General features: G+C 47.0%; 1 long non-coding RNA gene across 1 annotated transcript; it reads left to right on the top strand.

The window, feature by feature from the left end:
• Positions 1–49121: 49121 nt before the first annotated feature.
• Positions 49122–115630, top strand: LOC137517530 (uncharacterized). Its single transcript, XR_011020557.1, has 3 exons — positions 49122–49272; positions 50636–50661; positions 115128–115630. It is a non-coding gene; the product is annotated as an uncharacterized lncRNA (long non-coding RNA).
• The last annotated feature ends 28549 nt before the right edge of the window (positions 115631–144179 follow it).

The raw sequence follows: 144179 nt of genomic DNA, 5'->3' as shown, positions 1-144179 counted from the left end.
CTACATTCACATTCCCTTTACCTGTGGTGACCCCTTCCTTTCTCCATGGCTACACTAGCATTTCCACCATCACTTATTTCTCGGGGTGACTTTTCTTTCTGTCTTTCCTTAAGGAGATTACATTTGCTATCAGGTTATCATTTCACATCTGTTTTTAGTGAGCATAAACGTTTCTAAGGAAGTGAAAATGTGGGCAATTTGTACATGGAGACCACATGTTTTCATATTTTTACAAATTCTAATTTTAGTAAAGTAACAAACAGGATGAAATAAACAAAATCATTGCGGGAAAGGAAACCCCAGGAACAAAAAAATAAAAATAAAATAGGATTACTGATTTACATAAATTAAATGTAAACCACAGAATTTGTTTCTATCTATTTTGTTTCTAATATTTCACTTCCTTAATCCACACATTTAGTTTAATTCCAGTTCCCTGACTTTGGCTTCCTGTATTAAGAAAGAGCTAAGTGACTAGATTATGCAGTATTCCTTATTATGTGGATTAACAGTGTACAGTGAACATTGTTTTAATGAGGAATTGCCAAATGTTGCAGTTACAGGAAACTGAAGTGTGTACTCAGTAAGCACATATTTAGATGTATTGTCATATTTACATTAAAGTAATATTTATTGTGAAGTTTGCATGCTTTCTGAACGATGTTCCCTTTGGTGTATTGCATATAGAAATGGATAGGTTTCCCCTCTACTTACTGTAAAGACATAGGGAATTAATTACTTTCAATCCATCTCCAGACTAGTAGAAATAACCTGCAGAGGAAGAACAATGTAGCATAAGAAACAGTCCCACAAAGTAGGAAGAAAGGTTTAAAAATGCCAGGAGCAAATGCAGCTGATCTCATGTACATCTTTGATAAAATTCTGCTATTAAAGTTACGCACATTAATACAAGTGTCTACATCAAGATGACCACTTTTGTTTGCTTCAAGAAACACTGTAACATGTGCTACTTGAAAAGAAGCAAGATGATGTTTTAGAATTGCATTTACAGTCCCATTGCTTAAGCATTACTGGAAATTTGAGGGCAGATCTTAAACAACTATTAAGTAATGACTTACTAGGGTGTCCAGGCTTTTCAGCATAACACATACAAATATTGCACGTAATTGGTTTTTACGCATTTGGGTTTTTACGGAATACGTAATTTTTTTTGAATATCCGTAATTTTTATGGACATCCGCAAAATATTAATGATGCGGTTAAAAATGAATACTTTACAGTACAATATACTTATGAACAGTTAATCAGCTAAGTACTTCGGAACTCTGAAGCATTCCACCAATCAGAGAATGCAGAATTTTTAACACGGATATTGGATTGCTGTGGTAATTATAGGCCAATCAAATGACGCAGATACTTCCCAGTATTTTTGAGTCTTCTAATTGGCCTAAAATTTCCAAGGTTTTCTGATTTTTGTGGTAAATCACCACATTCTCTTATTGGTACAATACTACAGAGTATTTCCAATTTTCCTAATTTTTTTGTTGAATCATAATGTATGCTCCGGCAAAAATCTCCAACCATCCCTACCAAGGATGTCAGGAACAAGATTGTAGACCTGTACAAGTTTGGAATGAGCTAAGCATCTTGGTGAAAAGGTGACAACAGTTGGCGCATCATTCACAAATGAAAGAATCTCCCTCAGTCTGAAGCTCCGTGCAAGATCTCACCTTCTGGAGTTGCAATGATCATGATAATAGGGAGAAAGCAGCCCAGAACTACACTGGGGAAATGTGTAAATTATCTCAGGGCAACTGGGACCATAGTCACCAAGAAAACAATTGGTCACATTATGCCCTCAGCTATATTGTGACCAGGCCACAAAGGCCTGGGCCTAGGGCATCAGTAGAGAAGGGAGGCCAGCACTTAGACCTGGTTCAGACTCAAGCTTGAAATGCTAGCTGTCAGTACACAGACCCGATTCATAGCCACTCACCTCCTCAGGCTCCGATTCCTTCCAAAACGTTATCTTCCCTTTCAATTTGCATCCTTTACTCTCTAGACAGAGTTTCTTACCATGTTACTCAAAAGTAAGGTGCCAATGCACCTCATGATGAGAGACTCCAGCTAGAGAGTGAGACACACACGGTGGCTGTCTGAAAGGAAGATGAACAATTGTCCCTGGAATGGAGCCTGGAGAGGTGAGTAACTCCTGCTATGATCTTGGTATGGGGAAGGGGAGATTGCATCTGACTGCCATCATACAGAGGTGGGTAGAGGAGCATGTGGCTACCTATACAGAAGGGGGGGTCATCTGACAACTTCAAAGAGAAGGGGTGTCATCTGGCTACCTATACTGAAGGGGAATAATCTTGCTACCTATACTGAAGGGGGAGGTAATCTGGCTACCTATATTGAAGGTGGGAGGGGGGGCATCTGGCTTCCTATACCTAACAGGGTCTTCTGGTTACCTATACTAAGGTGGTGGGGGGTGGGCATCTGGCTACCTATACTGAAGAGGGGGGATGCTGTCTACCTATACTAAAGAGGGGGAGCATCTGTCTATCCATACTGGGGGTCATGAACATATCCAGACCCCATCACTTCTGCCCAAGACTAGTGGCGCTCGTATACCCCTATCCACGAATCCGAGTAAATCTGGAAATTCCGAATTCCCTCATCCACGGATTTGACAAACATGGCTAAGTGTAAAAATCTGGAACCGTCATGATTAAAATCCAGATTTGAAACTGAATTACAAATTCGAACCGGATTTTTGGCATGAATGAGTCAATCACGGCGATATACGGCCGTGGATCCAGATTTTCTTTTATCTTTCAAAAATTTTTATTATTTTCAATAAAAGACAGAAAGAAACAGGGTACAGGAGATATGCATCATATCCAAATACATGTCAAGACATATATTATATTATTAAAACATAGTATACCAAGTCTCCTGGGGTTACTATTGGTAACAACCTGGCGTTTATAATAGCCGCCGAAGCGACTAATTCACACATAAAGTTCAAGTGGGCGCTAGCAGCACAAGGCAACAGGTACCAGCACCCTTATTTGTCCAAACGTATTGCCAAGGACACATTCCTACAGAGAGCCACCTGCAGAGGTGGCGGGTCAGGAGCTATAGGCCTACAGGTTGTCTGAGTGAATTCAGGTTAAGGTAGAGGGGGAGGGGAAAATTTAAGACAGAGAAGGGAGCAAAGAAGGAGGAGAAGTAAAGTTGGAGTGAAAAGAGGGAAGAAAGAAGGAGAAGAGAAGAAGGAAATAAGGAAGGTAGAGAGGAGTATGCAAGACACGGCCAGCTTGCCTTCAATGCAGTAGGGAGAAGATCAACAGGGGCCTCTAAGTGCTGGGCGAGCAAAACGTTTCTTCCCAACCTAGACTTCTGTGATATATTGTGGAATCCAGTGAGAATAATTGAGAAATTCCATATTTCTCAAACTTAGGGTGAGCATCATCCAGAATGGCCTTCATCCTATCAAAGCACACCAGATTTTCTTTTAAAGTTAATAGCAAGGCCCCCATACATGCTACAATCCCCAAAATTACATGTATTATAAAGGTGATAAGGGGCTACAACTTAAAAAAAATTCAAAAAGAACTTTTAGTTTTTGCGAAAATGGATTATAAAGTGAAATCAACACTTGAAATGTGGCTATTAATTGGTAATAATTGTTTTTAAACAGGGAAATACACTTTAGGCAATCGTAGAGGTAATGGCAAGCCCCAATGGCACCTGGCGGTGGTGGTACCACTGGAGGGAGAAGAATGAGACAAATGAGCGACGCCACAAAAAAAAAACCAGAGGTTTTTGTCAAGGTTTTTTTTGTTGTTGTTGCAGGAATACCAATAACATGACAGCAGAGTTGTCTGTCTGAATTAATCGTCCCAAAAATTGTAGCATACCTGCACCCTGGTGGTGGGTACACAAACTGCTGTTGTCGTTTAATAGTACGACATGAGAGGCAGCAGCAGGAGGGCTAAGCAGCACTCTGCGGCAGCACAGAAAGAAGAGTAGTATGGCACCTCAGTGGCACCACAGCAAGATAAATCGTCCCAAAAATTGTAGCATCCCTAGACCCTGGTGGTGGTTACACAGGCTGCTGTTGTCATTTAATATAGAGATGGCCCGAATTGTTCGCCGACGAATGGTTCCCGGTGAACTTCCGGTGGTTCATTTTCTCGGAAGTTCGGTTCGCCCCATAATGCACCATTAGGGTCAACTTTGACCCTCTACATCACAGTCAGCAGGCACATTGTAGCCAATCAGGCTACACTCCCTGAGCTAATCTTGTTCTTGTGATCTATTTTTTTTTCTGTGTGTCCCACTTGTGTTGCATAGACAGCCTTGCTAATTCATACTGTGTGTGTGCCACTGCCAGCCACGCCCAGCACATTCAGTGACTACCTGTGTGTGTGTGACAGGTGCACATTGTAATACCCAGTACTGCATATACCTACCTGTTGTGTTCGGTGAATCCACCTCATCACTGCATATCCCTACCTGTTGTGTTCAGTGCACTCACCTCATCACTGCATATACCTACCTGTTGTGTTCAGTGAACCCACCTTATCACTGCATATACCTACTTGTTGTGTTCAGTGAACTCACCTCATCACTGCATATACCTACCTGTTCTGTTCAGTGAACCCACCTCATCACTGCATATACCTACCTGTTGTGTTCAGTGCACCCGCCTCATCACTGCATATACCTACCTGTTGTGTTCAGTGCACCCACCTCATCACTGCATATACCTGCCTGTTGTGTTCGGTGAACCCACCTCATCACTGCATATACCTACTTGCTGTGTTCAGTGCACCCACCTCATCACTGCATATACCTACCTGTTGTTTTCAGTGCACCCACCTCATCACTGCATATACCTACCTGTTGTGTTCAGTGCACCTACCTCATCACTGCATATACCTACCTGTTGTGTTCAGTGCACCCACCTCATCACTGCATATACCTACCTTTTGTATTGAGTGCATCCACCTCATCACTGCATATACCTACCTGTTGTATTCAATGCAACCACCTACCTACGTGAGTGCACGCAGTGTGATATACACCTACCTACGTGAGTGCACGCAGTGTGATATACCACTCCGTGCATACCTGTTAACTGCACCTGTGTGACTGCAAATTGTATTAGTCAAGTCAGTGCATACCTTTCACTTCCTCCCCCCCCTCCCCCCCCCGATATGGACAAAACAGACAAAACAGGTAGAGGAAGAGTTGGAGGCAGACCCAGAGGATGGCCACCCGGCAGGTCTGTGAGAGGTCGTGTTGATGTGATTTCGTGCAGCCCTGGCCCAAAGTACAGTGCTCAGAAGAAGGCACGTGCCATCAACTCCCAAGATTGTCAGGATGTGGTTGACTATTTAACATAGAACACCTCATCTTCCGCAGCCACCAGTGCTACTACAAGCACCACATCCGCTGCATTTGACACTTTGCAGGAGTTATTTGGTGGTGAAATCACTGATCCACAGGCACTACCGCAACAACAAGATGAAGGCGCTAAGCAAGTTACACCACCTCATATGTGTAAGTTAGGTGACACTATGGACGTAATGTGTGAGGATAAGGATGATGAAGTACCTTCTGATTATGATGATTATGATGATACAGATCCCACATGGGTTCCTGAGAGAAAAGATGACCAAGGGGACAGTTCAGAGGGGGAGTCAGCGAGGAGTAGGAGGAGATGAGATCCTGAAAGAAGCAGGGGGAGCTCGTCGTCAGAAACAGCTGGTGGCAGTATTCAGCGCCATGTATCGCCACCTATGTACAGCCCGCCAACATGTCCTTCAATGTCAGCTGCTGATGCCACCATAGTGTCATCACCCCAGGGGGCAAAGCGGTTTGGAAATGTTTTCATGTGTCTGCCTCAGATCGGAGCAATGCCATCTGTTGTCTCTGCCTCCAAAAATTTAGCCGTGGAAAGGCCAACACTCACGTAGGGACAAGCGCCTTATAAGGGCACATGGAGAAAAGGCACAAACTGCAATGGGAACAGCACCCGAGCAAAAGCAGCACACAAAAGAAAAGCCACCCTCCTTCTCCTATTCCTCCTTCAGGTGCAGCATCTTCAGCTGCTTTCTCCCTTGCTCCTTCACAGCCACCCTCCTCCACTCCGCCTCTGCCCTTGAGCGGTTCCTGCTCCTCTGCCCACAGCAGCCAGGTGTCCGTGAAGGTAATATTTGAGCGGAAGAAGCAAATTTTTGCCAGTCACCCCTTGCCCGGCGTCTGACAGTTGGCGTGGCGGAACTGTTAGCTCGCCAGCTGTTACCATACAAGCTGGTGGACTCTGAGGCCTTCCGTAAATTTGTGGGCATCGGGACACCGCAGTGGACGATGCCAGGCTGCAATTATTTTTCTAAAAAGGCAATACCCAAACTGTACCGTGAAGTTGAGAGGCAAGTGATGTCATCTCTGGGACACAGCGTTGGGTCAAAGGTCCACCTGACCACGGATGCCTGGTCTGCCAAGCACGGTCAGGGTAGGTACACAGCCCATTGGGCCAACCTGGTGACCGCTGACAAGCAGGGAGTACGTGGCTGCGCAGAGTACCAACTTGTCACACCTCCACGGCTTGTAAGCAGGCCTACTGCCACCTCCTCTCCGCCTGCTACATCCTCTTCGCTGTTGTCATTCTCCTCCTCCTCCTTGGCTGGTGCCATGATCTCCTCTACAGCTACACAGCCCCATCTCCCCAGAGCCTATGCTGCCTGCCAGGTACGATGGTGTCAAACCATCTTAGACATGTCTTGCCTCAAAGCAGAGAGTCACACTGGAACAGCTCTCCTGGCTGCTCTTAACAAACAGGTGGATCAGTGGCTGACCCCGCACCAGCTGGAGATCGGCAACGTGGTGTGTGACAACAGCAGCAATCTCCTTTCCGCTTTGAATTTGGAAAAGCTGACACATGTACCCTGAATGGCACATGTGCTCAATCTAGTCATTCAAAGATTTGTGTCAAAGTACCCAGGCTTAGAGAACGTCCTGAAGCAGGCCAGGAAGTTGTGTGGGCATTTCAGGTGGTCTTACACGGCCATGGCATGCTTGCGGACATTCAGCGGTGAAACAACTTGCCCGTGAGATGCTTGATATGTGATAGCCCGACTCGCTGGAATTCGAAAAGTGGTGGATCAAGCTGTGGAGGAGCGTGAAGAGGAACAGTTACGGCAGGAACAGTTGTGGGAGCAATTTTCATCAGAACCAGATGTTTCCTCAACACCTGCGGCAGCACAGAGAATGGAGGAGGAGGAAGAGTCATGTGGGGAAGAGGCGTCAGACTCGGATGATGAGGAAGGTGTTTCTTTGGAGGAGGAGGAGGCGACGGCAGAAGAAAAAATGCAGCAGGAGTTGCAGGGAGCTTGTGCTGCTCAATGTTCTCGTTGTATTGTTCGTGGCTGGGGGAAGGAGGAGGACTTACCTGACATCACTGAGCAAGAGGAGATGGATAGTATGTCTGGATCCAACTTTGTGCAGATGGGTTCTTTCATGCTGTCCAGCCTGTTGAGGGACCCCTTCATAAAAAAAACTCAAGGGGAATGAGTTTTACTGGGTGGCAACGCTACTAGACCCTCGGTATAGACACAAAGTGGCGGACATGTTACCAACTCACCTGAAGGCAGAAAGGATGCAGCACATGCAGAACAAGCTGGCAAGTATGCTTTACAATGCGTATATGGGTGATGTCACAGCACAACGCAATAAAGGTACCACTGCCAGAGTGCCAGTAATCCTTCTCCCATGTCCACGCAGGCAAGGACAAGATGCTCCATCGATCTCATGTAGATGTCGGACATGCGAACATTCTTTAGTCCAACGTCTCGCCTTAGCCCTTCCAGATCCACCCTCCACCAATGCCTGGACCGGCAGGTAGCCGACTACCTGGCCTTAAGTATGGATGTAGACACTGTGAGCAGCGATGAACCCTTGGACCACTGGGTGCGCTGGCTTGACCTGTGGCCAGAGCTGTCCCAATTTGCCATCCAACTTCTGTCTTGTCCTGCCTCAAGCGTCCTGTCAGAATGGACCTTCAGCACAGCTGGAGGCATTGTCACTGAGAAGAGAAGTCGCCTAAGTCACAAAAGTATTCAGTACCTCACCTTTATCAAAATGAATGAGGCATGGATACCGGAGGGCTACTGCCCGCCCGAAGACTAAGTCAGTCCCCACACACAGCATCTCTGCCTGCAGGCCGATTGCCTTCTCCGCCACCACCAACAGGGTCCAGGACTCCAGGTGGATTCTTGAATTTTTAAGGCCGCTGCGGCCGCTATACTAATTTTTCTGGTTCCCCTTCGTGATCATTACCTTGTCGCGGTGAAGGGGCTTGCATATCACAATGAATCAATGACAGCCGACTATATGAGTGTCACGGGTGGTGGCACACCAAAGATAATAAGGTCGTTGCTTCATTGTGGACAGACCAAATTTGATCAGCTGGACAGTCACTGTTGTTCTATCATTAAGCTACAACCACCCAGCTGGGCTTGAAAACCGCCACAGCCTGCACTCTCGCCATGGTGTGCTCCAGTCCAGAACGGCCGTCACAACACAAACAGCTGTTTGCGGTGCGTTACACAGTGAGTTTGGTGTGTCAGTGTGAAGCAGTACTCTAATTACACTCCCTGATTGATGTATACACATGCAAGATGTTTTAAAGCACTTAAAGAGACCCAGAGACGAAGATTATACTAAATTTATACATAGAAACTGGATAGACCAGCACCCAAATGGGGACAGACGTGTGCTAGAGTGGAGAGACCCAATAGCCCTCAGAGGGTCAGCAAAGTCCAACACGAAAGGTCCACAGCACCACGTCAGTAATGTATAGCTCTTTTATTTAAAAGAAAGACAAAGAGATAGCCATAACAGCGACAGACGCTGTTTCGGACAACGTCCTTCCTCAAGCTGTATCAGGCTCTGTCGCTGTTATGGCTATCTCTTTGTCTTTCTTTTAAATAAAAGAGCTATACATTACTGACGTGGTGCTGTGGACCTTTCGTGTTGGACCAAATTTATACATACCTGGGCCTTCCTTCAGCCCCATTAGCCTGCATCGCTCCCACAGTCCTCCGCTGCCTCTGTCCGCCGGTACCGGGTCCCGTAATTTCGGCCAGTCGAGCCAGTCCCTCCGTACTGCGCAGGCGCATGCGTACAACGCTGGAGGGAGCCCCTGTGCATGTGTACAACTGGTCGCATCCGGCGGAAGTTACGGGACCTGGTACTGCCGATAGAGGCAGCGGAGGATGGCGGCGTGGGAGCGATTCAGGCTTATGGGGCTGGAGGAAGCCCCAGGTATGTATAACATCTTTTTTAATTTTTCAACTACCCTTCGCCTCCGGTTCACTTTATGGCCTGCAATTTAGCGTTCAATGTGATATCTGCCCTTAAAACGCTGATTTGCTTCAAATCCAGATTTTTCCCCGGGGCTTTTGGCGTTTATCCCACTCCTCCATGCAAAAACTCAGATGTTAGACCCCTTGAAACATCTTTTCCATCACTTTTGTGGCCAGCATAAATGTTTCTAGTTTTCAAAGTTCGCCTCCCCAAAGTCTATTGCGGTTTGCGAAAGTTTGCGTGAACCGAACCTTTCGCGGAAGTTCGTGAACTCGGTTCGCGAACCGAAAATTGGAGGTTCGGGCCATCTCTATACCCAAGTTGAAAAAGGAAGGTTAGTTAACTGGGAAGCTTCACAGTGCGTAGGCTAGAGGAAACAGGCGAGATTGAAGTCCTCATTGAGACCCTTGAGAGCTATCATATCCAATCTATAGATCCATTCGGATTCTATTTATGTAAGTTTCCTATCAAGGTCTCCTCCTCTAATCCCATTCCTCCACTGTTGGATGCCCCAGAAAGCAATCTTAAACTGTCTGTTAGGATGCACATTGTTCATATGTTCGGTGACAGATGTTTCTCTCCTGTGTGTGATGTCCCCCACATGTTCTAACACTCTCTTTTTCAGTGGTCATATAAGAGGTTGCACTCACATCTGGCCACATATGCCACCCCTGAGGTATTGCAGTTAATGAAGGTCCAAATCTCAAATTGGCAACGACCTCTCATGAAGTTGTGTACTGTGGGCATATATGCACATGCCTTGCAATGCTCACATCTGAATGAACCTTTGGAAGGTAACCAGGTGGGTGCTGATGGAACTCTTTCAGTGGAAATACTGTGAACTAGTATGTCACAAAGGTTGCTGGTACGTCTGTATGTGACTGCAGGGCGGTCTGGCAGAACCTTAGCCAGATCCTTGTCACTGTCGCTAAGGTTCTGCCAGACCACCCTGCAGTCACGTACAGACGTACCAGCAACCTTCGTGACATACTAGTTCACTGCATTTACACCGAAAGGGTTCCACCAGCAGCCTGGACTTGGGTTGCTTGAATTACCATAATAAGTTGGGGTTTCTAAAGCCTTTGACCAGTAGTGTAAGTCTTCTAAATTGAACATGGTTATGGAAGAACAAACTAAAGCAAGAATGCTATTTTGGAACATTTTTGCTTGCTAGTAGTGTTGGGCGAACACCTGGATGATCGGGTTCGCGAACGTTCGCCGAACATGGCCGCGATGTTCGGGTGTTCGCGCCGAACTCCGAACATAATGGAAGTCAATGGGGACCCGAACTTTCGTGCTTTGTAAAGCTTCCTTACATGCTACATACCCCAAATTTGCAGGGTATGTGCACCTTGGGAGTGGGTACAAGAAGAAGAAAAAATATTTGAAAAAGAGCTTATAGTTTTTGAGAAAATTGATTGTAAAGTTTCAAAGGAAAAACTGTCTTTTAAATGTGGAAAATGTCATGTTTCTTTGCACAGGTAACATGCTTTTTGTCGCCATGCAGTCATAAATGTAATACAGAGAAGAGGTTCCAGGAAAAGGGACCGGTAACGCTAACCCAGCACCAGCAGCAGCACACGTGATGGAACAGGAGGAGGGCGGCGCAGGAGGAGAAGGCCACGCTTTGAGACACAACCCAGGCCTTGCATGAGGACAAGAAGCGTGCGGATAGCAATGCTTTTTGCCGCCATGCAGTCATAAATGTAATACAGATGAGAGGTTCAATAAACAGGGACTGGCAACGCTAACCCAGCAGCAGCAGCAGCAGCACACGTGATGGAACAGGAGGAGGCGCAGGAGAAGAAGGCCACGCTTTTTGAGACACAACAACCCAGGCATTGCTTAAGGACAAGAAGCGTGCGGATAGCATGCATTTTGCCGCCATGCAGTCATAAATGTAATAAAGATAAGAGGTTCCATAAACAGGGACCGGAAACGCTAACCCAGCAGCAGCAGCACACGTGATGGAACAGGAGGAGGCGCAGGAGGAGAAGGCCACGCTTTGAGACACAACAACCCAGGCCTTGCATGAGGACAAGAAGCGTGCGGATAGCATGCATTTTGCCGCCATGCAGTCATAAATGTAATAAAGATAAGAGGTTCCATAAACAGGGACCGGCAACGCTAACCCAGCAGCAGCAGCACACGTGATGGAACAGGAGGAGGTGCAGGAGGAGAAGGCCACGCTTTGAGACACAACAACCCAGGCCTTGCATGAGGACAAGAAGCGTGCGGATAGCATGCATTTTGCCGCCCTGCAGTCATAAATGTAATAAAGATAAGAGGTTCCATAAACAGGGACCGGAAACGCTAACCCAGCAGCAGCAGCACACGTTATGGAACAGGAGGAGGCCCAGGAGGAGAAAGCCACGCTTTGAGACACAACAACCCAGGCCTTTCAAAGGTGGAAGTTTGTTGGGCTGGGAATAGCTCCTGCGAATACCCCATTGTGTCCTGAGGTAATTCTTCGGACTGGTTATCTGGCAGTTGTGTGCGTGGTGTCGCTGCCGGTTGTGTCAGCTTTGTGCCCACTGGCTCCTTGTAACTGGCTGAGGACTCGGACCTCGTGCGTGATGTGCTGGTGCTGCTTAACCCACTGCTGGACGCTTGAGAGGTCATCCAAGTAATTATCTGGTCCTGTTCTTTTGGATTTGTGAGGGTTGTTGTCCTGGACAACATGGGCGGTATTGAGTGGGTTTTCTTGGGTGCTCCCCTGTGGCCTGTACGTGAACCGTCAGGGGAAACACCTCTTCCCTTGCCCCTCCCTCTTTCACCGGATTTCTTCCTCATTTCACTTATCCTTAAAGTACACGCTGACTGGCAGCAGTACAGTGGCAGTACAGAAATGCTATACAGTGGTGGGTGAGCGGTGTACCACTATTGCCATCAGCGACACAGAGCACAATGCTATACAGTGGCGGGTGAGCATTGTACCACTATTGCCAGCAGCGACACAGAGCACAATGCTATACAGTGGCGGGTGAGCGGTGTACTACTGTTCCCAGCAGACGCAGAGTGGCAGTAAACACAATGCTATATAGTGCTGGGTGAGTGGTGTACACAGAGTGGCAGTAAACACAATGCTATATAGTGTGGCTGAGCGAGCGGTGTACTACTGTTCCCAGCAGCGACACAGAGCACAATGCTATACAGTGCTGGGTGAGCGGTGTACCACTATTGCCAACAGCGACACAGAGCACAATGCTATGCAGTGGCGGGTGAGCGGTGTACTACTGTTCCCAGCAGACACAGAGTGGCAGTAAACACAATGCTATATAGTGCTGGGTGAGTGGTGTACACAGAGTGGCAGTAAACACAATGCTATATAGTGTGGCTGAGCGAGCGGTGTACTACTGTTCCCAGCAGCGAGTCAGAGCACAATGCTATATATAGTGCTGGGTGAGCGGTGTACGCAGAGTGGCAGTAAACACAATGCTATATAGTATGGCTGAGCGAGCGGTGTACTACTGTTCCCAGCAGACACAGAGTGGCAGTAAACACAATGCTATATATAGTGCTGGGTGAGCGGTGTACACAGAGTGGCAGTAAACACAATGCTATATAGTGTGGCTGAGCGAGCGGTGTACTACTGTTCCCAGCAGCGAGTCAGAGCACAATGCTATACAGTGCTGGGTGAGCGGTGTACCACTATTGCCAGCAGCGACACAGAGCACAATGCTATGCAGTGGCGGGTGAGCGGTGTACTACTGTTCCCAGCAGACACAGAGTGGCAGTAAACACAATGCTATATATAGTGCTGGGTGAGTGGTGTACACAGAGTGGCAGTAAACACAATGCTATATAGTGTGGCTGAGCGAGCGGTGTACTACTGTTCCCAGCAGACACAGAGTGGCAGTAAACACAATGCTATATAGTGTGGCTGAGCGAGCGGTGTACTACTGTTCCCAGCAGACACAGAGTGGCAGTAAACACAATGCTATATATAGAGCTGGGTAAGCGGTGTACACAGAGTGGCAGTAAACACAATGCTATATAGTGTGGCTGAGCGAGCGGTGTACTACTGTTCCCAGCAGACACAGAGTGGCAGTAAACACAATGCTATATAGTGTGGCTGAGCGAGCGGTGTACTACTGTTCCCAGCAGACACAGAGTGGCAGTAAACACAATGCTATATAGTGTGGCTGAGCGAGCGGTGTACTATTGTTCCCAGCAGACACAGAGTGGCAGTAAACACAATGCTATATATAGTGCTGGGTGAGTGGTGTACACAGAGTGGCAGTAAACACAATGCTATATAGTGTGGCTGAACGAGCGGTGTACTACTGTTCCCAGCAGACACAGAGTGGCAGTAAACACAATGCTATATAGTGTGGCTGAGCGAGCGGTGTACTACTGTTCCCAGCAGACAGAGAGTGGCAGTAAACACAATGCTATATATAGTGCTGGGTGAGCGGTGTACACAGAGTGGCAGTAAACACAATGCTATATAGTGTGGCTGAGCGAGCGGTGTACTACTGTTCCCAGCAGACACAGAGTGGCAGTAAACACAATGCTATATAGTGTGGCTGAGCGAGCGGTATACTACTGTTTGCAGCAGACACAGAGTGGCAGTAAACACAATGCTATATAGTGTGGCTGAGCGAGCGGTGTACTACTGTTCCCAGCAGACACAGAGTGGCAGTAAACACAATGCTATATAGTGTGGCTGAGCGAGCGGTGTACTACTGTTCCCAGCAGACACAGAGTGGCAGTAAACACAATGCTATATAGTGTGGCTGAGCGAGCGGTGTACTACTGTTCCCAGCAGACACAGAGTGGCAGTAAACACAATGCTATATAGTGTGGCTGAGCGAGCGGTGTACTACTGTTCCCAGCAGCGACACAGAGCACAATGCTATACAGTGGTTTTGAGCGGTGTACACAGAGTGGCAGTAAACACAATGCTATATAGTGTGGCTGAGCGGTGTACTACTGTTCCCAGCAACGACACAATGACTGGGGGGGACCCTGGCTAGTCCGGCTGGAGAGAGAACTACCCTGCCTGCCTACCCAAAGCTAAACCCACAGACAAATGGCGGAGAAATGACGTGGTTCGGGTATTTATTTACCCAAACCACGTGACACGTTCGGCCAATCAGAGCGCGTTCGGGTCCGAACCGCGTGACCCGTTCGGCCAATCAGAGCGCGTTCGGGTCCCAACCACGTGACCCGTTCGGCCAATCACAGCGCTAGCCGAACGTTCAGGGAACGTTCAGCCATGCGCTCTTAGTTCGGCCATATGGCCGAACAGTTTGGCCGAACACCATCAGGTGTTCGGCTGACCTCGAACATCACCCGAACAGGGTGATGTTCTGCAGAACCCGAACAGTGGCGAACACTGTTCGCCCAACACTACTTGCTAGGTCCTAGAAATAAGGCAAGAATGCAGCTATGTGCATATGCTTCAAAATTGCCACAACAACAATATCCCCAATGCAGAATAGTATGTTAGTATGTTATAGGGAATAGATATCTAGCATTCACTAAGAATGAATAGAAGACAGAATGTTTGGCTTTGATGTTACATGCTGCGTTTCTGTTTCACTGATGAGCATTAACATATAATTGGAAATTTAAGTGGCTAACTATAGGTTATTAATATGCATATTATTAATATGCATATGGCATGCCAAATAGGATTTGACACCCTTCATGCTTGTGAACTATATGCTTGACTGGTTCACAGCATATAACACATACAATTCGCAATACTTGTCACAGCAAAGGTAATGACACAAGTGTGGGAACTGGCTTTCAATGATAAGGTGTCTTTAACAGCAGACATAAATATTTAAGACACACTATATATTAATACATACATACATATCAAAACAAAATATAAACATTCTCACCTTAAAAAGGATATAGAAAACAATATACACATATCCTGACCTGCATTTTCATCTGGGAAAAAGATAAAAAAAAAGTAAGATATACCCTAAATAACTATACTTTTGGACTGCAGACCTTAGTTAAATCTATACCACCAAATTTTTGCGATATCCTGGAATTTCACTCATCTTGTTATATGAACCACATGCACAGTATGATTTAATGAAATCACAAGGTTAATGTAACGATCGGTGTAACACAGAGAGGATCTGATTACCGGTGATCTGCAGTATCACCGAAAATACAGATATATACCTGATTATTGATGATCTGCAGTATCACCGATAATCAGATATATCTCTAACCTCTGGACACCTGAGTAATATGAGTGTTTGGTGCAACAGTAATACTTTGAGGAGAGCACCCTATAGAGGGTGCTAAGGCAGTACGAGATACTGCTCAGAGACAGGTTCCTTCCAAAGGCCTGAAGCTCCCCTAGGGGCGGAGTCAGGCTGAGAGTGGGAAGGACCAGCGTGTGAGTGACACCAATGGAGGGATGTCACAAACAGACTGTGAACTATCTCTAGCTGGGGAGAGGCAGGCCAGGTCGACAACACACAGGCAGATAAAGTACAGAGACAAGAGACAGATGCAAAATCCTAAGACTAGCAGAGTTTGGCAACAGAGTATCAGATATAGCAAAGTACCTAATCAGAGATCAGAAGAGTGGTCAGGAAAGCAGAAGGTCATAACAGATAAACAATGCAATTAGTACTTTAAGCTATCAAGAATCTGACTCAGTGTGGATCCCCAGCTCCAGCCGGTTCTGGCACACTGTCGGATCTAGCTAAGGTCTGAGAGCTAGCAGATATAGTTTTCCCTAGACTGAGGTGTGAGGTCCTTGATCATCAACACCTAGGAACTGGTCTAGAATAATAACTCAGATAATAACACAGATAATAACACAGATAATAACAGGATTCCTAGACTAAGGTGTGAGCTCCTTGGTCATCAACACCTTGGAAACTGGTCTAGATAATAACACAGATACTGACAGAAGGTCTGAGTGCTACCACGTAGTGATCGCAACTAGTGGTGCTCAAATACCCCTTTTAAAAATTCGAATTTGGTCGAATTCGAATAGTAAATTATTCGAGGTCAGTCGAATATTCGAGTCGAATATTTTTTACTATTCGATTCGACCTCGGACTTCGAGCTCACTATTCGAGTCGGTATTCGAGCTCACTATTCGAGCTGACTATTCGAATTGGCCCAAAATAGCTTCCAACACTTGTTTTGAGGGTGAATGATGCAAGAAACATCTTTTTTTCCAAGTAACAACAGCAAGTGATTATGTGGGGATGTTCCTTTAAAAAAAAATGTGGAAAGAGAAGTTGTGTCCTTAATTTGGTTCAGTAGTGTAGTGTTACTGTATATACTTGTTCTTCTTCTTCTTTATCTTTCTTAATCTTCTTCTAGATCTTCTTCTTCTTCTTCTTCTTCTTCTTCATCATCTTCTTCTTCTTCTTCATCTTCATCTTCTTCATCTTCTTCTTCATCTTCTTCTTCTTCTTCTTCATCTTCTTCTTCTTCTTCATCTTCTTCATCTTCTTCATCTTCATCTTCTTCATCTTCATCTTCTTCATCTTCATCTTCTTCTTCATCTTCTTCATCTTCTTCATCTTCTTCATCTTCTTCTTCTTCTTCTTCATCTTCTTCTTCTTCTTCTTCATCTTCTTCATCTTCTTCTTCTTCTTCTTCATCTTCTTCATCATCTTCTTCTTCTTCTTCATCTTCATCTTCTTCATCTTCTTCTTCATCTTCTTCATCTTCTTCTTCATCTTCTTCTTCTTCATCTTCTTCTTCTTCATCTTCTTCTTCTTCTTCTTCATCTTCTTCATCATCTTCTTCTTCTTCTTCATCTTCATCTTCTTCATCTTCTTCTTCATCTTCTTCTTCTTCATCTTCTTCTTCTTCTTCATCTTCATCTTCTTCATCTTCATCTTCTTCTTCTTCATCTTCTTCTTCATCTTCTTCTTCATCTTCTCCTTCTCCTTCTTTTTCAATATCGTCTTCTTCTTCTTCTTCACGTATTTCTCTTTTCAAATTTTTTTTTAAAGAAATGCAGCTATTTTTGAGCGTAACAAATAGCTGGTGGGCGCACGCATGTTGGAAGCGCCATTGTATGTGCTCCCTGGCAGTGGAAACACAAAGACAGCAGGAGGTAAATTCAGCAGCAGGAGGAGGAGGATGAGTGTGTGGCAGCAGGCAGTCAATGAGGCAGGCAGCTCGCCGTGACATAATAGCCCTGGTACCTAGCGGTGATACCAGGGCTGTAAATAAACACAACAGGAGGTCCCAGACAGCGGTCGTGCAGCCCACATTGTGTCCAATACACAACTGGGACAACACAGTTTTCAACCCGGGCACCTCAGAAAAATTAAACCTTTTTTTTTTTTTATTGGTTTTTTTTGGTTTTGGTTTTACAACCAATATAGCTATTGTTTTGACGTAATAGCTGGTGGCAGAGTGGCAGCAGAAGGTAATTCTGTGTACCCTGGCAGTGGGAAACACAGACAGACAGCAGCAGCAGGAGGAATGGAGGAGCAGTGTGAGCAGCTATTGTTGTGACGTAATAGCTGGTGGCAGAGTGGCAGCAGACGGTAATTCTGTGTACCCTGGCAGTGGGAAACACAGACAGACAGCAGCAGCAGGAGGAATGGAGGAGCAGTGTGAGTGTGGCAGCAGGTAGGCAGCGTGACATAATAGCCCTGGTACCTAGCGGTGATACCAGGGCTGTAAATAAACACAACAGGAGGTCCCAGACAGCGGTCGTGCAGCCCACATTGTGTCCAATACACAACTGGGACAACACAGTTTTCAACCCGGGCACCTCAGAAAAATTAAACCTTTTTTTTTTTTTATTGGTTTTTTTTGGTTTTGGTTTTACAACCAATATAGCTATTGTTTTGACGTAATAGCTGGTGGCAGAGTGGCAGCAGAAGGTAATTCTGTGTACCCTGGCAGTGGGAAACACAGACAGACAGCAGAAGGGCAGTACACAGCAGCAGCCCACTGTAGGTGTGAAATGTGTGGCTGCAGGCGACGTAATAGTCAAAGTGAACCAGGCTGGCTTAGTGAGCAGGAGCCAGGAGGTGGTAAAGGGTGGTAAGGCACATTAACGATGGTACTAAGTTCCGGCAGCCAGTTCATGTCCCCCTCTCGCCGACAACAGGGGCCAGGAACTCGCCTTCCACCCACGCCTGGTTCATCTTGAGAAACGTCAGTCTGTCCACAGACTTGTGAGACAGACGTGAGCGTTTCTCGGTGACCACGCCACCAGCTGCACTGAAGCAGCGCTCGGACAGCACGCTGGAAGGGGGGCAGGACAGCACTTCCAGGGCGTACTGCGCCAGCTCGCTCCAGATCTCCATGCGCTTGACCCAATACTCCATGGGATCAACAGGGGCATCGCTGTCAAGCCCGCTGTAGGACCCCATGTAGTCAGCCACCATGCGGGTCAGGCGCTGGCTGTGACCGGAGGAGGATGCTGCTGCATGCATCTCCTCTCTAGTCACTGCTGCCGGAGCCTCTACAGTCCTGTAGAGCTCGTGGCTGAGAGACAGCAGGTCTGTGGGGCGCTTGCTGCTGCTGGATGCAGGCACCTGCTGCTGCCTCTGTGCTGGCTGCTGGACAGTGGGGGTGGAAGGCTGGGGGAAGGCTTCCTCCAAGCGCTCAACAAGGGCCTGCTGCAAGCTCCTTATTTGTTGCGCTGGGTCTCCTCCTGCAGGCGGCAGGAACTGGCTCAACTTCCCCTTGAGGCGTGGGTCCAACATCATGCTGATCCAGATGTCCTCCCTCTGCTTCATCTGGATCACCCTGGGGTCCCTGCGCAGGCACGTCAGCATGTGCGCTGCCATTGGGAAGAGGCGGGCCACGTCTGCTGGCACATCGACGTCAGTGCTGTCCTCCTCATCCTCCTCCTCTGCTGCCTCATCCTCTCTCCACCCCCGCACCAACTCAGCTGCACTGCGCTGATCCCCCTCATCAGCAGCCAGGTCAGGGACCTCCACCAAGTCCTCCTCCTCCTCCCCCTCAGAGGTGGACTGTGCAGCTGCTTGCCGCTCCTGCTGGTCCAAGGCTGCCGCTCCCTGTGCCAGCAAAGCATCGAGTGCCCTGTTCAGCAGAGAAACCAGGGGCACCCACTCGCAGACCATAGCATGGTCCCTGCTCACCATGTTTGTGGCCTGCAGGAAGGGAGCCAGCACTAAGCACACCTGCTGCATGTGCCTCCAGTCATCATCGGGGACGATGGACGGGATGTTGCTGGTCTTGTCCCTTCTCTGAGCTGCGGAAACAGTGGCCAGGGCAAGGTAGTGGTTGACAGCGTGCTTCTGTTCAACCAGACGCTCCAACATCGCCAGGGTGGAGTTCCAGCGAGTCGGAACGTCAATGATCAGCCGATGGCGTGGCAGATCCAGCTCCTTTTGCACGTCTTCCAGGCTCGCACAGGCTGCAGCCGAGCGCCGGAAGTGACGCACAACGTTCCTTGCCGTTTCCAGCAGCTCGTCCATCCCCTGGTAGGTGCGCAGGAACTTCTGCACCACCAGGTTCAGCACGTGGGCAAGACAGGGGATGTGGGTCAGGTTTCCCCTGTCTATGGCAGCAACCAGATTGGCCCCATTGTCGGACACCACCTCTCCGACTCTGAGGCCTCTGGGGGTCAGCCAAATCCGCTCCTGCTCCTGGAGTTTGGCCAACACGTGGGCTGCCGTCAGCTTGGTCTTGCCAAGGCTGACCAAGTGCAGCAGCGCTTGGCAGTGGCGGGCCTTCACACTGCTGCTGAGGCGGGGGGTTTGGCCAGGTGTGGCGGAGGATGGCAGAGGATCGGAGGAACCCGCTGCAGTTCCCCTGACCCTGCGGGGTGGCACCACCCACTGTGTTGCTGCTGCTGCTGTGCCCGCTGCTGCTCTCCCATCCTCACCCCCTTCCACCAAGCTGACCCAGTGGACAGTGAAGGACAGGTAGCGGCCTGTCCCGAAGCGGCTGCTCCAGGAGTCCATGGTGACGTGGACCCTTTCACCAACCGCGTGCTCCAGCCCTCGCTCCACATTGGCCATCACAAAGCGGTGCAGTGCAGGAATGGCCTTGCGGGCGAAGAAGTGTCTGCTGGGGAGCTGCCAGTCTGGGGCTGCACAAGCAAGCAGCGCCCGCATGTCGCTCCCCTCCTGCACGAGCGTGTACGGCAGGAGTTGGGAGCACATGGCCCGTGCCAGCAAGCCGTTCAGCTGCCGCACGCGACGGCTGCTGGGAGGCAGAGCCCTAACCACCCCCTGGAAGGACTCGCTCAAAAGGCTCTGGCGTGCCTTTTTGCTGGCACGGGAATCAGCAGACGGAGCAGAGGAGGCCACTGAGGACTGGCTGCCAGAACAGGCCTCAGTGTCGGCGGCAGGAGTTGCAGAGGGGGGAGGAGCAGGGCGTTTCCGCACTCCTGCTGGTGCTGCTGGAGGAGCAGGAGGGCGGGTGGCTGCTGTTGCTGCTGCTGCTGCTGAAGGCTGTGCAGTGATGGGATTGGTGCCACTGCCAGCACCAGATGCCTTCAGCCTCTGGAACTCCTCATGCTGGTGGAAGTGTTTCGCAGAAAGGTGGTTGATCAGCGAGCTGGTGCTGAACTTCAAGGGGTCTGCACCTCTGCTCAACTTCCGCTGACAGTGGTTGCAAGTGGCGTACTTGCTGTACACTGTGGGCATGGTGAAAAACCGCCAGATTGGTGACAAAAACATCCCCCTACGGCATGGAAGCGCTGCTGCCTGTTTCCCTGTGGTGGTTGGGGGGGGGGGGGGGGTCTTGGGTGCGGCTGGTGGTGGTACTGGCTGATGCTGCTGCTGCTGCTGCTGAGCCTGAGACACCAGCAGGCTGTGGGACGCTGCCAATGCTTGCAATGATGCGCCTCCTTGCAAGGCCCACAACCGCATCCTCCTCCTCCTCCTCAGAGCTGCTGAGGACGACATCCTCTGGATGTGTTGGCACCCAGTCTCTGTCTGTCACCGGGTCATCATCATCATGCCCCTCCTGAAACATGTCCTGCTCTGATGATGACCCCCCAAACTCCTCTGCTGATGCATGGATGGGACGCTTGACTGTCGCCACAGTCTTGCTGTCCAATCCCTCCTCCCCCAAAGTGCCCATCAGCATCTCCTCCTCCAAATCGCCAACAACAGCATTCAATTGACTCATCATGCCTGGGGTCAAAAGAGTGCTGAGTGACAGGTCGGCGACTGACGGTGAACTGGCCTCCTCCCCAGGCCCTGCTGGGCGGCTGCTGCGAACAGGGGTGGTGGTGGTGAGGGTGGAGGCCTCGGATGCAGAGCTGATGGCGGGCTGCTCATCCTCCGTCATGAGTTGCACCACAGTGTCTGCATCCTTTTCCTCAATGGGACGTTTCCGACCCGGCTGGAGGAAAATGGGAGCAGGTGCTACACGCTGCTGCTGCTGTGTCTCTGCAGCGTGAGTTGCAGATGCTCCTCCTGGGCGGCGCCCAAGGCGTCCACGGCCAGTGGCTATGGGAGGAATGTTAGCCACTGACGCTGCTGCTGCTGCTGCGGAACTGTGCATGGTGGCGCGCCCGCGGCCGCGGCTTGCCACAATGCTGCTCCCTCTCTTCCTGATTCCCTTGCTGCCCTTCCCCTTGCCCAAACCGCGCTGGCTGCCACTTCCAGACATCTTCAATGTTTTGGGCGTATAGACAAAAGTTTTGTAAAAGGGCGGGTGAAAAGTGGGGTACTTTAATGGAGTGGGTTGGTTGGTGAGGTGACTGAGTGAGTGTCCCCTAGTACAGTAAGTAAGTATTAACAGTCAGGAAGTACAACTAGCAGTTACAATAATCAGTAGTAGTAATCACAAGTAAATTTAGTGTGTGTACACTCAGACAGTGAGTGCACGCACGCAGGAGCTAGTAGCCTATGGACACAGTGACTGAGTGTCCTAGACTCCTAGTACGGTAAGAGTAAGTAAGTAGTAACAGTAAGTAGAACTAACTAATAACAATAATCAATCAGCGATCAGAAGGAAATGGAGTGTGGGTGGTGTGTGTGTACACTCAGACAGTGAGTGCACGCACGCAGGAGCTAGTAGCCTATGGACACAGTGACTGAGTGTCCTAGACTCCTAGTACAGTAAGAGTAAGTAAGTAGTAACAGTAAGTAGAACTAACTAATAACAATAATCAATCAGCGATCAGAAGGAAATGGAGTGTGGGTGGTGTGTGTACACTCAGACAGTGAGTGCACGCACGCAGGAGCTAGTAGCCTATGGACACAGTGACTGGGTGTCCTAGACTCCTAGTACAGTAAGAGTAAGTAAGTAGTAACAGTAAGTAGTAGAACTAACTAATAACAATAATCAATCAGCGATCAGAAGGAAATGGAGTGTGGGTGGTGTGTGTACACTCAGACAGTGAGTGCACGCACGCAGGAGCTAGTAGCCTATGGACACAGTGACTGAGTGTCCTAGACTCCTAGTACAGTAAGTAGTAACAGTAAGTAGTAGAACTAACTAATAACAATAATCAATCAGCGATCAGAAGGAAATGGAGTGTGGGTGGTGTGTGTACACTCAGACAGTGAGTGCACGCACGCAGGAGCTAGTAGCCTATGGACACAGTGACTGAGTGTCCTAGACTCCTAGTACAGTAAGTAGTAACAGTAAGTAGTAGAACTAACTAATAACAATAATCAATCAGCGATCAGAAGGAAATGGAGTGTGGGTGGTGTGTGTACACTCAGACAGTGAGTGCACGCACGCAGGAGCTAGTAGCCTATGGACACAGTGACTGAGTGTCCTAGACTCCTAGTACAGTAAGAGTAAGTAAGTAGTAACAGTAAGTAGAACTAACTAATAACAATAATCAATCAGCGATCAGAAGGAAATGGAGTGTGGGTGGTGTGTGTACACTCAGACAGTGAGTGCACGCACGCAGGAGCTAGTAGCCTATGGACACAGTGACTGGGTGTCCTAGACTCCTAGTACAGTAAGAGTAAGTAAGTAGTAACAGTAAGTAGTAGAACTAACTAATAACAATAATCAATCAGCGATCAGAAGGAAATGGAGTGTGGGTGGTGTGTGTACACTCAGACAGTGAGTGCACGCACGCAGGAGCTAGTAGCCTATGGACACAGTGACTGAGTGTCCTAGACTCCTAGTACAGTAAGTAGTAACAGTAAGTAGTAGAACTAACTAATAACAATAATCAATCAGCGATCAGAAGGAAATGGAGTGTGGGTGGTGTGTGTACACTCAGACAGTGAGTGCACGCACGCAGGAGCTAGTAGCCTATGGACACAGTGACTGAGTGTCCTAGACTCCTAGTACAGTAAGAGTAAGTAAGTAGTAACAGTAAGTAGAACTAACTAATAACAATAATCAATCAGCGATCAGAAGGAAATGGAGTGTGGGTGGTGTGTGTACACTCAGACAGTGAGTGCACGCACGCAGGAGCTAGTAGCCTATGGACACAGTGACTGGGTGTCCTAGACTCCTAGTACAGTAAGAGTAAGTAAGTAGTAACAGTAAGTAGTAGAACTAACTAATAACAATAATCAATCAGCGATCAGAAGGAAATGGAGTGTGGGTGGTGTGTGTACACTCAGACAGTGAGTGCACGCACGCAGGAGCTAGTAGCCTATGGACACAGTGACTGAGTGTCCTAGACTCCTAGTACAGTAAGTAGTAACAGTAAGTAGTAGAACTAACTAATAACAATAATCAATCAGCGATCAGAAGGAAATGGAGTGTGGGTGGTGTGTGTACACTCAGACAGTGAGTGCACGCACGCAGGAGCTAGTAGCCTATGGACACAGTGACTGAGTGTCCTAGACTCCTAGTACAGTAAGAGTAAGTAAGTAGTAACAGTAAGTAGAACTAACTAATAACAATAATCAATCAGCGATCAGAAGGAAATGGAGTGTGGGTGGTGTGTGTACACTCAGACAGTGAGTGCACGCACGCAGGAGCTAGTAGCCTATGGACACAGTGACTGGGTGTCCTAGACTCCTAGTACAGTAAGAGTAAGTAAGTAGTAACAGTAAGTAGTAGAACTAACTAATAACAATAATCAATCAGCGATCAGAAGGAAATGGAGTGTGGGTGGTGTGTGTACACTCAGACAGTGAGTGCACGCACGCAGGAGCTAGTAGCCTATGGACACAGTGACTGAGTGTCCTAGACTCCTAGTACAGTAAGTAGTAACAGTAAGTAGTAGAACTAACTAATAACAATAATCAATCAGCGATCAGAAGGAAATGGAGTGTGGGTGGTGTGTGTACACTCAGACAGTGAGTGCACGCACGCAGGAGCTAGTAGCCTATGGACACAGTGACTGAGTGTCCTAGACTCCTAGTACAGTAAGAGTAAGTAAGTAGTAACAGTAAGTAGAACTAACTAATAACAATAATCAATCAGCGATCAGAAGGAAATGGAGTGTGGGTGGTGTGTGTACACTCAGACAGTGAGTGCACGCACGCAGGAGCTAGTAGCCTATGGACACAGTGACTGGGTGTCCTAGACTCCTAGTACAGTAAGAGTAAGTAAGTAGTAACAGTAAGTAGTAGAACTAACTAATAACAATAATCAATCAGCGATCAGAAGGAAATGGAGTGTGGGTGGTGTGTGTACACTCAGACAGTGAGTGCACGCACGCAGGAGCTAGTAGCCTATGGACACAGTGACTGAGTGTCCTAGACTCCTAGTACAGTAAGTAGTAACAGTAAGTAGTAGAACTAACTAATAACAATAATCAATCAGCGATCAGAAGGAAATGGAGTGTGGGTGGTGTGTGTACACTCAGACAGTGAGTGCACGCACGCAGGAGCTAGTAGCCTATGGACACAGTGACTGAGTGTCCTAGACTCCTAGTACAGTAAGAGTAAGTAAGTAGTAACAGTAAGTAGAACTAACTAATAACAATAATCAATCAGCGATCAGAAGGAAATGGAGTGTGGGTGGTGTGTGTACACTCAGACAGTGAGTGCACGCACGCAGGAGCTAGTAGCCTATGAACACAGTGACTGAGTGTCCTAGACTCCTAGTACAGTAAGAGTAAGTAGTAACAGTAAGTAGAACTAACTAATTACAATAATCAATCAGCGATCAGAAGGAAATAGAGTGTGTGTTGTGTGTGTACACTCAGACAGTGAGTGCGCACACGCAGGAGCTAGTAGCCTATATGAACAGTGACAGTGAGTGTCCCTACGGGTACAGTAAGAGTAAGTAGTAAGTAAGTACAACTAACAATAATCAATCAGTAATCAGAAGGAAATAGAGTGTGTGTACACACAGACAGTGAGTGAGTGCACACACGCAGGAGCTAGCTAGTAGCCTATAAACAGTGACAGTCAGTGAGTGTCCTACTCCTAGTACAGTATAACTACAATACTATTAGTAAAGGACAGCAGAAATACTGGTATAGATGATGAGAGAAATAAACAGAGGACAGCTGCCCACAGAGGCAAGGCCCCCCTGAGGCCTAAACCTGTAAGCTTGCAGCAGCTGCCTGTCTCTAATGTAACACACAAGCTACTAACTAAAATACAATGTCTATCTAAATAACAACAATACAGGTGTATATGGCAGGTGTAGGTGAGCAAAAACGCTAGGTAAATGAACACAATAGAGCACTTGCTAAGCCAAAGCACAAAGGAGCAGATCTCTCTCTGTACAAGTCTCAGGCAAGCATGGAAAACCCGAACATGGCGGCCGCTATTTATAGGGTAGGGGCTGGCCAGGGTCCCCCTCTGTGATTGGCTGCCGTCAGAGGGCCTGGGAGCCCTCTGATTGGCTCTAAGCACATCAATCTGGGCTATGACGCTATTCGAGCTCGGTACCGAGCTCGAATAGCGCCGGTTTGCTCGAATAGCTCGAATAGTGAATGGGCTATTCGAGTGTTCTCGAATAGCCCATTCGAATAGCTACAGCTATTCGGAGCTCGAATACCGAGCTCGAATAGCTGAAAAAGAGCTCGAATATTCGAGCTACTCGAATATTCGAGCTCTGCTGAGCACCACTAATCGCAACGCCAGTTACCAGAGAAATGACCAGCACCCAGTATATATAGCCCAGCGCTCTCCAGCGCCACCCCTAAGTGCTGGACCAAAGAAAACTGCTGGAATTGTCAGCTGACTGGCTTGGTCAGCTGACACCCTTCTGACTGTCATAAAGGCTCTGCCTCTCCGCGCGCGCGTCCTCCTGAACCTGTGTGGACTATAAGTCCCAGCCACACCAGACATGTGTTGTAATGTTTCTGCTGTGTTGGATGCGGAACTAGCCGCACCGCTGTCCAAGCATGCGGCGGTTCCTCCGCGTTCATCAGTACTGTCAGAAATATGCCTATGCGTGCAAACATCCGCGTCTGACGCGGAATCCGCCGCCTTGTTCCTAAGGCATGCGGCGGTTTCATCGCGCTCCGTCATGCCAGTGGATGCAGACCCATGCGCGCAACCTGCCGCGTTGGACGCGGAATTAGCCGCCTTGCTCTGAGTACCCGCGGCGGCTTTTCTGCGTTTTCTCACAGTACCCCCCCTGAGGAGTGGACTCCGGACAGCTCCCACCCGGCTTCCCAGGATGTAGGGCGTGGAACTCCTTCTTTAATTTATCCGCATGCATGCGACACTCAGGTACCCATGTTCTCTCCTCAATACCATACCCTTTCCAGTGAACTAGATACTGTACTGAGTTCTGTACAACACGTGAGTCTAAAATCTTTTCTACTTCGTACTCAGGTTGGTCATCTACCATCACAGGAGGAGGAGGAGTGGGAACTACATGAACTGCTGGCTTAAGCAGGGATACATGAAAGGATCTTACACCACGCATGCTGACCAGGAAGATCAATGGCATAAGTAACATTGTTGATCTTTCTGGTCACTGGAAAAGGGCCCACAAATCTGGGTCCTAACTTGGGCGAGGGCTGTTTCAGGGTCAAGTGACGCGTGGACACCCAAACCAAGTCTCCTGGCCGGAACTTCCACTCTTCGGAGCGTCTCTTGTCAGCTTGACCTTTCTGACTTTGAAAAGCCTTCTCCAAATTATTTTTCACGCTTCCCCAAATGTTCTTAAATGAATTTTGCCACGCCTCCAAAGCTGGAAACGGAGTGGAAGCTACTGGCAGTGGGGAGAACTTAGGCAACTTTCCAGTTACCACCTGAAATGGTGAAAATCCAGAGGACGAGCTTTTCAAATTATTGTGCGTAAATTCTGCGAACGGCAAGAACTTGACCCAATCCTTTTGCGCATCCACAACATAACACCTCAAAAACTGTTCCAAAGACTGATTCACTCTCTCCGTCTGACCATTGGTCTGTGGGTGGTAGCCCGATGAAAATGACAGTTCCATGCCCATTTGCTGACAAAATGCCCTCCAAAATCTAGAAACAAATTGGACTCCCCGATCTGACACTATGTTTTCCGGAATGCCATGTAATAGGAAAACATGAACGATAAAAAGATCGGCCAACTCCTGGGCCGAGGGGAGTCCTTTCAAGGGCACAAAATGGGCCATTTTTCTGAAACGGTCGACTACCACCCAAATGACCGACATGCCTTCAGACCTCAGAAGTTCACCCACAAAATCCATGGACAAATGGGTCCACGGCTCATTCGGGGTGGGCAAAGGCTGCAACGTTCCCACAGGTGCCAGACGGGAGGGTTTGCTTTTTGCACAAACTGCACACTCTCTAACATACTCCTTGCAATCCGTTGCCAGAGAAGGCCACCAAGCACATCTAGCAACCAAGTCCTGTGTTCTGGAGGCCCCCGGATGTCCCGCATTCTTGTGCGAGTGGAACATCTGTAAGATCTGGAGACCAAATGGCAGTGGTACAAACATAACCCCTTCAGGCTTTCCCTCAGGGACATCTTGCTGGAAGGGACTTAAAGTCTCTGTCCAGTCTTTCCAAGTCTCTGTGGCTGCCAACACAACTTTCTGTGGGATAATAGTCTCTGGGTCTGAGGGCTGTGCTGTCTCCGGTTCAAAACATCTGGACAGGGCATCGGCTTTAATGCTTTTACTACCCGGAGTGTACGTAATAATAAATCTAAATCTCGAGAAAAACAGTGACCACCGAGCCTGACGGGGGCTTAATCTTTTAGCCCCCTCAATGTATTCCAAATTTTTGTGATCAGTGTAAACTGTAATCGTATGTTCTGCTCCTTCTAACCAATGACGCCATTCTTCAAAGGCCAATTTAATGGCTAGGAGCTCCCTGTTGCCTATATCGTAGTTTTTCTCTGCTGGTGAAAATCTACGAGAGAAATAGGCACACGTGTGTAATCTTCCCTGCAAACCGGAGCGCTGAGACAGCACAGCCCCTACCCCGACCTCCGAGGCGTCCACCTCCACAATAAAGGGATAGGAGGTGTCAACATGTCTCAGGATGGGTGCAGAGGAAAACAACTCTTTCAAAGTGGAGAAAGCAGCCAGGGCTTCGGGGGACCAGTGGTTGGTATCTGCCCCTTTCTTTGTGAGACTGGTGAGGGGTGCTATGACTGTGGAGTACCCCTTTATGAACCTTCTATAGTAATTGGCGAATCCTAAAAATCTCTGGAGAGATTTTATTCCCACTGGCTGAGGCCATTCCAGAACAGCAGAGACCTTGGCAGGATCCATAGAAAGGCCCAAGGTGGAAATTATGTACCCCAGAAAAGTGCCGGATGTTGCCTCAAAAATGCATTTCTCCAGTTTGGCGTAAAGCATGTTCTGTCTTAGCTTGCTCAGAACAAATTTGACATGAGCCCTGTGTTGGGTGAGGTTGTCTGAGAAAATAAGTATATCATCTAGGTATACCAGGACAAATTTACCCAACACTTCTCTGAATACTTCATTAATCAGTTCTTGAAAAGCGTCCGGGGCGTTACACAACCCAAAGGGCATCACCAGGTACTCGTAATGCCCGTCGGGTGTGTTAAAGGCTGTTTTCCACTCATCGCCCTTTCTGATCCGCACCAGGTTGTATGCCCCTCGCAAGTCCAATTTCGAAAAAAGCTTAGCGTAAGTGACCTGAGTGAATAAATCGTCTATCAAAGGCAATGGATAGCGATTTTTTACTGTGATCTTATTCAGACCTCGGTAATCAATGCATGGCCGAAGGCCTCCATCTTATCCTCTAGGGGTAAGAGTCGTCTTATCCTCTAGGGGTAAGAGGGCAACCGTTTATCCTCTAGGGGTAAGAGTCGTACGCCTAGGGTATTACCCCCAACTACTCCTAGGTAGTGTTGGGCGAACAGTGTTCGCCACTGTTCGGGTTCTGCAGAACATCACCCTGTTCAGGTGATGTTCGAGTTCGGCCGAACACCTGTTGGTGTTCGACCAAACCGTTCGGCCATATGGCCGAACTAAGAGCGCATGGCTGAACGTTCCCCGAACGTTCGGCTAGCGCTGTGATTGGCCGAACGGGTCACGTGGTTCAGACAATCACAGCGCTCTGATTGGTCGAACGGGTCACGTGGTTCGGGTAAATAAATACCCGATCCACGTCATTTCTCCGCCATTTGTCTGTGGGTTTAGCTTTGGGTAGGCAGGCAGGGTAGTTCTCTCTCCAGCCAGGCTAGCCAGGGTCCCCTCAGTCATTGTGTCGCTGCTGGGAACAGTAGTACACCGCTCACCCACACTATATAGCATTGTGTTTACTGCCACTCTGTGTCTCTGCTGGGAACAGTAGTACACCGCTCACCCTGTATAGCATTGTGCTCTGTGTCGCTGCTGGGAATAGTAGTACACCGCTCACCAACCACTGTATAGCATTGTGTTTACTGCCACTCTGTGTCTCTGCTGGGAACAGTAGTACACCGCTCACCCACCACTGTATAGCATTGTGCTCTGTGTCGCTGCTGGGAACAGTAGTACACCGCTCAGCCTCCACTGTATAGCATTGTGTTTACTGCCACTCTGTGTCTCTGCTGGGAACAGTAGTACACCGCTCACCCACCACTGTATAGCATTGTGCTCTGTGACGCTGCTGGGAACAGTAGTACATCGCTCACCCACACTATATAGCATTGTGTTTACTGCCACTCTGTGTCTCTGCTGGGAACAGTAGTACACCGCTCATCCACCACTGTATAGCATTGTGCTCTGTGTCGCTGCTGGGAACAGTAGTACACCGCTCACCCACCACTGTATAGCAGAGTGCTCTGTGTCTCTGCTGGGAATAGTAGTACACCGCTCACCCACCACTGTATAGCATTGTGCTCTGTGTCGCTGCTGGGAACAGTAGTACACCGCTCACCCACACTATATAGCATTGTGTTTACTGCCACTCTGTGTCTCTGCTGGGAACAGTAGTACACCGCTCACCCACCACTGTATAGCATTGTGCTCTGTGTCGCTGCTGGGAACAGTAGTACACCGCTCAGCCACACTATATAGCATTGTGTTTACTGCCACTCTGTGTCTCTTCTGGGAACAGTAGTACACCGCTCACCCACCACTGTATAGCATTGTGCTCTGTGTCGCTGCTGGGAATAGTAGTACACCGCTCACCCACCACTGTATAGCATTGTGCTTTGTGTCGCTGCTGGGAACAGTAGTACACCGCTCACCCACCACTGTATAGCATTGTGCTCTGTGTCGCTGCTGGGAATAGTAGTACACCGCTCACCTGCCACTGTATAGCATTTCTGTACTGCCACTGTACTGCTGCCAGTCAGCGTGTACTTTAAGGATAAGTGAAATGAAGAAGAAATCCTGTGAAAGAGGGAGGGGCAAGGGAAGAGGTGTTTCCCCTGACGGTTCACGTACAGGCCACAGTGGAGCACCGAAGAAAACCCACTCAATACCGCCCATGTTGTCCAGGAAATCAACCATCACAAATCCAAAAGAACAGGACCAGATAAATAATTGGATGACCTCTCAAGCATCCAGCAGTGGGTTAAGCAGCACCAGCACATCACGCACGAGGTCCGAGTCCTCAGCCAGTTACAAGGAGCCAGTGGGCACAAAGCTGACACAACCGGCAGCGACACCACGCACACAACTGCCAAATAACCAGTCCGAAGAATTTCCTCAGGACACAATGGGGTATTCGCAGGAGCTATTCCCAGCCCAACAAACTTCCACCTTCCACATTTATGACTGCATGCCGACAAAAAGCAAATTGCTATCCGCACGCTTCTTGTCCTCATGCAAGGCCTGGGTTGTTGTGTCTCAAAGCGTGGCCTTCTCCTCCTGCGCCGCCCTCCTCCTGTTCCATCACGTGTGCTGCTGCTGGGTTAGCGTTACCGGTCCCTTTTTACGGAACCTCTCATCTGTATTACATTTATGACTGCATGCCGACAAAAAGCAAATTGCTATCCGCACGCTTCTTGTCCGCATGCAAGGCCTGGGTTGTTGTGTCTCAAAGCGTGGCCTTCTCCTCCTGCGCCGCCCTCCTCCTGTTCCATCACGTGTGCTGCTGCTGGGTTAGCGTTACCGGTCCCTTTTTACGGAACCTCTCATCTGTATTACATTTATGACTGCATGCCGACAAAAAGCAAATTGCTATCCGCACGCTTCTTGTCCGTATGCAAGGCCTGGGTTGTTGTGTCTCAAAGCGTGGCCTTCTCCTCCTGCGCCGCCCTCCTCCTGTTCCATCACGTGTGCTGCTGCTGGGTTAGCGTTACCGGTCCCTTTTCCTGGAACCTCTCATCTGTATTACATTTATGACTGCATGCCGACAAAAAGCAAATTGCTATCCGCACGCTTCTTGTCCTCATGCAAGGCCTGGGTTGTTGTGTCTCAAAGCGTGGCCTTCGCCTCCTGCGCCGCCCTCCTCCTGTTCCATCACGTGTGCTGCTGCTGGGTTAGCGTTACCGGTCCCTTTTCCTGGAACCTCTCATCTGTATTACATTTATGACTGCATGCCGACAAAAAGCATGTTACCTGTGCAAAGAAAACAGACATTTCCCGCATTTAAAAGACAGTTTTCCCTTTGAAACTTTAAAATCGATTTTCTCAAAAACTATAAGCTCTTTTTGCTAATTTTTTTTCCTCTTGTACCCACTCCCAAGGTGCACATACCCTGTAAATTTGGGGTATGTAGCATGTAAGGAGGCTTTAAAAAACACGAAAGTTCGGGTCCCCATTGACTTCCATCGCGGCCATGTTTGGTCTGTTCGGCCCGAACCCGAACATCTAGATGTTCGCCCAACACTACTTCTAGGCAGTAGCGTTTCCCGACTTTTTAGGGCAATTCCGCACTTTATGACCCCCTTCTGCACAATAAAGACACCACTGCTCAGAAATCCTGCGTCTCCGCTCCACAGGAGACTATCTGAACCAACCAATCTGCATTGGCTCGGGTGGAGGTGAAACGGAAGGAGGTGAGGTAACAGGAGGCGCAGCATAGGACACCATCTTAACATTGTTTCTACCCCGGGTCTGCCTTTGATAACGTAACCTGCGATCAATCCTAATGGCCGATGAAATGGCCTCATCAACGGTTCTAGGTTCAGGCTGACTTAACATTAGATCAGAAACCTCATCTGATAACCCTGATAAAAAAACAGTCTAAAAGGGCATAGGTGTCCCACCTGGCTGAAACTGACCACCTCCTAAATTCTGCAGCATACTCCTCGACCAGACTCTTGCCTTGACGCAACAATGTTAGCTTCCGCTCAGAAGTCGAGGCAATGTCTGGATCGTCGTAAATTATTGTCATGGCTTTAAAAAATTCATCTACCGAGGTTAAGGCTAAATCTCCAGCGGGTAGACTGAACGCCCAGGTCTGAGAATCGCCTGATAATAAAGTTTTAATAAATGTAACCCTTTGGGCTATAGTTCCTTAAGAATTAGGTCTCAACTCAAAGTATGATAACACCCTACTCCTAAAATTTCGGAAGTCAAATCTGTGACCGGAAAACTTTTCAGGTACGTATGTCTGTGCTAGGAGGAGATCGCACTTCATCCACAGCCGTCTGGAGGGTTTGTATAGACCTGGACAAAGCGTTAATTAATGCCCGGTGACTACCCAGCACTTGGTTGATGTTATCCACCGAAGTGGTAAGTGCGCCCAGACGGTCGGTGGGTGCGTCCGTTTGCATTATTGGTCTGGCGTTCTGTAACGATCGGTGTAACACAGAGAGGATCTGATTACCGGTGATCTGCAGTATCACCGAAAATACAGATATATACCCGATTATTGATGATCTGCAGTATCACCGATAATTAGATATATGTCTAACCTCTGGACACCTGAGTAATATGAGTGTTTGGTGCAACAGTAATACTTTGAGGAGAGCACCCTATAGAGGGTGCTAAGGCAGTACGAGATATTGCTCAGAGACAGGTTCCTTCCAAAGGCCTGAAGCTCCCCAAGGGACGGAGTCAGGCTGAGAGTGGGAAGGACCAGCGTGTGAGTGACACCAATGGAGGGATGTCACAAACAGACTGTGAACTATCTCTAGCTGGGGAGATAGTTCTCGAGGTCGGGCAGGCCAGGTCGACAACACACAGGCAGATAAAGTACAGAGACAAGAGACAGATGCGGAATCCTAAGACTAGCAGAGTTTGGCAACAGAGTATCAGATATAGCGAAGTACCTAATCAGAGATCATAAGAGTGGTCAGGAAAGCAGAAGGTCATAACAGATAAACAATGCAATTAGTACTTTAAGCTATCAAGAATCTGACTCAGTGTGGATTCCCAGCTCCAGCCGGTTCTGGCACACTGTCGGATCTAGCTAAGGTCTGAGAGCTAGCAGATATAGTTTTCCCTAGACTGAGGTGTGAGGTCCTTGATCATCAACACCTAGGAACTGGTCTAGAATAATAACTCAGATAATAACACAGATAATAACACAGATAATAACAAGATTCCTAGAATAAGGTGTGAGCTCCTTGGTCATCAACACCTTGGAAACTGGTCTAGATAATAATCACAAACACTGGTCCACATGACAGCCCAGGGGCCCCAGGTCTCTCTCACTCACTGGGGCCCCCAAACCACCATGCGACACCTAGAGGGAAGTGCGGGCAAGCCCTGGACCTCTCACCTCCAGGGAACTCACCCCACCACCTCTAAACTGAATGCCAACTGCAACAAACACAATTGCTAACTTCCAGCCAGAGCAATATCCTGCCTCTATCTGGCCAGCAGACGCCAGTCAGCCAATCAGGTGCACTGTCATACACCCTTTGCCTGCTGTACCATACCTAGCAGGAATTACATAGATTAGCATTCAGGTGGGAGGCTTCGGTTGGACGCAATCGTGAATTGCGTCGTTTACAGGGACGCCCCGTGTAGGCACATCTCCCACATGGTCCCCTCCCTAACCACTCACCTGTCAACCGCATCCTAGAAGCTGCAAAAAATAAATTTAAAATCACAAACACTGGTCCACATGACAGCCCAGGGGCCCCAGGTCTCTCTCACTCACTGGGGCCCCTAAACTACCATGCGACACCTAGAGGGAAGTGCAGGCAAGCCCTGGACCTCTCACCTCCAGGGAACTCACCCCACCACCTCTAAACTGAATGCCAATTGCAACAAACACAATTGCTAACTTCCAGCCAGAGCAATATCCTGCCTCTATCTGGCCAGCAGACGCCAGTCAGCCAATCAGGTGCACTGTCATACACCCTTTGCCTGCTGTACCATACCTAGCAGGAATTACATAGATTAGCATTCAGGTGGGAGGCTTCGGTTGGACGCAATCGTGAATTGCGTCGTTTACAGGGACGCCCCGTGTAGGCACATCTCCCACATGGTCCCCTCCCTAACCACTCACCTGTCAACCGCATCCTAGAAGCTGCAAAAAATAAATTTAAAATCACAAACACTGGTCCACATGACAGCCCAGGGGCCCCAGGTCTCTCTCACTCACTGGGGCCCCCAAACCACCATGCGACACCTAGAGGGAAGTGCGGGCAAGCCCTGGACCTCTCACCTCCAGGGAACTCACCCCACCACCTCTAAACTGAATGCCAACTGCAACAAACACAATTGCTAACTTCCAGCCAGAGCAATATCCTGCCTCTATCTGGCCAGCAGACGCCAGTCAGCCAATCAGGTGCACTGTCATACACCCTTTGCCTGCTGTACCATACCTAGCAGGAATTACATAGATTAGCATTCAGGTGGGAGGCTTCGGTTGGACGCAATCGTGAATTGCGTCGTTTACAGGGACGCCCCGTGTAGGCACATCTCCCACATGGTCCCCTCCCTAACCACTCACCTGTCAACCGCATCCTAGAAGCTGCAAAAAATAAATTTAAAATCACAAACACTGGTCCACATGACAGCCCAGGGGCCCCAGGTCTCTCTCACTCACTGGGGCCCCTAAACTACCATGCGACACCTAGAGGGAAGTGCGGGCAAGCCCTGGACCTCTCACCTCCAGGGAACTCACCCCACCACCTCTAAACTGAATGCCAATTGCAACAAACACAATTGCTAACTTCCAGCCAGAGCAATATCCTGCCTCTATCTGGCCAGCAGACGCCAGTCAGCCAATCAGGTGCACTGTCATACACCCTTTGCCTGCTGTACCATACCTAGCAGGAATTACATAGATTAGCATTCAGGTGGGAGGCTTCGGTTGGACGCAATCGTGAATTGCGTCGTTTACAGGGACGCCCCGTGTAGGCACATCTCCCACATGGTCCCCTCCCTAACCACTCACCTGTCAACCGCATCCTAGAAGCTGCAAAAAATAAATTTAAAATCACAAACACTGGTCCACATGACAGCCCAGGGGCCCCAGGTCTCTCTCACTCACTGGGGCCCCCAAACCACCATGCGACACCTAGAGGGAAGTGCGGGCAAGCCCTGGACCTCTCAACTCCAGGGAACTCACCCCACCACCTCTAAACTGAATGCCAACTGCAACAAACACAATTGCTAACTTCCAGCCAGAGCAATATCCTGCCTCTATCTGGCCAGCAGACGCCAGTCAGCCAATCAGGTGCACTGTCATACACCCTTTGCCTGCTGTACCATACCTAGCAGGAATTACATAGATTAGCATTCAGGTGGGAGGCTTCGGTTGGACGCAATCGTGAATTGCGTCGTTTACAGGGATGCCCCGTGTTGGCACATCTCCCACATGGTCCCCTCCCTAACCACTCACCTGTCAACCGCATCCTAGAAGCTGCAAAAAATAAATTTAAAATCACAAACACTGGTCCACATGACAGCCCAGGGGCCCCAGGTCTCTCTCACTCACTGGGGCCCCCAAACCACCATGCGACACCTAGAGGGAAGTGCGGGCAAGCCCTGGACCTCTCACCTCCAGGGAACTCACCCAACCACCTCTAAACTGAATGCCAACTGCAACAAACACAATTGCTAACTTCCAGCCAGAGCAATATCCTGCCTCTATCTGGCCAGCAGACGCCAGTCAGCCAATCAGGTGCACTGTCATACAATACACCCTTTGCCTGCTGTACCATACCTAGCAGGAATTACATAGATTAGCATTCAGGTGGGAGGCTTCGGTTGGACGCAATCGTGAATTGCGTCGTTTGCAGGGACGCCCCGTGTAGGCACATCTCCCACATGGTCCCCTCCCTAACCACTCACCTGTCAACCGCATCCTAGAAGCTGCAAAAAATAAATTTAAAATCACAAACACTGGTCCACATGACAGCCCAGGGGCCCCAGGTCTCTCTCACTCACTGGGGCCCCCAAACCACCATGCGACACCTAGAGGGAAGTGCGGGCAAGCCCTGGACCTCTCACCTCCAGGGAACTCACCCCATCACCTCTAAACTGAATGCCAACTGCAACAAACACAATTGCTAACTTCCAGCCAGAGCAATATCCTGCCTCTATCTGGCCAGCAGACGCCAGTCAGCCAATCAGGTGCACTGTCATACACCCTTTGCCTGCTGTACCATACCTAGCAGGAATTACATAGATTAGCATTCAGGTGGGAGGCTTCAGTTGGACGCAATCGTGAATTGCGTCGTTTACAGGGACGCCCCGTGTAGGCACATCTCCCACATGGTCCCCTCCCTAACCACTCACCTGTCAACCGCATCCTAGAAGCTGCAAAAAATAAATTTAAAATCACAAACACTGGTCCACATGACAGCCCAGGGGCCCCAGGTCTCTCTCACTCACTGGGGCCCCCAAACCACCATGCGACACCTAGAGGGAAGTGCGGGCAAGCCCTGGACCTCTCACCTCCAGGGAACTCACCCCACCACCTCTAAACTGAATGCCAACTGCAACAAACACAATTGCTAACTTCCAGCCAGAGCAATATCCTGCCTCTATCTGGCCAGCAGACGCCAGTCAGCCAATCAGGTGCACTGTCATACACCCTTTGCCTGCTGTACCATACCTAGCAGGAATTACATAGATTAGCATTCCGGTGGGTCTAGATAATAACACAGATACTGACAGAAGGTCTGAGTGCTACCACGTAGTGATCGCAACGCCAGACACCAGAGAAATGACCAGCACCCAGTATATATAGCCCAGCGCTCTCCAGCACCACCCCTAAGTGCTGGACCAATGAAAACTGCTGGAATTGTCAGCTGACCGGCTTGGTCAGCTGACACCCTTCTGACTGTCATAAAGGCTCTGCCTCTCCGCGTGCGCGAGTCCTCCTGAACCTGTGTGGACTATCAGTCCCAGCCACACCAGACATGTGTTGTAATGTTTCTGCTGTGTCGGATGCGGAACCAGCCGCACTGCTGTCCAAGCATGCGGCAGTTCCTCCGCGTTCAGCAGTACTGTCAGAAATATGCCTATGCGTGCAAACATCCACGTCTGACGCAGAATCCGGCGCCTTGTTCCTAAGGCATGCGGCGGTTTCATCGCGCTCCGTCATGCCAGTGGATGCAGACCCATGCGCACAACCTGCCGCGTTGGATGCGGAATTAGCCGCCTTGCTCTGAGTACCCGCGGCGGCTTTTCAGCGTTTTCTCACAGTTAACCAGTCTGTGTGACTTGCGCTGTATACAGTTCTGTCTCAAACTAATTGCACTGTATACTGTCTTAAACTCTTTTCCTCATAAACAAACAAAATGGGTGTTGTCCGTAATGTAAAATCATGAACATTATTTTAAAAATCTAGATTGTTGTACTTAGAAATTGTAGACAGCTATGCACATTTAAATTACGCAGTCTCGTAGAACTCTCCTCTATCGGTTGATAGTTGGCACACAGTAGATTTGTATGCTGACTACAAGCTACATGTTAGTCATCATCACCTCACAGGGGCTTTGGAGTGCACGTGATGGGAAGTACTTCTATGTAACTTGTCTCAATCACACCTTGGGGTTTAAGATTGGCATACAATTCACTCTCACTTATAGTCACACAGTGACCTGATTGTCATTAAGGAAAATTACACTGAAGGTACAGTATAAGGCCTCTTGCACATTACATGTGATTACAATTTTTTTTCTGATCCGATTTTGGATTGCAATTAAAACATGTACTGCATGCTGCTAAGATTTTTAATCAGAATTCAAAATCGGACATATACAAAATCGGAATCGCATAGTGTGCAAGAGGCCTAAGGAAGATAACTCCCTTCTGAAGTCAAAGAGCGTGTCTATCTGATCTGAGTCATGAGAATTCTAAACAGCCAACAACCTTAAAATTGAGAATGAACTGGGAATTTACAGGTAATATTACAGTCTGTTCTTTATTTATAATCTGAGTTATATATTTTATTGTCTAGTACAGTACAGATATTTTTTTGTCCTTAATTTGACTAACATAGTTCTAACCCTTTCTTACTCTCTCAAAAACTTAAACAACATTTTGGCTGAAATTTATTTTTATTTTCTATGTGGTCATTCATCAGAAGGCCCTGTTTATTAAACATAGCAATATAACTGCCATTTCAAGCATCTAGCTCTACCACGTCTTCCTCTGTAACTATTAATGGAACTTTCACAATTCAGTTTTGAGAAATGCAAAAAATGCCAAAGTCAATGTGTTTTATATTTTCTGTAAAACTTCAAGGTTCTAAAATAGAAAAAATATGAGTCCATTTTTTTTTTTTATTTTTTTTTTTTAGTAAAATGAAAAATTAAGCTGGTCATACACAATACAAGCTGAACCTTTCACAGAGTTGTAACAAAGAGGGTAAAGAGGTGCCCAAAATGATAAAGATTTTTTAAGTATTAAAACCAAGCACAATGTCAGTATTAGGAATTTCCCAATAAATGACCAACTGTAAGGTTCAAAGGATATTACACTATTGATGATGGATTTATGGGACAAAGCCCACTTCTTCAGGGCAATAAAAATACCTGTAAATATTTTATAATTTTTAGTTGTCTGTTTACCCTCTGGCTCAAACTTTTCTGTGGAGGAAGCCAGCGGCTATCTGCTGGGATCCTTCTTTCAAGGGTGCAACCAACCACACAGAAAGATCTGTCCAACTCAGTGGGGTTGGTTTGATCTCCTCACATGCACAATTGGGGGTTGCTGATCTAGCAACTTGTCTTTGTGAGTATGTATCTCCATTTCCATTCTATTCCAATATCCTCAAATTATTACACCATATTGGGCTCCTGGTATCTCTGTGCTTTTTCTGAAGGTTTCTGTTTACTCCTCACTCAAGTTTTTTCAATTGAATACAAAGGCTGCCCCATCAAATATAAGGTTTTTTTTTTTCTTTTCGCTTTATTTTAAGTGAATAAGTGATTGTTCATTCCATTACTTTCTCAAAAAATCATTTGGAACAGTTTAAAATCATTATTAGTAGTATGATGAATTATTTGTGGGCACAATTGCACTAATGCACGATTTACCTTTTAATTATTGTGAGTGAAGCATTAACCAATTTGAAACCCTTGCTACGCTTATCTACTCCCCACAGAACTTTACCTGGGGCTCAGGGGAGTAGATAGGCGTACTTGTGGTAAACAGTGTGCTGTATGCCCAATAAGCTATCTGATTATGTATATAGGGTATCATTTTAACCGTGACAAGTGAGAGAATAGATTTTGTGGTGTTTGACAACTGAGGGATAAGTCATGTGATTTTTTTTACCGGAAAACTGAATGAAAAGCAATAAAACTGTTATTTTCATGTACTCTATACCCCCAAATAAATACTTGTAAAAACAACAAAAGTGACAGCATTGAAAAGAGAATACATAGTTACCCTAGGAACTTAGCTTTTAAAATATGTATGCCATGAGAGTGTATTACTGTTAATCATGAAGAAAAGGGCTTTTAATTACTGATAAGAGTACAATGAGAAAACAAAAAACACAAACCAGAAACTAATATATTTTCGCCATACATTGTACTAGGAACATTATTTAAATATTGAGATAACCAGGACAAATTAGCAAATACAATGTGTGTGTTTTACCTATGGTAACATTGTTTATTTGAAAACTATAGTGGATGGAAATGGAGAAATAGTGTATTTTTTCTTTTTTTTTCTCATTTTTCCCTTTAAAATGCACAGATAATAACATAATTACTAAAAGCAAATATCACCCTCACAAAGCATAATTTGTGGCAAAAAAAACAAGATATAGATCATTTACATCTGATGAGTAGCAATAAAGTTATTGGTGAATGAATGGGAGGAGCGCTGAAATGTGAAAATTGCTCTGGTTTTTAAGCAAAAAACCCTGTGGTGCTGAAGTGGTTAAAATGAGTGTGTAGAATCACAAAAAAAATCTGCCAACTAAAATGCTTTAACTGTGTATGAAAATGATATTGTAGAGGATCAATTAGTTTCATCTGCTGACCCTTACCAAACATATGTTCAACTTTTTTGTTTATGATGTTGACACCATAGAAATCTTAAGCTCACTTTACAAGCATGAGGAAATTAAGAGATGTAGGTCACCAAGGTTATCCAAAACAAGATTCTATATTAAAGGGAACCCAAGTGGGGATGTAAATTAAAAAAAGAACAATGCTAATTGATGCGGGGGATTGGGCATATCAGGTATCCGCAATCCACAACGCTCTCCGCCACTCCTGTCCCCTGCTCTGTCTTACTTTCAATTTTGTGACCCCTGGGGTCACAACGCTGGAGGAAGCTAATCTGTGTCTCACACACAGAGCAGTGTGCAGGGAGGCGGTGCAGTGGCAAGGGGAGCAGCCGGGGAGAAAGCTTCCCAATTGGCAGCAGGGGAAGGCCTGCAAGAATGCCCAAAGTGGGCGTTTAAGCAGGGAAAACCTCTCTCCTCCCTTACCCATGAGATGAGCGGCAATCGCTTGTTGCCAATTTTGTGGGGGGATAGCGTGGTGGTGGCAGGGGCGGAGAGTGGCGTGGGGGGGGGGAGACTCAGAGGCATGTCCTCTGAATTATGCCTCTGTGTTCCAGAGAACATGCCTCTGTGTTCCATCTGCCCCCCCCACACACACACACACCGCCTCGGGTACACTTTAACATAGGCAGAAAGCAAATAACGTAGTGTTTCCCATTCATTTTCTCCACCAACTGCAACTGTTAAAATTGCATCATGTTAAGCAGTAAGTAGTTATATGTTGTTTGGTTTTCTATATATAGTATGTGGTTAGCCTTAAATCTCCACATTACAAATACTTTTATCCCATTCTAAACCAATGCTTGCTGATATGCTTAAATGCTGAGCAACTCTCTCGTGAAACTGTGCTCAATCATTCCTATCTGTAAATTTCTCCTTCTCTCATTTTATGTTCTTAGCATCTTTGTTCGCCTTTAAACTTCTCTTCTTATAGTTAGTTGTATTGGTGGTGTTTGCAGAAATGAGGCAGTAGCCTGGTGGGTAGTGGTGGGTGCAGAAAAGACAGAAAAAAAAGAAAGGAAGCAGAAACACAATTTAAAGGAAAAGAAGAAATTAAACAAGTGATATTGCCAGAAGAAAAAAATATACAGAAGGGGATTACATCATATGATCAAATATACAAAATATACAAACAAATATAATAAGAAGTGGACAGAAGACCATATAGAATGTTTTAATAAAGATTTTCATTGTCTTTAAAGAGTACTTACTGGGTCGCGGCTTGGCTTCATATTGGAGGAAGCTAACAGAGGCGGAGAACGGCGGGGGGAGCATATTATTGAGTCATGTCCACCTCAGCCATTCTGGCAATGTTAGCTGACATGTTGGACAAGGCTTAAAATAGCTCAATGAGGGGAGATTTTCCTTTTAAAAAAATTAAAAAAATGAACAGTAAAAGGACAAATAAATACAAATAATTGCACCATCGTGAGATGCACGCTATAGATTGTCATCTAGGTAAAGCAGGTGATAAGTTAGCACTGTAATGATCCGCTCAGCTGTCTGCACAGGCAGACAGCTGTTTGACCATTCCTTAGGTCTGAGTGCTGCAAGTCTCTGGAAAAGAGACCTGTCTTTGCTTTGCAAGTTTCAGAGTTGCTCTGCTGCTGAGGAATTTGCATACACTTGTCATGCAAATTGCCTAGCTGCCTCCTTTGATGGCTTGCAGTATAAATACCTTGTGCTCCCTGAATTCCTGGCTGGTCATGATGGTTTGTTCCTGCTAACACCTGGAGTGTCAGCCTTTGCTATTGTTTGCTAAGATTATCTTAGAGTAATTCCTTGGGACTGCACTAGGCATCCCTTCTAGTGCAGTCAGGTTGTAATTTCTGTGTTTGCCTTGTACTGTCTCTCTGTTGCGATTGTCTTGTCACCAGCGGTGGTCGACAGGGAATCGTTCTGTCTGTTTGGGAGTGTAGGCCAGAGCTGCAGTTGCTACTGGCTGCTCCATCTGTCTGTTTGTCTGGATCGCATCCGCTCTAGCGTTAGCAGCGGTGGTTCCTTCTGTGCTCTGTCTAGGAGTGTAGGCCAGAGCTGCGGTTGCTACTGGCTACTCCTTCTGTCTGTCTTGTCTGATACGAAGGCTTGCTGTAGGCTTGGTGAGGTAACCGTTTAGCAAGCGTTCGCGTTCTCTATTTTGTGTTTGTGTTCATTGGTTAGTTAGGGTGGCACGCTTATCACTGGGCACCTAATGTGCGGTGATCGTGTCTTAAACGCATTCGCTGTTACGAATGAGTGCAGTGTTCGCGTTTAGCTAGCGTTTGTGTTCATTGGTTAGTTAGGGTGGCACGCTTATCACTGGGCGCCTAACGCATGGTGATCGTGTCTTAAACGCGTTCGCTGTTGCGAATGAGTGTGGTGTTCGCGTTTAGCTAGCGTTTTTTTTATTTTCCTTGACGTTCTGATCATTGTTATTTGCTATGTCTTTCCTGCTACACTTGTGCTCTGTCTAATTCGGTCTTGTGTCACTATTGGCAATCGCCACTCTTGTGATTGCATTCCCACTTCATTTCCGCTGTTGTGTGTTTACCGTCGCTGGGTGGTGACTAGATTGGTGGACATACATACATTCCATCTCTGTGCTTATTCTGTCTTGTGTCGCTGTTAGCAATCGCCATCTCTTGTGTTTGCTTTCCCACTTGGTCTTCACCGTTGTGTGTTCACCGTTGCTGGGGGGCGACTAGATTGGTGGACACACATACATTCTGTCTCTGTGCTCTCTCTCTTTTAGGGCTATCTTGCCCTGCATTGCTTCCCCTCGTACAATTCCTACTGGCATCTGTGGCAGTACAGAGGGGTTGTTCCTCTGTTCTCCACAGCTCCATCTGCCGGCAGGAATTCCCCTCTACAGGTGCATTGCACCGCAGCTGGGTTCTGTCAGATTATACGCTTGTGGAGGATTTCCGCAGTGTCAGCTCGCATCCTGTGCGCTGACCACGAAGATAATTCCACAATCGTAACAAGCACTAACTGGCCCCAATTCAATTTGCTTTTCTCCTCACAAGACAAGACACAGAACATTTATATGGCGCTTTTCTCCTGGCAGATTCACCACTTAGAACATGCTCCAACCAGCATCATTATAAAGTCCTTACAGGTTTATGTACTGGCTTGAACCAGGATTTGAACCTTGGTCAAAGGCTCAAATTCTACATTAAGGACAACAGCCTTATCAATACGTTATCCAGCTGACCCCCCTGATATTTTTATGCATTATCAATAAAATTCCTTTTAAGCTCCAAGAAGAAAGGAAATACTCAAAATAAGTTTAATATATTTTATTGTTTTCTCTTTGCGTGTCATATTCATTGGAAAAGATACAAATACGTACAAAAACAGATTATCTGCATATACAAGTGGCATATGACCAGACATCAAAGATAATGTAACAGTGAAAGGTGGATTAAATTACATGCAGCAGGACGTGTACAAAGTAAAGTCTGTATAGGGAAGTATACCAACAAAAGACATGCTAGGGATTAAGATCACATAAATACAACAACATGACTTATATCAATTTAAAGAGGGTCCAACAGGACCCCAGGCCACCAACCACATACTCAAAAACATAGCTGAAACAAGAAGTGGAAATTTGAGGTAACCATTAAGACAACAATCGTATATATCCTAGTTTTTAGTACCTTTTCAGTTTTTTAGGTGCTAAAAAGTTATTTTGGAGAGAAAACTCAGGAAAAAGAGCATTGAATTGGAGTCATCTGTCCTCATTTTTAATATTAAAAATTACCTAATACATGTAAATTCACTAAGGGTAAGAACTTGGGATGAGAAAAAACATCCAAACGATTACTTTCTTGCACTGCCGGGTGAGCTAATATTCCCCTGGCATTGCAGTGTTAACAGAATTATGCAATTTACAGATTTTTTGCATGATTTTAACAATCTGAAGCGCATAAACTGGTTATTTTTGGAACGGAATTAGTTCTCTCACCTATTAATACAAAGCTATTTGTTACATCTATACTATAGACACAACAATAATTCTGAAGATACAGATCCTAGCTACTCAATTCATAATTTAATCAATGTCAAAAAGACCAACATACTGTGTATCCACATAGCACTGCAGTACTGTAAGCCAGTGGAATAACTGTCAAAAGCAGACTTTAATTTAAAATATGCTTTTACAAATAAGGAAAACAGCTGACTTAATACTGCTGTGAAACATGTACTTGTAGAAACAAACACCATAGAGACACTTATGGAATCTAAGTACATGGGAATGTTTTGTTAAACTCCTCTGGCAAATTATCACTAGTATTCATAATATAGACAGACACCACAAGATGATTCAAGCAAGCTTCCATCCATTGCAGACAAACACCTTTGTGAAGTCGATGCATATTTGTGTGGTGAGTCATGCAGGTATAAATGGAAAGCTACAGTGCTAAGCTTACTCATACTTTTTCTCCCATAAAGGAAACAACAGGACAGATTCATGGCAACATCAAGGAAGTTTATGCCATTGCATGTCTGTTTAAGGCTTTGATAAACACAAAGTGACACGGAGCTGACTGCCACCAAGAATGTATTTTTTTTTCTGTTTCATCATAATGTACACTCAAAGAACATCTGTTGCAGACTAATTCAGTACTAAACCACCTAAGTTGTATATTTATTCATCATTTATATAAAGTCCTGAGTACTTTAGATCTTACAGTAATTCTCTTGGCTTCTTGGTAATAAGCAAAGGATAGCATTAAAGAGGAAATTGCATTGCAGCCACTGTTTGAAGTCATGCATATAAAAAATTTTGTATATATGGAAAGTTATAAACTGTAAGTTTTTTTTAAGTAAAATAAATTCCTGTAGCCAGGGTGATGGTAAGATAAATACTGGATGTACTAGTTCATAAGACTAAAACAATGGGCAAACATGCTGGTAGTCAAAAAGAGAGAGGGACATAAAATGTAGGCCCTCCGCCATGCAGATTACTTACTATCACTTCTGAATCAGGGTGCTCTAAAATATTTGAAATCCCTTTCATTGTATTATGGATTGTTAGACATAGGCAATCAAAGTGAAAAATAAAAATAAAATAAAATGTAAAAACTGGGAATTTTAAGAATTACATACTACCACCAGTCATGCTGAGGGTGGATTTCTGCAGTAGGATTTTAAAGCAAACCTGAACTGAAAATAAAGTGATGGCATAACAATCATTATAAAGGAGTCATCAAGGGGTTTTAAGAACAATAAGTGCTACTTACCCGGGGCTTCGTCCAGCCCCAAGCTCCCAGCATGTCCCTCGCTACAGCTCCGCGGTAAGCCGTTCGCCTGTGAAGCTTCCCGGTCTACTGCGATGACGTCAGGAGGTTGGCCTGTACTGTGCCTGCCCGAGCGGCGCTGTCAATCACCACCACGTGGACTGGAGAGTACTGCGCAGGCGCAGTAGTTCTGCGTCTGCGCAGTACGCTCTGGTCCATGTGGCGGTGATTGACAGCGCCGCTCACACAGGTGCAGTACAGGCGGACCTCCAGGTCCGCCTGATGTCATCGCCGGGGACCGGGAAACTTCACAGGCGAACGGCTCACCGCGGAGCTGCAGCGAGGGACATGCTGGGAGCTTGGGGCTGGACAAAGCCCCGGGTAAGTAGCACTTATTGTTCTTAAAACCCCCTGATGACTCCTTTAAGTATTTATTTTCCTACTTCTAAAATGACATTTTAGGATCCCACAGTTTTGTTTTCTGTTTAGAAGCTGAAAAAGTAGGTCCAATGTTTTATTGTCGCAACTGAATGACACAGTCTTTCAGACAGTCTCACAGAGTTTAAACCAAAATCCCTGAGCTACTGGAACTTTGCATCCATCTCCTGCACTCAGAAACGGTTCTCTCTAGAGTTGTAAGGCGGTAATTCCTTATCAATGAGGGTTATACTATAGTCCAACTAGGTCCCAACTAGACAGAAACTGTCACTTGCATTCCTGAATGTTTAACTCTTTCAGGCAGAAAATGAAAAAAAAAAGTAATTCTGTCTAGTTATTTGAATACATGGCATTGTACTTCCATCTATCATCAACATGTCCCATGTCAGCTCAGGTACCCCTGAATAAAGAAGACATGAAGTATATGTTCCACAGGCGTTTTCTGATTCTTAAGGTTCAATATAGTCTCATATCGAAACACTAACAAGCATATAGTAAGCATCTAAACATTAAAAATTCAGGTATAAAATTAGACATACCGTATGTATATTTTGGATATCTTAGGGGATAAAGTTAGGCATAAAACAAAACTCTTGAATCATAAATATAAAACAGTAGTATTGGTTCAGTTTGAACACAATTATTGTAGGTATTAATAAGATGTAATTAGGTGTATTGCTCAATGTCCTAAAAAATCTGTTCAAAATCAGTATAAATATAGCTTTATCTAAATATGTATGTGTGTGTGTGAGTATACATAGATAGATAAATACATTGATTGATACAGTACATATAGCATTAATCTCCTTGGCGTTTACTGTTTGCAGGATTTCTGTGCAAAAAGCAGTTCAATTTATTTTCATGAAATGTTTGGCTGCAACTTACCAAAATGTGACAAGCAAGGGTCTAGTATACAGTTTGAGCATAAGTTGCAACCACAAAATCATGTAAAAGAAATTCAAATTTCTAAATTTAATTTAATAATCACAATAGACGCTTGCACATTTTTTTATGCAGATGCAGCATTTTGATCCACATTTTACCCATCTTCTGAGGCAACCCTGGAAGGAACAGGGTCAATCCAGTGTCATTTAGCACCATTAATCTGTGCTGCAAGGGTAAAAAGATGATGATGATGATCGCCAGGAAGCACCACTGAAAGCCGACAAATGCTTTTCTGCATGCTTGCAAAAAAGCATTCACACGAGACAATACAGAGCTGGTTCAGTCTGAACCAGCCCTAAAGGTCCACCACGTTGGTACCCATGCTGGTCTGAACTCAGACGTGGCGGATGGTAACAACCGCCATGGCCTGGAATCGGGTGTCAGACCAGCGTGTGTACAGCGGCTGCACATTGATCATTAAAGATTGGACATGACAGTTCTTTAGGGCCCTGGCTGTGATTCACTTCAAAAAGCGGACTTCTACCAGATTGGCAATTGCAAGAGCACTGAGATTTACATGTAAATCACAGCGCTCATTTCTCATTAGTGAGCGCCATTTTTTCCAAAATGCAGTCATCGGCTTGTGCGATTTTTGTTGTGATCACGCTCTGTTCCCGACAGCTATACGGCGCAATTGCAGTGAGTGGAAAAGACAGCGTGCACCACGCTGGTCTGAACTCAGCCATGATGGACTATAACGAACGCCATGCTTGGGAATTGGGCGTCAGACCAGTTTGTGTACAGCAGCCACATGTTGATCGCCATGGGCCCTTTTCCACTACAAGCAGGGCCGAGGCAGAGGCGAGAGAGGCTCCAGCTTCAGGGTGCAGTGTAGGAGGGGGTGCTCAACTCACTCAGCTATAATTCCCCTAGTGTGTTTGAAGTAGAGAGAAATAAAAAAGGGGATACATGGCACTGACCAATGCTGTAGCTATGGAGCTGTGCGCCCCAAAGTAAGTTTTACATTGGGCCCCCCCATGTACTCTATACATAACAATTGATGCGGCACACAAAAACCTGCCAATGGCAACTATAGTGTCAGAGGTGCAGGAAGTGATTATTATGAGCACAGGACTAATAGAGAGCTAATACTGTAGTTGAGGGAGGGTCCTTCGGGGCCCCGATGTGGTAGCTACCTCTGCAACCCCTATTGCTACGCCCCCTGGCACTGACTGCAAGCCAAAAAACTAGATTAAGGGGTTGGGGGGCTGGGGGCCCTGGAGTGCCTCCTAGTCTAATAGCAATCAGTGTGTGACAGCTGGGTTGGAGGGATGGAGGTGAGCACTTTGGTGTCTCAGCCTTGGGTGCTGGAGGACCTTGTCCCGACTCTGACTACAAGCACAATTGCAATCGTGCTTGTAGTGGAAAAGGGCCCTTAGTGATCATCGTTCAGCTGCTGTACACACGCTGGTCTGACGTCCAATTCTCGGGCATGGTGGTCATTATAGTCCGCCACGGCCAAGTTCAGACCAGCAGGGCAATAAACTGTCATTTTTACTTTTTTTTTTTTGTATTAGATTCAATACAAAGGATGATAATGAATCTAATACAAACAGTAATGAATTTTTTAATTTTTTTTTGTTTCATGATGTGCACTGGCCAGCAGGAGGTGCACATACCGCATCATGACTCTACCAGGGCGCCGCCATCTTGCCTGCCGGACCAAGGTTGAGCGAGGACAGAGGACCCCTTGTGCCTGGAGGGATCTCAGGAGCCCGTGGCAGCAGAGATGAGGATCAGAGGCGCCCACGTTCGCTACAGTAAGTGCAACTGGAGGACGAGTCTGGCTCGTCCTTACCCCTAATAGCAGTTTTTTAATGGACAAGCCAGACTCGTCCTTAATGCCAGGGAGGTTAAGATATGACTCTTAAAAGTCCTGTAAATACTGGGTAAATGGGTAATGAATTAGGAAAACAATACTTTTTAATCTCTCAATGTATTGGCATATTTTCTTGATTACCATATACCTGATTACTGTGCTCCAGAGGATGCAAAGGTGAGGTAATGCTGGGGAGTATGGATGAGAGGGGATGGGTTTGGGCTTTCTAGTCTAATTTAAATTTGGAATTTCTACACAGAATTTGAAAAACAGAAATGTGCAGTAACGATTGGAATTCTGACTCCCTATTTTTTATGCAACCAAATATCAGAGTTCCTTGCATTAAAACCAAACAAACTATCATGTATCATATGTGTGTATCAAATGCACATTTAAAATCAGACAACATGTGGTTTCCCCTCCTGTGCACTTTCAATCCCTTATCTCTAATATGGTCTGAAACCCCCTAACTGTAGACTGAAGCATTGGCATAGTAGTGGGTGACCTAAAAAGCCCCATCCAAAACACCACCCTCCACATGTTCCCGCAGGTGGCCTTGACTTTCATAACAAATTTGATAATGATAGCATTTTGAGGAGCTTGGCGGCAACTTGTATACATATGTATGTGGACGCTTGTTTTTATTCTTATTTAATATTACAAATTCAAAATTATGTTTGTATTACACATTTTTTCATTTCTCTCTTAAAACCTGGAACCTGTTTCCTCTTTTTATATATTTCAAATTTAATGTATTAATGATTGGGGTGGGGGAGGGGTGTTATACTGTTATCATTACACATTCTATAATACTATAATATCCTGAAGTTTTGCCTATTCTCACACCTGATGATGGGTTCTGATCATGTGCAAATAATCAGTTAAAACAGATTGTTTACAATATATAGAAAAGGGAACCATGTTGCTGGGGTGTGGGATCATGTGTGCCTTCTTCTTACAGTGCTAAGCTGATACTATTTGAATGGCAATGGGAGGGACCATATTGGGCTTTTGGGCATGTGTCAGTTACCACACTTTGAGAAACTTCTGTCTTCAACTGATCACAACATCGCTGCTATGTGGAGGTCAGTGAGGAGCCTTGGCCAGAACACTTAATAGCACAGCAGTTTTCCCACACACTGTAGTGATGGTGTTTGACTGCTGATCCATTGGTCAGTCAGCACTGTCTGTCATAAGATTAAGCTTTCAGGCAATGATGAAACTCACGAATATGTACATATGAGCATACAGATATAAAATCATATTTATGCATTGTGTTCTTTCCTTTATTTTATTATTACTAGGTATACTACTGGACGGCCTCTGAAAGGTAAACTATTAATCTTTCACTATGAATTCTTATACAGTACATTGTTTAAAATAGACATAGGGAGAACTTTCCTATGTCAGAACAAGTAATGTTATAGAGATTAGATTTTACTAGACTATTGATCAGCTTTAGGCTTTAAGATCTAGGCTTTGAACAATGTTCTTTTCACAAGTAAATGCCCTCAGCTTCTAAACATACCTCGTTAGCTTCAAAAGGTAATGCTATATGGCAGGAAAATATGCCAACATGAGTTGTAAACCTTATTGTGTATTTTAGTGCTAAAAATATACTTTACATCAATATCAAATTGCATCCTATTAGAGGTTGTCAAGAGGTTTTCAATATAGGCAGTTCGGACAGTATTAAAGGAAACTAAGGTCAGAAAAAGAAAACTTCCAAGCAATACTGAAAAGCATTAATAACAACTTTTAATGTCTTAACATATAATAGGACACAGTGTTGTAAAGATTGCTGTAGCTGTGCTGGCTGCTGGGAAAGTTGTCTACTCCAGGTACCGTCTAGCACATGTACGGGGCTTACAGGCAGTTCTGTATTATAAAACTATTCACATATTTCCATTGTAGCTGTGTGTGCAATGTACTGTTGCATGCATTTTATGGGCAAGGAGAAATTTGTGGACACAATACATCTTACATAACTTAACCACTTGAGGACTGCAGTGTTATTTTTTTGAAAATATTTATTACTTTATTTTAATAATACATTTTTATTTTTTTAACCCCGACCTCGCCCCCCCCCCCCCCGCCAGCCAATCACTGTGATCAGCTGTCATAGGCTTCAGCCTATGACAACTGATAACTCCTGACGCAATGGGGGGGGGGGACAGCCATGTCACATCGCTGTCCCCAGTACAGCGCAACTGCTGATCGCAGCACTGTACATGGTAATTAGATGGCGTCTAACAGTCTCCCGAGCGGCGATCACCGCTCGGAGACTGAAGACATGGCGGAGCTCCACCCCCAAGCAGGAGATGCGCGAAATCTCCTGCAGTAGCCGGCCCTAGGACTTGACAACAATTGGCGTGGGGCGGTCTTAGGGTAGTTAAGTACCTCCATACCTGTTTGACCCTTTATCCCTCAGACAGGCTGGCACTGTGCTGGACAACTGATCCCATGATTGCAGGACTCTACTGTCTAAACAACAGCAGCACACTTAGTCCTTGACATGGTGATGGGCATACTTTCAAAAGCACCTGCCAAAGACAGATGTGCCTTCTCCTCCTCCGATGGCGCTACAGCCAAGTTTGAGCCTTGTCCTCCTTCAGTTTTCTGCCCCATTCATCTCTGTCTAATGCTGCCTGTTCCCAATTGTGTATATTAACCTCCTTGCCGGTCTAAAAAATCCGGCAAGGAGGCAGCGCCGCACTTTTTTTTTATTTATTTTTTTTTTAAATCATGTAGCGAGCCCAGGGCTCTCTACATGATAGCCACTGAGCGGCGGTATCCCCCCACCCACTCCGATCGCCTTCGGCGATCAGAGTATGCAGGAAATCCCGTTGAGAACGGGATTTCCTGCAGGGCTTCCCCGGTCGCCATGGCGACGGGGCGGGATGACGTCACCGACGTCATGGACGTCGGGACGTCACAGGGAATCCCTAACCGCCCTTCAGCGCTGCCTGGCACTGATTGGCCAGGCTGCGCAGGGGTCTGGGGAGGGGGGGGGCGGCTCGGCGTGGCGGGTAGCGGCGAATCGGCGGCAAGAGGCGGCGATCACGTACTACACACAGCTAGCAAAGTGCTAGCTGCGTGTAGGAAAAAAAATTATGCAAATTGGCCCAGCGGGACCTGAGAAATCCTCCTGCGCAGGTTACCCCGAGCTGAGCTCGGGATAACCGGCAAGGAGGTTAAGCAGTTTTTGGCATCTTTGTCAACTTCATCTGTCCATCTCTTTCTAGGTCTTCCAGCTGGTCTTTGCCAGGGCAATTTCTAGGCATAGGTGCCTTCAGTATAGGTTGGCCAGGTATAGATCCCCCCAATATAGGTAGCTAGGCATAGGTGCTCCCAGTATAGGTAGTGTTGGGCGAACAGTGTTCGCCACTGTTCGGGTTCTGCAGAACATCACCCTGTTCGGGTGATGTTCGAGTTCGGCCGAACACCTGATGGTGTTCGGCCTTTTAAGTTCGAGTTCGTCCCGAACTACTGAATGGCCGCCGAACAGGGCCGAACAGGACCCCTGTTCGGCCGAACAGGGCCCTGTTCGCCCGAACATGCTGCAATACGGCCCCCCTATGGGGTCGCAGGCATAAGGGGGGAGCATGCCCCGATCGCGGGGGGGTCGTAAATTCCCCCCACCCCCTCCGCTAGCGCTCCCCCCTCTGCCCGCTTCCCCATACAAAAGTTTAAGGCAAGTTAAATAGTACTTGGTGGCTGGCACTGGCAGTGGAGTGAGGAGGAGGAGGAGTCCGAGTAGCAGAGTGACGCGTTGAGGCCGGGCAGCGGGCGGTTCAGCGGTAGTACCCTTGTGGTACTTCCGCCCTTTCTCTGACCTCACGTCCTCTGCATACGAGGGTACGCGTCACGCGTACCCTCGTATGCGTCATCACGTAGAGGACGTGAGGTCAGAGAAAGGGCGGAAGTACCACGAGGGTACTACCGCTGAACCGCCCGCTGCCCGGCCTCAACGCGTCACTCTGCTACTCGGACTCCTCCTCCTCCTCACTCCACTGCCAGTGCCAGGCCAGCCACCAAGTACTATTTAACTTGCCTTAAACTTTTTTTATGGGGAAGCGGGCAGAGGGGGGATCGCTAGCGGAGGGGGTGGGGGGAATTTCCGACCCCCCCGCGATCGGGGCATGCTCCCCCCTTATGCCTGCGACCCCATAGGGCCCCCAAAATGGGCATGTTCGGGGGTCCCATTGACTTCCATTGAGTTCGGCGTTCGGGCCGAACATGCCGAACATCTGGCCCATGTTCGGCCTGTTCGGCCCGAACCCGAACATCCAGGTGTTCGCCCAACACTAAGTATAGGTAGCTAGGCAGAGGGGCTCCCAGTATAGCCAGGAATAGGTGCTCCCAGTATAGCCAGGAATAGGAGCTCCCAGTCTAACCAGGCAAAAGTGCTCCCAGTCTAGCTAGGCATAGGTGTTCCCAGTATAACAAAACAAAGGTACTCCCAGTATAGCCAGGCATAGGTGCTCCCAGTATAACCAGGCATAGGAGCTCCCAGTATAACAAGGCATAGGAGCTCCCAGTATAGGTTGCTAGGCAGCGGCGGGGAGAGCGGGCGAGGTTAGCGCTACTACTCAACTTCTGCGATATACTCTTCTTCAATTTCCATCCTCCCAGACGTCAGTTGCGATGTTGGTAACAATGCCCCCTGTGATGACATGCGGTTACGTCATCACAAGGGGTGATGTTACCAAGGCAACAGACGCATGGGAGGAAGGAGATTGAAGAAGCGTGCATCGTGGAAGGTGAGTTGTACCGCTATGCCCAGGGGCGTATCTAGGGAAAACAGCGCCTATGGCAAGCACTGAAATTGTGCCCCCCCCCCCCCCCAACATAGGGTCTAATTCTACAATAACACCAGAAAATAAAGATTGATCTTTTACTCACCTGAGGCCTTCCAACCCTCATAGTCTTGTAGTTTGCTCGCTGACCTCCTGGTTCTCATACTTGTTCCAATGTATGGCCTGGTAAAGTGTGGGACGTACTGTAGCTTAGTCGTGTACTTGAGCATTAGTGTTGGGCGAACACCTAGATGTTCGGGTTCGCGAACGTTCGCAGAACATCGCCGCGATGTTCGGGTGTTCGCACCGAACTCCGAACATAATGGAAGTCAATGGGGACCCGAACTTTCGTGCTTTGTAAAGCTTCCTTACATGCTACATACCCCAAATTTGCAGGGTATGTGCACCTTGGGAGTGGGTACAAGAGGAAAAAAAATATTTGAAAAAGAGCTTATAGTTTTTGAGAAAATTGATTGTCTTTTAAATGCGGAAAATGTCATGTTTCTTTGCACAGGTAACATGCTTTTTGTCGCCATGCAGTCATAAATGTAATACAGAGAAGAGGTTCCAGGAAAAGGGACCGGTAACCGTAACGCTAACCCAGCAGCCGCACACGTGATGGAACAGGAGGAGGGCGGCGCAGGAGGAGAAGGTCACGCTTTGAGACACAACCCAGGCCTTGCATGAGGACAAGAAGCGTGCGGATAGCAATGCTTTTTGCCGCCATGCAGTCATAAATGTAATAAAGATGAGAGGTTCAATAAACAGGGACCGGAAACGCTAACCCATCACAGATGGTCATTGTTCATGTTACTTGGTTGGGGTCCAGTAGTGTTGCGTAGTCGTTTCCAATCCAGGATTGATTCATTTTAATTTGAGTCAGACGGTCTGCATTTTCTGTGGAGAGGCGGATACGCCGATCTGTGAAGATGCTTCCGGCAGCACTGAAACAGCGTTCCGACATAACGCTGGCTGCCGGGCAAGCCAGCACCTCTATTGTGTACATTGCCAGTTCGTGCCAGGTGTCTAGCTTCGATACCCAATAGTTGAAGGGTGCAGATGGATTGTTCAACACAGCTACGCCATCTGACATGTAGTCCTTGACCATCTTCTCCAGGCGATCGGTGTTGGAGGTGGATTTGCACGCTTGCTGTTCTGTGGGCTGCTGCTGCATGGGTGTCATAAAATTTTCCCACTCCAAGGATACTGCCGATACCATTCCCTTTTGGGCACTAGCTGCGGCTTGTGTTGTTTGCTGCCCTCCTGGTCGTCCTGGGTTTGCGGAAGTCAGTCTGTCAGCGTACAACTGGCTAGAGGAGGGGGAGGATGTCAATCTCCTCTCTAAAGTCTCCACAAGGGCCTGCTGGTATTCTTCCATTTTGACCTGTCTGACTCTTTCTTCAAGCAGTTTTGGAACATTGTGTTTGTACCGTGGATCCAGAAGGGTATAAACCCAGTAATTGGTGTTGTCCAGAATGCGCATTCGCGTTCAATGCAGTCTAGCATGAATTGAGCCATGTGTGCCAGAGTCCTGCCAGAATCCTCATCATCCTCTTGTGAGCGTTGTGATAGTTGTTGTGATGCATCATAGTCGTCACCTTCTTCCTGGTCTGCTTCTGCTGACCATTCGCGCTGAATTGTGGAAGTCCAACGTGCACCGCTCTGGCCCTCGTCAGTGGTGGCAGGAAATTCCTGCTCCAACTCCAGCTGTTCCTCCTCCTCTTCTTCGTCATAGCTGCTGGGGCCAGCGTTTCCTGATGCGGATGGCCTGATGTTGGTACCATCACGCTGATCGTTTTCTCCTTCAGATTCCCCCAGTTGCATCATGACAGCTGTTTCCTTGATTTTCAACATTGACCTCTTCAGTAAACACAGCAGTGGTATGGTAATGCTGACTGAAGAGTTGTCACTGCTCACAAGCAACGTGGATTGCTCAAAATTTTGGAGGACTTGGCAGAGGTCCAACATGTTGGCCCAATCGGATCCACAGAAGCTTGGCAGCTGTCCGGATGCGCCTCGGTACTGCGCCGTCATGTACTGGACCACTGCACTCTTCTGCTCGCAAAAGCGGGCTAGCATGTGCAGCGTAGAATTTCAGCGCGTAGGGACATCACACAGCAAGCGATGGTGGGGGAGATTGAAGCACTCCTGCATCTTGGCGAGTGCCCCCGAAGCAGTACTGGAATTTCTGCAATGTTTGGCCACTCGTCGCACCTTCAACAGAAGATCGGCCATGCCTGGGTATGTCCTCAGGAACCGCTGAACTACTAGGTTCATCACGTGCGCCAGGCAAGGGATGTGTGTCAGCTTAGCCAACCTTAAAGCGCGAATGAGATTACTCCCATTATCACACACAACCATGCCCGGTTTCAGGTCCAGCGGTGCCAGCCACAAATCCGTCTGTTCCTTTATTCCCCTCCAAATTTCCTCCCCTGTGTGCTGCTTATCCCCAAGGCAGATCAGCTTCAGCAACGCTTGCTGACGCATGCCAACAGCTGTGCTGCACTGCTTCCACGATCCTACTGCTGCTGGGTTAGCGTTTCCGGATGAGGTACAGCTTTGAGATGCGTTGGAGGAGAAGGAGTCAGAGAGGTAGGTGCTGCTGTTGTTATCCAGTGGGAGGGACGGCGGTGCAGCTGTTTGCGGCATGGGCAACACCCGCGCCGTAGCAGGTGAGGAATGGCTGCCAGGCTCCACAAGGTTCACCCAGTGCGCGGTAAGGGAGATGTATCGACCCTGGCCGAACGCACTCGTCCAGGTGTCAGTGGTGAGGTGAACCTTGCAGGCAACGGCATTCTTCAAGCTTCGAGTTATTTTGCTGACCACGTGCTCATGCAACTCAGGCACTGCAGAGCACGCAAAGTGGTAGCGGCTGGGAACCACGTAATGTGGGATGGCCACTGACATCATGCCCTTGAAGCTGTTTGTCTCCACCACTCGATATGGCAGCATTTCGCAGGCCAGAAGCTTGGCTATGCTGGCTGTTACTGCCACGGCCCGGGGGTCATTTGCTGGTAATTTCCTCTTGCGATCAAACATCTCCGAGACAGACAACTGAATCGTAGGGCTGCACACTGAAGGGCTGTTGGTTGTTGTGTTTGATGAACACTGGGAGACCTCAAGAGCACTACTCCGAAAGTGACAGTGTCAGCGTCGTCTGATGTTTGTGAATGTTGTGAACCACGCAATGGCTGGGCTACTGCTGCTGCTGAGGCGGGTCTGGTGGTGAGTCTGGTGACCCCAAGGGAGGCAGTGTTGCTGGTACCCTGTCCTGCCGCGTTTGCCCACAGAGTGGGATGTTTGGATAGCATGTGGTGGCTCATGCTGGTGGTGGAGAGGTTGTTAATACTTTTCCCCCTGCTCAGGCGGGTCTTGCACACCTTGCAAATCGCCATAGTACCATCCTCAGTGCAGTCTTCAAAGAAAGCCCAGACTTTGGAGCACCTGCCTTGCTGGCGATTTTTGTTTGCGCCTCTTCTGCCTCTCACTTGAACTTCCATGCTTGTGGTGCCTGAAATTGCGCGCCGCCTACCTTGTGGCACAAGGCGAACTCGTGCAGCAGTGGGTTCTTCAACAGACTCATCTGTGCTGCTGCTACGATGGGGATGTTCTCGTTCACAAACAAAATCTGGGTCTCTGTCCACATTGTCCATACCCTCCTCTTACATCTCCTGAAACTCGTCATATGTCATTGTGGGGGGCCGCCGCCGTGGAGTAGAGCTCCCCAGAACAACCTCTGCGCAGCTCACTCCGTCGTCTTCCAGATCTTGTCGGCCGACCTCCTGCAATTGCAACCCCTCCCGCCCAACTTGCTCTGGGATTTGGGTTTCCGAGTCCTCCTCGGACTCGCCTTGTATTTCAGTGCGCGGTGCATTTCCCACAGTTAATGGTTGTGAATCCGGGCACAACATTTCTGGCTGTTCCTCCATTGACCTTTGAAAGGTGGAAGTTTGTTGGGCTGGGAATAGCTCCTGCGAATACCCCATTGTGTCCTGAGGTAATTCATCGGACTGGTTATCTGGCAGTTGTGTGCGTGGTGTCGCTGCCGGTTGTGTCAGCTTTGTGCCCACTGGCTCCTTGTAACTGGCTGAGGACTCGGACCTCGTGCGTGATGTGCTGGTGCTGCTTAACCCACTGCTGGACGCTTGAGAGGTCATCCAAGTAATTATCTGGTCCTGTTCTTTTGGATTTGTGAGGGTTGTTGTCCTGGACAACATGGGCGGTATTGAGTGAGTTTTCTTGGGTGCTCCCCTGTGGCCTGTACGTGAACCATCAGGGGAAACACCTCTTCCCTTGCCCCTCCCTCTTTCACCGGATTTCTTCCTCATTTCACTTATCCTTAAAGTGCACGCTGACTGGCAGCAGTACAGTGGCAGTACAGAAATGCTATACAGTGGTGGGTGAGCGGTGTACCACTATTGCCAGCAGCGACACAGAGCACAATGCTATACAGTGGCGGGTGAGCGGTGTACCACTATTCCCAGCAGCGACACAGAGCACAATGCTATACAGTGGCGGGTGAGTGGTGTACTACTGTTCCCAGCAGACACAGAGTGGCAGTAAACACAGTGCTATATAGTGTGGCTGAGCAAGGTACACAGAGTGGCAGTAAACACAATGCTATATAGTGTGGCTGAGCGAGCGGTGTACTACTATTCCCAGCAGAAACAGAGAGGCAGTAAACACAATGCTATATAGTGTGGCTGAGCGAGGTACACAGAGTGGCAGTAAACAGAATGCTATATAGTGTGGCTAAGCGAGCGGTGTACTACTGTTCCCAGCAGACACAGAGTGGCAGTAAACAGAATGCTATATAGTGTGGCTGAGCGAGCGGTGTACTACTATTCCCAGCAGACACAGAGTGGCAGTAAACAGAATGCTATATAGTGTGGCTGAGCGAGGTACACAGAGTGGCAGTAAACAGAATGCTATATAGTGTGGCTGAGCGAGCAGTGTACTACTATTCCCAGCAGACAGAGTGGCAGTAAACAGAATTACATACTACAATATTGTAGTATGTATATCCCATATGGAAACAAAATGTCTAGGAATAAAAAAAGGCCTCTATGGATGAATAGAAAGGTTAAAGATAAAATGAAGAGGAAAAAGAATGCCTATAAGGTCCTAAAACAGGAGGGGACCGAGGCTGCACTAAGCAATTATAAGGAGTGCAATAAAAATTGTAAAAAAGAAATTAGGCTGGCAAAGATCGAAGCTGAAAATCAAATCGCTAGGGATATCAAATCTAACCCAAAAAAGTTTTACAAGTACATCAACTCTAAAAAAAGAAAGGTTGACTGTATAGGACTCCTAAAGGATGAGGGTGGGAACTCAATGGTGGATGACCAAGGTAAGGCAGAGTTATTAAATGCTTTCTTTGCTTCTGTCTTTACAAAGGAAACAGCACTGTTGCAAATTACAGAGGCGGAAGAGTCTCAATCTTCTAACTGTAATATTAAATACTTAACGCAGGAAGAAGTAAAGGCAAGACTAAATAAATTAAAAATAGACAAGGCACCTGGCCCGGATGGCATGCATCCTCGGGTCCTAAGGGAATTAAGTTCAGTTATAGATAAACCCCTTTATCTTATCTTTTGTGACTCTCTTGCAACTGGCAGAGTCCCAGTGGATTGGCGTACAGCCCACGTTTTCCCATTATTTAAGAAGGGCAAAAAATCAGATCCAGGAAATTATAGACCTGTAAGCTTAACATCAGTTGTATGCAAACTATTTGAGGGGTTACTAAGAGATACTATACATGACTTCATAGTAGAAAATAATCTTATTTCTCAGCATCAACATGGGTTTACTAAAGACAGGTCCTGTTTGACTAACATGCTCAGCTTTTATGAGGTAGTGAATGCTAATATGGATATTGGGAATGCTGTAGATGTGATATACTTAGACTTTGCTAAGGCATTCGACACTGTTCCCCACAAAAGTCTGGTGCAAAAGATGAGGATGCAAGGACTGGGGAAGAGTCTGTGTGCATGGATAGGGAACTGGCTAATGGACAGAAAACAAAGAGTTGTGGTCAATGGATCATACTCAAAATGGGAGACTGTTAGCAGTGGGGTCCCACAGGGGTCTGTACTGGGTCCAGTGCTCTTCAATTTATTTATTAATGACCTAGTGGATACAGTAGTGAGCAATGTTGCTATTTTTGCAGATGATACAAAATTGTGCAGAATCATCAACTCTAAGGAAGATAGTGTTATATTGCAACAGGATCTGGATAGGATGGCTATATGGGCACATACATGGCAGATGAAATTCAATGTTGAAAAATGTAAAGTCATGCATTTTGGTCGTACCAATGGTCTAACACCATACAAAATAAATGGGATACAGTTGGGGACATCAAACTTGGAGAAGGACTTAGGAGTACTCATCGACAACAAGTTAAATAATCGTACTCAATGCCAAGCCGCTGCAGCTAAAGCTAACAAAATTTTGGGATGCATTAAAAGGGAAATAAAAACTCGAGATGCTAGCATAATATTGCCCCTGTTTAACTCTCTAGTAAGGCCACATCTGGAATATGGAATTCAGTTCTGGGCACCACATTACAAAAAAGATATTGCAGTTTTAGAGCAGGTGCAGAGACGAGCAACAAAATTGATACGTGGGATGGAAGGTCTCACTTACCAAGAAAGGTTAGATAAACTGGGTTTATTTAGTCTAGAGAAAAGACGCCTTAGAGGAGATCTAATTAACATGTATAAATACATCAGAGGGCAATATAATAGCTTGGCGGATGAGCTTTTTGTCCCTAGGCCTTCTCAAAGGACTAGAGGACATGATCTGCGCATGGAGGAAAAACGTTTTAGCCATTTATTTAGGAAAGGGTTCTTTACAGTAAGAGTGATTAAGATGTGGAATGCATTGCCACAGGAAGTCGTTATGGCAAACTCTATACCTGCATTTAAAGGGGGCTTAGATGCTTTCCTTGCGTTGAATGACATCCATGGCTACAATTACTAGGTAATGCCAATGATGTTAATCCAGGGATTTTATCTGATTGCCAGCTGGAGTCGGGAAGGAATTTTTACCTTGTAAGGGTTTTTTCGCCTTCCTCTGGATCAACAGGGATATGTGAGGGAGCAGGCTGGAGTTGTACTTTGTACTGGTTGAACTCGATGGACGTATGTCTTTTTTCAACCAAAGTAACTATGTAACTATGTAACTATGTAACTATGTAAGAATGCTATATAGTGTGGCTGAGCGAGGTACACAGAGTGGCAGTAAACAGAATGCTATATAGTGTGGCTGAGCGAGCGGTGTACTACTATTCCCAGCAGACACAGAACAGTAAACAGAATGCTATATAGTGTGGCTGAGCGGTGTACCACTATTCCCAGCAGCGACACAGAGCACAATGCTATACAGTGGCGGGTGAGTGGTGTACCACTATTCCCAGCAGCGACACAGAGCACAATGCTATACAGTGGCGGGTGAGCGGTGTACTACTATTCCCAGCAGACACAGAGTGGCAGTAAACAGAATGCTATATAGTGTGGCTGAGAGAGGTACACAGAGTGGCAGGAAACAGAATGCTATATAGTGTGGCTGAGCGAGCGGTGTACTACTATTCCCAGCAGACACAGAACAGTAAACAGAATGCTATATAGTGTGGCTGAGCGGTGTACCACTATTCCCAGCAGCGACACAGAGCACAATGCTATACAGTGGCGGGTGAGCGGTGTACCACTATTCCCAGCAACGACACAGAGCACAATGCTATACAGTGGCGGGTGAGCGGTGTACTACTATTCCCAGCAGACACAGAGTGGCAGTAAACAGAATGCTATATAGTGTGGCTGAGCGAGGTACACAGAGTGGCAGTAAACAGAATGCTATATAGTGTGGCTGAGCGAGCGGTGTACTACTATTCCCAGCAGACACAGAGTGGCAGTAAACAGAATGCTATATAGTGTGGCTGAGCGAGGTACACAGAGTGGCAGTAAACAGAATGCTATATAGTATGGCTGAGCAAGCGGTGTACTACTATTCCCAGCAGCGACACAATGACTGGGGGGACCCTGGCTAGCGTGGCTGGAGCGCGAACTACCCTGCCTGCCTAAACAAAGCTAAACCCACAGACAAATGGCGGAGATATGACGTGGTTCGGGTATTTATTTACCCGAACCACGTGACAGTTCGGCCAATCAGAGCGCGTTCGGGTCCGAACCACGTGACCCGTTCGGCCAATCACAGCACTAGCTGAACGTTCGGGGAACGTTCGGCCATGCGCTCTTAGTTCGGCCATGTGGCCGAACGGTTTGGCCGAACACCATCAGGTGTTCGGCCGAACTCGAACATCACCCGAACAGGGTGATGTTCTGCAGAACCCGAACAGTGGCGAACACTGTTCGCCCAACACTATTGAGCATTCTGTGCCTGTACATAATGCTGAGCGGGAATGCGACCCCCACAAAGACCCCCAGTCAGCAGCTACTGCGCATGTGTGGCCCTGAGCCGCACCCTGGTTGCACTCCCACAGCCAGGAGCGTTTGCACAGTAGTCCCCTGAGCCAATCCGTACTTGTGCAATGAGAATGATCACTGTTTTTGTTTAAACTAGCTCCCGCCATTCCCGCCGCTGTTCATTAGATTAATGAATGGGAACTTTGTTCCCATTCATTCATCTACCCTCTAAGTCCCTGTGATTGCTGGCATCAATGAGATGCCTGTGTCACTTCCGAAGTAAGACAGCCACGCATTACTTCCTATTTAGCAGTACTGATGGTACGCAATAGGAAATAATGCGGGAGGACATCTTTGTGGGCAAATAGTAAAATTACACCTATATACATTAGGGACTTTCAGTTTTTTTACTATGTATGTCAAGAGGGTGTACTACTAGTTAAATTATGGGCTTGTAAATAGTGATGGATGCAAAACTGAACAAAATGCACCTTTATTTCCAAATAAAATATTGTTGCCATACATTGTACTAGGGATATAATTTAAATGTTGCAATAACCGGGACAAATGGGCAAATAAAACGTGTGGCTTTTATCCACAGTAGAATGTTTTATTTTAAAACTATAATTGGTTAAAACTAAGAAATGATGATTTTTTTCCATTTTTTTCCTTTTATCCCCATTAAAATATTTCTTAGCATAATGTACCACCCAAAGAGAGCCTAACTGGTGACGTAATAAACAAGGTATAGATCATTTTGCTGTGATAAGTAGTGATAAAGTTATTGAGGAATGAAAGGGAGGAGTGCTGAAATGTGAAAATTCTTCTCGTATAAGGTGAAAACAACTTGTGGGCTGAAATGGTTAAATAAATGAGCAAAATGTTTTATTGTAACAACTATGCAGTGCAATCAGGGGTGGTGCAATGATATGCAACAGGCCAGTGCCTTAAACAATTACATAACTGAGAAAACATTTTTAAACCCCTGCAAAGGTATAAAGGGCTTGATTTACAAAAGGGTGCTAACACAGTTAGCACGCCTAAAAGCTTTGGACGTGCAAACTAGGGCGTTTGCACGTCCAAAGCTGTTACTGATCGCGGGTTAAGTTGGTGCGCCCGAAACGTCGCACCGGTGCACGCGAAATGTTGCACTGTTAGCATGTAAAATAGCTTTTCAGGCTATATTGCATTTCGCATGCACCGTGCAGCGCTAACCTTTGCGCGCGCAAACGCTTGCTCGCTTATTAGTGCGTGAAGCGGCCGTTTTCGCATCCTAAGTGTCTTTTCACTGGCATGCTAACACTGAGCACCCTTTAGTGAATCAAGGCCACTGTATGGTTTGCAACTAGTTGGAACACTAAAAGCCACAATGGGCCTGATTTACAAAGCGGTGATAACTCAGTTTTCACGCCTAAAAGACTTTAGGCGTGATAACCTTTGCACCGCTGAGTTAGCACCGCTTTGTGCTCTTTATCGTGCGCAAAGTCCCGCACGCACAATCGCGCAATTCCGCATGCAGCGCCCATAGGGTTTAATGGGCGCATCGCGCGCACTGCACCGTGCGCCGTGCAATTGCGCATGCAAAACTTTGCGTGCGGGAATTTCGCGCGACTTTCATTTTATCACGCCTAAACTGAGTTTAGGCGTGATAAAGGGCTTTTCACAGGCGTGCAAACACTTTGCACCGCTTTGTGAATCAGGCCCAATATGTACCACAGAGGCAAATCCAGGATTTTCAAGTCGGGGATTCCTAAATACGCACCAGTATAGATTAGATAGGTATATGTCCCCCAGTATAGATTAGATAGGTATATGTCCCCCAGTATAGATTAGATAGGTATATGCCCCCAGTATAGATTAGATATGTATATGCCCCCAGTATAGATTAGATAGGCATATTCCCCCAGTATAGATTAGATAGGTATATGCCCAGTATAGATTTAGATAGGTATATGTCCCCCAGTATAGATTAGATAGGTATATGTCCCCCAGTATAGGTTAGATAGGTATATGCCCCCAGTATAGATTAGATAGGTATATGCCCCCAGTATAGATTAGATAGGTATAAACCCCCCAGTATAGATTAGATAGGTATAAACCCCCCAGTATAGATTAGATAGGTATATTCCCATTATAGGTTAGATAGGTATATGCCCAGTATAGGTTAGATAGGTATATGCCCAGTATAGATTTAGATAGGTATATGCCCAGTATAGATTAGATAGGTATATGTCCCCCAGTATAGGTTAGATAGGTATATGCCCCCCAGTATAGATTAGATATGTATATGCCCAGTATAGGTTAGATAGGTATATGCCCAGTATAGGTTAGATAGGTATATGTACATATGTACAGTATAGGTTAGATAGGTATATGCTCAGTATAGATTAGATAGGTATATGTTCCCCAGTATAGGTTAGATAGGTATATATCCCTGTCACAATTAAGGAGTTAGCAGCCGCGGTGGATAGCTCTACCACCGCGGCTGCCTCTCCTCCTCTGCCTCCCATGCCTCGGGCGTCTAGCACGCCGAGGACGGGTTTGTCCGCAGCCCACAAGGTCGCAATAGGGCGTGCGCGCGCACATCGCCGCAACCTTTATGCTGGGAGGAGAGACGTCAGCTGACCGAAGGGTCGGCTCACGTCACGGGAAGCGCCGGCCGCTCCTGGTTGGCTGGGCGGCGGGGGCGTGCCTCAGGGAATCCTCAGCTTCAAAAGAGCTGAGGAGTCACTCGCAACTTGTCTGCTGTTGCGATCACTTAGTGTTAGCGCTCAGACCTTAGTTATATCCGGTGTGCTTTGATCCGGGAGGAAACAGGGGATTTCACACAGCTTAGGATTGTGCATTATACTGTTTATTATCTGTGTTTGACTCTGGCTCGTTCTGACTACTCTCTGTCTCCTGAATCTGTACCTTTGCCCATCTGTTCTTGTTGCCAACCTTGCCTGTTTATCGTTCTGCCTCTGCCTCCTGCAATTGTACCTGATCTGCCTGTCTGTTGCCGAATCAATTAGTCTGACCTCTCAACTCTCACCAGGGAGCCCTCCGTACTGTTAGTACACACCAGCTCCTCTGGTGAGGTCTTGTTAAACCTATCAGTACTTACTGTTTGCACCAATCACTACATACACTGCAATAAAGGGTGACTAAGGTCACGGTCATTCCTGAGTGTTGCTATATTTGTATTATTGGTGATTCTGCAGATCACCATATAATCAGATATAGTATCTGCATTGTTTGGTGATACTGCAGATCACCAAATAATCTGAACTTTGTATTTGCTGACACCAATCGTTACAGTCCTCCAGTATAGATTAGATAAGTATATGCCCCACTATAGATTAGATAGGTTAGGCGGGGGGAGCGGGGAGAGAGGAGTTCCCACTTACCTACCTTTATCCTGCACGTAGCTTCTATCTTGAGCCTCTCACGGCGCGCGTCGCATCAGTAAGAGCTCCCCCTATGATGACATGCGGTTACGTCATCACAGGGGGCACTGTTACCATAGCGACAGACGCCGGCCGGGACAGGAAGTACATAGAAGCTGCGCAGGATCCAGGCACTATAAGTGAAAAGTCTTCTCTCTCCCCGAAGCTCTGGATGTCTACAGGGTAACTTGCTACCCACACAGTTCTAGCCTATGTGCACTGAATACATTCTGCCTGTAAATTACACTGACAGTTCTTCTCTCAGTACTAGGTGCAGCAGTACAGCTAGCAACAAACAAACTGAACTGGAGGACTACAAGTAAAGTAACTTGCTTTCCACACAGGTCTAACCTATACAAATGTACACTGAATAAATCTAAACTATAGACGACAGTTTTCTCAGTAGGCAATACAGTTTAGAATAGCTAACAAGCTTGTGTAAGTTGTGTAACTACACACACTTCTACCAAACTATGACAGCACACAATAAATCCTACAAGTAACATTTCTGCACACTATACACTCTAAAAATCACAGCTCTAAGTTACTAAAACAGACATAAATACAAGCTATCTTTCCCTAAAGCATACACTTCTCTCCCTGTTGCTTTACCAAAAATTTTGGATCCACGCGTCCCTCCAGTTTTCACCACGCTCATTCAGGTATAAAGCGACCACATGGTGAATCTTTGGGTCTTTCTTTGAAAACACTTTGTTAAGTAACAAAGACTCGATTCAGTGCGAGATTGAACATATGATTCTCACTCTTCCATCCTAAAGTGATAATTTCAATGCAGGCTGCTTATTGATCAGTAGAGATGGTCACTGCATTCCGTGATTCCAGACGGAATTTGGAGATTCCGGTTCCGAAGCGACGTAACGGAATTGCTACAGCCCTATTTTGGAATTTCCGCGGAACAAAACGAAATTCCGCGAAATTTCACGGAATTCAAATTCCCCCCCCCCCCTAACTGATTTCTGCCTAATAAGAAGTACTTCTACTCAATAGACTGCCTTCTTCCCTCACTCCCTCCTCCCGGAGGGACTCATCTTCCAGGGAATTGTAGGATTTCAAAAGCCAGCTTACATACCTTGGCCAGGAATTGAACCCAGGTCTAGTGCTTGGTAGGTAGCTCTCTTCACCACTATACCACCACCAACAGTACATGCTGAAGCCAGCCTAGCATGTACCATTATGATATATCCAAGAGAAAAATGAGCTTGCTTAGGGAATTGTAGGATTTCAAAAGCCAACTCACATACATTGGCCAGGCCCAGCAATTGAACCACTCTGTAGGCTGCTATCCTAACCATTATTTCACCAACACAACACACTACAATGCTACATGCTGAAGCCAGCCTAGCATGTACCATTGTGATATAGCCAAGAGAAAAAAAAGAGCTTGCTTAGGGAATTGTAGGACTTCAAAAGCCAGCTTACATACATTGACCGGGAACCAAACCCAGGTCTAGTGCTCGGTAGGCTGCTATCCTAACCATTATACCACCAACACAACACACTATCATGCTACATGCTGAAGCCAACCTAGCATGTACCATTGTGATATACCCAAGAGAAAAATGAGCTCTCTCTCTCTCTCTCTCTAGGACTTGATGCCATTGAACTGAATTTTCAGCTTAAAACCATCAACAGATACTGGCAGAATTTCACAGGCAATTTTGGAAAATACAATTCTGAGGAAAGCGGTGACCATCCCTACTATAGAGAGAGAGAGAGAGAGAGAGAGAGAGAGAGAGAGAGAGAGAGAGAGAGAGAGAGAGAGAGAGAGAGAGAGAGAGAGAGAGAGAGAGAAGAGAGAGAGAGAGAGATGAATCTACATGGCTATCTGGGGTTCTCTTCGGACGACTGTTGAACACAAAAGGCAAGGCCATGCCTGGGTGGGCTTGAACCACCACACTTGCAGTTAACAGCCAAACGCGCTAACCAATTGTGCCACAGACACTGTGCACCTCAAAGACTGTGCATGCAGTTGCTGTTGAATGATTTTATGGGGATATATGTGTGTGTCTTTTGGAGGAAGGAAGAAAGTCTGCTCCAAGAAGTTTCAGCATGTAGTGTTGCTGGTATAATGATTAGGATAGCAGCTTACAGAGTGGTATGCCTGGGTTCAATTCCTGGGCCTGGCCAATGTATGTGAGTTAGCTTTTGAAATCCTACTATTTCCTAAGCGAGCTCATTTTTCTCTTGGATATATCACAATGGTACATGCTAGGTTGGCTTCAACATGTAGCATTGTAGTGTGTTGTGTTGGTGGTATAATGGTTAGGATAGCAGCCTACAGAACGGTAGGCCTGGGTTCAATTCCTGGGCCTGGCCAATGTACGTGAGTTGGCTTTTGAAATCCTACAATTTCCTAAGCAAGCTCATTTTCTCTTGGATATATCATAATGATACATGCTAGGCTGGCTTCAGCATGTAGTGTTGGTGGTGGTATAGTGGTGAAGAGAGCTACCTACCGAGCACTAGACCTGGGTTCAATTCCTGGCCAAAACCTGGGTTCAATTCCCGGGCCAAGGTATGTAAGCTGGCTTTTGAAATCCTACAATTCCCTGGAAGACGAGACCCTCCTCCCTCAGGGAGGAGGGAGGAAGGGAAAAAAGACTAAGGGAACAGTCAATAAGGTGTATGGGCTACCTTATAGCATAAACAAGGTTATATTTGCAATAATTTTTTAATTTTTCCGCCGGAATCCGGAATTCCGTGGAATTTCGTAATAATCCGGCGGAATTTTCATAGCGACGCAATTTAGCTCTGGCGGAATCCGTGAATTCCGGCGGAACAGAATTTGCTCCTTCCGATCATCCCTATTGATCAGATCAATACTATAGATTGTAAGTCTTCGGCAGGGTCCTCCCCCTTTTGTCTCCAACCTGTTCACACACTTCCATTACCGTACTCCCATCCTATGGATCTGAGTGAACTCTTGAGTGAATTCGACTGGCCTAATCTCCATGCTCCCATCCAGTGAATGACGAAGCCTTACCTTGTACTCATACCGTGCTGCGTGATCTGATTTGCATGTAATGCTGTATTGTCTTATTGCTGTATGTCACCCCTAAATGTTGTCTGTTAACTTAACTAATGTCCAGTGCTGCGTAATATGTTGGCACACAATAAATAAATTAAATAAATAAATGAACAAAGAAAATATTAGAGTAGGAATTTCAAATATACTTTTGTCATGGCGCCCATTGAGTTTAAAAGTCTTTTTCATTATTTCTGCCTGGATAAGGCATGTTATACAAAAAAAAGCATGATCAGCAACAGTTGGGTACTAGCAATAGTAACAGTTGTTGAGACAGTCAAACAAGAAAAAACTAACAATCAAAAAAAACAGTAAGCATACTGTGAAGAAGCGCGGAAGAGCCGCCGCCATGAGTCAGCGGCAGGCGGCTCTTTCCGCACATAGTGTGGCTGCACACGGAGAGGCAGCCGCCTCCTCTCAGTGTGAGGTAGCTGTCTCCGTGCAGGGTTCAGCGGAGCGCGGAGAAACCGCCGCGTCGGACGCGGCGGTTAGCGCGCATGTCCCCGCTGCGGAGACTCCGCAGAGCGGGGCTGCTGTGGCTGGGACTCGTAGTCCCTCTAGTCTTAGAGTGACGCGCGCGCGCGCACTCAGGCAGGAAATATATGGCAGGCAGAAGTGAGTCAGCTGACCAGGCTGGTCAGCTGACTCTGGCTCCACTCCTCATTGGTCCAGCTCTTAGGGTGTTGCTGGAGAGGTGCCTGGGTATATATACTGCTGGCTGGTCATTTCTCTGGTGTCTGGCGTTGCGATCACATATGTGGAAGCACCCAGATCCGTAGTCAGATCCGCAAGTGTGCCGGGACCAGCTGGAGCTGTAATCCTACACTTAGCTAGATTCTGTTGATAGCTTAAAGTACTAGTTTGATTGTGTTTATCTGTTATGACTCTTTGCCTGCCTGACTATCCTCCAGAACTCTGATCTTGTACCTCGATATATATCTGATTCTCTGTTGCCGAACCCTGCCTGTACTTAGTCTCCGCCTTTGCCTCCTGATCTTGTACTTTATCTGTCCGTGTGTGTACGACCTGGCTTGTCCGACCTCGAGAACCGACCTTCCTGTTAGAGGCGGTTCCCCGTTCTGTTAGTGACTCTTCCTCCTAAGGGTTACTTTCAGACCTTCCTTCCTACTGTCAGCCTGACTCCTCCCATCTCTGAGAGTTCAGGTCTGCGGAAGGAATCCGTGCAGTACTCCTGACTGCACTGAGGCCTTGTCCTCAAATTGTTACTGTTGCACCAAAACACTACACTCTACTCAGGTGAACACAGGGTAGTTGGTATATCGGATTATCGGTGATACTGCAGATCACTTATAATCTGGTATACATCTGTATTTCCAGTGATACTGCAGATCACCGGTAATCAGATCCTCTCTGTGGTTCACCGATCGTTACACATACCTAGTTACTTAAAATCTGAGTGGGCTGTGTGACTAGAAATATACAAGCAATAATTGGAGTAAATAATTATCATTATTATTAATATTAAGAAGTCAGCACAGATTAAAGAGGAATAATTACAGTCAATAAAACTTCACCATGGTGATATTACAGCCTCACATGGTCTCGTGGCCAACTATCACCAGAAAAGAGTAAGAGGGGCTTACCAGCTGCCAACAACCCACATTATAAGGTTGTATGCCTCGCATTTAGTGGTGATCCTAACAAACTGCGAGCAGATATGGATCCAAACTTCCACCACTCCCTCACTTCGATATATGGTATGGTATCCAGGAAGGGCAATATATAAACACAACAAAAAATGACAATTCTAAGTGAAAACCGTCTATTGTCAAAACAATTGTTATAGACCGTAAAAAACAAGATAAAAGCAAAGACTTACATACGTGTGGCCCAGGAACTAGGAACCCCTAATAAAATGTGCGCGTGTAAGCGGGTCCACAGACAATAAGACATTAAGGTTCCGCTTGTCTTATTTCCGACCGGTTTCGCAATCTAGCATAATCAGGGAATGATAATGTGGGTTGTTGGCAGCTGGTAAGCCCTTCTTACTCTTTTGTGGTGAAGTTTTATTGATTGTATTTATTCCTCTTTGATCTGTGATGACTTCTTAATACTAATTTTGTGGACTTTGTTGATGGTTCATTCTCGGCAGCGATCATATGTTCTATTTCCTTGGCACTGATAAACTGTTTGCTTAAATAATTATCATTACTTTTTATATGATAACAGACAGTAACTTGAAACTGAAATACTAGGCAAAGCACAGGTCCCTCCAGCATTACTGCAAGGAATGTGACTGGCTAATGTGCACAGCTACACCACTGCATACATGGTGTATATTTTGTTATAAGCCATAGCACTAGGAATGCTATGAAGCTAAAAAAGAACAAAAGTTAGAACTATATAATGCATTCAGACAGTACAGTACTGGTCAGTGATTGCTTGTTGTATTTGTAGGCTTGTAGCATGTGTTGCCCTTGTTGCTTGTTGCCCTTGTAGTAATCATCTACTACAAGCAGTGCTGCTCGGATACCCCTTTTCAAAATCTGGGTCGGATATCCGATTTCAAAAATTTCCAATCTGAATTGGATATCCGACCTTAGTATCCGGGATATCTGGGCAAATTCGGATATCCAGATAGAAAAACCGGAAGTTGTCTTTAAATTGCTTTAAAAACGTTTTTTAGGGTATATGAGGCATGTAGCATCATTATTTTGTTAAGGGGAACACTAATTGATGATGTGGGGACTTAAACTCCCCCCCCTCCCCCCCAAAAAATGGCTGTCAATTAACATTAGGCCTAGGTTCCAGACAGCGGTTGTGCAGCCCACTTTGTGTCCAAAGTCCAACCGCACAACTGGGACATGACAGTTTTCAGCCAAGACACCTCCAAAAAATTATGCAGTAATTGTGTTTTGGGTTAAATATAGGTAGTATCAGTGGCCTGTGGCACCCTGGCCTGGCGGTGGGAGCTGCACAGGCAGCAGGAGCAGGGCAAAGCAGCAACAGGTGTAATGTGTGCCAGGAGTATGCTGGACGTGGCACGTGGCAATTGGCACTTAGCACGAGTCACGTGGCACGTGTCAGGTAGCACTTGGCACGTATCACGTCACGTGGCATTTGCCACTTGTCATGTAGCACGTGGCACTTGGCACGTGTCGCATGACACGAGCCAGGTGTCGAGTGACAGTCAGACAGAAGAGGAGGAGACACTAGTGCAAACTAACTGTCACACTGGCACTGCTCACAGCACAGCAGTTCTGCTGAAAGCTAACACAGTAGTACTACTACTCTAACAACTACTTGCACTGACTGCAGTACTACCATACTAACTACACAATAACACAGTAATCCTATCCCCTAATCCCTAACCTAACCTATACCTAAGGCTAATTGCTGGCCAGCAGGCAGCAGCTGGCCTGGTCTGTGCACAGCACACACAAAGACACATAGCAGCTGCCTGCAGCACACACGCTGACTGTCACACAAATAACATCAAGCTAATTAATGATTTAACAATAGTGTAGTGATAGTGAAGGGGTTAATCACTGAACAGCTTTCGGTTTATCACTGCGTACAGCCCTTGCTAGGTCAGCAGCACTGGAGCACACACTCTGACTGTCACACTATGACATCAATTAAGCTAATTAACGATTTAACAATAGTGTAGTGATAGTAGTGAAGGAGTTAATCACTGAACAGCTGTAGGTTTATAACTGTGTACAGCCCTTGATACTAGGCCAGCAGCACTGGAGCATGTCTCTCAGTGAGCATTCAGCAAGCAAGGGACGCTATTTCTCATCATGGCAGCGCTCCTTTTTATACAGGGGGGCTGGCCAGTGTTCCTTTCTGTGATTGGTTGCTAGGGCTTCTGCTGGGAGTCCTCTGATTGGCTCCAGGATGTCATCTCCTTAGTTACAGTATTTAGGATCCGGATATTAACAATATCCACGGATATCCGCGTTATGCGTCCAAATATCCGCAGATAGGTATCCGGATTTCTAGAGAAATCCGGAATACGATTGGGATAGCTGACAAATGGTTGAATATCCGGGTTACCCGCATACCCGGAATCCTGATGAGCAGCACTGACTACAAGTTCCATTAACAGCACAAATTGATGATGATTGCTTTATAACACATATCTACAATAAGATTTTAGCACACTTTTTGCTTTAATTACTTGTAATATGCTGCAAATGCTCTATTGCAAACTTTCTAATGCAATAAAACCCTGTTCTTTAACCCCAAAGCAATTAGCCAGATATGCTCAGTAGGGGAGAGTTGTAACTATCTAAACAATAGAACACTGATATGGCTGATATAGTTATATATATATTATTAATACACTGGGTGGGGTTGAATACCAGGTGATATAAACATCCAGTAGGGTGTCTACAAGATGGCTGCCAGACGTCTTTGATCATTACAGTCACTGATTGGGGAACCAAGGTTTAATGAGAGAGTCCTCTGAGCTTGCCAAACTTCAATCATAAGTGTAAACCATGGCTATGCCTGAGCTAAACAAAATGGTGAGTAATCCAGTTGAATAATACTTTACTGGATTGCTTTTTTGTTTTGTTTGGTCACTACTCCATAAAAAAGTGCATAGATTTGCTAAAACTTAACAGAACAATACTCTTTCACTCTGCCCTAAATATAATAAAAGCTCTCAACATTTTAATTTTAACGGCTTTAGCTATCACAAATATGAATTCTTTATGTATATTATTTTGCTTTATTTTAGTAAGTTTTTTGAGAAGTGTAATTCTAGTTTCTTTCGCTCATCATTATTAACATTTCTTTATGCTCAATCTCTATTCTCTGTTAATAACCTGTTGCTAAGCTTGTTGATATTCCTCAGAAAACATTAAGCTCTGTTTAAATGTTGTGCCTCCAACTTGCCTTGTTCCAATAAGATTTTTCATTTACAGCATCTGGGATATAAAGGAGTCTATTAAGCAGATTTAAACCTTTAAATACCTCTCTGAATGAATTTCCCTGGAATTCTATTACACTACTTCTCCTGGGATATGGAACAACAGTGTACTCTAATCCTCAGTGGCCTCAATATTGCAGTGGATGACTCTTAATTAGTTTGACATATACTTCATCTTGTCTCTATGAAATTTTGAACCTCTACTCACATCAATAATAGAGATATCACGAACCCGCAAATTTCGGTTCGCAAACCGCAAACTTGTGAAAAAGTTAGCAAACCGGCGAACATCGCAAACCACAATAGACTTCAATGGGCACTACAAACACTGTTTCTGGCCACAGAGTGATGGAAAAGATGTTTCAAGGGATCTAACACCTGGAGGGGGGCATGACGTAGTGGGATACATGCCAAACGTCCCGGGGATAATTCCAGATTTGATGTACAGCAGGGTTATAATCCCTAAAAGGCAGAAATCATATTGCATTCCTAAATTGGAGGCCTAAAGTGCTTGAAAACACCTTGGCCTTGATTCACTAAAGGGTGCTAAGTGATAGCACGCCAGTGAAAAGGCACTTAGGGCGCGAAAACAGCTGCTGCATGCAACAATATGCACGCAAAAAGTTTAGAGCACGAAATGTCGTGCTAAACATACTTACACACTAACGGTAGAGATGTCGCAAACCTCTGATTTTCGCGAACCGCAATAGACTTCAATGGGGAAGCGAACTTGGAAAACTAGAAACACTTATGCTGGCCAGAAAAGTGATGGAAAACATGTTTCAAGGAGTCTAACACCTGGACCCCCAAGTGGCGGAGTGGGATACACGTCAAAAGTCCCTGGGAAAAAATCTGGATTTGACGCAAAGCAGCGTTTTAAGGGCAGAAATCACATTGAATGCTAAATTGCAGGCCTAAAGTGCTTTCAAACATCTTGCATGTGTATACATCAATCAGGGAGTGTAATTAGTGTACTGCTTCACACTGACAGACCAAACTCACTGTGTAATGCATCGCAAACAGTTGTTTGTGTTGTGACGGCCGTGGTGGACTACTGCGCAGTGCGCACCATGGCGAGATTGCTCTTCCTCACTCAGTGATGTCTGGTTAGGTAATGTCTTTCTGCCTTATCAACTTTCGATGGTTCTTTCTCTACCATTGTTAAAGCTTACATCTATTTTTTTTACATTACATTTTTTACTTGCTGTTCAGTACCTGCAACGAGAATCTATTATATGGAGGGCAAGTATGCCATTGTGACCAAGGGTAATGGCGGGGGAACCCTTCCTGGTGTGATTCCGGTCCGGAGTTGTAGCCTAACAAACGGCACACACATCCAGGCAAGAAGGGCAGCAGGCATGCCCACCCCAAAGTACTGACCAAAAATAACAATACATGACTCAGGAGAACTTTTGAGGCCCTAATGTAATGAATCAACTTTAAATACTTTAACGAGAATGCAGTAAAAGGTATGCAGTGACTGCAAACAGCCGTTTATGTAGTGACGGCCGTGCTGGACTGGTGTGCACCATGACGAGAGTGCAGGTGATGGTGGCTTTACAGCCCATATGGTCGCACGGCTGATGTAGCTGAATGACAGAACAGTGACTGTCCAGCTGATCAAATTTGGTCTGACCACAATGAAGCAACGACCTTATTATCTTTGGTGTGCCACCCCCACCCGAGACACTCATATAGCCGGCGGTCATTGCTTCATTGTAATACGCAAGCCCCTGATCACGAAGGTGGATGGGCACATGTACATGCCTTTTGTTTTTTTGTTGCAGCCGCCCGCAGTGCAGACAGAAAAATTAGGCAGGCATGTACACGCACCAGAAAAATTAGTATAGCGGCCGCTGCTAGCAGCGGCCTTAAAAATTCAGGAATCCGCCTAGAGTCCTGGACCCTGTTGGTGGTGGCGGAGAAGGCAAGCGGCCTGCAGGCAGAGATGCTGTGTATGGGGACTGACTTAGTCTTTAGTCGGGCAGTAGCCCTCCGGGATCCATGCCTCATTCATTTTGATAAAGGTGAGGTACTGAACACTGTTGTGACTTAAGCGACTTCTCTTCTCAGTGACCATGCCTCCAGCTGCACTGAAGGTCCTTTCTGACAGGACGCTTGCGGCAGGGCAAGAGAGAATTTGGATGGCAAATTGGGACAGCTCTGGCCACAGGTCAAGCCTGGGCACCCAGTAGTTCAAGGGTTCATCGTCGCTGCTCACAGTGTCTACATCCACAGTTAAGGCCAGGTAGTCGGCTACCTGCCGGTCCAGGCGTTGGTGGATCCGGAAGGGTTATGGCGTGGCGTGGACTAAAGAATGTCTGCATACCAACATCACCCTGAGATCGCTGGAGCGTCCTGTCCTTGCCTGCGTGGACTTGGGAGGAGGAGGATTACTGCCAGTGGTACCTTTATTGCATTGTGCTGTCACATCACCCTTAAACGCATTGTAAAGCATCATTGCCAGCTTGTTCTGCAAGTGCTGCATCCTTTCCACCTTCTGTTGAGTTGGTAACAGGTCCGCCACTTTGTGCCTGTACCGAGGGTCTAGTAGCGTGGCCACCCAGTACAGGTCATTCCCCTTGCGTTTTTTGATATGGGGGTCGCGCAATAGGCTGGACAACATGAAAGAGGCCATCTGTACAAAGTTGGATCCAGACGTACTTTCCATCTCCCCTTGCTCTTCCTGAGTGACGTCACGCAAGTCCTCTTCCTCCCCCCAGCCACGAACAATACCACAGGAATGTGGAGCAGCACAAGCCCCCTGTGATGGCTGCTGCGGTTGTTCTTCTGCCGCCGCCTCTTCCTCCTTCACAGAAACACCTTCCTCATCCGAGTATGACTCCTCTCCTTCCCCACACGACTCCTCTTCTTCCTCCTCCTCCCCCCTCTGTACTGCCGCAGGTGTTGAGGAAACATCTGGTTCAGATGAAAATTGCTCCCACGACTCCTCCTGCCATGACTGTTCTTCTTCATGTTTCTCCACAGCTTCATCCACCACTCTACGCACAGCACACTCCAGGAAGTAAGCGTAGGGGATCAAGTCGCTGATGGTGCCTTCAGTGCGACTCACCAGGTTGGTCACCACTAGTGTTGGGCGAACACCTGGATGTTCGGGTTCGCGAACGTTCGCCGAACATGGCCGCGATGTTCGGGTGTTCGCGCCGAACTCCGAACATAATGGAAGTCAATGGGGACCCGAACTTTCGTGCTTTGTAAAGCCTCCTTACATGCTACATACCCCAAATTTACAGGGTATGTGCACCTTGGCAGTGGGTACAAGAGGAAAAAAAATTAGCAAAAAGAGCTTATAGTTTTTGAGAAAATCGATTTTAAAGTTTCAAAGGGAAAACTGTCTTTTAAATGCGGGAAATGTCTGTTTTCTTTGCACAGGTAGCATGCATTTTGCCGCCATGCAGTCATAAATGTAATAAAGATAAGAGGTTCCATAAACAGGGACCGGCAATGCTAACCCAGCAGCAGCACACGTGATGGAACAGGAGGAGGCGCAGGAGGAGAAGGCCACGCTTTGAGACACAACAACCCAGGCCTTGCATGAGGGCAAGAAGCGTGCGGATAGCATGCTTTTTGCCGCCATGCAGTCATAAATGTAATAAAGATAAGAGGTTCCATAAACAGGGACCGGCAACGCTAACCCAGCAGCAGCACACGTGATGGAACAGGAGGAGGCGCAGGAGGAGAAGGCCACGCTTTCAGACACAACAACCCAGGCCTTGCATGAGGACAAGAAGCGTGCGGATAGCATGCTTTTTGCCGCCATGCAGTCATAAATGTAATAAAGATAAGAGGTTCCATAAACAGGGACCGGCAACGCTAACCCAGCAGCAGCACACGTGATGGAACAGGAGGAGGCACAGGAGGAGAAGGCCACGCTTTGAGACACAACAACCCAGGCCTTGCATGAGGACAAAAAGCGTGCGGATAGCATGCTTTTTGCCGCCATGCAGTCATAAATGTAATAAAGATAAGAGGTTCCATAAACAGGGACCGGAAACGCTAACCCAGCAGCAGCACACGTGATGGAACAGGAGGAGGCGCAGGAGGAGAAGGCCACGCTTTCAGACACAACAACCCAGGCCTTGCATGAGGACAAGAAGCGTGCGGATAGCATGCATTTTGCCGCCATGCAGTCATAAATGTAATAAAGATAAGAGGTTCCATAAACAGGGACCGGCAACGCTAACCCAGCAGCAGCACACGTGATGGAACAGGAGGAGGCGCAGGAGGAGAAGGCCACGCTTTCAGACACAACAACCCAGGCCTTGCATGAGGACAAGAAGCGTGCGGATAGCATGCTTTTTGCCGCCATGCAGTCATAAATGTAATAAAGATAAGAGGTTCCATAAACAGGGACCGGCAACGCTAACCCATCACAGATGGTCATTGTTCATGTTACTTGGTTGGGGTCCAGGAGTGTTGCATAGTCGTTTCCAATCCAGGATTGATTCATTTTAATTTGAGTCAGACGGTCTGCATTTTCTGTTTAGAGGCGGATACGCCGATCTGTGACGATGCCTCCGGCAGCACTGAAACAGCGTTCCGACATAACGCTGGCTGCCGGGCAAGCCAGCACCTCTATTGCGTACATTGCCAGTTTGTGCCAGGTGTCTAGCTTCGATACCCAAAAGTTGAAGGGTGCAGATGGATTGTTCAACAAAGCTACGCTATCTGACATGTAGTCCTTGACCATCTTCTCCAGGCGATCGGTGTTGGAGGTGGATCTGCACGCTTGCTGTTCTGTGGGCTGCTGCATGGGTGTCAGAAAATTTTCCCACTCCAAGGACACTGCCGATACCATTCCCTTTTGGGCACTAGCTGTGGCTTGTGTTGTTTGCTGCCCTCCTGGTCGTCCTGGTTTTGTGGAAGTCAGTCTGTCGGCGTACAACTGGCTAGAGGAGGGGGAGGATGTCAATCTCCTCTCTAAAGTCTCCACAAGGGCCTGCTGGTATTCTTCCATTTTGACCTGTCTGACTCTTTCTTCAAGCAGTTTTGGAACATTGTGTTTGTACCGTGGATCCAGAAGGGTATAAACCCAGTAATTGGTGTTGTCCAGAATGCGCACAATGCGTGGGTCGCGTTCAATGCAGTCTAGCATGAATTGAGCCATGTGTGCCAGAGTCCTGCCAGAATCTTCATCATCCTCTTGTGAGCGTTGTGATAGTTGTTGTGATGCATCATAGTCGTCACCTTCTTCCTGGTCTGCTTCTGCTGACCATTCGCGCTGAATTGTGGAAGTCCAACGTGCACCGCTCTGGCCCTCGTCAGTGGTGGCAGGAAATTCCTGCTCCAACTCCAGCTGTTCCTCCTCCTCTTCTTCGTCATAGCTGCTGGGGCCAGCGTTTCCTGAGGCCGATGGCCTGATGTTGGTACCAGGGGCGTAGCAATAGGGGTTGCAGAGGTTGCGACTGCATCGGGGCCCTTGGGCCAGAGGGGCCCCGAAGGGCCCTCCCTCAAATACAGTATTAGCTCTCTATTGGTCCTGTACTCATAATAGTAACTTCTATAGATACTTTGAATAGTAGTAATCATTAACAAACTGCTCCCCATCCTCTTCTTGTACCTTTGACACTGTAGTTGCCATTGGCAGGTTTGGGTGCACCGTATCAATTTTTATGTATAGAATGCTTGGGGGGCCCCATTGTAAAACTTGCATCGGGGCTCACAGCTCCTTAGCTACGCCACTGGTTGGCACCATCACGCTGATCGTTTTCTCCTTCAGATTCCCCCAGTTGCATCATGACAGCTGTTTCCTTGATTTTCAACATTGACTTCTTCAGTAAACACAGCAGTGGTATGGTAATGCTGACTGAAGAGTTGTCACTGCTCACAAGCAACGTGGATTGCTCAAAATTTTGGAGGACATGGCAGAGGTCCAACATGTTGGCCCAATCGGACCCACAGAAGCTTGGCAGCTGTCCGGATGTGCCTTGGTACTGCGCCGTCATGTACTGGACCACTGCACTCTTCTGCTCGCATAAGCGGGCTAGCTTGTGCAGCGTAGAATTCCAGCGCGTAGGGACATCACACAGCAAGCGATGGTGGGGGAGATTGAAGCGCTCCTGCATCTTGGCGAGTGCCCCTGAAGCAGTACTGGAATTTCTACAATGTTTGGCTACTCGTCGCACCTTCAACAGAAGATCGGCCACGCCTGGGTATGTCCTCAGGAACCGCTGAACTACTAGGTTCATCACGTGCGCCAGGCAAGGGATGTGTGTCAGCTTAGCCAACCTTAAAGCGCGAATGAGATTACTCCCATTATCACACACAACCATGCCCGGTTTCAGGTCCAGCGGTGCCAGCCACAAATCCGTCTGTTCCTTTATTCCCCTCCAAATTTCCTCCCCTGTGTGCTGCTTATCCCCAAGGCAGATCAGCTTCAGCAACGCTTGCTGATGCATGCCAACAGCTATGCTGCACTGCTTCCACGATCCTACTGCTGCTGGGTTAGCATTTCCGGATGAGGTACAGCTTTGAGATGCGTTGGAGGAGAAGGAGTCAGAGAGGTAGGTGCTGCTGTTGTTATCCAGTGGGAGGGACAGCGGTGCAGCTGTTTGCGGCGTGGGCAACACCCGCGCCGTAGCAGGTGAGGAATCGCTGCCAGGCTCCACAAGGTTCACCCAGTGCGCGGTAAGGGAGATGTATCGACCCTGGCCAAACGCACTCGTCCAGGTGTCAGTGGTGAGGTGAACCTTGCAGGCAATGGCATTCTTCAAGCTTCGGGTTATTTTGCTGACCACGTGCTCATGCAACTCAGGCACTGCAGAGCGCGCAAAGTGGTAGAGGTTGGGAACCACGTAACGTGGGATGGCCACTGACATCATGCCCTTGAAGCTGTTTGTCTCCACCACTCGATATGGCAGCATTTCGCAGGCCAGAAGCTTGGCTATGCTGGCTGTTACTGCCACGGCCCGGGGGTCATTTGCTGGCAATTTCCTCTTGTGCTCAAGCATCTCCGAGACAGACAACTGGACCGTAGGGCTGCACACTGAACGGCTGTTGGTTGTTGTGTTTGATGACTGGGAGACCTCAAGAGCACTATTCCGGAAAGTGACAGTGTCAGCGTCGTCTGATGTTTGTGAATGTTGTTGTGAACCACGCAATGGCTGGGCTACTGCTGCTGCTGAGGAGGGTCTGGTGGTGAGTCTGGTGACCCCAAGGGAGGCAGTGTTGCTGCTGGTACCCTGTCCTGGCAGCCACAGAGTGGGATGTTTGGATACCATGTGGCGGGTCATGCTGGTGGTGGAGAGGTTGCTAATATGTTTCCCCCTGCTCAGGCGGGTCTTGCACACCCTGCAAATCACCATGGTACCATCCTCACTGCAGTCTTCAAAGAAAGGCCAGACTTTGGAGCACCTGCCTTGCTGGCGATTTCTGTTTGCGCCTCTTTTTTGTCTCACTTGAACTTCCACGCTTGTGGTGCCTGAAATTTCGCGCCGCCTACCTTGTGGCACAAGTCGAACTCGTGCAGCAGTGGGTTCTTCAACAGACTCATCTGTGCTGCTGCTACGACGGCGATGTTCTCCTTCACATACAAAATCTGGGTCTCTGTCAACATTGTCCATACCTTTCTCCTCCTCTTCCATCTCCTCAAACTCGTCATATGTGATTGTGGGCCGCCGCCGTGGAGTAGAGCTCCCCACAACAACCTCTGCGCAGCACACTCCATCGTCGTCTTCAAGATCTTCTCGGCCGACCTCCTGCAATTGAAACCCCTCCTGCCCAACTTGCTCTGGGATTTGGGTTTCCAAGTCCTCCTCGGACTCGCCTTGTATTTCAGTGCGCGGTGCATTTCCCACAGTCAATGGTTGTGAATCCGGGCACAAAATTTCTGGCAGTTCCATTGACCTCTGAAAGGTGGAAGTTTGTTGGGCTGGGAATAGCTCCTGCGAATACCCCATTGTGTCCTGAGGAAATTCTTCGGACTGGTTATTTGGCAGTTGTGTACGTGGTGTCGCTGCCGGTTGTGTCTGCTTTGTGCCTACTGGCTCCTTGTAACTGGCTGAGGACTCGGACCTCGTGCGTGATGTGCTGGTGCTGCTTAACCCACTGCTGGACGCTTGAGAGGTCATCCAATTAATTATCTGGTCCTGTTCTTTTGGATTTGTGAGGGTTGATTTCCTGGACAACATGGGCGGTATTGAGTGGGTTTTCTTCGGTGCTCCACTGTGGCCTGTACGTGAACCGTCAGGGGAAACACCTCTTCCCTTGCCCCTCCTTCTTTCACAGGATTTCTTCTTCATTTCACTTATCCTTAAAGTACACGCTGACTGGCAGCAGTACAGTGGCAGTACAGAAATGCTATACAGTGGCGGGTGAGCGGTGTACTACTATTCCCAGCAGCGACACAGAGCACAATGCTATACAGTGGTGGGTGAGCGGTGTACTACTGTTCCCAGCAGCGACACAAAGCACAATGCAATACAGTGGTGGGTGAGCGGTGTACTACTATTCCCAGCAGCGACACAGAGCACAATGCTATACAGTGGTGGGTGAGCGGTGTACTACTGTTCCCAGCAGAGACACAGAGTGGCAGTAAACACAATGCTATATAGTGTGGGTGAGCGGTGTACTACTGTTCTCAGCAGCGACACAGAGCACAATGCTATACAGTGGTGGGTGAGCGGTGTACTACTGTTCCCAGCAGCGACACAGAGCACAATGCTATACAGTGGTGGGTGAGCGGTGTACTACTATTCCCAGCAACGACACAGAGCACAATGCTATACAGTGGTAGGTGAGCGGTGTACTACTGTTCCCAGCAGAGACACAGAGTGGCAGTAAACACAATGCTATATAGTGTGGCTGAGCGGTGTACTACTGTTCCCAGCAGCGACACAGAGCACAATGCTATACAGTGGTGGGTGAGCTGTGTACTACTGTTCCCAGCAGAGACACAGAGTGGCAGTAAACACAATGCTATACAGTGGTGGGTGAGCAATGTACTACTGTTCCCAGCAGCGACACAGAGTGGCAGTAAACACAATGCTATATAGTGTGGCTGAGCGGTGTACTACTATTCCCAGCAGCGACACAGAGCACAATGCTATACAGGGTGAGCGGTGTACTTCTGTTCCCAGCAGAGACACAGAGTTGCAGTAAACACAATGCTATACAGTGGTGGGTGAGCGGTGTACTACTGTTCCCAGCAGCGACACAGAGTGGCAGTAAACACAATGCTATATAGTGTGGGTGAGCGGTGTACTACTATTCCCAGCAGCGACACAGAGCACAATGCTATACAGGGTGAGCGGTGTACTACTGTTCCCAGGAGACACACAGAGTGGCAGTAAACACAATGCTATATAGTGTGGGTGAGCGGTGTACTACTATTCCCAGCAGCGACACAGAGCACAATGCTATACAGGGTGAGCGGTGTACTACTGTTCCCAGCAGAGACACAGAGTGGCAGTAAACACAATGCTATATAGTGTGGGTGAGTGGTGTACTACTATTCCCAGCAGCGACACAGAGCACAATGCTATACAGGGTGAGCGGTGTACTACTGTTCCCAGGAGACACACAGAGTGGCAGTAAACACAATGCTATATAGTGTGGCTGAGCGGTGTACTACTATTCCCAGCAGCGACACAGAGCACAATGCTATACAGGGTGAGCGGTGTACTACTGTTCCCAGCAGAGACACAGAGTGGCAGTAAACACAATGCTATATAGTGTGGGTGAGTGGTGTACTACTATTCCCAGCAGCGACACAGAGCACAATGCTATACAGGGTGAGCGGTGTACTACTGTTCCCAGCAGAGACACAGAGTGGCAGTAAACACAATGCTATATAGTGTGGCTGAGCGGTGTACTACTATTCCCTGCAGCGACACAGAGCACAATGCTATACAGGGTGAGCGGTGTACTACTGTTCCCAGGAGACACACAGAGTGGCAGTAAACACAATGCTATATAGTGTGGCTGAGCGGTGTACTGCTATTCCCAGCAGCGACACAGAGCACAATGCTATACAGGGTGATCGGTGTACTACTGTTCCCAGCAGACACACAGAGTGGCATTAAACACAATGCTATATAGTGTGGCTGAGCGGTGTACTACTATTCCCAGCAGCGACACAGAGCACAATGCTATACAGGGTGAGCGGTGTACTACTGTTCCCAGCAGACACACAGAGTGGCAGTAAACACAATGCTATATAGTGTGGCTGAGCGGTGTACTACTATTCCCAGCAGCGACACAGAGCACAATGCTATACAGGGTGAGCGGTGTACTACTGTTCCCAGCAGACACACAGAGTGGCAGTAAACACAATGCTATATAGTGTGGCTGAGCGGTGTACTAGACAAGACAAGACAAATAACATTTATATTGCGCTTTTCTCCTTGCGGACTCAAAGCGCCAGAGCAGAGCAGCAGCCACTAGGGCGCGCTCTATTGGCAGTAGCAGTGTAAGGGAGACTTGCCAAAGGTCTCCTACTGAATTAGTGCTGGCTTACTGAACAGGCAGAGCCGAGATTCGAACCCTGGTCTCCTGTGTCAGAGGCAGAGCCCTTAACCATTACACCATCAGCCAACTGCTATTCCCAGCAGCGACACAGAGCACAATGCTATACAGGGTGAGCGGTGTACTACTGTTCCCAGCAGACACACAGAGTGGCAGTAAACACAATGCTATATAGTGTGGCTGAGCGGTGTACTACTATTCCCAGCAGCGACACAATGACCGGGGGACCCTGGCTAGCCTGGCTGGAGAGAGAACTACCCTGCCTGCCTACCCAAAGCTAAACCCACAGACAAATGGCGGAGAAATGACGTGGATCGGGTATTTATTTACCCGAACCACGTGACCCGTTCGGGCCAATCAGAGCGCGTTCGGGTCCGAACCACGTGACCCGTTCGGCCAATCACAGCGCTAGCATGCGCTCTTAGTTCGGCCATCAGGTGTTCGGCCGAACTCGAACATCACCCGAACAGGGTGATGTTCTGCAGAACCCAAACAGTGGCGAACACTGTTCGCCCAACACTAGTCACCACCTCAAACAGCTGCATGATCCTGCATGCATTTCGCCAGTTCGGTGGCCAGAACATCCTCATCTTCGCAGATTGTGTCCTTCTACTGTAATTGTATAGGTACTGGGTGACGGCTTTCTCCTGGTCTAGCAGGAAAAAGAACATGAGCAGGGTGGAATTTCAGCGAGCCAGGCTATCGCAAATCAGGCGTCTCACCGGCAAGTTGTTTCTCCGCTGAATGTCCGCAAAGCGTGCCATGGCCGTGTAAGACCGCCTGAACTGCCCACACAACTTCCTGGCCTGCTTCAGGACGTCCTGTAAGCCTGGGTACTTTGACACAAATCTTTGCACGACTAGATTCAGCACATGTGCCGTGCAGGGTACATGTGTCAGCTTTCCCAAATTCAAAGCGGAAAGGAGATTGCTGCCGTTGTCACACTCCACGTTGCCGATTTCCAGCTGGTGCGGGGTCAGCCATTGCTCCACCTCTTTGTTAAGAGTAGCCAGGAGAGCTGGTCCAGTGTGACTCTCCGCTTTGAGGCAAGACATGTCTAAAATGGTGTGACACCATCGTACCTGGCATGCAGCATAGGCTCTGGGGAGATGGGGCTGTGTAGCTGGAGAGGAGGAGATGGCAGCACCACTAGAATTGAACTGGCACTCAGCCAAGGAGGAGGAGGAGGATGACAGCGAAGAGGATGTAGCAGGAGGAGAAGGAGAGGAGGTGGCAGGAGGCCTGCCTGCAAGACGTGGAGGAGTCACAAGTTGGTCCGCTGCGCAGCCACATACTCCCTGCTTGTCATCGGTCACCAGGTTGACCCAATGGGCTGTGTACGTAATGTAGCGGCCCTGCCCGTGCTTGGCACACCAGGCATCCGTGGTCAGGTGGACCCTTGACCCAACGCTCTTTGCAAGAAATGACACCACTTGCCTCTCAACTGCACGGTACAGTTTGGGTATGGCCTTTTGTGAAAAATAGTTTGGGTATGGCCTTTTGTGAAAAATAATTCCAGCCTGGTATCTTCCACTGCGGTGTCCCAATGGCCACAAATTTATGAAAAGCCTCAGACTCCACCAGCTTATAGTTCCGCCATGCCAGCTGTCAGACGCCGGGCAAGAGGGTGACTGGCAGAAATTGGCTTCTTCCACTCAAAGACTTCCTTCACGGACACCTGGCTACTGCTGTGGGCAGAGGAGCAGGAACCGCTCAAGGGCAGAGGCGGTGTGGAGGAGGTTGGCTGTGAAGGTGCAAGGGAGAAAGCGGCTGAAGATGCTGCACCTGAAGGAGGAAGAGGAGAAGGAGGGTGGCTTGTCTTTTGGGTGCTGCTTTTCCTCAGGTGTTCTTCCCATTGCTGTTTGTGCCTTTTCTCCAGGTTAGGTGTGTTCACTCAACACAACAGCTAGGTAGATGCAATGAGGTGAGTTCACTCAACACAATAGGTAGTTAGATGCAGTGAGGTGGGTTCACTGAACACTAAAGGTAGTTAGATGCAGTAAGGTGGGTTCACTCAACACAACAGCTAGGTAGATGCAGTGAGGTGGGTTCACTGCACACTAAAGGTAGTTAGATGCAGTGAGGTGGGTTCACTGAACACTAAAGGTAGTTAGATGCAGTGTGGTGGGTTCACTCAACACAACTGCTAGGTAGATGCAGTGAGGTGGGTTCACTGAACACTAACGGTAGTTAGATGCATCGGGCTCGATTCACCAAGCGGTGTAAAGTGTTAGCACCGTGGTGAAAAGGCCCTTATCACGCCTAAAGTCACTTTAGGCATGATAAGAAGAAACTCGCGCGTAAGTGCGCGCGCAACACCCGACGCTTCGCGCGAAGCTCCCATTAAGCCCTATGGGACTTTGCGCGCGCTCTCACGCGCGTACGCGCGAACGCGCTTACGCGCGGTAACTTCGCGCGAAGAGCAGGAAAAATCGGTGATAACTCAGTGGTGAAAAGGTCATCACGCCTAAAGTCTTTTAGGCGTGATAACTGGGTTATCACCGCTTTGTGAATCGAGCCCATTGAGGTGGGTTCACTCAACACAATAGGCAGTTAGATGCAGTGAGGTGGGTTCACTCAACACAAAAGGTAGTTAGATGCAGTGAGGTTAGTTCTCTCAACACAACAGCTAGGTAGATGCAGTGAGGTGGGTTCACTCAACACAATAGGTAGTTAGATGCAGTGAGGTGGGTTCACTCAACACTAAAGGTACTTAGATGCAGTGAGGTGTGGTCACTCAACACAATAGGTAGTTAGATGCAGTGAGGTGGGTTCACTCAACACAACAGCTAGGTATATGCAGTGAGGCTGGTTCACTCAACACAATAGGTAGTTAGATGCAGTGAGGTGGGTTCACTCAACACAACAGCTAGGTATATGCAGTGAGGTGGGTTCACTGAACACTAAAGGTAGTTAGATGCAGTGAGGTGGGTTCACTGAACACTAAAGGTAGTTAGATGCAGTAAGGTGGGTTCACTCAACACAACAGCTAGGTAGATGCAGTGAGGTGGGTTCACTGCACACTAAAGGTAGTTAGATGCAGTGAGGTGGGTTCACTGAACACTAAAGGTAGTTAGATGCAGTGTGGTGGGTTCACTCAACACAACTGCTAGGTAGATGCAGTGAGGTGGGTTCACTGAACACTAAAGGTAGTTAGATGCATTGAGGTGGGTTCACTCAACACAATAGGCAGTTAGATGCAGTGAGGTGGGTTCACTCAACATAACAGCTAGGTAGATGCAGTGAGGTGGGTTCACTCAACACAATAGGTAGTTAGATGCAGTGAGGTGGGTTCACTCAACACTAAAGGTACTTAGATGCAGTGAGGTGTGGTCACTCAACACAATAGGTAGTTAGATGCAGTGAGGTGGGTTCACTCAACTCAACAGCTAGGTATATGCAGTGAGGTGGGTTCACTCAACACAATAGGTAGTTAGATGCAGTGAGGTGGGTTCACTCAACACAACAACTAGGTATATGCAGTGAGGTGGGTTCACTGAACACTAAAGGTAGTTAGATGCAGTGAGGTGGGTTCACTGAACACTAAAGGTAGTTAGATGCAGTGAGGTGGGTTCACTCAACACAACAGCTAGCTATATGCAGTGAGGTGGGTTCACTGAATACTAAAGGTAGTTAGATGCAGTGAGGTGGGTTCACTAAACACAATAGGTAGTTAGATGCAGTGAGGTGGGTTCACTCAACACAACAGCTAGGTAGATGCCGTGATGTGGGTTCACTCAACACAAAGGTAGGTATATGCAGTGATGAGGTTGGTTAACTAAACACAGCAGGTAGCAGTAGGTATATGCAGTACTGGGTAGTACAATGTGCAGCTCCCTGTCACACACACAGGTAGTCACTGAATGTGCTACTGGGCTGCTGGCAGTGGCACACACACAGTATGAATTAGCAATGCTGTCTAGGCAACACAAGTGTCAGTTTGACACACAGAAAAAAAAATGATCACAAGAACAGGATTAGCTCTGAAAAGAGCTGTTGAATGAGGGGTGCTATTAAAGCAATAAGATTCTACCAGGAGCAAGCTAACAAGCCAAGAGCCTAACTAATCTTTCCCTAGGAGAAAAATTCTGCAGCAGCTTGCCCTAGTCTGTCTATTTGCAGGCACACGAGTGAATGTAATGGCCTCCGGAGCCTGCCTTATATAAGGAGGGGTGGGGCTCCAGGGCTGAGTGTAGCCGGATTGGCTACAATGTGCCTGCTGACTGTGATGTAGAGGGTCAAAGTTGACCCTCATAGAGCATTATGGGGCGAATCGAACTTCCGGGAAAGTTCGCCTTCGCCGGCGAAGGCGAACCACCCGAAGTTCACCTGGAACCGTTCACCAGCGAACCGTTTGGGACATCTCTAATGAACGGTGCGATGTTTCTCGTGCACTGGTGTGACATTTCGTGCGCACAGTGCAGCGCTAAACTTTGCACGTGATCATTACCAGCTTTAGACGTGCAAACTACTTAGCACCCTAGTTTGCATGTCCAAAGCTGTTAGGCATGCTAACTATGTTAGCACGCCTTTGTGAATCAAGCCCCTTGTGTGTGAATACATGGATCAGGTAGTGTAAGAAGTGTACTGTTTCACACTGACAGACCAATCACACTGTGTAACGTACCGCAAACAGATGGCCGTGCTGGTGCGCACGTTGGCGAGAGTGCAGGCGATGGCGGCTTTCCAGCCCATATGGTCGGGCTGAGGAAGCTCAATGACAGAACAACTGTGACTCAGGGATGATCGGAACCAGCAAATTCCGTTCCGCCGGAATTCACGGATTCCGTCGGAAATTTAATCTTTTTATTTCCATGGAATTTTCCGAAAACACAAAAACAACTCTCTCTCTCTCTCTCTCTCTCTCTCTCTCTCTCTCTCTCTCTCTCTCTCTTCCTCCTCCTCCTCCTCGATGATGAGAGAGAGAGAGAGAGAGAGAGAGAGAGAGAGAGATTTTTTTTGTGTTTTCAGAGAATTCCATGGAAATAAAAAGATTGCGCGGAATTCCGTTTGAGAGGTTTAGCAATTCTGTTCCGACTGCCGGAATCGGAATTGACCTAATTCCGGCCGGAATCACGGAATTAATAATTCCGCGGAATCCAGCGAGCGTCTGTCTAGCTGATCAAATTTGGTCTGTCCACAATGAAGCAACGACCTTATTTTCTTGGGTGTGCCCCCGAGCACACTCATATAGGTCATTGCTTCATTGTGATATGCAAACCCCTTCACCGCAGCAAGGTAACGATCACAAAGGGGAATTGACACATGTACATCCCTTTTGTTTTGTTGTTGCAGCTGCAGTGCAGCCAGAAAAATTAGGCAGGCATGTACACGCTCCAGAAAAATTATTATAGCGGCTGCTGCTAGCAGAGGCCCTAAAAATTCAGGAATCCACCTGGAGTCCTGGACTCTGTTGGTGGCGGAGAAGGCAGTCAAGCAGCCTGCAGGCAGAGGTTCTGTGTGGGGACTGACTTAGTCTTGGGGCAGGCAGCAGTGGCCTGCAGGCAGGCAGGCAGAGATGCTGTGTGGGGACTGACTTAGTCTTGGGGCAGGCCTTAAGGATCTATTATGTAAAAGCCACTTCCTGACTGGATGGCGTCAGTCTGATTCTGCCAGAGGCCAGTCATCCTTGTGGTAGATGTAGCATTTGCCCCTTCATGAATCCAACAAGGACAGTAACCAGTCCAAAAACAGGTAGGAAATTTATTATTAGACAGTTTGTTAACTGTCAAACCACAGGAGTCATCTACATCCTGACATGTCCTTGCAGAAAGATTTACATCGGCCAGACCAAAAATATGCTTAAAACGCGGATTCAGAAACACTGGTCTACTATCCGATTGGCAGAAAGGGACTGGAAGGACGGTAAGCATTTAACGTCAGTAGCTGACCTTGCCCTGAGAGCCCATGGGGGTAGTATGAGGGGCTAGTCGGTTATTGTCTTACAACATGTTCCTGCTTCTCCTAGGGGTGGTGATGTGACTCAGAGCCTGTTGAGGCATGAGACAAGATGGGTTTACGATATGGGTTCTCTCCAACTGGTAGGTTTGAATGAGGATTTCTCTTTTATTGTTTTTTTACAGTGAATCATTAGTATTAGTGTTAACATTATTTGTTGTCAGCACTCTTCCTTTTGTCCTACTCCCTTTGTCCTGTTCTGCCACTTTATTGATAAACGGGTGCTCCTTGTGAGTAGGAGACACCAACGGCTCTAGTGAGTGGGACCTTATAAGTTTTTAATCTCTGTACACTTTTAGTGGTGGTTTTGGTGGACAGTGAATTGTGTACTTTTGGTTTGTTATTCCCTTGTGCCCTGTTGTTTTGTCTTCTCTTTGACGTAGAGGATGCTCTTTGTAAGTAGGAGACATCGACAGCCCTTGTGAATGGGGTTAATTTGTGCATGTGACCTGTTATATTATTAATGTTGGGTCTAGTGAGTAGAACCCTGCCTACACAATTATTTGGTTTTGATAAACATACCTGTGTGGGATGTTTAGGTGATGCACCCGCTCATGCATAATTGTGTTTCGGGAATTTTCCTGATATTGACTTTTATTTGATTGAATTTCAGGTTTGCAATATGTGAGAGCCTGTACCATACTGTACTCTGTGAAGATGACATTTGTCTGTGTTTTCTCCAGTGCATCGACTTTTGCCCGCATATTTTTGGACATTGATATGCTATTCTTACAGTATTTTTCTGTACTGATATATTTCTCTTCCCTTGTACCTTACCCCTCCCCTACCCTTTTTCCCCAGGTTTTTTCAATATGATTCATTATTGTCATTGGGGACCGCTTACTTTTAGTTGGGTCTATCCTGTACAATTTTATTATGGACTAAATATGTTAATTGACTCTGATTTATTATGTTCTCTTGATCAGTTTTGTGATTATTAGGGCCTGAGCCCACTAACGCAGTTGAACGCAGTTGTACGTAGTTGTGTCCGCTTTTCAGCATCTGTAACATTGATGTGTTTCTAAAAAGCAGACACAACTGAGCACAACTGCATTAGTGGGCTCAGGCCCTTAGTGATTCCACCATGTTATAAGTTTCAGTATTGTTTTTCCCCTATCCAGTTTCTTTGATTATGTACATTATATCTTTAATTTATTATGCTGAGATATTTTCTAACCTAAGCTGTGTTTCCATCTCTTTTTACCTTCTACTTTTCTTACTTAGTGGGGTTCTATGTCATCTACTATTCTTTTAAATTGAATAGGTTACACTGCCCTGTTTTCTATTATAAGTCCAGCATTCATTCCCTTTTCCAACACTAGATGGTGCTTGGGCGACTTATACAATGCCTTCTGCTTTATTTTGGCCTATCTAGGCCGCCGTAGTTAGGAAGCTCAAAGCTTGGTGATGTTGCATAGCAATATTACGTAGCTGGAGCCGCAGCGTGGCAACACTGCAGACACGCCCCTGTCCCTACCCCGCCTTGTTACTTGATTGCTGAACATTATGCTATTTAATGGAACCGGGCAGGTTGTCAATTTAGCTTTGAGGAAGTCGTTGAATGGCGAATCGCGGTAGTGGTAGGTAAGGGCTTTTCTGGGCTGACCTGGAGCTATCCTCTACACTCTTTCACATTTCCCCGCTGTGGGACTTTTGTTACTCTTTGGTGCTATTTCCTTATCTTTTCACCCATCTGCACATGATTTTTCTGAATTGCACTTCACTTTATCTTTGGATTAATTGTATATTGTGGAGATTGCCCCACTCTGATGTTGTTTAATTGTTCACTGTGTACTTTTGTATTATATTTATTTATTCATTGTTCCCAGTCTCATGGTATTAATTGTAATATGCACTTGCACAATTGACACTTTATTCCCTCTGTGGAGGGCCTGGATATAATATGGTTATTTGATATAATATAGATTATTGTGCCCTACCTTCATACATTTGCGATTTTAAGTGGTTTTATGTGACTTTTTGAAATAAAGATGTGATTTATACGGTGGCCTGTATCAGTTTGGTGTGGTTTTATTGGTGATCTTCTTCTCCTATTTTTGTAGTTTGCTTTCCACCATTCTGCACACTCTGAGTTACAAATAAGGCCTTATTATTTTTGTGACCTATGTGGTCTTACCATACAACTTTGTTGATTATTTTTGATGGTGCTTGCCCACTCTAGTATGTGTTGGGGCAGGCAGTCACACGGCGTGTAGGCAGAGATGCTGTGTGTGGGAACTGACTTAGTCTTTGGGCAGGCAGTAGCCCTCCGGGATCCATGCCTCATTAATTTTGATAAAGGTGAGGTACTGAACACTTTTTTGACCTAGACGACTTTTCTTCTCACTGACAATGCCTCCAGCTGCGCTGAAGGTCCTTTCTGAAGGGAAGCTTGAGGCAGGGCAAGCCAGAAGTTGGATGGCAAATTGTGACAGCTCTGGCCACAGGTCAAGCCTGCACACCCAGTAGTCCAGGAGTAAATGGTTGCTCAGAGTGTCTATATCCGCACTTAAGGCCAGGTTGTCGTCTATCTGCCGGTCGCGGCGTTGGTGGAGGGTGCATCCGGAAGGGCTAAGGCGAGGCGTTGGACTAAAGAATATCCGGTTGTCCGACATCACCATGAGATTGCTAGAGCGTCATGTCCTTGCCTGCGTGAACATGGGAGGAGGAGGAAGATTACTGGCAGTGGCACATTTATTCCGTTGTGCTGTGACATCACCCTTAAATGCACTGTAAAGCAAAGTTGCCAGCTTGTTGTGCAAGTGTTGCATCCTTTCTGCCTTTTGGTAATTTGGTAACATCTCTGCCACTTTGTGCTTATACCAAGGGTCTAGTAGCGTTGCCACCCTGTACAGGTCATTCACCTTGAGCTTTTTTATACGAGGGTCCCTCAACAGGCTGGACAGCATGAAAGACCCCATCTGCACAAAGTCGGATGCCGACCTACTAGCCATCTCGTCTTGCTCTTCCTCAGTGATTTCAGGTAAGTTCTCCTCCTCCTCCCAGCCATGAACAATACCACAGGAAAGATGAGGTGCACAAGCCCCCTGCAACGCTGCTGTGGTTGTTCTTCCACCTCCTCCTCCTCAAAGCCACCTTCCTCCTCTGACTCCTCTTCCCCAGATGATTCCTCCTCCTCCTCCCCCCTCCTCTGTGATGCTGCAGGTGTTGATGATGCCGCAGGTGATGTTTCCAACAACTCTTCCTCCTCTTCCTGTTCATGGTCCTCTACAGCTTGATCCACCACTCTACGCACGGCACGCTCCAGGAAGAAAGCATATGGGATCAAGTCGCTGATGGTGCCTTCACTGCGACTCACCAGGTTTGTCACCTCCTCAAACGGACGCCTGAGCCTGCAGGCATTACGCATGAGTGTCCAGTACTTTGGCCAGAAAATGCCCAGCTCCCCAGAGCAGGACCTTTCACTGTAGCTGTACAGATACTCGTTGACAGTTTTCTCCTGTTGTAGCAGGCGGTCAAACATGAGGAGCGTTGAATTCCAGTGAGTCCGGCTATCACAAATCAAGCGCCTCACCGGCAAGTTGTTTCTCCGCTGAATATTGGCCAAGCGCGCCATGGACGTTTAGGAACGCCTGAAATGCCCACACACCTTCCTGGACTTCTTCAGGACCTCCTGTAAGCTTGGGTACTTAGACACAAATCTTTGGATTGTAAGATGCAGCATGTGTCATGCAGGGTACATGTGTCAACTTTCCCAAACTCAATGCTGACAAGAGATTGCTGCCATTGTCACACACCACATTGTCGATCTCCAGTTGGTGCGAGGTCAGCCACTGATCCACCTGTTTGTTCAGAGCAGCCAGGAGAGCTGCTCCAGTGTGACTCTTGGCTTTGAGGCAAGACATGTCCAAGATGGCGTGACACCGTCGTACCTTTCCTGCAGCATAGGCCCTGGGGAGCTGGGGGTGTGTAGTTGGAGAGGAGATCGCAGCAACAGTAGAGTAGCACTGCCACTCAGCCAAGGAGGAGGAGGACAACAGTGAAGAGGATGTAGCAGGAGTAGGAGGAGAAGGAAATTAGGTGGCAGGAAGCCTGCCTGCAAGCCATGGAGGAGTCACAAGTAGGTCCGCTGCACAGCCATGTACTCCCTGCTTGCCAGCGGTCACCAGATTGACCCAATGTGCCATATAAGTAATGTACCTGCCCTGACTGTGCTTTGCAGACCAGGCATCCGTGGTCAGATGGACCCTTGACCCAACCCTGTGTGCCAGAGATGACACCACTTGCCTTTCAACCTCATGGTACAGTTTGGGTATCAACTTTTTTGAAAAATAATTGCAGCCTGGTATCTACCACTGGGGTGTCCCAATCGCTACAAATTTTTGGAAGGCTTCAGAGTCCACCAGCTGGTATGGTAACAGCTGGCGAGCTAACAGTTCCACCAAGCCTGCTGTCAGACGCCGGGCAAGGGGGTGACTGGCAGACATTGGCTTCTTTCGCTCAAAGATTTACTTAACGAACACCTGGCTGCTGCTGTGGGCAGAGGAGCAGGAACCACTCAAGGTGAGAGGCGGAGTGGAAGAGGGTGGCTGTGAAGGTGCAAGGGATAAAGCAGCTGAAGGTGCTGCACCAACTCGGAGGTTGGCTTTGTGTTTGTGTGCTGCTTTTCCTCTGGTGGTCACCCCATTGCATTTTGTGCTTTCTCACTGTGTGCCTTCGTAAGGCAATTGTCCCTACGTGGGTCTTGGTCTTTCTTAGACTCAATTTTTGGTGGCAGAGAGTACAGATGGCATTGCTCTCATCTGAGGCAGACACACAAAAAAATTCCACACCACTGAGCCCTGGGATGATGGCACTTTGGTGGTAGTGTCAGCAGCTGACTTTGAAGGGCATGTTGGCTGGCTGTCCATAGGTGGTGATACATGCCACCGGACACTGCCATGAGCTGTTTCTGATGATGAGCTCCCCCTGCTTCTTTTAGCAACTCATCTCCTCCTACTCTTCTCTGACTCGCCCTCTGAACTGTCCCCCTGTTCATCTTGTCTATTGGGATGATTGGGAACCCACGTGACATCCATGGCAGTATCATCATCATCATCATTATAATCATCCTCCACAGTTTCACTTGTATCAGACACCCCAAAACTGCACCAACAACAGGTACTTCATCATCCTCACACCTTTTGTCCATACTGACACCTAACTCAGACATATGAGGTGGTGGTGTAACATGCTTAGCGCCGTCATCTTGCAACAATAATGGCCGTGAATCAGTTAATTCCCCACCAAATAACGCCTGCGAACTGTCAAATGGAGCGGATGTGATGCTAGTAGTAGCAGTGGTGGCTGCCAGCTAAGAGTTAAGTGAGGTGCCAGAATCAGAGCAGGAGGAGGAATATATGTCACAGTTCCGTGCGGAAGCTGAGGAAGATGAGGTGTTCTGTTTTAAATAGTCAACTACGTCCTGACAATCTTGGGAGTTGATGGCACGTGCTTTCTGAACACTGTACTTTGGTCCAGGGCCGCATGAAATCACATCAGCATGACCTCAAACAGACCTGCCGGGTGTCCTGCCTTTGCCTCTGTCTCTGTCTGTTGTTTTGTCAATATTGGGGCAGGGGATGAAGTGAAAGGTATGCACTGACTTGACTAATACAATGTGCAGTCACAAAGATGCAGTAAAAGGTACTGACTGCTGGTATAATACAATGTGCAGTCACACAGATGCAGTGAAAGGTATGCACCGACTGGTATAATACAATGTGCAGTCATACAGGTGCAGTGAAAAGTATGCACTGAATGCTGGTATAATACAATGCGCAGTCACACAGGTGCAGTGAAAGGTATGCACTGACTGGTATAATACAATGTGCAGTCACACAGGTGCAGTGAAAAGGAATGCAGTGACTGTTGGCAGTATGATACAATGTGCAGTTACACAGGTGCAGTGAAAGGTATGCACTCACTGCTGCTTTAATTCAATATGCAGTCACACAGATGCAGTGAAAGGTATGCACTGACTGGTATAATAATACAATGTGAAGTTACACAGGTGCAGTGAAAGGTATGCACTGACTGCTGGGATAATACAATGTGCAGTCACACAGGTGCAGGGAAAGGTATGCAGTGACTGCTGGTGGCATGATACAATGTGCAGTCACAGAGGTGCAGTGAAAAGGTATGCACTGACTGCTGGTGGTATGATACAATGTGCAGTTACACAGGTGCAGTGAAAGGTATGCACTGACTTCTGCTATAAATCAATATGCAGTCACACAGATGCAGTGAAAGGTATGCACTGACTGGTATAATATTACAATGTGCAGTTACACAGATGCAGTGAAAAGGTATGCAGTGACTGCTGGTGGCATGATACAATGTGCAGTCACAGAGGTGCAGTGAAAAGGTATGCACTGACTGCTGGTGGTATGATACAATGTGCAGTTACACAGGTGCAGTGAAAAGTATGCACTGACTGCTGCTATAATTCAATATGCAGTCACACAGATGCAGTGAAAGGTATGCACTGACTGGTATAATATTACAATGTGCAGTTACACAGGTGCAGTGAAAGGTATGCACTGACTGCTGGTATAATACAATGTGCAGTCACACAGATGCAGTGAAAGGTATGCAGTGACTGCCGCTATAATACAATGTGCAGTCACAGAGGTGCAGTGAAAAGGTACGCAGTGACTGCTGATGGTATGATATAATGTGCAGTCCCACAGGTGCAGTGAAAAGGTATGCACTGACTGTTGGTGGTATGATACAATGTGCAGTTACACAGGTGCAGTGAAAGGTATGCACTGACTGCCGCTATAATTCAATATGCAGTCACACAGATGCAGTGAAAGGAATGCACTGACTGGTATAATATTGCAATGTGCAGTTACACAAGTGCAGTGAAAAGGTATGCAGTGACTGCTGGTGGCATGATACAATGTGCAGTCACAGAGGTGCAGTGAAAAGGTATGCACTGACTGCTGGTGGTATGATACAATGTGCAGTTACACCGGTGCAGTGAAAGGTAATCACTGACTGATATAATATTACAATGTGCAGTTACACAGGTGCAGTGAAAGGTATGCACTGTCTGCTGGTATAATACAATGTGCAGTCACACAGATGCAGTGAAAGGTATGCAGTGACTGCCGCTATAATACAATGTGCAGTCACAGAGGTGCAGTGAAAAGGTATGCAGTGACTGCTGATGGTATGAAATAATGTGCAGTCACAGAGGTGCAGTGAAAGGTATGCACTGACTGTTGCTATAATACAATGTGCAGTCACACAGATGCAGTGAAAGGTATGCTGTGACTGCTGGTATGCTGTGATGTGCAGTCACACAGATGCAGTGAAAGGTATGCACTGACTGGTATAATAATACAATGTGCAGTTACATAGGTGCAGTGAAAGGTGTGCACTGATTGCTGGTATAATACAATGTTCAGTCATACAGGTGCAGTGAAAAGTATGCACTGAATGCTGGTATAATACAATGTGCAGTCACACAGGTGCAGTGAAAGGTATGCACTGACTGGTATAATACAATGTGCAGTCACACAGGTGCAGTGAAAAGGAATGCAATGACTGCTGGCAGTATGATACAATGTGCAGTTACACAGGTGCAGTGAAAGGTATGCACTGACTGCTGCTTTAATTCAATATGCAGTCACACAGATGCAGTGAAAGGTATGCACTGACTGGTATAATAATACAATGTGAAGTTACACAGGTGCAGTGAAAGGTATGCACTGACTGCTGGTATAATACAATGTGCAGTCACACAGGTGCAGTGAAAGGTATGCAGTGACTGCTGGTAGCATGATACAATGTGCAGTCACAGAGGTGCAGTGAAAAGGTATGCACTGACTGCTGGTGGTATGATACAATGTGCAGTTACACAGGTGCAGTGAAAGGTATGCACTGACTTCTGCTATAATTCAATATGCAGTCACACAGATGCAGTGAAAGGTATGCAGTGACTGCCGCTATAATACAATGTGCAGTCACAGAGGTGCAGTGAAAAGGTATGCAGTGACTGCTGATGGTATGATATAATGTGCAGTCACAGAGGTGCAGTGAAAGGTATGCACTGACTGTTGCTATAATACAATGTGCAGTCACACAGATACAGTGAAAGGTATGCTGTGACTGCTGGTATGCTGTGATGTGCAGTCACACAGATGCAGTGAAAGGTATGCACTGACTGGTATAATATTACAATGTGCAGTTACACAGATGCAGTGAAAAGGTATGCAGTGACTGCTGGTGGCATGATACAATGTGCAGTCACAGAGGTGCAGTGAAAAGGTATGCACTGACTGCTGGTGGTATGATACAATGTGCAGTTACACAGGTGCAGTGAAAGGTATGCACTGACTGGTATAATATTACAATGTGCAGTTACACAGGTGCAGTGAAAGGTATGCACTGACTGCTGGTATAACACAATGTGCAGTTACACAGATGCAGTGAAAGGTATGCAGTGACTGCCGCTATAATACAATGTGCAGTCACAGAGGTGCAGTGAAAAGGTACGCAGTGACTGCTGATGGTATGATATAATGTGCAGTCACACAGGTGCAGTGAAAAGGTATGCACTGACTGTTGGTGGTATGATACAATGTGCAGTTACACAGGTGCAGTGAAAGGTATGCACTGACTGCCGCTATAATTCAATATGCAGTCACACAGATGCAGTGAAAGGAATGCATTGACTGGTATAATATTGCAATGTGCAGTTACACAGGTGCAGTGAAAAGGTATGCAGTGACTACTGGTGGCATGATACAATGTACAGTCACAGAGGTGCAGTGAAAAGGTATGCACTGACTGCTGGTGGTATGATACAATGTACAGTTACACCGGTGCAGTGAAAGGTATGCACTGACTGATATAATATTACAATGTGCAGTTACACAGGTGCAGTGAAAGGTATGCACTGTCTGCTGGTATAATACAATGTGCAGTCACACAGATGCAGTGAAAGGTATGCAGTGACTGCCGCTATAATACAATGTGCAGTCACAGAGGTGTAATGAAAAGGTATGCAGTGACTGCTGATGGTATGATATAATGTGCAGTCACAGAGGTGCAGTGAAAGGTATGCACTGACTGTTGCTATATTACAATGTGCAGTCACACAGATGCAGTGAAAGGTATGCTGTGACTGCTGGTATGCTGTGATGTGCAGGCACACAGGTGCAGTGAAAGGTATGCACTGACTGCTGGTATAATACAATGTGCAGTCACACAGGTGCAGTGAAAGGTATGCACTAACTGCTCCTATAATACAATGTGCAGTTACACAGGTGCAGTGAAATGTTTGTACTGACTGCTGGTATAATACAATGTGCAGTCACACAGGTGCAGTGAAAGGTATGTAGTGACTGCCGCTATAATACAATGTGCAGTCACAGAGGTGCAGTGAAAAGGTACGCAGTGACTGCTGTAGGTATGATATAATGTGCAGTCACACAGGTGCAGTGAAAAGGTATGCACTGACTGCTGGTAGTATGATACAATGTGCAGTTACACAGGTGCAGTGAAAGGTATGCACTGACTGCCGCTATAATTCAATATGCAGTCACACAGATGCAGTGAAAGGAATGCACTGACTGGTATAATATTGCAATGTGCAGTTACACAGGTGCAGTGAAAATGTATGCACTGACTGCTGGTGGTATGATACAATGTGCAGTTACACAGGTGCAGTGAAAGGTATGCACTGACTTCTGCTATAATTCAATATGCAGTCACACAGATGCAGTGAAAGGTATGCAGTGACTGCCGCTATAATACAATGTGCAGTCACAGAGGTGCAGTGAAAAGGTATGCAGTGACTGCTGATGGTATGATATAATGTGCAGTCACAGAGGTGCAGTGAAAGGTATGCACTGACTGTTGCTATAATACAATGTGCAGTCACACAGATACAGTGAAAGGTATGCTGTGACTGCTGGTATGCTGTGATGTGCAGTCACACAGATGCAGTGAAAGGTATGCACTGACTGGTATAATATTACAATGTGCAGTTACACAGATGCAGTGAAAAGGTATGCAGTGACTGCTGGTGGCATGATACAATGTGCAGTCACAGAGGTGCAGTGAAAAGGTATGCACTGACTGCTGGTGGTATGATACAATGTGCAGTTACACAGGTGCAGTGAAAGGTATGCACTGACTGGTATAATACTACAATGTGCAGTTACACAGGTGCAGTGAAAGGTATGCACTGACTGCTGGTATAACACAATGTGCAGTCACACAGATGCAGTGAAAGGTATGCAGTGACTGCCGCTATAATACAATGTGCAGTCACAGAGGTGCAGTGAAAAGGTACGCAGTGACTGCTGATGGTATGATATAATGTGCAGTCACACAGGTGCAGTGAAAAGGTATGCACTGACTGTTGGTGGTATGATACAATGTGCAGTTACACAGGTGCAGTGAAAGGTATGCACTGACTGCCGCTATAATTCAATATGCAGTCACACAGATGCAGTGAAAGGAATGCATTGACTGGTATAATATTGCAATGTGCAGTTACACAGGTGCAGTGAAAAGGTATGCAGTGACTACTGGTGGCATGATACAATGTACAGTCACAGAGGTGCAGTGAAAAGGTATGCACTGACTGCTGGTGGTATGATACAATGTGCAGTTACACCGGTGCAGTGAAAGGTATGCACTGACTGATATAATATTACAATGTGCAGTTACACAGGTGCAGTGAAAGGTATGCACTGTCTGCTGGTATAATACAATGTGCAGTCACACAGATGCAGTGAAAGGTATGCAGTGACTGCCGCTATAATACAATGTGCAGTCACAGAGGTGTAATGAAAAGGTATGCAGTGACTGCTGATGGTATGATATAATGTGCAGTCACAGAGGTGCAGTGAAAGGTATGCACTGACTGTTGCTATATTACAATGTGCAGTCACACAGATGCAGTGAAAGGTATGCTGTGACTGCTGGTATGCTGTGATGTGCAGTCACACAGGTGCAGTGAAAGGTATGCACTGACTGCTGGTATAATACAATGTGCAGTCACACAGGTGCAGTGAAAGGTATGCACTAACTGCTCCTATAATACAATGTGCAGTTACACAGGTGCAGTGAAATGTTTGTACTGACTGCTGGTATAATACAATGTGCAGTCACACAGGTGCAGTGAAAGGTATGTAGTGACTGCCGCTATAATACAATGTGCAGTCACAGAGGTGCAGTGAAAAGGTACGCAGTGACTGCTGTAGGTATGATATAATGTGCAGTCACACAGGTGCAGTGAAAAGGTATGCACTGACTGCTGGTAGTATGATACAATGTGCAGTTACACAGGTGCAGTGAAAGGTATGCACTGACTGCCGCTATAATTCAATATGCAGTCACACAGATGCAGTGAAAGGAATGCACTGACTGGTATAATATTGCAATGTGCAGTTACACAGGTGCAGTGAAAAGGTATGCAGTGACTACAGGTGGCATGATACAATGTGCAGTCACAGAGGTGCAGTGAAAGGTATGCACTGTCTGCTGGTATACTACAATGTGCAGTCACACAGATGCAGTGAAATGTATGCAGTGACTGCCGCTATAATACAATGTGCAGTCACAGAGGTGCAGTGAAAAGGTATGCAGTGACTGCTGATGGTATGATATAATGTGCAGTCACAGAGGTGCAGTGAAAGGTATGCACTGACTGTTACTATAATACAATGTGCAGTCACACAGATGCAGTGAAAGGTATGCTTTGACTGCTGGTATGCTGTCATGTGCAGTCACACAGGTGCAGTGAAAGGTATGCACTGACTGGTATAATACAATGTGCAGTCACACAGGTGCAGTGAAAAGGAATGCAGTGACTGCTGGCAGTATGATACAATGTGCAGTTACACAGGTGCAGTGAAAGGTATGCACTGACTGCTGCTTTAATTCAATATGCAGTCACACAGGTGCAGTGAAAGGTATGCACTGACTGGTATAATAATACAATGTGAAGTTACACAGGTGCAGTGAAAGGTATGCACTGACTGCTGGTATAATACAATGTGCAGTCACACAGGTGCAGTGAAAGGTATGCAGTGACTGCTGGTGGCATGATACAATGTGCAGTCACAGAGGTGCAGTGAAAAGGTATGCACTGACTGCTGGTGGTATGATACAATGTGCAGTTACACAGGTGCAGTGAAAGGTATGCACTGACTTCTGCTATAATTCAATATGCAGTCACACAGATGCAGTGAAAGGTATGCAGTGACTGCCGCTATAATACAATGTGCAGTCACAGAGGTGCAGTGAAAAGGTATGCAGTGACTGCTGATGGTATGATATAATGTGCAGTCACAGAGGTGCAGTGAAAGGAATGCACTGACTGTTGCTATAATACAATGTGCAGTCACACAGATGCAGTGAAAGGTATGCTGTGACTGCTGGTATGCTGTGATGTGCAGTCACACAGATGCAGTGAAAGGTATGCACTGACTGGTATAATAATACAATGTGCAGTTACATAGGTGCAGTGAAAGGTGTGCACTGATTGCTGGTATAATACAATGTTCAGTCATGCAGGTGCAGTGAAAAGTATGCACTGAATGCTGGTATAATACAATGTGCAGTCACACAGGTGCAGTGAAAGGTATGCACTGACTGGTATAATACAATGTGCAGTCACACAGGTGCAGTGAAAAGGAATGCAGTGACTGCTGGCAGTATGATACAATGTGCAGTTACACAGGTGCAGTGAAAGGTATGCACTGACTGCTGCTTTAATTCAATATGCAGTCACACAGATGCAGTGAAAGGTATGCACTGACTACTATAATAATACAATGTGAAGTTACACAGGTGCAGTGAAAGGTATGCACTGACTGCTGGTATAATACAATGTGCAGTCACACAGGTGCAGTGAAAGGTATGCAGTGACTGCTGGTGGCATGATACAATGTGCAGTCACAGAGGTGCAGTGAAAAGGTATGCACTGACTGCTGGTGGTATGATACAATGTGCAGTCACACAGGTGCAGTGAAAGGTATGCACTGACTGGTATAATATTACAATGTGCAGTTACACAGATGCAGTGAAAAGGTATGCAGTGACTGCTGGTGGCATGATACAATGTGCAGTCACAGAGGTGCAGTGAAAAGGTATGCACTGACTGCTGGTGGTATGATACAATGTGCAGTTACACAGGTGCAGTGAAAGGTATGCACTGACTGCTGCTATAATTCAATATGCAGTCACACAGATGCAGTGAAAGGTATGCACTGACTGGTATAATATTACAATGTGCAGTTACACAGGTGCAGTGAAAGGTATGCACTGACTGCTGGTATAATACAATGTGCAGTCACACAGATGCAGTGAAAGGTATGCACTGACTGGTATAATATTACAATGTGCAGTTACACAGGTGCAGTGAAAGGTATGCACTGACTGCTGGTATAATTCAATATGCAGTTACACAGATGCAGTGAAAGGTATGCACTGACTGGTATAATATTACAATGTGCAGTTACACAGATGCAGTGAAAAGGTATGCAGTGACTGCTGGTGGCATGATACAATGTGCAGTCACAGAGGTGCAGTGAAAAGGTATGCACTGACTGCTGGTGGTATGATACAATGTGCAGTTACACAGGTGCAGTGAAAGGTATGCACTGACTGCTGCTATAATTCAATATGCAGTCACACAGATGCAGTGAAAGGTATGCACTGACTGGTATAATATTACAATGTGCAGTTACACAGGTGCAGTGAAAGGTATGCACTGACTGCTGGTATAATACAATGTGCAGTCACACAGATGCAGTGAAAGGTATGCACTGTCTGCTGGTATAATACAATGTGCAGTCACACAGGTGCAGTGAAAGGTATGCACTGACTGGTATAATACAATGTGCAGTCACACAGGTGCAGTGAAAAGGAATGCAGTGACTGCTGGCAGTATGATACAATGTGCAGTTACACAGGTGCAGTGAAAGGTATGCACTGACTGCCGCTATAATTCAATATGCAGTCACACAGATGCAGTGAAAGGAATGCATTGACTGGTATAATATTGCAATGTGCAGTTACACAGGTGCAGTGAAAAGGTATGCAGTGACTACTGGTGGCATGATACAATGTGCAGTTACACCGGTGCAGTGAAAGGTATGCACTGACTGATATAATATTACAATGTGCAGTTACACAGGTGCAGTGAAAGGTATGCACTGTCTGCTGGTATAATACAATGTGCAGTCACACAGGTGCAGTGAAAGGTATGCGCTGACTGGTATAATACAATGTGCAGTCACACAGGTGCAGTGAAAAGGAATGCAGTGACTGCTGGCAGTATGATACAATGTGCAGTTACACAGGTGCAGTGAAAGGTATGCACTGACTGCTGCTTTAATTCAATATGCAGTCACACAGATGCAGTGAAAGGAATGCACTGACTGCTATAATAATACAATGTGAAGTTACACAGGTGCAGTGAAAGGTATGCACTGACTGCTGGTATAATACAATGTGCAGTCACACAGGTGCAGTGAAAGGTATGCAGTGACTGCTGGTGGCATGATACAATGTGCAGTCACAGAGGTGCAGTGAAAAGGTATGCACTGACTGCTGGTGGTATGATACAATGTGCAGTCACACAGGTGCAGTGAAAGGTATGCACTGACTTCTGCTATAATTCAATATGCAGTCACACAGATGCAGTGAAAGGTATGCACTGACTGGTATAATATTACAATGTGCAGTTACACAGATGCAGTGAAAAGGTATGCAGTGACTGCTGGTGGCATGATACAATGTGCAGTCACAGAGGTGCAGTGAAAAGGTATGCACTGACTGCTGGTGGTATGATACAATGTGCAGTTACACAGGTGCAGTGAAAGGTATGCACTGACTGCTGGTATAATACAATGTGCAGTCACACAGATGCAGTGAAAGGTATGCAGTTACTGCCGCTATAATACAATGTGCAGTCACAGAGGTGCAGTGAAAAGGTACGCAGTGACTGCTGATGGTATGATATAATGTGCAGTCACACAGGTGCAGTGAAAAGGTATGCACTGACTGTTGGTGGTATGATACAATGTGCAGTTACACAGGTGCAGTGAAAGGTATGCACTGACTTCCGCTATAATTCAATATGCAGTCACACAAATGCAGTGAAAGGAATGCATTGACTGGTATAATATTGCAATGTGCAGTTACACAGGTGCAGTGAAAAGGTATGCAGTGACTACTGGTGGCATGATACAATGTGCAGTCACAGAGGTGCAGTGAAAAGGTATGCACTGACTGCTGGTGGTATGATACAATGTGCAGTTACACCGGTGCAGTAAAAGGTATGCACTGACTGATATAATATTACAATGTGCAGTTACACAGGTGCAGTGAAAGGTATGCACTGTCTGCTGGTATAATACAATGTGCAGTCACACAGATGCAGTGAAAGGTATGCAGTGACTGCCGCTATAATACAATGTGCAGTCACAGAGGTGCAATGAAAAGGTATGCAGTGACTGCTGATGGTATGATATAATGTGCAGTCACAGAGGTGCAGTGAAAGGTATGCACTGACTGTTGCTATAATACAATGTGCAGTCACACAGATGCAGTGAAAGGTATGCTGTGACTGCTGGTATGCTGTGATGTGCAGTCACCCAGGTGCAGTGAAAGGTATGCACTGACTGCTGGTATAATACAATGTGCAGTCACACAGGTGCAGGGAAAGGTATGCACTAACTGCTCCTATAATACAATGTGCAGTTACACAGGTGCAGTGAAATGTTTGTACTGACTGCTGGTATAATACAATGTGCAGTCACACAGGTGCAGTGAAAGGTATGTAGTGACTGCCGCTATAATACAATGTGCAGTCACAGAGGTGCAGTGCAAAGGTACGCAGTGACTGCTGTAGGTATGATATAATGTGCAGTCACACAGGTGCAGTGAAAAGGTATGCACTGACTGCTGGTGGTATGATACAATGTGCAGTTACACAGGTGCAGTGAAAGGTATGCACTGACTGCCGCTATAATTCAATATGCAGTCACACAGATGCAGTGAAAGGAATGCACTGACTGGTATAATATTGCAATGTGCAGTTACACAGGTGCAGTGAAAAGGTATGCAGTGACTACTGGTGGCATGATACAATGCGCAGTCACAGAGGTGCAGTGAAAGGTATGCACTGTCTGCTGGTATAATACAATGTGCAGTCACACAGATGCAGTGAAAGGTATGCAGTGACTGCCGCTATAATACAATGTGCAGTCACAGAGGTGCAGTGAAAAGGTATGCAGTGACTGCTGATGGTATGATATAATGTGCAGTCACAGAGGTGCAGTGAAAGGTATGCACTGACTGTTACTATAATACAATGTGCAGTCACACAGATGCAGTGAAAGGTATGCTGTGACTGCTGGTATGCTGTGATGTGCAGTCACACAGGTGCAGTGAAAGGTATGCACTGACTGCTGGTATAATACAATGTGCAGTCACACAGGTGCAGTGAAAGGTATGCACTAACTGCTCCTATAATACAATGTGCAGTCACACAGGTGCAGTGAAAAGTTTGTACTGACTGCTGGTATAATACAATGTGCAGTCACACAGGTGCAGTGAAAGGTATGCACTGACTGCTGCTATAATACAATGTACAGTTACACAGGTGCAGTGAAACTGTATGCAGTGACTGCTGGTGGTATGATACAATGCGCAGTCACACAGGTGCAGTAAAATGGTATGCAGTGACTGCTGGTGGTATGATACAATGTGCAGTCACAGAGGTGCAGTGAAAAGGTATGCAGTGACTGCTGGTGGTATGATACATTGTGCAGTCACACAGGTGCAGTGAAAAGGTATGCAGTGACTGCTGGTATAATACAAAGTGCAGTACTGCAGTCACACAGGTGCAGTGAAAAGGTATGCAGTGACTGCTGATGGTATGATACAATGTGCAGTCACACAGGTGCAGTGAAAAGGTGTGATGAATGTGCTGGGCCTGGCACAGTATAGCAATTAAGCAAGGGCCAGCTGCGACAGACAGGGCTGTATATGCAGTGTCAGTGGGCCACAAAAAAAAAAAAAAACATGATAAGAACATTAGCTCTCAAAAGAGCTGTTTTGGTGGTGCTTTTCAGCAACAAATATCAGCAAGGAGCACACTAACAAGAGCCTAACTAAGCTTTCCCTATCTCTGCAGGAACCTCTCTCCCTTCTCTCACTAATAGCAGCAGCAGGCAGAGTGAAAAAATGGCCGACGCTGCTGCCTTTTATAAGAAGAGGGAGTGCAGCCTAATTGGCTGCCATGTGTCTGCTGATTGTGATGTAGAGGGTCAAAGTTTAGCTCAATGATGTAGTATAGGGGCGAGTCAAACTCGCTGAAGGTTCGCGGTTCGATTCAAACGCAAATCCGCGTTATTTGCGCAAATACATTTGTGTGCGAACCATTCGGGCCATCTTTAATCATTAACACAACCTTTCCCCTCTCTGACCACAACCTTTTTTTACATTTGACCATCTTACTTCCTTTCCTCTTTTAACCCTTCCCAGCCTAACCCATACCCTATTCTGAAACTCCCTGAACTTGCTCATTCTCCATTCTATCTAATCTTTCTTCTCTTTACTGGTGAACTGGATGCCAATAAAATGATGTTATGCTTAGCTTGGAATAATGTTTCTCCTGCCATTTTCTGCTGTCACCAGTCGACTAATCCACAGGCTCAGCCATGACAAAAAGATAACACAAGAGGTCTGTAAAAAGATTGCCCATTAAACTAAAGACAAGTGGAGAAAATCTTACCTCAATTGCCACATCCTCAACTACAAGCGTAAAAAAAGCATAAAAGTACTTTGCTGCACTCATATCTCCAAGGGTATCCAAACAACACCTCCTATATGCCACATTTAACTCCCTCCTCAATCCTACATCACCTTCTCTGCCCAAGATGTAGGCCACAATTCATTAAGATCACACTGCTGATAATAAGGAAGGTGAATATTTATCACCACATATCGATTGGTATTTTAAGTGTTAATTCAGTTCTTTCAGTAGACGTTTGCTTTATTAACATGTAGTGATACGTTTTCATAGTGAGAGTGTTGTCTTACTACTCCAGTGTACCAGTGTACTTCCAGTGTACCACTGTAGTTATTATTACATGTAATAGATAGGTAGGGGAGGAGTGCAGGCAGGCAGGATGTAGCTCCACCCCTCCTGCTGCCAGGATGATTACAGCTAGTCTGTGTAAGACAGGCAGAGAAGGAAAGAGAGAGAGAGAGAGACAGAGGCTGTAGCTGTGTGTGGGGCTGAGTCTGAGTGTTTTTCTCTCTGTGTGTGAGCATGTGTGTGTGTGTGTGTGTGTGTGTGTGTGTGTGTGTGTGTGTTTGTGTGTGTGTGTGTGTGTGTGTGTGTGTCTGTTTGCTTGATGTCTGTCTCTCCCTCACTCCCTGTGTTCCTGCTGTGTATATTTCTCTCCATACAGAGTCTCCTTCTTCACAAACCAGTAAAAAATAAAGCTAAGGTCGCAGTTAAGAATGCTTCACTTTACATTGCTCCACTTAAGGAAAGCTCAGGCCAGGTGATAACTCCTCACACACTTTACACTTGCATTCATCTCTGTGAATTTGTCTTCATATGTTTGTCTTCCCCTTACATAGTTATTTGGGTTGAAAAAAGACATACGTCCATTGAGTTCAACCAGAGAACAAAAGTACAACACGTGCCTGCTCCCTCACATATCTCTGTTGATCCAGAGGAAGGTGAAAAACCCATACAAGGCGTGGTCCAATTAGCCCCAAAAGGGAAAAAATTCCTTCCCGACTCCAGATGGCAATCAGATAAAGTCCCTGGATCAACATCACTGGGCATTACCTAGTAATTGTAGCCATGGATGTCTTTCAACGCAAGGAAAGCATCTAAGCCCCCTTTAAATGCAGATACAGAATTTGCCATAACTCCTTCCTGTGGCAATGCATTCCACATCTTAATCACTCTTACTGTAAAGAACCCTTTCCTAAATACATGGCTAAAATGTTTTTCCTCCATGCACAGATCATGTCCTCTAGTCCTTTAAGAAGGCCTAGAGACAAAAAGCTTATCCACCAAGCTTTTATATTGCCCGCTCTGATGTATTTATACATGTTAATTAGATCTCCTCTAAGGCTTCTTTTCTCTAGACTAAATAAACCCAGTTTATCTAACCTTTCTAGGTAAGTGAGACCTTCCGTCCCACGTATCAATGTTGTTGCTAATCTCTGCACCTGCTCTAAAACTGCAATATCTTTCCTGTAATGTGGTGCCCAGAACTGAATTCCATATTCCAGATGTGGCCTTACTAGAGAGTTAAACAGGGGCAATATTATGCTAGCATCTCAAGTTTTTATTTCCCTTTTAATGCATCCCAATATTTTATTAGCTTTAGCGGCTTGGCATTGAATACAATTATTTAACTTGTTGTCGATGAGTACTCCTAAGTCCTTCTCCAAGTTTGATGTCCCCAACTGTATCCCATTTATTTTGTATGGTGCTAGACCATTGGTACGACCAAAATGATGCGGATCTATGTGGATGGAGCTGGAGGAAGCCCCTGGTATGTATAAAACATTTATTTTAGTCATCTCTGAGTCTCTTTAACTTAAGGAAATAATCCTTATTTAAAGTGTATCAGAGATGAAAAGAAAAAAAAAATCATACATACCTGGGACTTCCTCCAGCCCCCTCCGGCCTGATCGCTTCCTCTGTGCCATCCTCTGCCTTCTGGATCTTCCTTAAAGAGACTCTGAAGTCTCTTAAAAATCATCTTTTTATTATAAAATCCTGTGTAATATGATAGCCCGCCGCATCCCCGCTGCTGTAATCTATCTAAATCCCCCCAAACTCCCCGGGGGGCAATTCGGACAGCGCTTCCATGAGAGGCAGAGCTATGAGCCGCAGCTCTGCCTCTCAGCGCGTCTGTCAGCCCGGATTGCCACCCCTCCCCCGCCCCTCTCAGTCTTCCTTCACGGAGAGGGGCGGAGGAGAGGCGGAGATCCGCCGCTGACAGACGCGTGTAGAGGCAGAGCTGCAGCTCATAGCTTTGCCTCACACGGAAGCGTACAGGGCAGCAAAATCCACGACCAAGAAAGTCATGGATTTTGCTGGGGAGAGGGAGGGGGGAGTTAGGGGGAATTTAGATTTCAGCGGCGGGGATGCGGCGTTTTAGGTAAGGCTATCATATTACACAGGATTTTATAATAAAAAGATGATTTTTAAGAGACTTCAGTGTCTCTTTAAGGGCTACCGGTTTCTTCTTCTTTCTATTTCAAGCCTTTATTTGTTATAATTTTGATGATCATGGCTTACAGCTTATGAAAACCCCAAAACCTAAATCTCAGACCATTAGAATATTGGGAAAATATTCAATATTCTAAGTGGCAGACTCAAAGTGGCAGACTCTAATCAGCTAATTAATTTAAAATACCTTCAAAGGGTTCCTATTTCATATATTAGTTTCACCTTCTAAATTGAATTACTGAAATAAATGGACTTTTGCACAATATTCTAATTTTTCGAGTTTCACCTGTATCTAACTATTTAAGTGCCTTGTTTTAAAAGAGTAACCTAATTTCTCAACTCCCACCCCTTACATGACATTCTTCATTCTGGCTTTAGACCAACTTATTCCTCTGAAATACCTCTCTCAAAGGTTTCAGAGTCTAGTCTCTCCTCTTCTTTCGTCTGCTTTTGATATTGTTGATTGAGTCCAGACCCATCAGGATTTGTGATGCTACCCTTTCATGGCTTGCTTTCTATTTATATGATGTCTCATTCTCAAATCACTTTCAATGGTAGCTCTTCTTCTTCCAGTCCCCTCCCTGTTGGTGTTTTCCAAGGCTCATTCCTTGGACCTACGCTCTTCTATCTCTACACCTCATATCTTGACAAACTGATATCCTATTAAACCATCTGAATGCAGATGACACCCAAACTTACCTATTCACCACTGGTATTTCTCTTCCTAACCTTTTCCCATGCATGACTCCAAGAATTCTCCAAAGCAGCAAGAAGAATTACTCCAAGAATTATATCCCTTGTCCTATACACTTAATATCGTAAAATGTAAAGTACATGTAAATATATAGAAATAAGAAGTACATTTCTCCCAGAGTAAAATGAGCTATAAATTACGTTTCTCATATGTTGCTGTGACTTACAGTAGGAAGTAGAAATCTGCCAGAACCAACAGGTTTTGGACTAGATCATCTCCTTACGGGGGATTCTCAGGGTTTTCTTTATTTCTAAAAGCACTTATTGCCCAAATTCAAAATCTTAACAGAAATCAATTAGCTTATGTGAAAATCAATGGCCATCTATCCTTGGTCTTCTAACAAACGTTTGCATTTGCTCCAATTTTAAAGTAAACGAAAATAAAACTACTATATTAAATCTGGGTTGTTCTAAAAGCGCAGTGGAAAAAAAATAAAAAAAATACCTCTAAGTAACTTCATATGGGCAAGTTCATCAGTGAAATATCTGGGTGTGCGGCTGGGAAGGAGAAATCTGGACCTATATGCCCTAAATTTTAAGAACTTGCTAAAAGAATGTAGGCATAAGCTAAGAGGTTGGGAGCGACCCTATTTTAATATTCTGGCAGGATTGATATTCTAAAAATGATGATACTACCAAAAGTGCTCTATCTTTTGCAAAACTTGCCTATCAACCTCCCCTGTCCTGGGATAAAACATCTATACGCAACGATGCTGTAACGATGCTGTAGCTAGACACAGGACACCCAATGTGGTATTGTGCTTGGTGCAACAGTAATTGGAGGAGTTATCTCCCGAGGAGCGGGAGATACAGACAATACTGCAGCCAAGGATCCCCTGAGGGGCAGGGGATTCGGACTGCACTGCAGCCAGTGGACACCTGAGAAGCAGGGACTACTGATGGTGTTTGAGAATATGATCACCTGAAGAGCAGGTGATCAAGACTAAGCAATAGCCTAGGATCCCCTGAGGAGAAGGGAACTCAGACTGTACTGCAGCCAAGAATTCCCTGAGGAGCAGGGAATTCAGATTGTACCACAGCCAGTGGACACCTGAGGAGCAGGGACCACTGACTGTGCTGCAGGGGTGGTCACTGGTGGAATGAGTGATTATGTCTGTACTACAGCCAAGCATTCCCTGAGGAGCAGGGAATCAGACTGTACTGCAGCCAGTTGACCCCTGAGGAGCAGGGACCACTGACTGTGCTGCAAGATGATCTCCTGAGGAGCAGGTGATCCAAAAGACTCTGCTTGCAGCTAACAGACACCTGAGGAGCAAGTGTCACAGACATTACAGCAAGGCTGATCACCTAAAGGTTAGGTGACAGCCCTAAAGGATTCCCTCACTAATGGCAGACCCACTAGTGAGGACAGAAAGGACAGACAAGCAAGGTCAGCAACGTATGGACAGATACAGTACAGAGTCGGAAGAATGATTCGGTATCAAGGTACAGGCAGTGTCGGCAACGGTTATCAGATAGGCAGAAGTACCGAATCAGTAAGCAAGAGAGTAGTCAGGAAGGCGAGAGATCATAACAGATAAACAGTGGTAGTAGCAATATCCTAGTCTAGGTAAGAAGTCCTTGGTTTCAACACCTGGGAACTAGACTAACAGATGAACAGTAGCAATATAGCAATATCCTAGTTTAGGTGTGAAGTCCTTGGTTTCAACCCCTGGGAACTAGACTAAAGAATGGTACACAAGTCTCACAATACAATAGTACTTAAAGCTATCAACGGAATCTGACTAAGTGTGAATTCCCAGCTCCGGCTGGTTCTAACACACTGTAAGATCTGACTAGGGTCTGAGCGCTCACACGTAAGCATTCACAACAGCAGACAACTTGCAACTGACAGGCAAGTCCTATAAATACCCAGAGCCCTCCACAGTGCTGCCCAAGTCACTCAGCCAATCCGGAGCATAGCTGGAGTCAGCTGACCGGCTTGATCAGCTGACTCCCCTTCTACTTGCATAAAGGTCCTGTCGACTGGCGCGCGCGGGCGTAGCTCTTAATCTGTGTGCACTAAAGGACCAGGCGAACCAGCAGCATGTAGCTGCGCAGCAGAAGCCGCCGGCTGGAACGCTGAGATGGCCACCAAGCCGCTTGCCCATGTGGCGGCATCTCCGCTATTCTTTACAGATGCACTTTGAGTCCTATAGGAGAAAAGCGCTTTACAAAGGTTATTGTATTGTATTATTGTAACCTTATTAAAACAACTAACCACCCATTGGTAAAACCTACCCTGACTACACTAAGTAAAGTAACTGATCATTGGTATAAATATAATGGGATCTCCCCATTGGTAGCTTTGAGACACCACCCTGATTTCCAGCCGGCCCAGTCAGATGCCTGGTTTAAAATTAATGGTATTGACGAAGACATCAGGATTTACCACGGTTTACCACGGTTTAAGTGATGTAAATAACAAAAAAACTAGACTTAGATCTAGACAGAGCTAATATCTGGGGGCTTATCAAGCTGAGAAGCTTCTATCGAAAATTAAAGGCAAAAGAAGGAAACATATTTACCCAATTAAATGATTTTGAACTACTATTTATTTAAAAACGGCCACCCAAGCTCATTTCTAGACTCTATACATTCCTAGGCACATATTTCTCTGTTACGCTACCCCCCTTCTGTCAGAAATGGGAAAGGGACTTTGGCTCATCTCTAGACAGTACAATCTGGCCATCAATCTTCCAACATCTATGGTCTATAAAGAATAGACAATTACAAATAGTACAATATAAGATTATAGTTAGGTTAACTACAGGGTTCACACATGAGTCATGACGTCAGGCACACATGCGCTGCTCGTCACACAGAAGGGGGCACTGTAACTAGAAAGAGGACGCCGTTACCATGGGGGTTGTCAGCGGGACAACAGCGCGTGATTACTGCAAGGCTGCTGTCTGCAGTGAAGACGATCTGGCGGCTGGGACACTGAAGACCCGGTATACTGGATGGGATGGCTGGGACCGTAGGATCATCACAGCTGGGACCCTCAGATGACCCTCAGATGGCAGCAGTCAGGCGGAGGAGGAGAGGATCACGGCAGAAGGATCCGGTAAGTATGTTTTGGGGCCCAAATACCGTACCTTTAGAATATAAGACGCACCCACTTTTTCCCCCTAGTTTTGGGGAAGAAAAAGTGTGTCTTATAGTCCGAAAAATACGGTAATCATTTTGTACATTTTCCTATTTTTTCCTATTTCACCTAGTTCTGGCCCCTGTTTCATTACTATTTTGCTTTGTAATTACTCACTAAACCTAAATTATTATTTATATACACTCTGAGCTACCATAGTATTTTATTTTTAATATGGCCTGTGCTCCGACACCTTGTTCTTTGTAGTCCTGTACCTGTCCTGTACCTGACCCTATTATGCCTGCATTTAACCTCTTATCGTCTTCCCAATAATACTGTGTCTGCTCCAAACTGAATGTAATTTTTATAATTTAGTAAATGTAATTGTGCAGCGATGGTTTATTACAATTATATCAATATCAGAATGTGAAATGCTTGATGATATACAGTATATACTGTATATTGCAGGCAGGGAATGCCAAGATATTTATTTGTCTGTGCACTTACATGCTGAATTCCTGTACAATTTTTCTCTCTCTCTTCTCTGTCTCTCTCCATGTATTTATTTATTTTGTATTCAGTTTGATGTTGACAGAAATTTTTATATAAATGAAAAATAACAAGAGTTAAAGTCTACCACCCACATTCTTTTTTGTTTCTTTCACTTACAGTGGCTTACTTGGAATTAGGATGCCTCAGATGAAAGAGCATGACCAAGTTTCCCAAGAGAATGATATCACAAAGCCATGAAACATCTGTAGGCTATGGATCACAGTATGACCTTTCACTATGTAACTTTATGTGGCACGGAGGTTATAGGTGTCTGCTTTGTAGTAATCCATCGTCTACTATTTTAGCATTCCAACCGGAAGAGTCTATTAACAGACCACACAGAGGGGGAGAGGAAAAACCTTCTTTAAGGATTTCTAAGCAAAGGAAAATGAGTAATTATGTAATCAGTTAATAGGTACGATTGATGTTACACACCAGTACAACCACAAACCCTTTTCTCACTTTTAGTCACTGGCAGTAACTGCTAGCTTTATTTTACACAGCACTTCTTCTTTTTTCTTTTTTTCTTTTTTTTACTTCATAGTAGATTCCTATGACGTTACACAGTGTCCTGATAGTTGCATGTACTACTGTACATTTCCTGTGGTTTAAATGTATCAATGTAGAGTGGGTGTAAAATGTCAAAAACATTAGGTTTTTCAGATTTCTTCTTTACTTTTTATATTCAGTTAACAGCCTATTTAGGAAGGCTGGGAATGTTTCAGGAGTTTAAATTTGATTTTGACGTTGTAAATTGGCAAAAAAAATTGTAAAATGACAAATGGGCTATAAGAAAAAAAAAAAGAATAAAAGTGACAGAAAGAGGACAAGCATTACCTCATTTTAGGGGATATGAGAGCGATATTTGTAAGTCTGATCTTGTGGTGATCTGGCCTTACGCCTTACTGAACTTTCCCGGCCAGTGGTATGCCATGCTGTTGCTTTCTCGATGAATAAGCGCAGGCAAAATCAGGGGAAGTATAGCTCTAAAATTTTGGTGCGAAAGAGAAATGAGTGCTTGCTAAGCAAATAATTTGCTTCCTTCCAGGATGCAAAGCAAGGCACAGTAGCCAACAAGAAGAGATCCCACCACAGCAAGATATAAAGAGGTTTTTAACTCCATCTTGCATTCTCTGTGTAATAGCAGCTGGAGAGACAGCCAGGGAGAAAAGTGTATACTTCAGGGAGAGAAAGCTTATAGTTAGGTTTGTTTTACCAACTTTGATTTGTAGAGTGTATAGAAAGTGAGCTCCAGAGCAGGGCGGAGCTAGGCGAGAGGAGCACATGACCTGGATGGTTGTAAGATGACCCCAGGTCAGCCAGGAGTGGACAATAGAGGGAAAAGGTGACAATCTGGGGCGGGCAGGTAGACTGCTAGTCCCAGGAAAAGCAGGTTGAGGGGGTTGGTAACTTCCTTTTCAGAAATCCAAGGACAACAGACAGCATCAGGCAGACCCCCACGCACGCAGGCAGACCCACACGCACCCAACTCCAGCAATTGTAAGTGGACAAAAAAGTTTCCCGGGTCAGTTTAGGGTTAGGTATGGAGGTAGAGGAAGCCTTGGGGCGGTTGTAGGAAAGGGTGAGAGGCCAGGCTGAGTCAGGAGGGCTCGAATGGGTGGAAGAACAACTGAGGGCCCTGGGCGGGCAGTCTGCCAACAGCCTGGGGAGAAGGCCTCCTTCCATACCCTGTACATCAGGCCTCCCTCCAGGTATAGCCCATCTGGGGAGCGGAATCCCCCTGGCCCACTCCAGCAGCTCAACCTCTCTGTGCCTACCTCAGCCATGGCCCCTTCAGGCACATTAACCCCCAAAAGCCCCCGTGCCCAGCAAACCGGCAGCCGCACCAGATCCTCCCGCTCCCAGCCCCCTGCAGCAAATAACCCCCCCGGGGTCGCTGCCTCACGCGATCCACGGCCAGCAATCGTCCCTCCTCACCTGGCAGTAGTGGGGGCCTCCTCCAAGCAGCAGCAGCAGAAATGTCCAGCAGGGCAGGCGGATTCTCGGCCCCGATCGCCCGTCCCGGGACAAATTCAGTCGGCAGCCTCCGGCGGTGGCGGGTCCAAAAGACGCCACCCGCAAAATCAGGCACATCACTCCTCCAGCTCCCTGCAGCCCAAGCAGATCAAGCCGCAATCCAGCTGCCCCGCCCCTCCCCATCACATCCTACAGCCAAGTCAGAGGGAGACGCGGGAGCCGGATCAGAAGTGGCGGCCCACGCATGCGCACCACAACCCAGGCCACAAAATGATGGCAGTGGCCTTAAAGGAGTTGCCACAATTTATCCCTGGAATGCCCCACTGCAAGCTGCCCACTCCAGGGGACCTCCAGTACTCACAGTGGGTGATCAGGGCAGAGGGGGGGGGGGGGTAAAAAACAAAAAGCTGGTGGCGGCCTTAAAGCCCCAAATTACCTCCGCCATGACCCACTGCATGCTGCCAACTCCTGGGGACCACCAGCACACCCAATGGGCTATCAGGGCAGCGGGGGGGGGGGATGCAAAACACCGCAGGCAGGGAACAAAAAGGTAGCAGGCAGAGGCCGAGCAACGAGGGAAGAGGGAGGCAATCAAGAAGAGCCAGGATGGGAAAGTGATAAAGGGGTTATGGGGGAGAGGCAGCCAGCACCCAATCAGGATGGAGGCCAGGGGGCAATGGCAGGACCATGGGGGTCCCGTGCTGACGATGATCCTGGACCCAGCAACAGAATGGCAGCCCGTTCACTCATGAGTGCTGAGGGTGGCATCACTCCTCCTTTCACAACTTCAACATTGGAGGACCGTCCAAGAAGGACCCCTGGAGCAAGAAGCTCGAGGATGGCATGCACCAGGAGCAGGACATGTGGCGCCTTGGGTGGGAGATTCAGGTGAGAAACAATCTCATTATCACCTAAATGAACTGAACGGTGCTTCACAGGCAGTCTTATTGGAGCCAAGAGACTTATTAGCAACAATGAAAGAGATGACCTTCCCTTGCATGTGACCAGGAGTAGGAGTAACTCAGAATCCAGCGTGGTCAGTTTAGGCAGCATCTCGCAGTCAGAGTCACGTTCTAGCTCGGCAAGGATATCAGACGCAGCCAAAAGAAGCCTGTACCTATATGTAAAGGGTCCAGTGGGTGTACACGTTAAACAAGAGGTGAGAGAGAAAGTTTGGAGATGGGAATATGTGGACATTTTTATGCTTTTGCCACTTCATCGATTCCAAATCGAAAAGTGGGAAAAGGGTAAGGAGCATCGCAAAGACGAGGACGAACAGAGAAGAGGGTTCAGGCTAATTCCATGCACTTTCCACAACTGGCTTCAGGCCTTCATAATAATGGGCAGTATAGTTGTGGAGAAGTACCTGGAAAAACAAGCCTTGTCCTTTTTCTGCTACCTCACTATGATTTGTGACAGGTATTGGACCTACTGGGGTAAAGCGTGGTTAAAATACGACCAACAGTATTGCGAACGGATGGCGGTGAGATCCTCAATTCGGTGGGACCATAAAGACCTTCCCCTCTGGATGCGGCTGATGGCCGCCCCGAGAACAGGGAGCTCTGGGGGGGGGGGGGGCGGGTGCTGTGGGTCAGTGGGGCAGGCCAAGTAATTATCCCTCCTTTCGGAGCGCAGCCACCGTGCCTGCAACAGGAACGGTGGCTTCCCAGAAGCAAGGAATTTGATAGCTTTTTAACAATGGGGCCTGCAAGTGGGGTACAACCTGCCATTTCAAACATGAATGTTCGGCATGTGGCGGATCTAATCACGCCTGGGAGAAATGCTATCGAAGGCTGCGGGCAGCAGCAGGGCAGTGCCAGCACGACCACGGTTCAAAAGGGGATAACGCCGGTGAGCATCGCAAGGATGCGAGCATGGCTAAATAAATACCCCAACAGGGAACAGGCTGACTTACTGATACACGGTTTCACGGATGGCTTTCGGATACCCTCTCGGATACCTGTCTACAATGACAGGTAGCATTACAGGAACCTCAAATCTGCCCATGATTTCCTTATGATTGTGCAGCAATAGCTGGAAAAGGAGGTGGAATTGGGCCACATGGCAGGCCTATTCTACAGCCCACCTCTCCCCGGCTTAATAATTTCACCACTAGGGGTAGTACCTGAAAAGGAACCAGGCAAGTTCCGCATGATTCACCACCTCTCCCACCCCAAGGGGGCATCAGTGAATGATGGAATAGACGAGGACCTGTCAGCAGTGTCTTACACCTCCTTTGATCAAGCGGCTACAATGGTAAGGTGTGGGGAAAGGGGCCCTTCTTGCAAAGGTGGACATTGAGTCCGCCTTTCAGTTACTCCATGTGCATTGCGACAGTCTACACCTACTGGGTTGCAAATGGGAGGGTGCATACTACATCGATCGTTGCCTTCCCATGGGGTGCGCAATAACCTGTGCCTATTTTGAGGCCTTTAGCACTTCCCTAGAGTGGGTGAATAAAATGAGGTGATGTTTAAAAGGGCTGGTACATTACCTGGATGACTTCCTCTGCATGGGCCCGGCTGGGTCCAATTACTGTATCTTCATACTTAGCACACTGACCGAGGTGTTTGAGGCGTTTGGAGTGCCACTGGCTCCTGACAAGATGGAGGGCCCGACCGAAATCATAAGATTACTGGGGATAGAAATTGACTCTATCGCCATGAAGTATAGGCTACCACTGGACAAATTGGAAGACCTGAGGAGTGCTATCAGGAAAGCCTTGTCTTCGGCAAAAATTACTTTGAGTTACAATCGTTACAGGAGAAAATGAATTTTGCATGCAACATCATGCCGGGTATCTGACCATTTTTCCGCTATCCGGTCGGATCCGGATTCCGGATACCTGGACCAAAATCCAGATAGCTCTATGCGGATATCTGGCCGCATAATCAGGATACCCGCGGATATCCGACGGATATCCAGATCCAGGTACTGTAACTAAGGAGATAATGTCATTGAGCCAATCAGAGGGCTCCCAGCAGAAGCCCTAGCAACCAATCACAGAGGGGAACTCTGGCCAGCCCCTCCCCTGACCTCATTGAGCCAATCAGAGGGCTCCCAGACTAAGCCCTAGCACCCAATCACAGAAGGGAACCCTGGCCAGCCCCCCTGTGTAATAAGGAGGGCTGGCATGATGAGACAGATCGTCCTTGCTTGTGTGGCTGGCTGGCTGCTCACTGACAGACTTGCTCCAGTGCTGTTGGCTTAGCAAGTGCTGTATACAGTGATAAACCTAAAGCTTTGTGTGCTAAACACCTTCACTACACTATTGTTCTATTGTTTTTTTAGCTAGCTAGCTTGTAATTGTTTGATTTCATTCACTCAGTTAGGTCCTGTCTGTGTCTGTGTGTGCTGTGCAGGCCAGCAGGACAGTATAGGTTAGTGAATAGGATTACTGTGTTATTGTATTGTATAGTAGTTAGTACTGCAGTTAGTTGTTAGAGAGTAGTACTGTGTTAGCTTACTACAGATTACTTCAGTGCTGCTGTGCTGAGCATTGTCAGTGTGACAGACAGATAGTGTGCACTGTCTGTCCTCTACTCTGCGGTCTGTCACTCCGTGCTGATTTGATGTAGAGTCCAACTACGATTTTATTAAAGTAAAAGTACCCCACATCATCTGGTGACATCATCACATATAAGTTGTACTATGTCTGCTGGCACCGGCAGCCAGGGGAGGGGGCAGCAAGGGCAAGAGGACAGGGAGCAACATTACGGCCACCCTCAGAAGGTCTGCCATGTCAGTGTCGACCCCAGCGGGCAGCCTACCCTCAGTCAGCGAGCTTTTCACTCCAGGCGCCACGATTGAACTCAGGGCTGTTAGCCGCAAGGAGTTTGAGGAGGATGTTCTGGGTTTTGAGGAGGGGGGGTATGATGTTGATGATGGGATGAAGGACCGTGACTACCATCCACAGGATGGGGATGTCAGCTCTGACTCTGAGGAGGAGGATGCGTCGGTGGGTTTGGCACGGAGGATCAGCATTGCAGGCAGTGGCCGTGGAATGCGGGACCCACATCCTTCTGCCGCTACCACCAGCCGCACCACTCAACCCCCAACCACCACAGGGAGAAAAGCAGCAGCATTCCATTCAGGCCGAAGGGGAATCTTCACCTCTCCAATCTGGCAGTTTTTCACTCTGTCCTCATAGGACAGCAAGTTTGCCATATGCAATGTGTGCAAACTACAGATGAGCAGAGGTTGTGACCCCTACAAGTATGGCACCTCCAGCTTCATCACCCATCTGGCCAAAAAATATGTTGTTGAGCAAGAGGAGTTCAAGAGGCTGAAGCAAGCTGGCGCTGGCTCCCACCGCCACTGTGCCACAGGCCACTGCTGCTGATACTACCACCTATATTCAACCCAAAACACAATTGCGGTGTCATTTTTTGGAGGTGTCTGGGCTGAAAACTGTCATGTCCCAGTTGTGCAATTGGACTTTGGACACAATGTGGGCTGCACGACCGTCGACCACTGTCTGGAACCTATTCTGATGTTAATAATTTACAGGCCTTTTTTTTTATTATTTTATGTCCACCGAAAAATAAATTAGTGTTTCCCTTTAAAAAAAACATGATGCTACATGCATCATTTACCCTAAAACCACTTTTTAAAGCTATTTAAAGGGCACTTCCGTTTTTTCCGAATAGGTCGGGTATCCGCGGGTAATTTGGTCGGATATCCGAGTTTACGCGGATATCCGCAAGGTCGGATCCGGATACCCGAATCGGATCCAGATATCTGGGTACCCGGATCCGAATCCATTCGGGTTTTAAAAAGCACTACCCGAGCATCCCTGAGGAAGACCTTAAGAATTGGGAAACTTTCTTGGAAGAATATAATGGGAGAACTCTGTGGATGGATCAGCCCAAACACAGTGCAGATCTGCAGCTTTTCACCGATGCTTCAGGAAGCATAGGGTTTGGGGTCTACTTCCACGGCCAATGGTGTCCTCATAAATGGCCCCGGGCATGGCTGAGATCACCTCCAGTGGTGCTCAGCAAGATTTCGGATATCCGAACTACCCAGATAATCCGAACTTTTTCCACTATCCGAACTTTGAATAGCAAGTCGAAAAATTTTTAAAATCCGAATAGACTATCCGAGCAAACTCGGATTTCCCATCTGAAATCCGAAATCCGGGCGGATAGTTTCTTCAGATATCTGAGCAGAAGCCCAAGTCACCTTGAATGGCAAAAATCCCTTTTGAAGGTAGTCAGGCGGAGAGAGAGAGAGAGAGAGAGAAAGAGAGAGAGAGAGAGAGAGAGAGAGAGAGAGAAAGAGAGAGAGAGACCTCTGAAAGGAGTTTTTGCCATTTGAAGAGACTTCCGGTTTTCTATCCGGATGTCCGAATCCAGACGGATATCCAGGATATTGGGTTCAGATATACCAAAGAGTTCTGATTCGGATATCTGATTCGGATCTGGATATCTGGGTATCCGGATCCGATTTCAATTGAGATTTTGAAAAGGGGTATCTGAGCAGCACTGATCACCTCTCATTAGGAACCTAGCCCTACTAGAGTTCTTCCCCTTAGTGGTGGCAACGGAGATTTGGGGTTCACAACTAGCTAATAAATCGGTCATCTTCAACACTGACAACATGGCAGTAGTAGCCATCATCAACAGACTGTCGTCCAGTTCGGCACTGGTGGGGAACCTAGTTAGACATTTTGTACTTCAATGCCTCAGACATAATATCAAGTTTAGGGCGGTGCATGTACCAGGGGTCTCTAATGGTATAGCAGATGCTTTCAGCTGGAGCACTTCAGGACCCTGGCACCGCATGCTCAAGCTGTACCAGCGCAAGCCCCAACAGCTGTGGGACATTGTGTCACTTTAGTGGCGGATTGGATCAAGCAGTCAGTGGCGGAGAGTACATGGAAGGCCTATGCAAGTGTATGGTTACGTTGGGGGTGCTTTACGTGTATGGCAACTCGAAACAATGGTCCGATAGCGAGCAGAGATCTGCCCTGGCTTTCCTTTTTAAGCTGAGAGGGGAAAGGGATGTTACAAAGGAATTTAAAATATAGCAAGCGGTGAAGGGCTTTAGAAGGGGACAAAGGGCAAGGAATGGCAGATGTTCAATTACCATGTCTCAGTAGAGGCAATTATTGGTGGGGATAGACGCGGTATGCTGGAGCGACCAGGAAAAAAGGCTATTTAAATTAACCTTTGCGCTAGCCTTTCATGAGGCCTTTCAGATAGGGACGTTACAAAGGAATTTATAATATGGCAAGCGGTGAAGGGCTTTAGAAGGGGACCAAGGGCAAGGAATGGCAGACGTCCAATTACCATGCCTCAGTAGAGGCAATTATTGGTGGGGATAGACGCGGTATGCTGGAGCGACCAGGAAAAAAGGCTATTTAAATTAGCATTTGCGCTAGCCTTTCATGAGGCCCTTCAGATAGGGGAACTAGTCAGTCAAAGCACGAGGGAAAAAGGGGGACTCAAAGCAAAAGACGTAGCATGGGGAAAACACAGCCTATTTGTAAGCATAGCCAGGTCAAAGACAGACCAAAGGGGAAAAGGTGTAACACTGCGTTTATAGGAAAAACCCTGATGCCCGTCCTGTCCTCTTGCCTTGTACAAACACTATATGGAGGGCAGGCCCAGGTTGGGAGGTTCGCTATTGATTCATGAGGACGGGTCATCCTTCTCCCGATTCCAGTTCACGTCCATTCTTAGTCAGTGCCTGATGCGGGGGGGGGGGGTGCACAGCGAGAGAATACGGTTTGCACTCCTTCTGCATTGGGGTGGCCACAGAGGCACCAAAAGAAGGTATGAGCAATGAAATGTTACAGCAAGTCGGGAGGTGGGATTCAAACAGATTTAAGCTGGAGCGGTAGAGGAGCAGACATGGGGTATTGGGGGAAAATCCTAAGGGCGTTTATGTACAAAAAAAATCCTAATATCATTTGTATGTTCTTATCCCACAGGAAACTAGCAGGTCAGGTGCAGAGTCTGGCTGCTAGGCCACTCCTACATGGTGTGGGCGGAAGTGAGGGTGGCGGACCGCTTTGGGGTGCAGAAACCTGGGGCAAGACACGGAGAAGGTGGAACAACATTGGTTTGGGTACCCTGGGCTAACCTTGGATAGGTGCATGGTGAAATTCTTTAGACTGGTCCGATTGTGGCCTCCGCCGCATATCTTAGTACTACACATAGGGGGGGAACGACCTGGGTTGGCACCACATGTACCGGTTAATCTAAAGATCTAAGGGTCTTTCTTGCTGCGAGTCTTGGCTCTATACCCTAGCATGGTGTTAATTTGGTCAGAATTGGTTCCAAAGCTACGTTGGCGCCCCCCATCCCACATAGGAAGTTAAACAGGGCTCGCTGGAAAGTAAACAAGGCGGTGGCAAAATGTGTGTGCCTCAAAGGAGGGGTGTCAGTACATCACAGGCTGCTGGAGGATGGACCAGCCTACTTCAAGCATGATGGGGTTCATCTGACTGATGTGGGCTGGTGTTTTCCTGTTTGGGCTGAGGGATGCGGTGGAAGCCACCTTCAGCATTTGGAGGGGCACTTGGGTTTGAGGGTCAACTCCTGAGATGCTGTGGCGGGTCCTTTGGCAAGGCCAACTTCGATGAGTAGGTACAGCAAGGGCGGAAGAAATTACGGTATCCACAGAGCTGGGAGAAGGTGTGGCTTGTGGCAATTTCTGGAAATGACGGCCTTGTCAGGGGACTCTTGGACAAGAGGACGTTATGTCACGTTCAAAAGAAAAATGTTGTGTTGTTGACCTGTGAAACTCTTATACTCTCATGTTAATTTTGTGGAAAATGTATACTCTGTTTGAAGTGTTGTTTAATAAGACAAGTGTGTAGTGTTTATAAAAGCTGTGGCCATTTTAAAATCCAAGTGGGTGTCACAGCAAAATCTTCATCTCCCAACTGGGCTGGTTTCTCTGTTTTTTTTAAGGCGGGGAGGGGTCACCATTGAAGCATATCCGGGTCAAGTGAGCTCCAGAGCAGGGCAGAGCTAGGCGAGAGGAGCACATGACCTGGATGGTTGTAAGGGGACCCCATGTCAGCCAGGATAGGACAATAGGGGGCAAAGGTGACAATCTGGGGTGGGCAGGTAGACTGCTAGTCCCAGGAAAAGCAGGATGAGGGAGTTGGGAATTTCCTTTTCAGAAATTTCAGACAACACCCACGCACCCTCCCTCTTTATTAAGCAAGTGTATGTCAAGGCAAGATTGTTCTTTGTCACAGCAACGGAGGGTCCTTTGGCAAGGCCAACTTTGATGAGTAGGTACAGCAAGGGCGGAAGAAATTACGTATCCACAGAGCTGGGAGAAGGTGTGGCTTGTGGCAATTTCCGGAAATGACGGCCTTGTCATGGGACTCTTGGGACGTTATGTCACGGACGAAAGAAAAAATGTATACAGTATGTTGTGTTGTTAACCTGTGAAACTCTAATACTCTCATATAGGGATGATCGGAACAGGCGATTTTTGATATCGCGATAATTCCGCATTCCGCGTAAGAAATTCCGTCACCGCTACATTCCGGCGATCCCCGCGGTAATCCGCGGAATTCTGCATTCCGATGGAACCATTTCCACAATGTTAAAGGGAAACTTATGGATGTTTCCTTTTAAACAAATACCAGTTCCCTGGCAGTCCTGTTGATAACTTTGACTTTAGTGGTGGCTGAATCACAATCCTGATTACAATTTTTTTTGGAGCAGCAGGAGTTGTCGTAGGCCATGGGACCTAGAGGTGGTATCACGGTGGTCATCACAATTTTTTTGGGAGCAGCAGGAGTTGTCGGAGGCCATGGGATCTAGAGGTGGTTTCACGGTGGTCATCACAATTTTTTTGGGAGCAGCAGGAGTTGTCGTAGGCCATGGGACCAAGAGGTGGTTCCACGGCAGTCATTACAATTTTTGTTTTGCGCAGCAGGAGTTGTCGTAGGCCATGGGACATAGAGGTGGTTCCACGGCAGTCATTATGATTTTTGTTTGGAGCAACAGGAGTTGTCGTAGGCCATGGGACCTAGAGGTGGTTCCACGGCAGTCATTACAAATTTTTTTGGAGCAGCAGGATTTGTCGTAGGCCATGGGACCTAGAGGTGGTTCTACGGCAGTCATCACAATTATTTTGGGAGCAGCAGGAGTTGTCATAGGCCATGGGACCTAGAGGTGGTTTCATGGCAGTCATTATAATTTTTTGTTTGGAGCAGCATGAGTTGTCATAGGCCATGGGACCTAGAGGTGCTTTCACAGCAGTCATTATAATTTTTTTGTTTGGAGCAGCAAGTGTTGTCGTAGGCCATGGGATCTAGAGGTGGCTCCACGGCAGTTATTACAGCAAAATTTTAATTTAGTCTGTCTAATCTTCATCATGAATCAGTAAGAGGGGCCTTGTAATTATCACTGATCCAGTGCATACTGAGAGAGTTCAGGCCAGGTATCCAGTTGTTTTGTCCAATACTCCATGGGATTATCATTATTCTCTATATTGTCTGGAGCACTGGCCGACCCCAAGTAATCATTCACCATACGGGCCAGCCGCTGGCGGTGACTACTTTGCCTGCTGGTGGTGCTGCTGCTAGAAGGAGTATCTGGCATTGGCTGATAAAATTCCTTCAACATACTCAGCAGGTTCACAGATTTGCTATTGGTGCTGCTGCTGGGAGTGGGACCACCAGACCTTTGCTGAGTATGATGAGGCTTGGTAGCTTGGGCCCGGGACACAGGTGCAAGAAACGCATCTTCTACCCAACGAAGAAGGGCATCCCGGATGTGGCTCATCCTGGGGTCTACTTGGGAGGGAGGTATGAATTGCTGCATTTTTCCCTTGCATCGGGGATCTAAGATGGTGGCCACCCACATGTCGAGCCTTGATTTGAAAGTTTTTATCCGGGGGTCCTTACGGAGGCACTGGAGCATATGCACAGCCATAGGGAAGAGATATCTGCCATTAATCACCTCTTCCTGGCTTTCAGAACTGTCGTCATTCTCCAGCTCCACATCAAAATCTTCTTCCCACCCCCGGACAATGGGCTCTTCTGCTTCCACAAGCTCTGCCTCCTCATCCAGGACTTGAGCATGCTCACTCACTCACCCACTTGACTGACCACTTTTCAGTAGGGCTTCTTCCCCCTGTCCGAGCACTTTGTCAAGAGCCTTGTCCAGCATGAAGACAATAGGGAGCACTTCTGATATGCTGCAGTGCTCCTCACTGACCAAATTTGTTGCCTGCTCAAACGGCTCCAAGACTTTACAGACCTGTCCAATCAGCTGCCACTGGTCCCCAGTAATGTAGTCCAGTGGCCCTGTTCTGGAGGAAGATGTCTGAGACAGGTATGACCTGACCGCCATTCGCTGCTCCCACAACTAGGGATCGTCGCTGCATTCCGCGGAATTAAGAACTCTGTGATTCCGGCCAGAATTTGGTGATTCCGTTCCGTTCTGACGGAACGGAATTGCTATATCACTATGGCGAAATTTCCGCGGAATTTTACGGAATGCAATTTTTTTTTTACCACCGAACTGATTTCTGCCTAATAAGAAGAATTTCTGCTCGGCAGACTTCCTTGTTTCCTCCCTCCCTGGAAGACAAGGGTCTTGCCTTCCAGGGAATTGTAGAATTCTAGAATTTAATTTCAAAAGCCAGCTTACATACATTGGCCGGGAATCGAACCCAGGTCAAGTGCTTGGTAGGCAGCTCTCCTCACCACTATACCACCACCAACCCTACATGCTGAAGCCAGCCTAGCATGTACCATTATGATATATCCAAGAGAAAAATGAGCTTGCTTAGGGATTTGTAGGATGTCAAAAGCCAACTCACATACCTTGGCCAGGAATCGAACCCAGGCCTACCACTCTGTAGGCTGCTATCCTAACCATTATACCACCAACACAACACACTACAATGCTACATGCTGAAGCCAGCCTAGCATGTACCATTGTGATATATCCAAGTGAAAAATTAGCTTGCTTAGGGATTTGTAGGATGTCAAAACCCAACTCACATACATTGGCCGGGAATCTAACCCAGGCCTACCGCTCTGTAGGTTGCTATCCTAACCATTATACCACCAACACAACACGTTACAATGCTACATGCTGAAGCCAGCCTAGCATGTACCATTGTGATCTATCCAAGAGAAAAATTAGCTTGCTTAGGGATTTGTAGCATGTCAAAAGCCAACTCACATACATTCCCCAGGAATCGAACCCAGGCCAACCGCTTGGTAGGCTGCTATCCTATCCATTATACCACCAACACAGCACACTACAATGTTCCATGCTGAAGCCAGCCTAGCATGTACCATTGTGATATACCCAAAAGAAAAATGAGCTCTCTCTCTCTCTCTCTCTCTAGGACTTGATGCCATAGAACTGAATTTTCAGCTTAAAACCATCAACGGATACCGGCAGAATTTCACAGGCAATTTCGAAATTCCGCCGGATTGAAAAAGCAATTCCGTTCCGATCAAACGGGATGGAATGACCAATTTCCGCCCCAAATTGTGGAAAATACAATTCCGCGGAAAGCGGTGACCATCCCTAATAGAGAGAGAGAGAGAGAGAGAGAGAGAGAGAGATTACTTTACATGGCTATCTGGGGTTCTCTTCGGACAACTGTTGAATACAAAAGGCAAGGCCATGCCTGGGTGGGCTTGTACCACCAACCTTGCAGTTAACAGCCAAACGCGTTAACCAATTGTGCCACAGAGACTGTGTACCACAAAGACTGTGCTTGCAGTTGCTGTTGAATGATTTTATGGGGATGTATGTGTGTCTTTTGGAGGAAGGAAGTAAGTCTGCTCCAAGAAGTTTCAGCATGTAGTGTTGGTGGTATAATGGTTAGGATAGCAGCTTACCAAGCGGTAGGCCTGGGTTTGGTTCCTGGCCAATTAATGTGAGTTGGCTTCTGACATTCTACAAATCCCTAAGCAAGCTAATTTTTCTCTTGGATATATCACAATGGTACATGCTAGGCTGGCTTCAGCATGTAGCATTGTAACGTGTTGTGTTGGTGATATAATGGTTAGGATAACAGCCTACAGAGCGGTAGGCCTGGGTTCGATTCATGGCCAATGTATGTGAGTTGGCTTTTGACATCCTACAAATCCCTAAGCAAGCTCATTTTTCTCTTGAATATATCATAATGGTACATGCTAGGCTAGCTTCAGCATGTAGTATTGGTGGTGGTATAGTGGTGAGGAGAGCTGCCTACCAAGCACTAGACATGGGTTAGATTCCCGGCTAATGTATGTAAGCTGCCTTTTGAAATTCTGCAATTCCCTGGAAGACAAGATCCTCCTCCTCCCTCCGGGAGAAGGGGGGAGGGAGAAAAAGGACTAAGGAAACAGTCAATAGGTTCTATGGGCTACTATTTAGCATAAACAAGGGTCCATTTACGATTACTTTAATTTTTCGCCGGAATCCAGAATTCCGCAAAAATCCTGCGGAATTTTCATAGCGACGGAATTAAGCGCTGGCGGAATCCACGAATTTTGGCGGAATGGAATTTGCTCTTTCCGATCATCCCTACCCACAACCTCTCCAGCATGTGGAGGGTGGAGTTCCACCACCTTGCACAATCAGAAATAAGCCTGTGCTGCGGCAGGTTATGGCGCCGCTGCAGCAGTTTCAAGGCCGCGGTGGCGGTTGCGGAGCGACGGATGTTGGCTGACACTTTTCGTGCTGAGGCCACAGTGTCCTTCAACCCATCAAAGTTCGTAGAAATGTCGGGACCACAAGGTTGAAGACGTGGGCCAAGGAAGGTAAGTGAGTGTAGCAACCTTTCAAAATGGCGGCCAGCATGTTGGCACCATTATCAGACACCACTACACCTGTCTCCAGTTTTCGGGGGAAAAGCCACTGCCAAATCTGATCCTGTAAGGCTTCAAGGATTACAGATCCGGTTTGCCTGTTCTCATCCATGGATTCGAGTTTCAGCACTACTTGGCATCGATGGTGCTGCAGACCAGTGTAGGAGCAGGACTACTTGCTTGGAGGCTCAGCAATGGTGGACTGGCCTTGGACAGAACAGGTAGCAGAGGGAAGTAGAACAGGCCTCCCCTTCAACCCATGTGATGGAACCACCAGCTGAGATGCCCCAGATCTTGCACCCTATTCAGCAGCACCATGGAGGGTGACCCAATGGGTGGTAAAAGGTAGATACTTTCCCTGCCCTTGCCTGCTGCTCCAGCCATCCATAGTGAAGTGCACCTTGCCACCGACAGCGCGATCCATAGACCGGCCGACACACTCCACAATGTGCTGGTGAAAGGCAGGGATAGCATTCCTGGCAAAATAATGGCGGCTGGGGATCCGCCATTGTGGAGCAACACTGTTCATAAGTCTGCAGAAGGTGGTACAGTCCACAAACTGGTAAGGCAGCAGCTGTTGGCCCAACAGCCTTACCAGGAGCGCATTATTTTTCACAACAAATGTATCACTTGCAGGGAGCATCCGCTTCCTCTGCAACATTTCTGGAACAGAGGCCTGATGCTGGAACACTGGTGATTCAGAGGAAACCAGCAAGGGTGATGATGAGGAGCTTGCCGAGGTCTGTAGTCCTCTTCCAGCCTGGCATTAGTGTTGGGCGAACATCTAGATGTTCGGGTTCGGGCCGAACAAGCCGAACATGGCCGCGATGTTCGGGTGTTCGACCCGAACTCCGAACATAATGGAAGTCAATGGGGACCCGAACTTTTGTGGTTTGTAAAGCCTCCTTACATGCTACATACCCCAAATTTACAGGGTATGTGCACCTTGGGAGTGGGTACAAGAGGAAAAAAAAATTAGCAAAAAGAGCTTATAGTTTTTGAGAAAATCGATTTTAAAGTTTCAAAGGGAAAACTGTCTTTTAAATGCGGGAAATGTCTGTTTTCTTTGCACAGGTAACATGTTTTTTGTCGGCATGCAGTCATAAATGTAATACATATAAGAGGTTCCAGGAAAAGGGACCGGTAACGCTAACCCAGCAGCAGCACACGTGATGGAACAGGAGGAGGGTGGCGCAGGAGGAGAAGAAGGCCACGCTTTGTGAGACACAACAACCCCGGCCTTGCATGAGGGCAAGAAGCGTGCGGATAGCATGCTTTGTACCGCCATGCAGTCATAAATGTAATAAAGATAAGTGGTTCAATAAACAGGGACCACGCTGCAACGCTAACCCAGCAGCAGCAGACGTGATGGAACAGGAGCAGGCGCAGGAGGAGAAGGCCACGCTTTGTGAGACACAACAACCCAGGCCTTGCATGAGGGCAAGAAGCGTACGGATAGCATGCTTTGTACCGCCATGCAGTCATAAATGTAATAAAGATAAGTGGTTCAATAAACAGGGACCACGCGGCAACGCTAACCCAGCAGCAGCAGACGTGATGGAACAGGAGCAGGCGCAGGAGGAGAAGGCCACGCTTTGTGAGACACAACAACCCAGGCCTTGCATGTGGACAAAAAGCGTGCGGATATAGCAGCAATGCTTTTTGCCGCCATGCAGTCATAAATGTAATACAGATGAGAGGTTCAATAAACAGGGCCCGGAAACGCAACACCATCCCAGATGTTCATTGGTCATGTTACTTGGTTGGGGTCCTGGAGTGTTGCGTAGTCATTTCCAATCCAGGATTGATTCATTTTAATTTGAGTCAGACGGTCTGCATTTTCTGTAGAGAGGCGGATACGCCGATCTGTGACGATGCCTCCGGCAGCACTGAAACAGCGTTCCGACATAACGCTGGCTGCCGGGCAAGCCAGCACCTCTATTGCGTACATTGCCAGTTCGTGCCAGGTGTCTAGCTTCGATACCCAATAGTTGAAGGGTGCAGATGGATGGTTCGACACAGCTACGCCATCTGACATGTAGTCCTTGACCATCTTCTCCAGGCGATCGGTGTTGGAGGTGGATCTGCACGCTTGCTGTTCAGTGGGCTGCGGCTGCATGGGTGTCAGAAAATTTTCCCACTCCAAGGACACTGCCGATACCATTCCCTTTTGGGTACTAGCTGCGGCTTGCGTTGTTTGCTGCCCTCCTGGTCGTCCTGGGTTTGCGGAAGTCAGTCTGTCTGCGTACAACTGGCTAGAGGAGGGGGAGGATGTCAATCTCCTCTCTAAAGTCTCCACAAGGGCCTGCTGGTATTCTTCCATTTTGACCTGTCTGACTCTTTCTTCAAGCAGTTTTGGAACATTGTGTTTGTACCGTGGATCCAGAAGGGTATAAACCCAGTAATTGGTGTTGTCCAGAATGCGCACAATGCGTGGGTCACGTTCAATGCAGTCTAGCATGAATTGAGCCATGTGTGCCAGAGTCCTACCAGAATCCTCATCATCCTCTTGTGAGCGTTGTGATAGTTGTTGTGATGCATCATAGTCGTCACCTTCCTCCTGGTCTGCTTCTGCTGACCATTCGCGTTGAATTGTGGAAGTCCAACGTGCACCGCTCTGGCCCTCGTCAGTGGTGGCATGAAATTCCTGCTCCAACTCCAGCTGTTCCTCCTCCTCTTCTTCGTCATAGCTGCTGGGGCCAGCGTTCCCTGAGGCGGATGGCCTGATGTTGGTACCATCACGCTGATCGTTTTCTCCTTCAGATTCCCCCAGTTGCATCATGACAGCTGTTTCCTTGATTTTTAACATCGACCTCTTCAGTAAACACAGCAGTGGTATGGTAATGCTGACTGAAGAGTTGTCACTGCTCACAAGCAACGTGGATTGCTCAAAATTTTGGAGGACTTGGCAGAGGTCCAACATGTTGGCCCAATCGGATCCACAGAAGCTTGGCAGCTGGCCGGATGCGCCTCGGTACTGCGCCGTCATGTACTGGACCACTGCACTCTTCTGCTCGCAAAAGCGGGCTAGCATGTGCAGCGTAGAATTCCAGCGCGTAGGGACATCACACAGCAAGCGATGGTGGGGGAGATTGAAGCGCTCCTGCATCTTGGCGAGTGCCCCCGAAGCAGTACTGGAATTTCTACAATGTTTGGACACTCGACGCACCTTCAACAGCAGATCGGGCACGCCTGGGTATGTCCTCAGGAACTGCTGAACTACTAGGTTCATCACGTGCGCCAGGCAAGGGATGTGTGTCAGCTTAGCCAACCTTAAAGCGCGAATGAGATTACTCCCATTATCACACACAACCATGCCCGGTTTCAGGTCCAGCGGTGCCAGCCACAAATCCGTCTGTTCCTTTATTCCCCTCCAAATTTCCTCCCCTGTGTGCTGCTTATCCCCAAGGCAGATTAGCTTCAGCAACGCTTGCTGACGCATGCCAACAGCTGTGCTGCACTGCTTCCACGATCCTACTGCTGCTGGGTTAGCGTTTCCGGATGAGGTACAGCTTTGAGATGCGTTGGAGGAGAAGGAGTCAGAGAGGTAGGTGCTGCTGTTATCCAGTGGGAGGGACGGCGGTGCAGCTGTTTGTGGCGTGGGCAACACCCGTGCCGTAGCAGGTGAGGAATCGCTGCCAGGCTCCACAAGGTTCACCCAGTGCGCGGTAAGGGAGATGTATCGACCCTGGCCGAACGCACTCGTCCAGGTGTCAGTGGTGAGGTGAACCTTGCAGGCAACGGCATTCTTCAAGCTTCGGGTTATTTTGCTGACCACGTGCTCATGCAACTCAGGCACTGCAGAGCGTGCAAAGTGGTAGCGGCTGGGAACCACGTAACGTGGGATGGCCACTGACATCATGCCCTTGAAGCTGTTTGTCTCCACCAATCGATATGGCAGCATTTCGCAGGCCAGAAGCTTGGCTATGCTGGCTGTTACTGCCACGGCCCGGGGGTCATTTGCTGGCAATTTCCTCTTGCGCTCAAACATCTCCGACACAGACAACTGAACCGTAGCGCTGCACACGGAAGGGCTGTTGGTTGTTGTGTTTGATGAACACTGGGAGACCTCAAGAGCACTACTCCGGAAAGTGACAGTGTCAGCGTCGTCTGATGTTTGTGAATGTTGTGAACCACGCAATGGCTGGGCTACTGCTGCTGCTGAGGCGGGTCTGGTGAACCCAAGGGAGGCAGTGTTGTTTCTGGTACCCTGTCCTGACGCGTTTGCCCAAAGAGTGGGATGTTTGGATAGCATGTGACGGCTCATGCTGGTGGTGGAGAGGTTGTTAATATTTTTCCCCCTGCTCAGGCGGGTCTTGCACACCTTGCAAATCGCCATGGTAACATCCTCAGTGCAGTCTTCAAAGAAAGCCCAGACTTTGGAGCACCTGCCTCCTTGCTGGCGATTTCTGTTTGCTCCTCTTTTGCCTCTCACTTGAACTTCCACGCTTGTGGTGCCTGAAATTGCGCGCCGCCTACCTTGTGGCACAAGGCGAACTCGTGCAGCAGTGTGTTCTTCAACAGACTCATCTGTGCTGCTGCTACGACGGCGATGTTCTCGTTCACAAACAAAATCTGGGTCTCTGTCCACATTGTCCATACCCTCCTCTTCCATTTCCTCAAACTCGTCATATGTCATTGTGGGCCACCGCCGTGGAGTAGAGCTCCCCACAACAACCTCTGCGCAGCACACTCCAACGTCGTCTTCCAGATCTTGTCGGCCGACCTCCTGCAATTGCAACCCCTCCTGCCCAAATTGCTCTGGGATTTGGGTTTCCGAGTCCTCTTCGGACTCGCCTTGTATTTCAGTGCGCGGTGCATTTCCCACAGTTAACGGTTGTGAATCCAGGCACAACATTTCTGGCTGTTCCTCCATTGACCTTTGAAAGGTGGAAGTTTGTTGGGCTGGGAATAGCTCCTGCGAATACCCCATTGTGTCCTGAGGTAATTCATCGGACTGGTTATCTGGCAGTTGTGTGCGTGGTGTCGCTGCCGGTTGTGTCAGCTTTGTGCCCACTGGCTCCTTGTAACTGGCTGAGGACTCGGACCTCGTGCGTGATGTGCTGGTGCTGCTTAACCCACTGCTGGACGCTTGAGAGGTCATCCAAGTAATTATCTGGTCCTGTTCTTTTGGATTTGTGAGGGTTGTTGTCCTGGACAACATGGGCGGTATTGAGTGGGTTTTCTTGGGTGCTCCCCTGTGGCCTGTACGTGAACCGTCAGGGGAAACACCTCTTCCCTTGCCCCTCCCTCTTTCACCGGATTTCTTCCTCATTTCACTTATCCTTACAGTACACGCTGACTGGCAGCAGTACAGTGGCAGTACAGAAATGCTATACAGTACCACTATTCCCAGCAGCGACACAGAGCACAATGCTATACAGTGACGGGTGAGCGGTGTACCACTATTCCCAGCAGCGACACAGAGCACAATGCTATACAGTGACGGGTGAGCGGTGTACCACTATTCCCAGCAGTGACACAGAGCACAATGCTATACAGTGACGGGTGAGCGGTGTACCACTATTCCCAGCAGCGACACAGAGCACAATGCTATACAGTGGCGAACGAGCGGTGTACCACTATTCCCAGCAGACACAGAACAGTACACAGAATGCTATATAGTGTGGCTGAACGAGCGGTGTACCACTATTCCCAGCAGACACAGAACAGTACACAGAATGCTATATAGTGTGGCTGAACGAGCGGTGTACTACTGTTCCCAGCAGACACAGAACAGTACACAGAATGCTATATAGTGTGGCTGAACGAGCGGTGTACTACTGTTCCCAGCAGACACAGAACAGTACACAGAATGCTATATAGTGTGGCTGAACGAGCGGTGTACCACTGTTCCCAGCAGACACAGAACAGTACACAGAATGCTATATAGTGTGGCTGAACGAGCGGTGTACCACTATTCCCAGCAGACACAGAACAGTACACAGAATGCTATATAGTGTGGCTGAACGAGCGGTGTACTACTGTTCCCAGCAGACACAGAACAGTACACAGAATGCTATATAGTGTGGCTGAACGAGCGGTGTACCACTGTTCCCAGCAGACACAGAACAGTACACAGAATGCTATATAGTGTGGCTGAACGAGCGGTGTACCACTATTCCCAGCAGACACAGAACAGTACACAGAATGCTATATAGTGTGGCTGAACGAGCGGTGTACCACTATTCCCAGCAGACACAGAACAGTACACAGAATGCTATATAGTGTGGCTGAACGAGCGGTGTACTACTGTTCCCAGCAGACACAGAACAGTACACAGAATGCTATATAGTGTGGCTGAACGAGCGGTGTACTACTGTTCCCAGCAGACACAGAACAGTACACAGAATGCTATATAGTGTGGCTGAACGAGCGGTGTACCACTATTCCCAGCAGACACAGAACAGTACACAGAATGCTATATAGTGTGGCTGAACGAGCGGTGTACCACTATTCCCAGCAGACACAGAACAGTACACAGAATGCTATATAGTGTGGCTGAACGAGCGGTGTACCACTGTTCCCAGCAGACACAGAACAGTACACAGAATGCTATATAGTGTGGCTGAACGAGCGGTGTACTACTGTTCCCAGCAGACACAGAACAGTACACAGAATGCTATATAGTGTGGCTGAACGAGCGGTGTACTACTGTTCCCAGCAGACACAGAACAGTACACAGAATGCTATATAGTGTGGCTGAACGAGCGGTGTACTACTGTTCCCAGCAGACACAGAACAGTACACAGAATGCTATATAGTGTGGCTGAACGAGCGGTGTACTACTGTTCCCAGCAGACACAGAACAGTACACAGAATGCTATATAGTGTGGCTGAACGAGCGGTGTACTACTGTTCCCAGCAGACACAGAACAGTACACAGAATGCTATATAGTGTGGCTGAACGAGCGGTGTACTACTGTTCCCAGCAGACACAGAACAGTACACAGAATGCTATATAGTGTGGCTGAACGAGCGGTGTACTACTGTTCCCAGCAGTGACACACAATGACTGGGGGGGACCCTGGCTAGCGTGGCTGGAGCGCGAACTACCCTGCCTGCCTACCCAAAGCTAAACCCACAGACAAATGGCGGAGATATGACGTGGTTCGGGTATTTATTTACCCGAACCACGTGACAGTTCGGCCAATCAGAGCGCGTTCGGGTCCGAACCACGTGACCCGTTCGGCCAATCACAGCGCTAGCCGAACGTTCGGGGAACGTTCGGCCATGCGCTCTTAGTTCGGCCATATGGCCGAACGGTTTGGCCGAGCACCGTCAGGTTTTCGGCCGAACTCGAACATCACCCGAACAGGGTGATGTTCTGCAGAACCCGAACAGTGGCGAACACTGTTCGCCCAACACTACCTGGCATGCAGAGGGACTTGAAGTAGAATGGGACGCAGGTTGGATAGGGACAGGACGACTGGAAAAAGAAGAGGAGGAGCCTGTTACTGCTGCTTTTCCTCCACCCATCTTATTGTAATTCTTTACATATTCAAACTCCCGTCTGTGGTGGTTGCGCAGATAGCTTATCAGCCTTGAAGTGTCAAACCCGCTGCCCGATTTGCCTCTGCTCACCGATTTACGGCACACAGAACAGACTGCCCTGGATTCATCCTCTTCCAGAACAGTAAAATAATTCCATGCAGGGGATGTGCGTGCACGTGGAGCAGTGGTGCGACCTGTTTTAGTACGTGGATATTCAGCATTGAACTGGTGGGTACTGACTGCGCTGTATAATATGTTGGCACTTTATAAATACAATAAATAAATAAAGCACTTGCAGGCTGCTGGCCAGTCGTCTGCTCTGTTTCTCCATGCTGTTCACGCCTGCTAGTGCCTAACCCACCAGTGGATCAGCAACCTCATCATCCAAAACATCATCCAGTTTAACCGATGCACTAGAACCCATACGTGACTCTTCTGGACCCTCCACCTGGCCATGAAACACCTCTGTAGTTGACTGGTGGTGATGTAGATTGGTGGTGACAAAAGCTCCCAGTTGTGATGGATTACTTGATGAAGAAAACACAGGGGCCATTTCTGTCACCACAGAATCCACCCCTTCTTGGGACCTTGGTCCCATGGTCTCCTCCAATGCCTCATCCCAATCCTTCTGCACATCTCTCTCATCGACATAGGTGTGCTTTAATCCTGGAGGAGAGTACTGGGAGGAAGCAACCTCATCAAGAGAAGCAGCTGAGGTCGGGTTCTGGTCATGAGGAACCTGGCCACTACTGGTGCTGCTGCCTGCCTGCCACTAGCTTTAAGTTCCTCACACTGGGTAGAGGGTTCCTGATCATAATAATCAACTACCCTGTTTGCCTGCTGCTCTGTCAAAATTTTCCTGCGTGCGAACACAGGGAAGACATCTCTGATCCGGGCAGAACACTTTCTGCTGCTGCCACCCTCAACCTGATCACGTACTTGACGTGATCCACCAACACCACCATCACTCCATTTTCTTTTAGGAGTGGCAGGAAATTGCTGCTGCTCTCACTCCATTCTTTTGGGGCCAAAGACTTTATTGGGTAAGGGGAATGAGCGTCAGAACCAAAGTAAAATAAATCCACCTAACTTGAAATAAAAAAAAAAACAGATAAGAAAATAAGGGGGTGATTCATTTGATTCAATACAAAAAGAACCGTCTCATTGATGAGCCGGTTACTATACCTTAGAATGCATCCTGTGCGAACGCGTAGCTGCCAGCTCCTGCGATCTCTCCCCACCTGCCTGCACCTGTCACCCTCACCTAGGCTGGCACCCAGCGCACCCATGGGTGCACTGGATGCCAGCCTAGGTGAGAATAACAGGTGAGGAGGCGGGGAGGACAGCGGGAGCCGGCGTTATGCGTCGGCAGGACGCATTCTAAGGTATAGTATAGGTAATTGCCGAGGGCGATCTTCAATCAACTTAATTGAAGATCGCAAGATAGAGGACACTGTATACGTTGGATCATTTACCAAGGATATTGCCGTGGGAACATTTTTTTAAAGGTACAGGTAAGTATTTCTGGTTAATTAAGATTATTAAAATACTTTTCGCGTGGTTGTGTTTTTATTTCATTGAACCCTTTGTGGAAATGGGTAAGGGGTACATTGTACCCCTATACTCATTTCTCCTGGGAGGGGGTTGGGCATCTGGGGTCCCCTTCTTAAAGGGGACTCCCAGATGCCACCATGAACTCCCCCCCAGGGAGTTGTCACCCCCACCTCCTTCTGGGGCACCGGAGGTGGGGAAGAGCCCCTTGTCCATGGATTGGACACGGGCTCCGGGGGGGAGGGGGAGGCTTAGCCGCCCCTCCCCCGTACCCGCCCCCCATACCATGGACCATGCGGGCTGGTATAGCTCAGGGTGCGAAGCCCCAGTCGGCCGGGGCTCCGCATTCTGGCTATCCCAGCCTGCATTGGGACAAGGGGTTACAGAGGCTCGGGAGGGGGGACCCCACGCCATTTTTTTTTTCAGATTTCCCAGTTCCCACACTCTGAACATTCCCCAAAAATAAAAATGTTTAATTCTTTTTTTAAATATGTTTTCCCACTATCTTTTTAACGTAACCTGCAAATTTGGTGTTGCTAGGATGTAAGGGGCCTTTGCTATTAACTGCTGGGAAATATTTCCCACGATCTGTCATTGACCGGCATTTAACTGTACCGGTTTTTTCTTTGAACTTTTACAATCGATTTTCTCAAAAAGTATAAGGGCTTCTTGAAAAAAAAAAAATTCCCCTTGCTCCCACTTTTCTTCTTAACATAACCTGCAAATTTGGTGATTTTGGCATTTAAGGGGGCTTTGCAAGTAACCCTTAAATTTGGTGGGTTTTGAATCATGAATTTGTGATCACGACCGAATTTTCCCCTGACCCGGATCCGAGTGAATGCACCTGAATCGAATTTGAGTTCATTCGACTCTAGCGAATCCAAATTTGACCCAGACCCGAATTCGAATGTACTTGAATAGAATTTGGGTACATTTAAACATCTGCTCTCCACACAGGAACTACTAGTACACTACACTACAATCTAACACTCAAACTAACAATCTACTGTCACTCTCTCACAAATACACCTAGCTACTACTAATAATAGCTCACACTCAATCTAATTCTCTCTCACAGTCTTTAAAAAGACTTTTGTTTTATGTTGAAACAACTAATATGGGTCTGCCTCTCCTCTTTCCAACACCAAACTGAAACCCACAAGCTTTGTGACTGTCACACCTCTCTTATATACAAAATGGGTGGGATAGCTGATGATAGGTAGCTAGGAGCTGGTTGCTAACGTAGGATTGGTTGGTTTTTGTTAAGACTCTAATTGGTGCAGAAATTCCATTCCATTCCACGCTTCTGTTTAAATTCCGACATAATTCCGCATAGAAATTCCACTATTTCCGATTACTGCTATAGCTTTTCTGTTCTGGCTCACCGGAACGGAGTTGCCAATTTCTGGCCGGAATCGTGGAAATCTCCATTCCGCGGAATCCGACGAGCATCCCTACTCTCATGTTAATTTTGTGGAAAATGTATACTCTGTTTGAAGTGTTGTTTAATAAGACAAGTATGTAGTGTTAATAAAAGTTGTGGCCATTTTAAAATCCAAGTGGGTGTTGTGACAATCCTGCCCCGCGATCCCGTCGAGATCTGCTCCCATTAGTGTACGCAGGAAGTACGGACGCAGACGGACAACGACACCGGTTGCTGGATTGTCAGAGGGAAGGAAGTAAAGGTGACAGAGCATGCCAATCCCGTCTAATCTGCTCCTGTTAGCATACGCAGGAAGTACGGTGAACAGACTGACAATAAGGATTGATCGCGCAGCTGCCGACAATATGTACTGGGACAGTCCTTCACCAATCTCAGATTACTAGGCCACTGTTGCAGGAACCCAGCAAAAGGTGCTACGCATCCTTAGAGGGAAATTCCTGTCGGCAGATGGCGTTGGGGAGTGCAGAGGAACCAATCCTCTGTACCTCCACAAATGCCAGACAGGAATTGTACGAAGCGCAGAACGCAATCGCAAGAGAAGCGATTGCGAATGAGAACGAGCAAAGGGACAGGTTGTATGTGTGTGCGTCAACCTAGTCGCCAACCCGCGATGGTGCACACACCACAGCAGATATGAAGCAGGAAAGCGATTGCGAGAGGTGCGATCGCCAGACGTGACACAAGGCTACAGCAAGGCAGAGCACGAGAGTAGCAAAGGCACAGCAAATCATAAAACGAGAAGGTAAAGAAAACAACAAACGCTAACTGAACGCGAACACCGCACTCATTCGCAACAGTGCACGCGTTCATGCGTGGTCTCCACGTGATAAGCACAATAGAGACAAGCACGCCTAACTAACCACTGACAGACAAACATGAAACAGAGGACGCGAGCGCTTGCTTAACGGTTACCTCAACGAGCCTCCAGCAAGTGTTCGTAGCAGACAAGACAGACACACAAAAACAGGAACAAGCGAGAGACAGGATCCACAGCACTAGCGAAAAGAGGCCAGTGCGATCCAGGGAGACAGAACAGAAGGATCCACAGCACTAGCGCAGGATGCTAGTGCGATCCAGGTACAGAGTAACAGAACAGAAGGATCCACAGCACTAGTGCAGGATGCTAGTGCGATCCAGGGAGGCAGAACAGAAGGATCCACAGCACTAGCGCAGGATGCTAGTGCGATCCATGTACAGAGTAGCAGAACAGAAAAGAGGCTAGCGCGATCCAAGGAGACAGAACAGAAGGATCCACAGCACTAGCGCAGGATACTAGTGCGATCCAGGGAGGCAGAACAGAAGAGATAGCTGGTAGAAACCGCTGCACCAGCTATACTCCAAGAACAGAGATCAGAACGATTTCCTGTCGACCACCGCTGGGACAGGACAATCGCAACAGAACAAACAAAACATATAAGCAATCCTAACTGCACTAGGGGAACCTGCCTAGCGCAGTTTCAGAAATTACTCTAAGCTGAGCTTCAAACAAAGGGTAAGGCTGACACTCCTCCAGGAGTGTTTCACAGGAAGGAATCCTTATGACCAGCCCAGCATTGTGGGAAACACATAGTACTTATAGTACACACCTCCAATGAATGTGGCCAGGCAATTTGCATGACAACGTAAACTGACAGAAGGTCTCCTTTCCAGAGTCCTGCAGCATGCAAACCTAAACAATGGTCAAAAGGCTGCCTGCCTGCGCAGGCAGCTAAGCGGACTCTCACAATGTCACTGTAGAAACAGAAAGTGACTGTAGGGAGCAGAAGTGCAGTAAACATATAAACTAAGCTTTGGTTACTGCAAGCAGTATGCCTCAGGTACCTATAGGTTGGTTTGGATCAGGTGCCAGGGGTATTTGGGGGTTGCCCTTAAACTAAGGGATATAAAAGCTTTTATCCTTTACAATCATAACTGCCTGACCTCATAGGGCCTACATGCTTTTGGTCTCTTTCTTTAGAATCTGCTGGTTCTTTCACTGTGTGTGAAGAGAAGGCTTCAACAGCTCTAGCAATAGGCAACATTTCAACAGGCCACCAACTACCAAGAAAACAGCAGCTGGGTAAGCACGCTATTCTGTCTTCATCTGGTAGTTGCTGTAATGTTAGGCTAAGAAATGTTCAATTAGCAAGTTGGCCCCATTATCATATTTGGTAGGAGAATAGAGGCACCAGCAGTATAAAAATTATATAAAATTCTTAAAAAAGGGAGAGGCAGCGGTGGACTTACCTACTCCCAAGGATACCAACTACATGTGGTGACGTGTTAATCAAGACAATTTATTTCAATACTTCACAAAACTTGCAATGCGGTTCACAGGCGTGACCCCGCTTCATCAGGCATTAAAAAGGGAGCAGACAACTGTTATCATCCAGGTCCGTGTATTGCACCTTTTTATCGTTCTATACCATTATCATATTTGACCTTTCCTGCGTGGGGGTCGTGCAAGGTCAGTAACATCTCAATCTGCTACGCTGTTAACAAAAGCCCTGTGTGGTTGCAGTCACCACCAGACAGGAAAATGTATGTACAACATGGCACAAATGTACTTGTACATTGCTCACTTTTGTAGGTTGAGATTGCAGTGATGACAATAAAAGGGGGAGGTCCTCAAAAAAAGAGTAGGCCAAGGAGGAAGTAAAGCAAACGTGGAGAAATAGGAGGAGGAGGAGGTACACATGTCAGTGTTGAACAAATCTCAAATCATGGTGTCAGCACAAATGCATAGGGTGCACCCCTTGTGACTTGCTGCTACCACTAACACCCAGTGTCTAGTAAATTGTATGCGAAGCCCCTGCCCTTGGCAACTAGATTATGTGGTCATCTGCTTTGCACATCGCCATTAACAGTAACAAGGCCACATTCTAGGGCACATGTCCATCCAGAGTGTGGTAGAAATTACAGCATTTTCAATTAATATTACCATGATCAAAATATTGGTCACATACACAGTACATTAGAAAGGTCAGTTCTTTCAGTATTGCATTTACATACACCACTAGCACAGGGAATTCAAAATGAGTTTTGCTCTGTTGAAGCTTCGGGCTTGACTGCATGTCTATAGATATCCGGAACCAACAAATTTAATTTTTTTTTAGGCAACTGGCCTAATGCACTAAACTGTGGTAAAATTGTTGAGTGCAGGTATCACAGGTGCCAGTACTTATGGCAGGGGGATAGAAAATGTCATCCTATAAGCACAATGTGCGTTATCTGGGCTATGAAGGTATTGTTAAGGAACCGCATGCTACATGAAGGTATGTGGCAAATTTACTGTGCAATACCATAGCAACTGCAGTAACGCATGTTGTATTAATATGGTAACATGCCCTGTCACTAGTACCAGTAAAATTGCCCTGCATATATCCACCAGTTTAATGTGATTTTGAGACAAGATCTCTTTTTAATTTTGCTGTGTTTTTCTAATGCCCCTTTTGTTTCATGTGATCTTCACATGCTTCTTATTAGCTAGACTGAGTGATGTACCATATCTCTGTTTTATACCCAAGGTAGTTATACCTAAAGGATCTTCCTGGCATTCCATGGTTATTGGAGCAAACTTAATCTATCTTTATCATAACAAGCCTCATCAATATCCATTTCATCTTTCAATGTTTGTAGTCACACCCACTACTTTCTATCATAGAAGCATTAAAGGCAGCAACCAAAGAACAGCACAGCTCTGGTAACTGTTGTTTCAGCTAGTCTGAATGTGCTAAACACTGAGACTGATCAACCCCCGCATGTCTGAAGGGCAGTGCCAGTGTTTTTATGGCTGTCTCTCTCATTTCCTTGTTTTAGGCTTTATTTTCCTTCACTGTCTTCTGAATATTTACCTCTGGGGAAGCATAATTTTGAGCTTAAAGTGTCACAAAATTAGCTGAAAATGTTAGAGAATTAATTTTGCTGAGTAGG

The sequence above is a fragment of the Hyperolius riggenbachi genome, chromosome 5, assembly GCF_040937935.1.
Source record: "Hyperolius riggenbachi isolate aHypRig1 chromosome 5, aHypRig1.pri, whole genome shotgun sequence".
NCBI classification, from domain to species: domain Eukaryota; kingdom Metazoa; phylum Chordata; class Amphibia; order Anura; family Hyperoliidae; genus Hyperolius; species Hyperolius riggenbachi.
Note: the sequence above shows the minus strand (reverse complement) of the source record. Positions and strands in the feature narration are given on the sequence as shown.